This window comes from Lepidochelys kempii, chromosome 2 (genome assembly GCF_965140265.1).
Source record: "Lepidochelys kempii isolate rLepKem1 chromosome 2, rLepKem1.hap2, whole genome shotgun sequence".
Lineage (NCBI taxonomy): Eukaryota > Metazoa > Chordata > Testudines > Cheloniidae > Lepidochelys > Lepidochelys kempii.
In genome coordinates, this window is record NC_133257.1 from 99327692 (window position 1) to 99471870 (window position 144179).

A 144179-nucleotide genomic window follows, 5' to 3' on the forward strand; every position below is an offset into this window, starting at 1 on the left:
CAATGCAAAGTCTCCTGTTGACTTCAGTGGGCACTGGATTCATTTTTCATCAGCAGCACCTTAAGTTGGGTACCTCAATTTAGGGGAAATAAGGGGGATATTACTCTTTGCATTTTGTCATTATGGTCTTTTACATTTTATTAGTGTTCACCTGCTAGTGAATGCTATAGTTAAAGCTGCTAAACAATTTTTGGTATGACCCTCTGTTTTCACTTGCTCATAAAAGTTTTTTAAAAAAATATTTGGGGGCTGAAATTTAATATGCTTTTTCCTCAACTGAAAAGTGTTGGCAGGGCGGGCTCCACTGAATGGTGACTACACAAAGTCCATCAGGCCATTTTTGAGAGACTGAAAGTCTATGGACTTCCCAAATTCATTTTAAAAAAATTGCTAGACATTCCTGCTCCTTACTCTCTCAAGCCACTCCAAACAGACAAATGTTGAAAACTTAAAATAAGATATATAAGAAGCACATATTGAGGTTTCTGTCAATCTTTTGATCAAAGCTGATTAGATAAAAAAGTTCTAAGTGACTGAAAAATTATTTGGCCTTTTCACAGTTCTATTCTGTTCTGCATAGGTTCTATAATATCTGAGGCCAGATCCACATACAGACTTACATTGCTATAACAATGTCACTCAAGGGTGTAAAAAATCCACACACCTAAGCAATGTTGTATTGGAAAACCCGGCAGGTGGGCGGGCACAAGCCCACCCACTGCTAAAGGCCCCTCCCCCAGCCTAGCGGGAGGGACCACTGGACCCAGGGACCAACTGATTGCAAGGGACAACAAATGAAAAACAGGGATCGGAGTGAAGGTCATAGGTTCAAAATGAGGATACCGGATGGGGACACCAAGCAGAGAACCCCGGACAGTGCCCACTGCTCCTCAAATCTGTCAAGGGAGCCAGCAGATGCTGCCCAGTAGAACTCTGCCCAGATGCGTGAAACTAGAGAGGAACAGAAATAGGCCCCACAATAGCAGAGCACCCCCTCGTCCAACATCCTCCTCCTGGTATTATAGATGGAAACTTTGACCAGGGCCAAGAGGAGGTTGATGAGGAGGTCTTGCGACTTTGTGGGGCCATGGATAGGGTGTGCAAAGAGGAACAAGTGCGAGGAGAAGTGCAGCCAGAACCTCAACAAGAGTTTCTGGAGGAGCCAGAATAGGGGCTGCAACCTGGTGCATTCAAGATAGGTGTGGGCCAGGTTCTCCCTCACTCCGCAAAAGGGGCAGGCCTCGGGTATAGGGGTGAACCATGCCAGGTGCATGCCTGTGCTCATGTCTCCATGAAGGAGCCACCAACCGATGTCCCTGGCGGTCCGTGGGACTAAGGTGGAATAAAGGCTGGCCCACCGGGGCTCCTCACCCTCTTTAGGTGGAAGATAGTCCTGCCATTTGGTATTGAGGTGAGATGCGAGGGTGAGGAAGTGCAGTGTGTGGAGCACAAGGGTGTACAGATGGTTTCTGGGCGCGGTTCGAAACCGGACCGGCTGCAGGGTATGCAGCCAGCTCGGGATGTGGGAGCAGGGAGGCCGGGGGCGAGGGGGGAGGGGGGACTGGCGGAACAGGCACCCAAGAAAAATGTCCGGAGGGCCAGGGGTGAGGGGTGGGCGGGGGGCGCCCTCTTGCAGGGCTTGCCACAAGAAAACAAGAGAATTGGGTGACAAGGTGGCCTCCACCTCCTGGAGTACACGCCTACAGGTTGGAAGGGCGGAAAGCCCCATGCATCGACCGAGCACATGGGGCGCCACTCAGTCCCCCCGTCATAGTCCAGGAGGTCTCCGACTCTGGTGGTTCCTGCCAGGACCAACCTCCAACACACTGAGGGAGACTCCACCACCTGCACACATAGATTGAAGTTGTGTAGCAGGGGGTCCGCGAGGAGGTCAGCCCCCTCAGTGGCCACAAAGGACCTGGTCACCGAAAAAAGCTTCCAGGTCCGGAAGAGGTCCTGGTAGAAGACCGGCAGCTCAGAGAGGTCTCGCAGGTGGAGGAAAAAGAGCTGCCGGTCATATCGGAGCCCTCGGAGGTGGCGGAGGAAGGTGTGTGCCAACGTGCTCTACCCCAGACTACTGACACCATAAAGGAGCCTCTTCAGGACCTGGAGGCAGAAGACATGGACCTGGTTGTGCAGGCAAACCAGGCCCTGTCCTTCCACCTCCAGGGGAAGACTCGGACCCCTGCAGAGACCCAGTGCAGCCCTGGCCAGAAGAACTCCAGAGCCATCCTTTGGAGCCTGGCCAGGATCCCCGGGGCCGGGCTCAGGGTGTTGAGCCGGTGCCAGAGCATGGACAGGACTAGCTGGTTCAGCACCAGCACCCTCCCTCACAGGGAGAGACACTGGAACAGTCCTGTCCATCTCTGCAGCTGCTCACCCACGCTGGCCTCCAGTCCTGCCAGTCCTGGCAGAGAAGGATGCGTGGCGGATAGATAAACGCCAAGATAGAACAGCGGACCCGCACTCCACCGGGTGGCTTGAAGCGCGGGTGGGAGGGAGCTTGCCTGCCACCCTTCCCCGACCACCAGGCCAGAGCTCTTGACCCAGTTGACCTGAGCAGAGGAGGCTGCTGAGTAAACAGACTGGCAAGCCTCCACCCGCACCAGGTCGTCTGGGTCCTGGACCACGAGAAGCACGTCGTCGGCGTATACCGACAGGATCAGCCGCAGCTCCAGCTCCCAAAGCACCAATCCTGTTAACCTCCAGAGGAGGAAATGGAAGAAGGGCTCGATCGCTAGAGCATACAGCTGGCCCGAGAGAGGGCACCCCTGCAGTACTCCCTGCCTGAAGCTGACAGACTCAGTCAAGGTCCAGTTGAGCCTGACCAGACACTCCACATCAGCGTACAGCACCTGGAGAAAGCACACGAACTGGGGCCCAAAGCCAAATGCTCAGAGGGTGCCCAGAAGATACCCATGGTCCACCCTGTTGAACGTCTTCTCCTGGTCCAGGGACAGGAGGGCGAACGACAAATCATCCCTACGCCCCAGCTCCAAGAGATCCCGGACCAAATACGGTCCGGCCCGGGACGGTGTAGGTCTGGTTGGGATGGACCACGTCCGCCAGCATGGACTCCAGCTGCAGCGAGATGGCCTTCGCTATGACCTTGTAGTCCATGCTGAGGAGCGAGATGGGACACCAATTCCATAGGTCGTGGAGGTCCCCCTTCTTTGGCAATAAGGCAAACATGGCTCGCCTGCATGAAAGAGGGAGGACCCTGCTATGCAAGGACTCAGCCCGGGCCAAGGATGTCGCAGACCACGCAGTAGAACTCCACGGTCAGCTCAACCATGCCTGGAGATTTATTGGTGGGCATGTGGCAGAGGGCTTCCGAGAGCTCGGCCAGAGAGAGAGTCAGCTCCAGCCGGTCTCGGTCGCCTGCGCTGTCCGTCAGGAGTTCAGTCCAGAGCACCCTGCAGGCTTCGGTGTCGGTCAGATCTGGGGAGAAAAGGCTAGAGTAGAAGGCCCTGGCCCTTCCACGCATCTCTTCTGGATCCATGAGGGGGTACCGTCCTTCACCAGGAGGCAGGTGACATGCTTTTTGGTCCCCTCCTTTTCTCCAGGGCATAGAAGTGAGAGCCGCGATCTGGATGCGGGATCTAACAAAGGCGCCCCAGGCTCGATGGTCCTCCAGGGCCCAGAGCTCCTCCCACTTCTCCCAGTATGCTGCACAGAGGGGTGGATCCTCGGGGCTGGAGGCCAGATGCCTCTCTAGATCTAAGACCTCCCACTCCAACTGCCCTATCACTGCATCCCTCCACCGGATGGCCCTCCGGCAGAAGAACCGTGCACACACCTTCCCCACATCCCACCACCACCTCACCGAAGGAAAGGTGCGCTGCTGCCCCCACCAGGCCAGCCAGAACTCCCAGAAGGACACCACAAAGCTCACATCGTCCATCAAGCTGTTGTTAAAATGCCAATAGGCTGGCCTCCGGCCCCTCCGAACTGAGAGAGGCTGTCACGGTCACCAAGTGGTGATCCAAGAACAGGGCCAGCTGGATGCCAGAGGCGTAGGCTCATGCCAGATGGAAACATGAAAAATAAATGTGGTCCAACCAGGAGTGGCGCGACCGATCCTCCTCCACCCGAACATAGGTAAAGGTGACATCATTGTCCGGGTAGTGGTCGTGCCAGACGTCCACCAAGGAGTGATGGTCCACAATCTCCCTGAGGATGCCCGCAGCTGCCTGGGATGTCTCGACTCCTGAGTGGTCCTGGTCCTCGAGGGTGGTGTTGAAGTCTCCAACCAGAACTAGGCACTCATGAGGATCCAGGGTGCCAAGGAAAGCTGACACCTGCCGATAAAAACACACTTGTTCTGGGCCCGTGTTCAAGATGCAGACATTAACCAGGTTTAATATCAACCCCTCCACACAGGCCCAGACGTAGAGCAGGCGACGTGGCATGACCTTGGCTACCCCCAGCACCTCAGGCTGTAGCTCGGGGGAGAACAAGGTGGCCACCCCAGCCGAATGAGCACCAAGGTGAATCATAGAATCATAGAATATCAAGGTTGGAAGGGACCTCAAGGAGGTCATCTAGTCCAACCCCCTGCTCAAAGCAGGACCAATCCCCAACTAAATCATCCCAGACAGGGCTTTGTCAAGCCTGACCTTAAAAATATCTAAGGAACAGGGACAGGGACTAGGGCAGAAGAAGGGGCGGGAGCAGGGACAAGGGTTGATATTGGGACCGGGACAGGAGCAGGAATAGGGGCAGGAGCAGGGACAAGGCTGGGTTCACGGTCCCCAGCAGCCAGGCTGCCGGGTGCGGCTGTTCTTGACTGGGATTGGGGGCCAAGGGGATGGTAGTTAGAGGGAGGCCTTCACTGACACTGGGCATGGGAGCTGTGATAAATATGTCACCCGCAGCCACGGTGTCAGGCACAACAGAAACTTCAGTGGAGCCTCCCTCCGGAAGGAAGGCTAACTGCTCTTTCCAGGTGGTGGAGGGTGCACCCACAGGCTTGGGGCCCAACCGCTCAGCACCGGCCGTCACCCCTAAGGTCTTGGCAGCCTCGGACGAAATGCCATCCATGGACGGGAAACTAGAGAGAGCCAGGAGCGCCCCAAGGACTGGAGCGGGGGCTATGGCTGGGAGTGAGGGACAGAGAGAAGGAGGAGGGGGCGGCGGAACTGAGCCACTGCCCAGATCGAGGCCAGCTGGCGGGGGGTCGTCCTCCCCCTGGGTGACTAGGGTCATACCCAGGGCCTTGATCTCCTCAAATATGGATGTAAATTCAGTCCCCGCGGCCCTAGAGTCCTCCCTGCCAGCAACTGGGGCAGTAATAGCACCGGTATCAGTGGCGGTGGGGGGCACAGGTGGCAAAGGGGCTGGGGGAACTCCCACAGAGGCCTCCTTGGGGGCGGATTCAACAAGGGGGGGCGGTGGCGTCTCTAGCCGCTGCCATGGTTCCCATGGCTAGCGCCACCTGCTGGGCTCCTTCCGGGGGTGCAGGGGAAGAGGTAATGACGTGAACCCCCTGCAGCATGTTTAGGGGGACCTCCTCTCCTTCCTCATCAGAGGAGAGGGATCGAGCTCGCGATTTGCGGGCACCGCGCTTCCCCCAGACGAGCACCCAGCCCTCCAAGATGGAGTTGGAGGGCTGGTCGGCAGGGGCAGGGCCAGGGGACAAGGGTTCTGGGGCATGGGATAGCAAGGGTGGAACAATGGGGAGAAGGGATACCTCCCCCTGGGGAGGGCCCTCTTCCTCAGCCGACAAAGGTCTTGCTGCCCTCTCCGCCCACGGTGACAGGGCTGGCGCCCTCCTGGGTCTTGGGGGTCCTGGACATCCTTCCAGGCAGGGCCAGGGGGCAGTCCCTCTGGATGTGCCCCATCGCCTGGCAGAGGAAGCACCAGGCCTCCCCCGTCGAATAATGAACCCGGTAATGGGACCCCTGATAGGGCACCAAGAAGGACCCCTCGAGCACCACCCTGCCACATGTCGCCGGCAGCACTTGGATCTGCACCTGCCGGCGGAAGGACAGAACGTGGTGGAGGGTGGGGTTCTTGCAGCCCAGCAGGAGAGGGCTGATGACGGAAATGGGCTTCCCCAGGCAAGGCAAGAGAGGGCAGGCAACAGGGCAACTTTGGGTAAGAAGGGTGGGATGGAGGTCAATACCACCTATAAGACCAAGTCCTCCAGAGGTTCTAGGGGGACGAACACCCCCCCCCCCACTGCCAGGCCCTTCTCTACCACCTCCTGAGCTGCGGCCTTCAATGCTAGGAAAAACATAACTTTACCATACATCTTGGAGGCCACCACGATGGCCGTGGGCCCCACCACCCCCGCCAGAGCCCGCATGTATGTTTCAACATGGGGCCAGGTGGACACCAGGAGACAGCGAACGCCGTGCCTCCTGGGCAGCGAGGGGAATGGACCCCAGCAGCTAGGGATGGTACCAAAGGCGGCAGTCGGGGCAGATGGCGCGGTGGCACACATGGGGGCAGCGGCAACCTGGGCGTGCTCTCTGGGGGCTAGGGATGGAGCACCCCTAGAGCTGGTGGAGGGAACGGCTGGGGAGGAAAGGGCCACTGCAGATGTCAGGGCCATGGCAGGGAAGGCACCCCTGCCAACAAGAGGTTTTGTTTTCTGGGAGGGGCCTTTTCCCTTTTTATTCCCCTGACCCTTTTTACCAGTGGAAGGGGCGGCCATGGCAGCAGTGGAGTCTAGGCTAGTGGTGGCCGAGAAGGCAGTCACTGCGGCGGGCAGGGACGGTGGCAAGGGGGGAACCACGGTGTCAGCAGGGGTAGGGGCAGGAGCAGGGGCAGGAGTTGGGGCAGGAACAGGGTCCTCCTCCATGATGGTGAGAGGCCGGAGGAGGCCCTAATATGGGGGTGGGCTCACAATGGGCAGCCGCTTCTTCCTGCTAAATAATGCGCAGGGGAGGAGGGTCCAGTGGGAGGAACAGGGGGATGTGGGCGAAGGGGCTAACCACTCCTCCGTGTTAAGCTGTAGGCAGGGAAGGAGGGCGTCCCTGGGGTGGGGTAGGGTGGGGTGGGAGAAAGTGACCACTCCTCCCCGCTAGGCTGCAGGCAGGGGAGGAGGGTGCCAACAGGGGCGGAAAAGGGACGCCTTTATGGAACAGGGATACCAGCTCCTCTGGCTGCACTGGGAGGGGGAGGGACTACAGTTTCATCAGGAGGGCTGTGAATGGTGGTGGGGGTAACTGAAAAGGACACAAGCGCTTATAGGTGGATCATGGAGTGCACGTAAGGAGAGCTGAACCGGGGGGTGTGGGGGGGGCAAAGGAGGGCAGGGGGAAAAGGGAAAGCTAGGGAAATCACACATGGGAGTTACAAATAAAAGGGCGGGGCAGGCAACCAAACTGAAACCCAAAGTTTGGGGTGGGGCAGGTAGCAAAGTTTGGGCCGAGCCTGGAGAGGCAAAACTAACAGAAGGGAAACTCCCAGGGGAACAAAGCAAGTAGTGAGTGGGGCGGGCTGTGGAGGGTGTGGGGAGGCAAACTAGGACAGGTGGGCTGGGGGGCACAGCAGGGAGGGAACCCCACCAGCCAAATGCAGCTGGGAGGGAGGGAAAGTCCAAGGTGAGGAGACACATGCACCCACGTGCACTTGTGTAACCCAGTCTATTGCTGCTCACTGCTGCAAACAGTCCCAGGTGGTGAGAGGGGTGAAAGGGAACAGTCCCAGGTGGTGAACTAAGCAGCAATGTAGTTACAATTCCCTAACCCTGAGTGTAGACAGCGCTATGTTGGTGAAAGCACTTCTCCTGTCAACATAGGGGAGGTGGCTTAACTACGACGATGGGAGAAGCTCTCCCGTTGACGTAGGAGCACCTTCACTTAAGCGCTACAGTAGAACAGCTGTAACAGTACAGCTGCACTGATGCAGCATTTTAAGCGTGGACCTGCCCTGAGTAGCACCATAACAAACATTTTAATTTTCCCTCTTGAGCCTAAGGGACATAATTTGCTGCTAGAATAATTTGCAAAAGGGATATTTATTTTATAGAAATATATGCAGCAGAAGTCTGCCTTCAAATAAAATTAAATTAAAAAGTCCTGGAGGGGAGGGATAGCTCAGTGGTTTGAGCATTGGCCTGCTAAACCCAGGGTTGTGAGTTCAATCCTTGAGGGGGCCATTTAGGGATCTGGGACAAGAATGGAAGATTGGCCCTACTTTGAGCAGGGAGTTGGACTAGGTGACCTCCTGAGTTCCCTGATAATCTATGAACACAGGGAACCAAATCACAATTTTTAATTTTAGCACCTTTATTTTTAGGTCTCCACAATTATTGCTACCTGATGAAATTTCTCCACTTCCATCTTTCTCAATTGTCAAGATGCATCCATTGTAGGGCTTGTCTAGAGTAGAGTTGGTTTTAAGATGATTGCCAATTAACTCAAATTAACTAATAGTTGTATGTGCTAGTTTGGATACTGCAATATTTCTAAAGCTAATAAGACTATTTCTGTGAGTAAAACATATGAAAGTGCCTGTGGACTCAGGGCCTAGACCAATGCTGTATATACCTATATGAAAGCAATCAGATTAGGCTTTGAGTATTTCTCTTGTAGACGATTCTTCGATATAGGAATTGTTTCATTACTGCCTAGATGCCAAATTTGCCAAGGATTATTAGACAAAACACACCACCAGTGCGTTCCATTGAGATTTTAGTGGAACATCAGAACAAAGGAATGTGAAAACAAAAATGTGGGAGAGCAAGTAATAACATCTCCCTTGGCACGTGAAACACACGCAGTGCAGTGACCTTAGCCCTGAGAGTAAAGAAATTAAATTAATCCAATCAGCTGAAGAGAACTTAATTTGAGTTCAAATACTTAAACAGTAAGGGTAACCTCTTGTTCTGTGTAGCATCAAATTTAATTTTTAAGTATGGTCTATGCAGCATGTGTGTGTGTGTGTAAATGTAGGACTGCATACTTCCCTCAATCCACAACAGAACTCCCTCTAATGTCAATAGGATATTTAAACAAAGATATGGGATAGAATATGGCTTTTATGCAGGAACTAAAACTTTCCATTGCTATCAATATTTGTTCAGTATCTTGGTGCTGCATTCAGCATCACTTAATGAGAAAATATGCTCACCTTAAGGTTACTGCTACCTCTGGTATTTGTCCTCTTCCTTCCCCATTCTCAGGGGAATAGCTAAGCAGGGGGTGCGCCAGTACACCACTGAATGGTGATTTTACAAGTGAATGGAGAGAGTAGCTCAGTGATACCTTCAGTGACAGTTCAAAGTCCTTTGATATGGAGCAAGGAAATAAAAAAAAAACAACAATTATGTTTCCTCACTCCCCAATATAAAACTATATTCTGCACCTCACCAAGAGAAGCAAAACAAAGTCATTAACTTGTTTAATCTCTTTATATCCAGACTCAGACATTCCTTTCATTATAAATATCATTGAACTCAAAACAACAGGCTCCTGGGTTTTTGTGGTACTCTTCTGCCAGGGTGTATCATGGTTTGGAAGTATTTTGGAGGGGTTTTTGTGTGCAATTACAGCTGTTAGATTTGTTCTTCATTTACACAGTAGAATTTAGGGGCTGGAGAAAAATTGGAAGGAACAGATAGGCTGCAGTTTTTACCCAGATCCTTGTGTTAAGGAAACAAAGTTTCCCCTGCAACAATAATGGCAGCAACAATGCTGCTGCTTTTCACTCACATCACAATAGTACATCTAAGCATTCAATTTATAGCAGACAGAGGAAGCCCCTCCTGCCCCGCCCCCAAGAGTCATGCATATGCACTGTCCCTGGTATGGGAGCTTAATAGGTCTGACAAACAATATATTTAAGCAAGTGTTGCAGACATGGACATTGCCAGACTGCATGGTAGTGCTGAGACATCTTCAACTCCATCTGAACCTTGAGCTGTCTGTGTGCACACAGACCAGGTCTTTAAACTTACCTGAGCAATTTTCCTAGCTACTTAAGTATAGCATAGACAGCATACGTAGTTGTGATGTCCCAAACTCTGGAGCTGAGCAGGTCCCTAGGTGTTTTAAGCCCTGACACGATTGACTTCTGGTGCAAGGGAGGCTTACTGGGTGAGGCTGGCAGTTAGGGCTCTCCCCCAATACTGGAGTCTGAGGATTCCTTTTCCTATCTCTTTTGCCCAGATTTGCAAAGCAGGCTTTCCTCTGCAGCTGCTGGTTGCAATTTGTTGGTGATGATTGTTTGGACATGAGAGAGAAGAGAGTTGGCTTCTCTATGGCTTTGGTAGCTGAGGTTTTGAGGGCCAGCTAACAAATGGGGTTCACTCCTAACGAAGCTGAGTGCTTCACGTTAACTGGGCTCCTCTAGCTGAGAAGCAAAATGGTGGGGGGGTTCCCTCTCCTACCCCTGTAGAGAGAACTGGGGGAGGGGCTGCATCTTCTGCTGCTGCTGGAAGCTGACTTCCTTGCTTCCCCCTCTCCCCTCCCAAGCACTGTGCTGATTTGGGCTGCCCATGTCTGGGTGTTCTTTACCCCATGTCGGCTATTCTGGGTGTTAGGCTGATTGTCTAGGTATGTCCGTCAGGCTCCTATCCCAGCAACAACTTCTCCCTTTCTCCGCTTCAGCTCCCACTGACAGCCTGGTTCTCAATCACACAGGCTAGGCAGTTTCAGCTTCCCCAAGCACAGATCCGGTGCTTCTGTCAGTCTGATATGGGAACTGCTTTTCTCAAGAACCTCAAATGGAATGTGGGTTAACAAATGGGTTTACATATATTTTTATATATTGTGGTAGCTTCTGTGGGGCCCCAGTTATGAATCGGTAGATGCAGTAACATATGAAATTAAAAAGACACAATCCGTGCCTCATAGAACTTACCACCTTATAATATAATGAGAAACAAGAGGTGGAAACACAAACAGGTCCAAATTTACCATGGTATTGTGATGTTTAGTACAATAAACAGCAATCACAGCATCTTGATTCCCTAGTCATTCTCAATTGTTCTGTAGGCTTCCCATTAGAGGTGAGTTTTAAGAAAGGGTGTGAAGGAGGCTAAGATGGTGGCTTTACAGATTTTTATGGGGAGCTACGGCTAAGTGCAAGGTGCAGCATGGGAGAAAGCATGAAAGCACTTGTGGAAATATTGGTCTAATGGATGATGAAGACTGGTATCACTGGCTGAATGAAGATAAGGCCAGATCAACAGCTTGATAATGCATTGCACTTTATATAAAGGGTAAGGTGAAGCAGTAGAATTTTGAGGTGACTCGAGAGAGACAAAATTTCATTTGCTGAGTCAAGAACGGAGGAGGTAGTGGTAGTCAAGATGTAAGATGGCAAAGTCATGAAGGCCTGGATAGCAAGGGAAGAAAAAATGCAGTAGGAGACAAGGTAATGGTCAGAAAGAGAATTCTAGCAACAGTGGAGAGTGGGCAGGTGAGCTGATCCCAGTTTGTAGGTGAGGGCGAGGAGATAGGCTTAGTAGTCACATGGGAAATTTCTTTGTACAAAGTTCTTGAATTGCACAATTTTATAAGATCCGTGATAACTCAGAAAACTCTCCATTTTTGCTACCTTAACTGGAAAATTCTTGGGTGTCAACAGGGACCTACCATGTAAAGAGGGACAGAGGCCAAGCAAACACAAAACTAAGGCCTAATCCTTGTTTGCAAGACAGTCATTCTGCAAAGCACAACAAAAGCAGATCTATACACAATTCTGAAATGTTCAATAGTTTCCTTCATGTTGGAGGCTTAGAGAGCATCTTAACACAGTCACTGGTGTGTTAACCAACTTATTACAGGAAATGAGTGACACCTACACATCTTCCCAACACCCTCCAGTAGTTACCCAGACTATCCTCCCTTCATTGTTCCTCTGCATGTTCCCCATATCTCCACCTTTCTTCCCTCTACACTTCCTTTTCTCCAGCAACTCCCAACACTACCCCATCTCAGTTCCACCCACTTAGCGATAACACCCCAAAGATATTCATGGATGATGGGATAGTCACACATCTCAGAGCGATTTTTCTAAGTTGTCTGAAGAACCAGATTTCAGAGTAACAGCCGTGTTAGTCTGTATTCGCAAAAAGAAAAGGAGTACTTGTGGCACCTTAGAGACTAACCAATTTATTTGAGCATGAGCTTTCGTGAGCTACAGCTCACTTCATCGGATGCATGCCGTGGAAACTGCAGCAGACTTTATATACACAGAGAATATGAAAAAATACCTCCTCCCACCCCACTGTCCTGCTGGTAATAGCTTATCTAAAGTGATTATCAGGTGGGCCATTTCCAGCACAAATCCAGGTTTTCTCACCCTCCATCCCCCCACACAAATTCACTCTCCTGCTGGTGATAGCCCATCCAAAGTGACAACTCTTTACACAATGTGCATGATAATCAAGTTGGGCCATTTCCTGCACAAATCCAGGTTCTCTCACCCCCTCACCCCCCTCCCAAAAACCACACACACAAACTCACTCTCCTGCTGGTAATAGCTCATCCAAAGTGACCATTCTCCCTACAATGTGCATAATTAAGGTGGGCCATTTCCAGCACCTGGATTTGTGCTGGAAATGGCCCACCTGATAATCACTTTAGATAAGCTATTACCAGCAGGACAGTGGGGTGGGAGGAGGTATTTTTTTCATATCTCTGTGTATATAAAGTCTGCTGCAGTTTCCACGGCATGCATCTGATGAAGTGAGCTGTAGCTCACGAAAGCTCATGCTCAAATAAATTGGTTAGTCTCTAAGGTGCCACAAGTACTCCTTTTCTTTTTGTGAAGAACCAGAGAATCAGATGGAATCCATTTCCACCTTGCTCCTATTTGGATGGCTTACTTTGCAACCATGAGTCCTAGAAACTTGCTTCTTTTGTAGTGACTTCTTTTATTTTAATGAAAGCTGAGATTCTGTGGACTTGGAACACGTTGTTTGGGCCAGGAAAATACATTGAAAGCCGTGATTGGTTGACACTATCACCTAAAAGGAAAAGGAAGTATAAAGCACTACATGCAACAAAAACAAAAACCCCTCAACTCTATCGTAATTCCACTTGGTACAAAAAAAACCACAATGAGAAATAAGCAAGCTGGGTTGAGAACTTCTCTATATTAGAAAAATTGCACTGAGTTAACTAAATTGATTTAATTAAACTAGTGCAAACCTAAAATGTAGACACACACAAATCAGTTTAACCCTTGCTTATATCAGTGTAGCATACATCAGTAAGCTACAGAATTAAGTAAACTGATTTACCCAGAAGTTAAATCAGGGTAAGTGCATTTACATTAGGGTTTTACACCACTTTAACTAGATCAGTTTGAACTCTATTTAGTCAAACAAATGAAACTTTATTAATATAGTCCAGCCCTCAGTCTAGTTCTAAAAGGACAAATTTCAAGTTCACAAATATCTCCAATGCCACATTTAGCACTCTTGTAAGGATTAGCAGAGAAGCACAGGCAATCTTTTACTGCTGTCGTTTGTATTGTACTTGTAGTGTGGATGTTGTATGTACAGCTGGTTGAAATGTTTTAGACAGAAGTTTTCTGTCAAAAATAGGCAGTTTTGTCAAACATCAAAGGTTTTTGTGGGAAAGTATGGATTTTGATTAAACTTTAGAAGGGGAAAAGGTGAAACATTTTGTTTTGGCAACATCAAAATATTTCATTTCATTTTTACTTTTACATAATATGAAAATATTTATTTCAATATACTATATCATATTTATATATTATATTTAATATTCCTTGTATATAATATAACCTTTTAATATATTATAAAGGGTGAAATGTTGGAGGGCGGGGGCAATTCTAAAGTATTTGGTTTGATTTTTAGTTCATGAAAGCTGAATATTGAGTATAACCTTGTAGAAACAGGTTTGGTAAATTTCTGTGTAAGGTTGTTTTGCTTCAGTGAATGAAAACATTATCTTAAAACTCAAGGTAAGAAATTATTATACATTGTTTTATGTATCTTTATATAAAAAGTTACAAGTAGCAAGCATATGACACAAAGAAATGGAACAGTAACAACAGTAATTGTGAATGCATGCTTTTTACAATGTATCTAATAAAAGGGATTTTTGCCAACTCAAATATTCAGTAACATACATGCAGATTATTTTCTCAGTGGTCAAATTCAGTCATTTTGCTAGATGCATATCCAACAAACATTTCTATTGAAGTGATTATGAATGGCTAAATACCTGATTTCAATAAATTGTTCCTGAAATTGGGTATCTTACTTCGTAACTTTAATTTAAAAAGAGGAAAAAAACAAAAAGAAAAATGACCAATTATGATAATAATTAGAGTCTTATTGCCATCTAGTAATTTTACTCAATATAGTTTGCTGAACTTTATCATGATATGAGAAAAGGTGGTCAGAGAGTCCATAAAACCTCTAGCTGGTGTTTCCATGGTCCATAGTTTCACATTTCATTGTAGCATGTTCAAAACCACTCAGGAGCGCACTATTCTCAAGCAGTCTATATAATGAAAACAATGTACATATAACAAAAGTTCAATGTAAAATCATCTTCTTTCACATATCACACAATAGACAAGCTGATAAAGACATAAAATGTATCAACTGAAATAATACTAACATAAAAAATAAAGCTAGGATAGTTTCAGCCAGGAACTAATTTCTTCTTCAAGTTTCCAGTAAATCTCAAAATGTATTGAAAAACTAAGGAGCACTTTGTGGCCAGCAACCAAATTACAAAAGAAACATGTTATTGTGCAATGGGAATATCTTGCTGAGGAAGTAAAAAACGTCTGTAACTCTTAGGTTTGGATAGAGGCAGTGGAATGAAATTTAGAAATATATCCCCTTTTTTTCCAGACAGTTGAAATAATTCACTCTAGATTTTTCTTTTCATAGTCCCCATGTTTGCATAAATAGTTCTTCTCTGAAAACAAAACACTGTTAAAATATTTTCTCCCTATAAAGGAAAAATATAGGTAGACAAATATATTTATCTACATAAAAAACATTAAAGCATTTACACTTTCTCCCTACAAAATAGATATAAACATCTGATTAACAATTGTATATATATAACATATGTGTATAGCCTATGATCTAGCTGTAACTTCTTTATGAAAGTTGAGATTATATTTATTCAGATAAATGGTGGTGGTAATAAATTAATTTCAAATGAACTGCCTACTAAATGACAAGTAAAATGATTTGTAAATGGTAAATATTAAAATGACACTACTAACTCCCAAAACTTGAATGATTCAAATGAATTGACAACAGGTTGCTTCATATCTTCATAACTAAAATAAGTTAGGCTGCCAGGTTTTACATGCTGTATCACATGATAGGACTTTTAAAACGTAATTTTCATAAATGAAACATGAAACACCACATCCATGCAAAGCATCTGTCTTTATAATGTGTTAAAATGCAGATCACATTTAGCAGTGGGATGTTACAAAGCTATCAAGTATAAGGATTTTAATAGATTTAATGTTTAGTTTATATTGTTAAAGAAGTCATCTGCAATTTTAAATTCTCTCTATATATAGATATTCAAAACTGACTCTATATACAGAGACTTTAGCTAGCTAGCATATATCTTGAAAACTATCAAACTTTGTCAAATAAAACAACATATAATGAAATGCAACAGATGGTGCATGTGGCATTCATGTATGTTTACTTACCTTGAATTTGCCTTTTAGACCCTAGTTGTGTTGTACTCAGACTCATGTTTGCTTAGAGACCCAATGAGGCAGAACCTGGAATGTTATGGCTATTTCATTCAACATAATAATATTTGCATAGAAGAAAAGAAATATATGCATACACACACTTAATAAAAAGTATATATCTTGCTAATTTGATCAATTTGTACCAATAGCATCGAGCCATTTACACTGGCATGCAGCTAGATTAAAAAAAAACTGATGAGTTTTTCAGAGACTAGCTAGCTTAAATGTGTGCACAAACACACACACACACACACACACAAACCAACCAACCAACTATGTAGGGAATATAAAACACAAAAGCACAACAATAATATATGCAAGGCAAAACACAAATACATATAAAAAGTTTCTGAGTGCTCTTTTCCAAATAAGTCATTCATAGGTGTCTCTGTTTTCCTTTTTTTTACTTGTAAACTTTTAATCATTCTTATTTACAGGCATTCAAGATGCAATACACAGTAAAAATAGCTTTTGTATTTAAAAAATGCCAGACTTCACTTTTTTTCATGGATTAGAAAGTCTCTTCTCAACAACATTTTTATATGTAAATATATAAGAATATTCTATAAGTACTGAAATGCCTCATTTTAAAAGGGAGAGAGAGAGAGAGAGAGAGAGAGAGATTAATGACAAGCAGTGATCTCATGGTTAATAACAGAAAAAATATTGTAATATTTTGAAAATATGGTCATTCAATTTGCAGAAAACAGCGTTTCATAAGAAAGGGGGTTTCCTTATCTCTGAAGTGTGTTTTGCATTGATCTGTCATGCACCAAAATAGGTCAATACTCCCCCTTTTTACTAATTTGTACTTTATTGTTTTCATGGATTATGGGACAATACTCAAGGCCACCTCTTAGCTATAAGGAAACCACATGCATGTAGCTCTTTCAAAAAAACTAGATTTGATCAAAAACTTCTTTGGATTAGTAAAAATTGTGTCCACTCTTAGTTGAGGGGTGTGTGTGAGTGTGAAAGAATGAAAGAATAAATGAATGAACAGGGGTGAGGGGCTTCAGGAAGGGAGAAGGTGGAGATAGAGAGAGGAGAGAGAGAAAGACAGAAGAAAATATTATGGCCTAACCTACAAATAAAAAGAAATGTATAAAAAAATGAGGAAAACAAGAATATTTTAGGGGCAATCAAGTCCTTATGCAATAGTCTTCATCAAAAATCTATTGATACTGACCGCTGGACAGCTTTATCATGTCTTGACAGCCTGTGACTTGTAGTTGGTACCTCTTCAATTTCATCTATCTCACACGCATCTGCAGCATCTTGTGAGTAGCTATGCTTCATGACAAGAATATTTCTCCTGTTCATGGGCTGGATGAGGGGCTTTACAGGCTGGGGTTGTATTTCTGTCAAGATAGAAGCATCTCTTGTGCTGAGGTTACTACGGCTGCCCTTAGTGCTAGACAGTTGTGATCCACAGTGATGGTCATGAATGCATTTTGAAGATGATCTCCGCAGTTTATGATAATTTTCAAAGTCATCTGCAACATCCGCAAGGTCAGCTGCAGCCCCTGTCCCTCTAAGAGTACATAACTCATAGTGAGGAGGCTCAAACACCTCCTGGAATACTGTTTGATCAAAGTCTGTTTTCCTTTGGACAAATTTTTTACGAGGTTGTTTGATCTGTACTATAACAGAGATAATAAGTAGGATGATCACAATGCAAGAGGTCACCCCAATTACAGTCCCACTGGTATTGGTAAGTTGGTCCAAAATGTTAGCCTTTCTTTTTTCTGTGTAAAGAAGAAAAGCACAGCATTAATATCCGATTAAAAAATAAATGCAGCCATGACTGTTTTGATGCTTAGCATAACATTGTTTCTATTCTGTGTTTGAGTTTACAGAAGCAATTTTGTAAAAACAAATAAAAAATGGTATTAATCAAAGATAGAGCAATCATATAGCAATACCACAACCTTTCCCATTTGCCACGTGATAATCAGAATGTAATCCAACTCAAAGATATGAAAGGCTAGTTTAGTTTTTAAACACTGTCTATAGTTTCATCCCCAAATCCCCATTGTATTGCAAAACAAATCACGAGTCTGCTACACAACACTTCTGTTTTACTTCCATCTCTCCTCACTAGATATAGGAGATTGGGAAAGGAGATCAATGAAAGCAGGACTAGTTTATGCGGTTTTAAAAATAAATATTTCTTTCCATTTGGAACTCATCTGAACTCCTAATATTGATGAGCTGAGCTGATGGTATTCAAAGATTGAGCTGAATCAGGAGAAAATGGAGGAGCTATTCAAAATAAGGTTTCCAGGAAAAATCCTCTATCAGCCTTTATTTATTTTATTTCCTAGAACCATGTTAATGAATATGATCCTTCAGAACACCACTGGCTTCAACTCAAAGGTTGATCCTACATACTACCCATACCTTTCTGTGGGCTGCCAAGTGCCAATCTCGCCCATTGTTAATACAGGGAAGAAAGAGAAATTCTCCCTGCCTGCTAAAATATCTGTCCCAGCATTAAAAAGGTTCAGTGAACTCTCAGAAAGAGAATTTAATGTCATCTCCCCCTTCTGTGTAGTTCTCTGTGGTTTGCTTCCTAATTTACAGGTGCCTGGGTGGGCTGATGGTGGCACTCAATGGGAGCTGAAAGAGTTCAGCACCTCTCAATAACAGAAACTTTAGGTACATGACTTTCAATGGGAAATTGTGAATAATGTTTAACTTTTAATTCAGCCTCATTTCTACTGTCAGTCTAATGCATAACAGATTGATGTTACTTCAAAATCAAAGGCATTCACAACGAATCAGTGACACCCACTGCTTGGCCTGCAGGCACCTTTTCTTGTGGCCTTCATGGTATTTAAAGTGATGCTTCACTCCCCATTGGGCTGCTACTGGAGGTTGGTTCCCGGGTCCTCCAACCAACTGATGAAGACCTGGCAGCAGTACCAGATTCAAAAAGCAGCAGCACTGCAATCAGCCTATTTGTTTGCTGGAGCCAGCAAATCTACTTCTCTAGTAAGAAATATAATGGGAAATAAATAAAAAATATGCCTTAGAGGTAATGGTACAGCTTCAGCATGGCACTTAAACGAGGGTAGATGAGATTCATTCTAGAAATTAAAGGGAGGAGTGGGTCCCCCTCCTTTTTTTTTAATTTATGAAGAAAAAAGAAAAGCGATATAGCTTTCCCCCAACTGTAATCCTAGCTTCTGCAAGGCATATTACTCATTTTAAGTGCTTCGTTGTGTTTGTTGCCGGTATGAGTTCATTTACATTTTATTTTCTTTCCCTGCTTGTCAGAGGATTTTACAGACTTCAGTGGACTTATAAGCTGACTGTTAAGCCACCCTCATTTTTCCCCTTGATTGGTTCCTAAATTTGGCTTATCTCATGTTTGCAGGATCAAATCTGCAGTGGCAGAATAAGCAAATGGTGTCCACAGCCTCAAAGGAGAGTTAGTTAAATCATCTGAAGAAAACAAATGCTGAATTTTTCAAAAGTAAAGGGAATCTGACATAGGCCACTTGGAAACCAGTGCCACCACCTGATCAAGAGTGCCAGTCTGTCTCCACGACACAGACGTCATGCCTGCTTTCCTGTATCTATTCTTTACATTTCAACTTGACTGGGAGATTATACATGGATTTGGCTGCTTGATACAGAATTACTCCTGCTGCGCCTGGGGTTTCAGTGCTGCTGTTGCTAGCAACAGGCATCACAACTGGAAAAACTGATTTCAAACATGATAAGGGATGCTTTTCCCTTACTTCCCCAGCCATCCACATTGATGTCAAAGTAGCTAGTGATAGCCGAAAGCTTTCTTTCTCCTCCTCGCCCACTTCATAAAAGAGCAAATAATGTTTATGCCCCACCTCCTGCCCCACTACTGTAAAGGTATCTATGACATGGACTCCAAAGTTGAGTAACAGACTAAACCTCACATATACATGCAAGAAAGCATGGGACACAGAGCCCAAGAAATCAGAGAGCCAGCCAATGGGTCACACCTATACAACCAAGTCAAAAGCAAAGCAAAATGGCAACATTTTAGGCAAGTTCACCAGTGTTTCCATCCCTCTTCTTCCTCTCAGTTGGCTGCTGTATATTGCCCCTTATTTGCTCTTGCTTGAAGCCTTAACCCGTAGGTCTGGCACATAGGTTAATAAGTCACTGAGAATAATCATGCTGTTCCCTACATAGTTAACTATCTTGACAATTCCAGTTCTATATACCTATAAATTACCTTTACAGTGGTTCTCATCCCAAGGATACACACAGTTCTGGAGTCCATTGCAGACCAATGTATTATTAATACACATATTACTATGGCAAAAAAACGAGTTGGCTTCACAGGGGGCTAAAAACAAAAAGAAGGAAAACCAATATTAAGCAGTAAATCACTGACCTTTCAATATTAAGAACACCTAGGAATGATCATAGAACATCAGGGTTGGAAGGGACCTCAGGAGATCATCTACTTCAACTCCCCGCTCAAAGCAGGACCAAACCCCAATTTTTTCCCCAGATCCCTAAATAGCCCCCTCAAGGATTGAACTCACAACCCTGGGTTTAGCAGGCCAATCCTCAAACCACTGAGCTACCCCTCCCCCATGCTGTAATGTTAAACAGCAATTAGCTATATGACAGAGGATCCTCAGAAGCAGTAATTCTTTATTATACTAGTCGCACCACTCAGCTCTCAAGTCACACACAGCCTACTAATCTGGGGCACAGGATTTCTCTCATGTTTAACATGGATCGGACTATTGCCCAATTTTTTTTTTTATTCTAATAAATATTTCCGTTTAGAATGTGTAGAAACTCAGTTCTAGATACAATACTGGTGTCAATGAATTAAGAGATTGATCTACCTATGTACTTATTTGACACATATTACAAGCATCTGAAAATAGACATTCCACAGGAGATAAAATACCCTGAATGATAAGAAAGGAGAACTACAATGCAAATTCACCCTTCTGATAACACATGTACAAAGATTATAAAGCTCTATGAGCCAGGAGTAGTGCATAGTTCCCCAAAGGTGCATAGGCTGGTGAAATCAAGTCAATACTACTACTAAAGCCTCAGGATAAAATTTGATCTGAAGGCCATATACTATCAGTCTGCACATGCAAAATCAATGCCATCAATAGAAATTGTACATGCTTATCAATGAACTATGTTGTTCAACTGCTGAAAGTCCTCGGGTATTAGGCTGGTAAGAATTCTCCTTCAAAATGCTTTAAAATGGTAACATTAAAAAATGTTTAATGCTACATATATTAAGTGTCATTTCAGTAACACTCCTTTTATTAAAAAGAAGAAATTCAAAGAACTATTGAGCATTTTTTAATGGCAACTGTTTAGTTATATCAGAGTAAAACCAATATAAACACACTGGTTTCAGCAAATGTTTGTGCTTACATAACACCGAAATCATTTGCTTAAAAAACCTGAAAGTTGTTAAATGATCTAATCACGTTGGTTAATCTGAAAGGATTGTGATGGGCACAATAATGACTTTAGAAGTCAACTGCTGTTCTCGTGACAGCATGTGTCCTATTTTTTTTTTTAAGTAGGACTTATGGTCACACACATGCTTGGCATTCAGACAGACGTATTTTAGAGCAGTTGCAGATTTACAAACTCAGAACAGTACAAAGGATTTATACTGTGGAACTTCATGGCTTCCTATATCACACAAAAAGAAATCCACTATTTAAAAAGTGCCTAAATGCAGATTTCCATAATTGACTGTCACGGCTTCTTCAGAGCTGTTACAGTCTGTTAAGCAAATAATAAATGTTATCAAAACGTGTACATTTCCCAAAAAATACAGTCACCCAATAGAACATAATAGCTATAATGTGTATTTTCAATTTTAGCACATACACCAAAAGCCACTTAATTAGCCAAGCAGATTGTAATGACTCCAACAGAGCAGGTATGCTCCATCAGCTAAATAATATGCCTTTTAAAAAAGAATAAATATTTATCTGTCTGATCACTAATATGTATTTCTGTGATAGCACCTTAATGTTTTTAAAAGGTCCTTCATGTTTACCCTCAGACTTTCCCTTCCTTGTTTTCATCATTGTATTGCTCTTTAAAAAAAGCCAACCCTATAAATTGGTAGAGTTAAATGTATAATACATGTCAAAGTACAGCTGGGTGAAAACTTGGCCTATTTGGCTTACAGGGTCTCCAGAGGTTGGAGGATCTATTCTTCTGTTTGACTCTTTGACGGTTCCACCCCAATGACCATTTGAGTTTGGAATTTAAACACCACATTTCAAAACCAAAGTTCAGCTAAGCTGAAATGGCTGGATTTTACCTGGCTTCCACAGAAAACCAACAGACAGGAGCAGCTTTGCTAAAATCTCAGCTCAGTTTGCTCAAAAGGCTGCGGAAAACTTCCCCAACCTTGCCATGGCCCCAAGCTGAGTTTTAAGTTTGTTACAAGAAGGTTGATCTTCTAAATTAGACAGAAACATCACAATAGCTGATCGTAGGCTTGAGAGCAGCAAGAGGAGAGACTGTGTTACAGTAGCACATACCTGCTGGTAGGGATGCACACCTAGCAGCAGATATGTGCTACCTCCGCAGTCTCTCTCTCTCTCTCTGCTGCTAACCGTTGTGTGGAGCCACTTGGCAGTGAGGGCTGGTGGAGACTCCATGTTATGTCAAACAGTTGCCTCCATATGAGATATTACTGCACTTGTACATTATAGCATCAGCCAGAGATCCCAATCAGAATAAGGCACCCTGTTGTACTGTGAGCTGTACACTGTATATATACAAAGACAATCTCTGCTTCTAAGAGCTTGTGCTCCAAGGGAAAAAAATTCACACAAGAGAAGTCTGAGCAGCCAGTCATGCTGAGGTGTGTGGATATATAGCAAGGAGGAAGTAGAACACTGGGAAATGGGACCAAAAAAAGAATAGATGGGGAGAGAAGAAAACAGAAAGGGAAAGGAGAGACAGTAAGAAGTTTGAAACAACAAATTAGAATAATCAAAACCTATGGTGAGAAAGGAACAGAGAAACTAGTCTCAGAGCATGGAGAGAAAGGTCTGAAGCAGCATTCTGTCCCTGAGGGTGTAGAGACACTTAGACGCCTATGTCTTTGTTCTGGCCTTAGTAAATCCTAGCTGTTGTGGTCCTAAGCACCAGAGAGGAGACTAATGATGGAAAATCAACCCCCATAAGGGAAATTTGAGGAGCAGTTTGACGGAACAGTATGTCACAATGCACAGAAAGAGAGGCAGATCCAAATGTGAGAATGTGGGGGAGGTGGATGGGGGGCGGGGGGAAGATAAAGACTACCAGTAGAAGATAAAAGCAGCATTAAGGGGTGAGAGGAGAGCATGGGGTACAACAGAAAAAAAGCTAGGTAGAAGTGGTGGTGAAAAGAGGTGAGAAACATGAAGGCTAGAAATGAATAGGTTACAGTTGTCAAGGGATAGGCAAGACAAGCCTCAGTGTTCTCAGCAATGAGAAAGAGGAAGGTAAGGAAGACAGTGTGGTTTAGAGAAGTGGCAGCAGATTTTAGAAAAAGCAGCAGAGCCTGGACATGTGGGGGGAAGAATAGTGAGGGATTAGAGGACATCAACATTAGAAACTTTCGTGACAGGGAGGGTAGAGGAATTCTCAATTTTGAGAAAGGTGGTAGAAGACAGTTTTAGAGGAAAGAAAAATTCACTTTTTAATATATGTAAGGTTGACATAGTGGGACACTCAAAGGGACACTTAGGAGATATGGAAGTGGATGAGATCACCCAGGGAAAAAGGGAAAAAGGAATAGATCATGGACAGAATCCTGAGGGATGTCAACTGAAGTGAGGATAGAAGAAATGAAGAACCACTAAAGCAGGAGTAGGACAGAGTTTCATGACAGGGGTTAGTTCATGGTGTTGAAGGTAACAGAGAGATCTAGAAGGAGGAGTATGTAGAAGAGACCTTTAAACTGGACAGAACGGACATAATTAGTGATGGCCCTACTGAGGGCAGTTTCAGAAAAGCAGCAAGGGTGATGAACAGGTTAGAGGCTTTCAAGGTGAAGGTGGGACTTCGGTGTATCAAGAACCGATATGTTAAGAAGCTTAAAAGTGAAATGGAGGAGGAACTGAGCAAGGGTTTCTTAAAGGCAGAGGAGACAAGAACAAACAAAAGAAAAGAGAAAGGAGTAAGAGGTTGAGAATAAAAGAAAGAAAAGCTGAGTGATGGAACTCTGGAGGAAGGAAGAAGCAGGTGGAGGATAGGTCATGGGGCTAAATGTATAGAGAAGCAGGACAGCTTCAGAGCCAGTCTGGGTGAAGATGAACATAGTAACAGCAATCAGAAACCCAAATGTAACAAACTCATAAATCTAAAAAATAAGAATATACACCATGTTTTAGATGTTTAAATTAGTTTGCTCCTCCTCTGCTCCCCTGAACCTTTGGGAAGGGATAAAACAGTAAATTAACCTTTGGGATTTTTTGATTAGTGGTTCTTGTGGGAGCAAAGGATGGGATCTAGCAACACTGAGGGCGTATCAGTGCCCCAGATCACAGGGGAAGTTGCTCCAGAGCAACTTCTGCATTTTAAAGAGACACAACAGAGGAGTTTCTGATGCTCACTACTCCAGAATGTGGGCATCTCAGTCACTCCAGAAAGTAACAGAGTGGACTAGGGATGACTAGTGGACTAGCGAAGAGATTTAGCTGGTCATTAGCGTCCCCTGAAGAAGATGTCAAAGAAGACAGAATGAAGATGGCATCAGGTAGAGTGGGATGGTTGATTATAGGGTTTGGTGGGATACCTAAATGTTTCAGAAATTGATCATGAAAATGATCAGAGTTCAGGGTGTGTCACTAATGTTAGGGGAAATTTTAAATTTAGGGGTAAGTTTTATTGCTCACAAAAAGTAGCTTTTTATATCACTGGCTACAGCTAAGTGCAATATGAGAAAACATAGCACACACTTCTCCACACACCTCTGCAAATGCTCCTGCAAAACGCTTGCTATTCCAGACTGGAGCCTCTCTCAGCAGACATCCAAGTTAGGTGTAATTTCATTACTATTCAAGAGTTTCATTTGGGAACTAGACTGGCATACCCACACTCATTTTTCCCCTGCATCTCAGAGCAGATTTAGATAAAGATCCCAGAAGGAGACTGAACTAGAAGTTCGTAATGTACACTCATTCAGCACAATGACCAAACTATAACACAACCCATCATAGAATCATAGAATATCAGGGTTGGAAAGGACCTCAGGAGGTCATCTAGTCCAACCCCCTGCTCAAAGCGGGACCGATCCCCGACTAAATCATCCCAGACAGGGCTTTGTCAAGCCTGACCTTAAAAACTTCTAAGGAAGGAGATTCCACCACCTCCCTAAGTAATGCATTCCAGTATTTCACCACCCTCGTAGTGAAAAAGTTTTTCCTAATATCCAACCTAAATCTCCCCCACTGCAACTTGAGACCATTACTCCTTGTTCTGTCATCTGCTACCACTGAGAACAGTCTAGAGCCATCCTCTTTGGAACCCCCTTTCAGGTAGTTGAAAGCAGCTATCAAATCCCCCCTCATTCTTCTCTTCCTCACACTAAACCATCTCAGTTCCTTCAGCCTCTCCTCATAAGTCACGTGTTCCAGTCCCCTAATCATTTTTGTTGCCCTCCGCTGGACTCTTTCCAATTTTTCCACATCCTTCTTGTAGTGTGGGGCCCAAAACTGGACACAGTACTCCAGATGAGGCCTCACCAATGTTGAATAGAGGGGAACGATCACGTCCCTCAATCTGCTGGCAATGCCCCTACTTATACATCCCAAAATGCCATTGGCCTTCTTGGCAACAAGGGCACACTCTTGACTCATATCCAACTTCTCGTCCACTGTAGCCCCTAGGTCCTTTTCTGCAGAACTGCTGCCGAGCCATTCAGTCCCTAGTCTGTAGCGGTGCATTGGATTCTTCTGTCCTAAGTGCAGGACTCTGCACTTGTCCTTGTTGAACCTCATCAGATTTCTTTTGGCCCAATCCTCCAATTTGTCTAGGTCCCTCTCTATCCTATCCCTACCCTCCAGCATATCTACCACTCCTTCCAGTTTAGTGTCATCTGCAAACTTGCTGAGGGTGCAATCCACACCATCCTCCAGATCATTTATGAAGATATTGAACAAAACCAGCCCCAGGACCGACCCCTGGAGCACTCCACTTGATACCGGCTGCCAACTAGACATGGAGCCATTGATCACTACCCGTTGAGCCCGACAATCTAGCTAGCTTTCTATCCACCTTATAGTCCATTCATCCAGCCCATACTTCATATTAGCTAACTTGCTCTATTTTTCTTTTATAACCTTAAATCTTTACAATTTTAACTCAAAACATAAGAAAATTCTAGTTTTAAATAGTCCATATCAAATTAATGCACCAGTTAAAGGCAGTTTTTAAAACCATCTAATACTTTTTCCAACTGCCATTTGAATTGCTGCCCAGTCATTGAAGCACTATTTCATGACTGTGTATGCCATGTTACAAACACAGAGAATCTTTGCTTTCTGCTTGATTCACATCCTCTCAGCTATTGAAAATGTTGGACACAAGATGGTGCACTAAGACCAGAGGATCTAAAAACACATTCAGCGCTCAGAATATGAAGTAAATGGGTGACCTCATGGAAAGAAAAAAAAAACTGTTTCTTCTTACAGCACATATTAGGGACAATGACTAAAACCCCAATATATAAAAGATACAAAGTGGCCTCTCCCCTGAAAGCCTACCATTTGGGGGCACTCATCTGCAAAGTTCGACACCCAACTTCTAATCTCTGCTCCAAATCAGGCACCACCTCATTCTGTTTTGTAAAGGGAGCCTAAGTCCCCTTGTGAATCTACTCTGATGTTTTCCCCCAAAAAACTATTCAGTAAATTTGTGTCAAATTCTTAAATAATTTTAGTCAACATCAAACTGCACTTTTCAGCAAATAAACCAATTGTCCAAAATTTTTTGCACAGCTCTAATTGAGAGTCATTCCATAGGCCCAATTTATATAATACAAAACAAACAAAAGCAGTATTTTTTTATTTGTTCAAAGTCTAATTTGCTGCTTTTACCTATAGATAAGGTAAAGTAAAGCAAACAGTCCTCTCAGCAAGAAACATTTTATATATAGTTCAAGCAACTATGATTCAGGAATAACCCAAACCTCTACTACAACCCCCAAAAGAGTGTATGATACACACACATTTATATGCAGTATATTGGATGTCTGTGTATAATATGAGTGAAATATACTATTATTTACCTTCACCAAATTTCTCTAAGCTTACATGGCTATTCTAAAAAACAAACACTATTATACAGCAGCGTCAAAATATTTGTATAAGGTCAAATCCCAACTTGTCATTGAACTGGTGAGGCCAGAGCTTCACAACCCAGCTGAGCTCAGTTACCATGGAATGGTTAGTGAATTCTCAGAGGCATGCCCTCTTCAGGAACAGAAATGGAGCAGCTCTTCCCCATCCTCCCCCTGCCACATCTCTTCCCCTAGGATATTTCTTCACTACACAGTTAACCCAGACTCTTACCTGTTTTCTACCCAAACCTCCCTCCTAACCATCCACACAGAAAAGCCACTGACTCAGGTTTGGAGGTGATTTCATACTGGGCCAGCTGTGGGGGTGTGGGTTAGAATCTGTGCTCTGTTTAAACTCAGGCTGGAACCCACACACTAGGTGATGAGGATGCAGGCTAAATCACTCAAGAGCTGATTGTCGTCCAGCACCTTTATACAATTCTCCTGAAGGGTAGACCAACTAGTTCTCTTGCAATGCATAGTTGACTGGAAAAGAATCAAAGATTCTTAACACAAAGAACCATGGGATATTCCCCGAGACTGTATGTAGAATGAATGTAAAAATAATGAGGACACACCAATAAGGGTAGGGTTTTGCAATGGGGATGCCCATACTCAGGTACTCAAAGCAAGGTGTTGATCACCAGTGCGATCTCTGCAATGAAGATGAAACATCAGAAGCTGAGCTAGTGACTCTATCCCCCACGACAACACATAGTAATGAGGGTGTTGGGAAGTGAGTTCACATTTCACACAATCCCCCAGAGCGTCAAATAAGTCACAGCACTGTGAGCAATTATTTACATTTAGCCAACGGCTCAATTGGGACTGTTTATTCCCCACTCCTCCTTACTGAAGAAGAAGGACTTTCTTTTTACAAGATCATGAGAAGTGAAATCTTTCAGGTATTCTTCCCACCATCCTTGAAACAGTGAGAAAAGATTTGTCCTTCAAACACTGGAGAAAAAATGCTATACATCTTCCACTTCATTTATGCCATTAAAAATGTTAAAATAGCACACACTACAATACACTTGTTATTAATCATGAAGGTGGCATAATGTGTACTTTCCTTTCCTAACATTAATGACAGCATAGTACCAAAAAACAAACAAAAAGAACCAACCCACCCAGCACCTTCATTGCCATTAGGAACTTGTCAATAACAATATTTTACTTAATGCTATTCTGTCTTGTTTATGGCTACCCTGAAGCACATTTGGTCAGTTTACATATTATTTTATTATTGGTTTTATAATACCCCTCAGAGCCCCAGTCAGGGACCAGGACCCCATTGTGCTAAATAACGTACAAATACCGGACAGAAATACTGTGTCTGCCCCAAAGAGCTTACAATTTAAGCAAATGGGAATTTTGCTAAGGGTTAGCAGTAGATACACACCAGTACTTAAGGGTTTTTTAAATTTAATTTAATTTGTAACTGTTTGATTAACATTAAATAATGTGGATTATGGTCAAGATTCTACCACTCTTAAATGATAGGTCAGGTATCAACTTTGGTGGCATAAATGCGCCCAAAGAGTCAAAGGTGTTAACATGACTCTGTACAACACTTTTAAACAAGAATCAGGGTTTGGTATACAAGACCTCAGCCTGCTTAGTGCCATGGCAAACACATCATGACAAATCCTTTTAACCCTTCAATAAAGATACAGAAAAAGAAGGAAAAACAGTTAAAACCATTGAAATGTAAAGTATTAACTAAGGTTTTCATCTTAACAACATCCCTTATTCCCTATCCCTCCTGTTATGGAGAAATTTTAAAAGGAAACCCTGCTAATTGTTTTAGATGGTGTTAAAGATGATAACTTTATTTGGGGGTGGGCGGGAGGGAGAGATGAAGTTATTTGAGATGGGATGGAGACGTTGTTATTCTTGCTGTTGTTAAAGTTCAGTCCAAGTTTCTAGAAGACAAAACAAACACAAAGGGAAGAGAAAAGACAGTAAATGCAGCTTTTGTCTCTGGTGTTGACCCATTTTCAACATTACTACTGGAAAGCCGGAGGCACAGAACTCAGCCTTAACAGCCACTCCAGGGCCTGGAAAACTTGTACTCGCATCAGGCTATTTCGAGGATTGCTTTTAGCTGCCTCTTTTTCTTTACAGGCTTTCAGAAATGTTTCAAAATATACAGTCTTGGCTGGCTAAACCAGACTCTTATTAGACAGAAGGCAAAAGGAGAAAGATGGGAAAGAGAAGAAATTAGGTAAGGAAGGAAAAGGACACATGGAGGTGGGAGAGCAACAAAGTCTCACATCCCAGATGCTATTTGCGATTTAGCAAGACCTAGTGGTGTCATCTGGGCCCCTCTTTCTGACTCACTTGGGTCAGGACATCCCTCAGGGTTAGGGTGAGGAAGGTCCAACATTTTTACAGTGTATCTTGGGGTCCAAGGAAATCGCAGAAGTGGCAGCCATGATGGTGAAGCTCAATCTTTCCCCGTATTTCAGTCAGCAATTGTTGCATTAGCTTCCACCAATTTTTCTTCCAAGTCTCCTTTTTGGAGAATCACAAAAGGGATTTATGGGTGGAATAGGTCATCTTCCCTTTCTTTTGTCCACCAATTAGGCCTATTTTCTAACACACCAATTTTGGTTCATTGACTTCCAGTCCCACATTTGTCTTGTGTACCAGGCAGGATCTTAACATAGTCCTTGAATTATATCAGTAGTTTAGACTTTTTGTTTAGACTAATTCAGTCTGTCTCTGTTTTGCACCTTTTCCCACCAACATTTATTGTCCCTAAAGGGCCAACAAAATGTCCCTAAAGGGTTAAAAATCAGTTGAGGATCAGTGTGGCAAAGGGTGTCCCAAACATTCCCTCTTTCTCCTACTATCCTAGCGGGAAGGAGTGAGAGTAGCATGAGTTTTGTCTATTTACCACTAAGTTCTTCATCGCAGAGACTTTTTCTTACTATGTATATGTACAGTGCTTAACACACGGTTGGTTATGAACTAACATAATAAACATAATAAATAATAGAGTCCCTACACTGTCTCAATCCCATTGGAGGATTGCCATTACACTAGACAATCCTCTTTGGGCAGGCTAATTTGGCTGGAAGGATGGATTTAGCTGGTAGCACTGTGCAAGTAAATCTGGTCCTATATTCCACAATCAGAATATGTTTGGGTTTAGAGAAGGAAACTAGGAAGAATCGTAGAGCCTCCTTTAAGACAGCCAAGCATAATAGGACTTCTAAAAGGCTCAGTGCAATCTTTTTTTAAACTGAGGATGGTGATAAAGGGAGGTAAAAGAGTGATATTTTCTGATGGGGGTTGGATGAAGGAGATTCCCTTATTGGCAAGCATGTCCAGTGCACTCAGGATTATGGATAGAGGGATGGAGTACTAATAAATAGCTGCCAGAAGTAATAAAATGAGCATCTTGTCTGTTGTGCATACAGAGGGATTTTGGGTTATCCATATATCCAGGTTCTGAGAGTCTGCTTTTAGGTTAAAGCGTAGGTGTGGCTTTTCAGAAGCAAAGCTCACTGAAGGGGCTATAGCTCTCTGTAGATAGTATGTCTGTCATTAATCAGGCTGGAGATCACTGTCAGAGTTAAGGTAGGTGAAGTGAACAGTTACTAAGTGGGGAAGGAAACACCTATAATATTTATAAGGATAGTTCAGGGAAGAATAATTTTTCAAGTCTCATCTGAATGTAAAACAAACAGCTTTTTTTTCTTTGTTGTCCTTTCCTTATGCTCCTGTTATTCGGATTTTAAATATAATTTAAAATTCATATTTAAAGTATGCTGCAGTCACTGACTATCACATATAGGAATTATTAAGTACTATTGGGGCATGGTAAAAGGGCATTTTAAAATGAAGTTGTATTTTGAAAGAACACAAAATGGGATTGAACCATAGCCAGATGAATTGAACAGACAGAGCTTAAATGAACAAAACTCAATGATATTTGATACAGCTGATGATTCTACTCACTGAATACTGAGTTAATACTGATGTGTTAAGAGTCTCTGCTACTATTTCCGTCATATTAGAATCAGTCACTGAGTTTTGTTGGTACAATCAATTTAGACTCGCTTTGTATGATACTGTTGCCCTTACTTCCGACACTAGTGTCCAATTGTGATACCATTGTCATTCCTCTGCAGAGCAATAGCAAATGTCCAGGTTCTTGCAGGACAGCTTCCCACTGGAGGAGAAACCAGTGATGTAGAGTTTGGGAATATTCTAAAGCATAAACTTGTTTTAGTTACACATATACACCAGTCCTGGAACACAGGTACTTAAACAGCATTCAGGCAAAGCCTTCTTTCAGATTTCTCTACCTAGAATTAATGCCCAGTTCCCAGGGAGATACTGTGCCTAAAGAATGGATTCTACTGAGAAACTGAGGCAGAAAGCAAATTCTCCTGCTACTTGCAAACCATCAGGACCACTGTCACGACACAAAGCCTTGCATAACAAAAACTAATACCATCATAGAATGTGTTCCAAAGCGTGAACATTGCACTCTAAGAAATGGAACTTGGAAGCTTTGTGTAACAGTGCCATTTGGTGACACCTATCGTAATATGTAAGAACATTTACTTTGCCACTCTTTCATAATTGTATTTTGTCTATGCACATGTGAAATAAATACTACTAATAATGTGAAACCCTTACTAAACTCCACTACGAATACCACCATGGACATTTCAGAGCCCAGTTCAATAAGGCGGGAGGAGGAGGAGCAGCAAAGTGGGAGCGAGGGTGCTGAGATGGAGCACTCCAGACAGGAAGGTTGAGTATGATAACAGGACATACACGAATCTGTGATTGTACCATTCCCCACCCCACCCCCTTTCCCTTTCTGTTTCCCAAGCAGTTGTGTTTCTTTTCAATAAATGGATTTTTTTGGCTTTGAAAACATTCTTTATTATTGCATAAAGTAAAAGATACCTTACCCCAGGAAAGAAATAGGCACTGCAAGTCAGCGTAGCAAACACAGATTCCTACTAACATTGGATCCACTGCACTTCACTCCCATGCAGGGCACCAGACATTACTGGTGGCTTTCAGCCTTAAATTGCTCCCTTAAGGCAACCCTAATCCTTGTAGCCCAGCGCTGGGCCCCTCTAATAGCCCTGTTCTCTGGCTGTTCAAATTCAGCCTCCAGGTGTTGAACCTCCGATTTCCATGCCTGAGTGAATTGTTCACCCTTCCCTTTACAAATGTTATGGAGGGTACAGCACACGGATATAACCGCGGGGATGCTGTCATCGGCCAGGTCCAGCTTCCCATACAGAGAATGCCAGCAGCCCTTTAAACGGACAAAAGCACAATCCACAGTCTTTCTGCACCGCCTCAGCCTGTTGTTGAACCGCTCCTTGCTGCTGTCAAGGCTCCCTGTGTAGGGTTTCATGAGCCACGGCATTAAAGGGTAAGCGGGGTCTCCAAGGATCACAAAGGGCATTTCGACTTCCCCTATGGTGATCTCCTGGTCTGGGAAAAGAGTCCCGGCTTGCAGCTTCCTGAACAGGCCAGTGTTCCGAAAGATGCATATGTCATGCACCTTTCCAGGCCAGCCTGCGTTATTGTCAATGAAAGACCCAAGGTGATCCACAAGCACCTGGAGAACCATAGAGAAATACCCCTTCTGATTAACGTACTCAGAGGCTAAGTGGGCTGGTGCCAGAATTGGAATATGTGTGCCATCTATCGCCCCTCCACAGTTAGGGAAACACATTTGTGCAAAGCCATCCACAATGTCATGCACATTACCCAGAGTCACGGATCTTCTGAGCAGGATGCGATTAATAGCCCTGCAAAGTTGCATCAACATGATTCCAACGGTCGACTTCCCCACTCCAAACTGGTTAGCAACCGATAGGTAGCTGTCTGGACTTGCCAGCTTCAAGACTTCAATAGCCACCCGCTTCTCCACCGTCAGGGCAGCTCTCAATCTCGTGTCCTTGTGCCGCAGGGTGGGAGCGAGCTCCTCACACAGTCCTGTGAAAGTGGCTTTTCTCATCCGAAAGTTCTGCAGCCACTGATCGTCATCCCAGACTTGCATGACGATGTGATCCCACCACTCAATGCTTGTTTTCCGAGTCCAAAAGTGGCATTCCATGGTGGTGAGCATGTCTGTGAATGCCATAAGCAAACTCGTGTCATATGCGTTACTCGAGTCGACATTATTGTTGGAGCCCTCACTGTCACTTTGGATCATAAGGAATAACTCAACTGCCAAATGTGACGTGCTGGCAAGACTTGTCAGCATACTCCTTAGCAGTTCGGGCTCCGTTCCCGCAGACCGAAAGGGAAGACAGAGCGCGCAGTACAAAAAACATTGAAAGATGGCGCCAAATGTGGACGGAAGCTGGGATTGCTGGGATGCAAACCAATGTATCACGGGGCTTTGAGACAGGACCCAGAATGCCCAGGACCCGCCGCCCCCTTCCCACAAACCACAGCACCAGAATGGGAAGAGGTGCTCTGTGGGATAGCTGCCCATAATGCACCGCTCCCAATGCTGCTGCAAGTGTCACAAATGTGGCCACGCCAGTGCGCTTGTTCCTGTCAGTGTGGACAGACTGCAGCGCTTTCCCTACTGAGCTCTCCAAAGGCTGGCTTAATCAAAGCACTCTACATCTGCAAGTGTAGCCATGTCCTCATATATCTGCTTTAACTTTGAACTCAGACACACAGCAATAATCTTCTATGTCCATAATCATCTCTGGACAACTGATGTGGTAGATGCTTCTGATGGCAGAATTTAGCCTTTAATGTGTGCTAAGATTTTAACATGTCAGTGACAGTTTAGAGGAAATTAACCAGTTAATGTGACATGGAAAAATTTTCATCTGTCCTGCCAGAATATGGTTTAACACATGATGTTTATTATAAAGCGGCTATTCACCAGCTGTTGTTGGGTATGTTTTGGTTTGGGCGGGGTGGAGGGGGTTTGGCTGAATAACGTTTACAGAACTGTTTCCAGGTTTCATGGAATACACATTTTAAAAAATAGTTTTCCATGGATATGATTGAATTTTGAATTTCAAAGCCTTGTAAACATATATTTGCTCAAATCTTGGTCATAAGTTGATGATTGTATGCATTACTCTTTGGGTCTTTAGAGGCAGTGAATCCTCAATGCCTATTTCTCGGTTTCTAAGGTAACAGAGACAGATTTTTTTTTCTTTTTTCCAATCAATCAGACTTTGAATATTCAAGACTTCTCCAGACAAGGAAAAAAAGCAAAAAAACAGTATAATCTCAACAGAGGATTCTCCCTATATTTTACACACGGGCTTGATTTATAGACAAGAGAAACACAAACTACCCTTAAAACTGCAATGTGAGAGAACTGTGACAAACATAGTTGCAGGTCAGTAGAGCGTCAAGAATATTTAATCAGAGTCAAACTAAGGAATTACAAAAGCGCACCTCTACAGTCTCATTGTTTCATCATAGCATACATACAGAATGCAGATGAAGAATATATCTGATGGGATTATGCACACATTCTAGTCACTGATGGCATTCTGGTAAACCAAATCTTTTTATTTGTGGAACTCTGTCTATCTGCCTACAAGTTATTGCTATTGCCTATATTTGTGTTACCTACCCCTTCCTCCCCAGGACACTTATTACTTACTTCACTGTACTGTACATCAGTTGCAAGATGCATAGCACTAAAGATTATATGTTTAAATATAACAATAATCATTGTTCATAAATAAATAAACATATAGTCCTTTCCTAAAAAACAACCATGTTATTTTCATTAAACAAAAACATATGCTTTTATCACAACTGGTTTAAATTAATCATTTTTGGCAGCTGGCAGTGTTGACTGTATTTTCCTCTTACTCTGAGTGCAGGAGTTGTTGCTGTTTTTAGTCTACAGATTAAACAAGAGGTTGCCAAAAATGATTATTATTCAAATTTAGGTTTTTGTATCTTTTATAAACCATAACTTCATGTAAAGTTTCTGGATAACTTCTATGGTTACTAAAAAATTAAATAAAAGAATTTAAACCATCATCCCTTACTTAACAGGAATGATGTACCTGCTTATTAATATACACACATCATCTAGTGATAAAATAATCATATTGCAGTTCTCCAGTGCCCTTCATCTTAATATCTCAAAGCACTTTGTAAACAGTCAGTGATTAGGCCTCACAGAAACCTCTGTTCAGTTTGATCACCCTCACCTTAAATAAATGGAAACTGAGGTGGACAGAGGTTAAGAGACTTGCTCGAGGCCATAGAACAATTGAGTGTTAGAACTGATATCCAGACCTTCTGCTTCCCAGTCCTGTCGTCTAACCACTGTCTCACAAATCATCACACAGTGTAACATATGAAATAAAAACCTGGCTTGTGATTTTAATAGCTTGTTAAGGAACTTCTTTCAGTTCTTACTCTGTATGAAGAAAGCGTCATTAACAGTTTATGAGATATCATTTGACATATTGAAAGATAGAGTGCTTAGAGTCTTACGTTCTTGGAAAGATGTGAAGAGCATCTGGAATCGGCTGTTTCGACTGCCTTCATCTGCCCACATGCGGATTACCCCAAGACCTGTACGCAGCATCACATCATTAGCAACAGTGCTACAAAATTTAGCTTTTAAATCCTCCACTGAGCTACTTCCATCATAGACAGCCACAAAATTCCTTTTGCATTCATTTGAATTCTGCATTTCATAGTCCAAGAATCGTAAATAGATCTACAAAAGAACAACAACAATAAAAGAACTGTATAAACCAAAACAGGAACAAGAACAATTAAACAGCACTTTTCCCTGTGGTGACAAATAGACACTTGAACTATAATCAGATCACCATCTTTTTGCTTTTAGAGGTGACAAAACACAGGCCACTTTTATTGTTTTTTCATCAATACACTAACTGAGTACTGTTTATTCTTCATCACATTTTGCCTTGTTCTAAAGTCTAGTCCAAAGGAGGTCCAAATGCTTCTTTTCTTCCCTATTCTGAGACCCCGAGCTTCCAATTTAAACTCCTAAATGTATCCCTTTTTGGAGAAGCAAGTGTGTCCTCTAATCACCCAGCCTGATGACAGGTCAGAAACTTCTTCCTGTACTGACACAATATTGCTCAATTACTCACCCAGCCAGAAGAATAATAAGGCAAATACTTGCAGCTCCCTCCAGACAGTCAATGTGTGTCATCCTTGTGACATAGCTAAGCTCCACTGACTCAGGAAGTGAGAATCGAGAAGCCATTCAGAACCCAAACATTAATCTCTTCATGTTTCCTCAAGCAGTCTGGCCACCATCTCGGTCTTTATCAACAAAGCCCTTATCATTAAGTCAACAGGGATGAAACCAACCGTATTTCAGAGAAATTAAGCTAAAACCCTATGAGTCTTTAATAAAAAAATATTTTTTTTCTGAAATTTTAAGCCATCTTATCAAATGTAACTAAAATAATTATCCTGGCTAGAGAATCCAGTAAAACAGTTTATTCATTTTAAGGAAAACTTATTCTCAATTAAAATCTATATGACCTCCATTAGAGGAAGCCATATTACTGATTTGAGAGCCTTTCCTAATAAATTAAAGCAAAATCAAACATACCAGTGTTACAGAGAGTAAATCAGAGGTTAGGCAGGCACATGATATACAATTAGACCATAAAGGATAAGCAGCACACCTTAGGAAAATATTGAAGAAAGCTAAATTACAGAGAAAAAAAATCAATCAATCTATACATCTATACATGTATTTGAACCCAATGATTGAATGTATCCCAAAGCTGCATCTTTACTTCGAAACAAAAAACAAAAATAAAACCCCATCCAACTGACGTAGTAATCAGCATTACTTCTCCCTCCAATGAACTTTCTGCACAAAAAAATCTTGACTTCAAATAGTTCTTCCTATGAAAAGACAGAAGGGGAAGAGCACAATCTCTCTATTTTTGTGGCTTTGAGAAAGTATATAAGCACTACTCCTCCCAGACAATATGGAGGAATCTAGATGTCATGACACTCATGTTTCAAAACTCCTACTGCTTAGAATGAATGGGCACTATTGTACAGCCTGCCACTTCACAGTGTATATTTCCAAATTACCTATTAAATTTTTAGATACAGCATTGAATCCATTGGTACTTTTTATCCCTGACAAGTAGTCTCTCTTTAGAGAATGCTATGAATAGGATTTGTGATAATCAAGCCAGAGCATGAAAATAGGGTTGCTTGATTTCATTATGTTCATCTAGTCCTTATTTTAATAATATTGTGCATTATTTTTTATTTACATAGTATGTTTCACCCCAGGTTTTAAAGATGGTTTACAAACATTAATTGAAAGCCACAACACTCTTGTGAATGTTAACATTCTCATTTTACAAATGAGGAAACCGGGTCACAGAGCAGGTAAGTGACCAAAGTAACAGTGTATCAGTAGCAGAACTATGAGCCAGAAATCCTGACCTCCAATCCCATTCTCTAGCTACTAGCTCAAGCTCTTTCCCAGTGGATGTACTGGAGTAGTCATACACTGATGAGCATGACTGAGAGGGTTATATTCCAACCAAATTGCTCTAATGTGATTTTTACTCCTGAACAGTTTAGAGGATTTTATAAGAAACCATAAGTTGAAGAGACTTAAGTTGTGTTGATCTATACAAGTGGAACATGTTGTTTTTATCCATAAACTCTTCTGTCTGCAAAATGTTATTTCATTGAGTTCTATCTACAGTACTGTACTTAGCATGTAACACACACAATTAAGAGTTGAAGCTGACAGAAGAATTATTACACTGTTCTTTTTCGTGTGTTGTCAAACTTTCCTCACCGTACTGACCTTTTTAAAGGCACATTGTCTTGGAGACCACCTCTGCTATCACTCATGAGTATATATAATTCATCCCTGGGGCATCTATAGCAATTACTTACATAGCAAAGTAGAAATTAGGAACCATTTATGTATAAAAAGTGTATTTTTTAAAAGTTAATCTGTGTTTTGCTTTTACTGTCACCTCTCTTACTATCTGTTCTGTTCCTCTCTCTTTCCCCGGCTACCTTCTCCTGCACATGAATGCTGCCCAAACACTCATCCTCTTCTCCCTCTGGTCCTCAACTTCTTCATTCTCCTCCTACTTCCTCCCTCACCCCAACTACCCCAGATGTTCCTCTGTTACTGACAGCTTGTTTCTCTAGTCCCATAGGAGATTCCAGTCCTCACAGTAGCTCCTAATTCCTCTCCTCCACTTCTTAAATAGCATTAGCCCCTGATACAGACTACTTTGTATCCAGTAGTCTTTTACAAGCTCCAGGCTTCTCTTTGCTGGGAAGATTCGGTATATCTGTAGGAGGAGCTGGAAACAAGCAAGAGAGTCTCCAACGAGCACTCACCCAGATCTGTACAGGCCACCAGCAGATGACTGTGAATTCTAGGCAATTACTTTTCTTTTAAAGGGCCAGATTGTGAGTGTCTCCTGGCATTCCTATGGAGCAGGGAGAGGCAAACTAGAATATTTCCTCTTCCTTGCATCATTGTGCAGGGCCTCTTCACAGTAGCAGCCCATATGCTCGGGGAAGCATATGCCCCTGCCAAAGCAAGACTCTGAAAAAAGGGGTGGGTGGGAAAGACAGGGTCATGCCACTTCTGTACTGATGGCTCATATGCTGTGGAGTACAGTCTGTCACATTCTACTGAATAGAGCAGATTGCTCATTCCCTGTGCGCAAGGAGAAGCACAACAGACATTGAAGCAAATCCCCGCCCCCCAGTGCTCGTCCTGCACTAGTGCAGCTCTGCATAACATCCTGCGCTAGATGGAGACATAAATGTTTATCTTACTTTCCTATGCTCCTTAGATGGGCACTGTGGTTACAAGTTATGGTAAAGGGGGATGGCGGAATACATGGCTTTTTCTGAGGTCAGCCCCAACATCATACCGTGATCTGGCATTTGTGACAAGCAGTGTCACCCACATCCTCTCCTGGGGACTGCAACCAGTGTTTTACCAATATACCAGTTCTCGAGAAAGTGTGGAGTATGGATCTACTCTCACATGTGGATCTCTGATAGGGAACCCCAGAGGGCCTTCACCACTTCATTGAAGTTAATTACTATATTTATACCCCAACTGCACTCTCCACAAGGAAGGAGCATTTGAAAGTATGGCTGAATCTTTCATGCCAACTACTCTCCCATTCCAAAAAACACACAAATGCATTATTCTAAAAGCTGAATAATAATAGTAAGACTAGTTTAGGGGTAACAGCTTTCATTCCTGACAAAATAAATCCGGGGCAATTTTCATCACTTTTACTTAATACCATGCTCACACTATATTGTTAACACTCGGTGCAATTTATTCATCCATTCACTATCGTCATTCACTTCACACATTCCTCTTTATTTCTGCAGGCTTCTGTTTTGAAGACCTCCGGTGGTCTACCACCCTTTAACCTTATAAAACAGTAGCCTATTTCTGAAAGTAGGTTAATATGAGAGCAGACAAGGAACAAACAGGATGATAATGTGGATTTTCACCTCCCCATTGTTTGCAAACAAGCCAACAGTCTGAAGTTCATAAATAAAATATATTTGTTTCCTAGTCCCAATTCTATTTTCACACAGTTTGGTATAGTAAATATAGATTTGTCAGAACTCAGCATTGATGCATTGGATTCAAATAATTAGCGTAAACCTGTGTGTCAAGCGTGCAAAAGAAAGAGAGCTGCTCCAGAACCAAAATGTAGATTTGTACATTCAAGCCAAGGAAGACCTGATCCTGTCAGTTTCCATGTACTCACAACTCTCAGTGATCATCACAGGAGTTGAGTGCATTCAGAACGTCACATAAGGAAACCAAGCCTTGATCCAAAGCGTATTGAAATCAATCAGTGCCTTTCATTTGACTTCAGTTGGGTTTGGATCAGTCCCACAATGCTTCACGAGATCAAAGACCTAATTCAGTGCATTACTAAAAATTGAATCACAATGAAAAGGACTCTGACAACTTGGTATCTGGTCAGCTAAAAAAAAAAAAAAGAGCTAAAAGTAATCTCAGGTACTATACCACCTGCTCCTTCATGCCTCTGCTAATTTTTGTAGTTTTATCATTATATATTCCTATATTTCTCTAACCTGATGATGTGTGAAACACCCACACAAATAGTGGAAGCTGACTAACAAACTGATTATGCTGGAAGAAAGAGTAAAACTGACTGTGCTGTCTAATTCACAATGCTCATGATCGAAAACCCAAGTTTACTGAACTTTGGGTCAGGCTTAAAGTGATCCAACTTAAAATGAGAGCATTTTTTCTAATCTCATTTATTCTGATGTTAAGTGCTATTTGTAATGCCAGTACATAAGAGACTTTCACACAAAAGTTAACTGAGTCCTTTAAAATAAATGTAAGGCCTGTTCTAGCCCCCATTCAGGTCTTTGGGAGTTTTGCCACTGATTTCAATGTGGAATAACTGAGTTGCTAGCATTTGAAGTAAGCACTTGCACATGACCATATTCAGTATTAGGAGGTCTTTCTTATTTAACTATACCATATACTATAAAGTAGAAACATAACCACGGTATCTTCTTTTTCCACATTTATGTCAGAAAATTTCAGTGAAACCCTTTTCTTCAAACCACCAATTCCACATTATACTGGGGGGGTGGGGAGCAAAGGACCAGCACAGTTTTAGAGCATTCGTTTTTACAGAGCTTTGAGATGCCGCTGCAAATGCCAATGCTATTACCAACAAAAATGATAAAGCTTCACTGTAGCTGTGGCATATATAATTTATATCCCCGATCTCATTGTGGTTTAAATAATTGTCTCGTCACCTTTCAGGTTTGTATTTTTATCATAATAATGAAAAACGAAATGCTGGTTAAATTGTACTATTTTTTATTTAGCTTTGAAATTAACGAAAAGCTCTGACTGACTATATTAAAGGAAAAGAAAGATTGTAAACTGTGAATAATATATAACTTCAGTAAAACAGTCAGATTATAATCTCTTCATTGTGAATCACTTTTGATGAGTTCTTCTTTTTTAATCATTCACCAAAAGTTTGAGCTGACAATGTGATTGATGAGGCAGGTTAGGAAAAGCTTCAAACCACTTCCCAGAATAACTGCCTTAATACTTGTGTGCAAAAAATCAGTTCTTTATAAGGCACCAAAACAAAGCACATAATAAAGAAAGGATTTGTTCAACTGCCAAGAATAATGTGTGTGAAAGAAAAGCTCCTTTCGCTCTAGATCTGACTTCAAAATCCTGTTCACCTGGACCCCTGCTGCAGCTAATTCCCCTGGTGCCTAGGTGGTGTAGGTAGGCCTATGCCACCCTCCTGTGCAGCTCCTGGAATAGGAACATATCAAGGATGAGGAGGGGTGCGTGGCTGGCACACTTTGCATTCTGGCTATTCCAAACTGTGGAACAGAACAAAGACATCTGTGCAAAGCTGTTATAAATCAGAGCAGCACTGGGCGCTGCCCTAACTTATTCTGCAGGCTATGCCAGCTCCAGAAGCAGCCCAGAATTAGGGAAGCATAAATGTTGGTTTTTTTGCTGATACACCTATCAATAACTAATTTTGCAGTATGGTGCAATAATCGTTTTCAGTCTACACATTCAACATCGGTCATAGCTCTTTATTCTAGCAGAGAATGGGAATCCCGTCTATTTAGTGGAAAGCCTGTATTTATATTGCAATTATATGAAAGTAATCTAATAAATAGGAGCTTAAAGTAGGTATTTGCAATAATCCTGTTCTATCCTTTGCCACACAACATTCCACATTTCCTTCAAACTTTCACTGAATAGAGAAATGCTGCCACAAATCTGTCATCTCATGTTATGTAACTCTCAGGCACCTTTTCCTTTTGGGTACTGAATGCCAAAATGTTATAAAAGATAGGCACATTCTGTTCATTCTGCTCTGTAATAACACACAAAATGATTTATCACCCAGCTTTCTAAAGTTGGTGTGCACACAGACTCTAGTTTGCAAAGCCTGGACTCTGAGGCAGTTCTGCCGAGGGGGTAGTGCCCTCACGTCACTGGTAAAAAAACATTTTTTGAACATCAACTGCTGCGCTGCCTTTAGAAAATGTGTGTGGAAATAGGTGAGGAGCGCAAAGTTATTCCACTCCGGAAGAGAGGAGAAATGGTGTGCTATCCATCTGTAATTAATCCAAGTGTTCATTGCGGAGTAAAGCTGCAAAAATAATGTATTTTTCACTTGGTGGCTGAAATATAAAACCAAAAAAAAAAAAATGTTTCTGGTCAAACCCTAACTGAAATTTTTATTACTATTTTGTTTCATTTTAATCATTTTTTAAAAATAAAACTAGCTAAATTTCAAAATGAAACATTGGCTTGAAACTAAAAGTCAAGATGTTTCATTTCAAAAACATTAAAATGAAACATTTTGACTGAAAAAAAGTCATCAAAACTATCAGTTGAATTCAATCTAAATTTCTGAATATTTTTGTTGATCTCAAACTGGGTGAAAAAACGATTTATCTGAAAAAATTTGCCCAACTTTACTGAGCTGGCCCTGGACAAATGAGACACTATAATAAAACCAAAGAAGGGAACGATTAGATTAAGGGGAAATATCCCTTTGCTATACTCTATTGAAGAAACAATGACAAAAACTTTGACAACTACGGAGGAAAAATAAGAATGGGGAGTCTATTCATCAGTGGGACACTCTCAGAAGTATAGGGCCCAGATTAAAGATATATGAATTTACCGTGGCTCTGTTTTCACTAATTTCCAGGATGACAAACAGAAGATGATACTATTGGATTTGGCAATGTTTTTTAAACATTTCATATACTGGACACATGATCTTAGTGTCAACATAAAGATGGGGAGTAAAATATGGAAAATAAAGGGATACATCACCTCACAGTTAACAAGATTTGCTGATTCTTTGAAGCTCAGAGCAAAGATGTGTTGGAGAAAATTACCCATTATGCTGCCCACATTGTTATTTATAGCAAATGAAGGTTACTGTGACAGCAAGGTGATATATCACATTCCAACACTGAAGAAAAATAATAGTTTAAAAGTTCAACACTGCAAAATTGCTAAGCAAAACTCGTGTGTACAAAAAAAAATACACCATATTTGTATTCTTAAATTAAGTGCCAAATCAGTGAGTAGATGCAGGACTGACCTTGGATCGTGGTGGTGCTCGGATGTACCATTTACAGTCAACTGCCTCCATATCAGAAGCTTTTCCTTCCTTCACAATTTGCACAGATTCCACAATTCCTTCAGGTCCTCCCATCTCAAACTCACAAACTGAATAACAAAATACCACAAAAATGAAACCTGAACAGCAAGCAAAAAATATTTTCTACAGCAGAAGGCAAAGGCCTCCAAGTTTTATGAAATATCTAGCATACCAACCTGGCAATGGTTTCAAAACTCCCAGGTCCTTAAAGTCCGGATCTTAAAAATTTAGAAAGGAGAAAATCAATATTCAATATTTTGTTATAACATTTAGTTGAGTAGAATATTACAGGCAATTGTGGGAGAATATCTATACACTTATTTCCCAGAAATTTTTAAAGACCACAGCAACAATTGATAATGCAAAACATGTTGCCATTTTACTATTAAGCTCTTTTTATTTTCCATTATGAAAATCTGCTACGGTCATAATTGTCTTTGTCTCCATCCCTATTTCTTATTACTGAACACAAAAGATGTTTTCAGGGCAAGCGCACCAGACAGCCATCCCTTTGGTGTTTTGATGCAGCAAGCTAATGCAAGTGGTTATCTTTCCAGACATTGCACACTGGATCCCCTTGCCTACTTCACAAACCCTTGCACGGCATGTTTACTATGGCTAGAGGAACTTACACTGCAGTTCATGATATCTGAATGGTCTGCAACCCCAACTGATAGTGCACTAGTTGAGCCACTGTCATTGTCAAAAATCAGCCTCGTGGATGTTAATAACAGTACCAGTTTTCCAGGGGATACGAGTGAACAAATTTAATGAATATAATGCAGCTTGCTGTTTTAGTGAATACACACACACACACACACAACTATCTTTAATTTCTGAGAAATGTTGTACCCTATTTATAGCCAAGTGCGTGACTTACATGAAACGAGATTGGTCTCAGCTCTGTGCCCTAGTAGACAAGTGTCCACGTTATACAAATCAGCATTTCACAAGGTTTGGCACAGTCTGAAGACACTATTCAAGAGAAGCCCAGAACTGAAATGTGAAAGGGACTAAAATATTTCAAGAGAGGATGATCTCTTGAGATTAGATTAGTCTTTGTTCAGGAATCACAGTGTATCACATCATCATTCTCCTTGGCATGCATATTCCAGCTTCCAACAGGTTGTCTCTTTATCTTCATGAGAAAGAAAACAAGGGAAACAAAGGAGCTGGTCTTGATATTTTTGTCAAAATTCATAAGATTTGGTCTCCCCAGATTGGTGACAAATACTTATGACACATACTTTGTCACAACTTCTCCTGGACGTTTTAGAATTCTGAGCCACCTTTTCCCCAGACTTCACTGGGATAGTTCAAGATATAAGCCATGATAGAGTTTGGTCCAGTGCATCTATGTATTCAATAGATTTTATTTTATTGTCTCAGAAGTAGGTCACTGTATCAAAAGCCTAAAAGCATGAAAAAAATTCTTCAGAAATATGGAAATGCTGCACAATTTCTGCAATGCCATCTCAATCTGGACTAGTCAATGCAAGGAGAAGAAGAACAAGAAAGAATGTTCAGTTTATTGAATCAGTTATGCTATCTTGGCTTTAAAAATTAAATCTGTAAAATCACCCTGTGACACTATGTGTCTGTACACTTTAGTGTGCATTTATGTTCTTTGCAACTATCTGTTGTTGTTTCAGAATATAGGTCTTAGTTAAATGCCCACAAACTAAAGGGACTGCAGATATATCTGAGCAGACAATCAGCATTAATTGTTAAGCAGAAGACATTTTAAAAAACAACCCTAAATTTAATTAAATATACTAGTTAATGAATTTAGATGCCAATACCTATAACTGAAAGCAAGACATTTATATAACTGGAATCTATTTAATTTAACTACAAACTCAAATTAACATCCAAACCACAGAATCCTACATACAATGCAGCCATTCAGTTTTCTCTAACAGCTGGTTTAAACCTTCATGGGCTGGATTCTCAGGTCTGCTGAGGCAACTTTAAGGCCATTTTGTGTTGCTTACGTGGTGCACTGTGCCAGGAGAAAGGCAGTAGAGAGTTCTTCCTGTACCAGTTAACTCTTGAGTGGTAGAAGTGGCTCTGTCACCTGCTGCTCCAGATGCCCCGTCACAACGTAAGGGGAGAGGGGGCGAGATGATGTAGGTGGGAGACAGCCTGACAAAAATGAACTCTGCTGCACAAATCCTTGTAGGCATAAGTTACGGCTGCCCCAAAGCACAAACATCTCGCTTCAGGGCTGAGATGCTCTGAATCACAGAGCCACAACAACGTCCCCATAGCTCCTATCTCAGATGGAGTGGAGACTCAGGCCCAAGCTGTTTTATTCATTTTAATCTACAAGGGGGGGGGGGAATTTGGAATATTCATAATAAGATTTAAATAAGTTGGGGCAGTACAAGTGCAAGGCCTCATCAATTTCTTGTCTTCAGTTAGCAACAGAGAGCACCATCATACCCACACATACACCCTCCTTGAAGGTTGCCACAGCTTCTCCGAGAAGGAGGGTCATTCTGGTCATGTGTTATGTTTGCTGAGGATAGGGGGCAGGTGCTTCAAGGCCTCTCTTGCCCCCTCCCCAGAGTCTCTGGACAGTTCCAGAGACTTTTACAGAGGGGGAAAGAGGCAGGAATGTGGCAAGTGGTGATAGCTTCCTAAGAACAAAGTATTGAATGACGGAATAGAAAATATACTCTGACGAACTAGGAAACAAAGGTTTCAATCTATAAGCCCTTGACAGAAGCAGAATTGGAAGAATTCTTGTACTTTGAATAAAAATCTAGTGAAGATTTCCAAGCTGGAAGAAATTTTTTTGTTTCCTTTTTTTTCCAAACTGAACTTCTGAAGTGGAAGACAATAGCACAGATCTAAATGCACCAAGATAAAGTGGGACACATCTGCTGTAGTTTCTTGATGTAAAACTCACTTCACATCCTATTTCACTAGATGACCTTCACCTGTGTAACTTGTTCTTTCTTTCAAGTGGCTTGTAGATTTTAAGGCCAGAAGGGACCATAAGGATCATCTAGCCTGATCTGCTGCATAACACAGGCCCAGTATTTTCACCTAGTAATTCTTGTATCAAGCCCAATCAGAGCCAGAGTACAGGCTCACTTGTTCCAAGAGGATTTTAATTAACTCATGTGGAAGTTCCTTGGGCTTGATTTTCAGAGTTGCTGGAGACCTCTATCTCCCATTGGCGTCTACTGGGGATGTGGCTGCTCAGGACTTTTGAAAACCTGTCCTTCTGAAGCTTTTCTGTAGCAAAATAATGAGGTTTGATTTTGAGACTACAGAAAAACTAAGGTGCCCAGATGCTACTCCACATAGGCTCCGTAAAATATAAATATTGGATACACAAATACATAATAAATAAATAAAGCAACAACCTAGAATAGAAGTTATACATTATAGATGAGGCTGAATTTGAACCATGTTCAAACAGTTTGTTATTTGAATAACACATAGCTAGTAGATTTGGTTGTTCTTGAAATAATATAACGCTAAATGGTTTATTTTAGAAGACTGCTGTTTATGATTTAAAAAAAACAGATGGTGCATGTTTTATTATTAGTTCTGCTCAGTCATAGTAAAGCAGAGCAGAACCTTTGTTAAGTTATTTATATACTGAGTGGCTAAATCTTCTGATTGGTGACAAACATCCTGTTGCTAGCAGCTGGAGGAAACAATGGGCAAATCCAGGAGGATCTACAAGGCAGCAAAACAGGATAGGATAGAGGAACCTCTAAGGGAAATTGGAGTGCATCAGAAAGTCTCTGGAGGGAATCTCTAGAAGGGGCAGATGCCTTGCAATCTCTATAAAGATAGCATGGAGAAAAGCATGAAGAATTTCCATGGGAGGGTGCAGGAATGCATTTGAATCTATAAATGGAAAGTTTTGTAGCATATTTGGTTTGCTTTTAAAAAGATCATATTGAGTATTTACAGGAGCAACAAAGGTCTCTGAAAGGAATGAGAGATGTCAAGGTATCTTTAAAGTGGATGGTGTTGCAGCCCATTTCACAATTAATGGAATTCCTAAAAATCAAATAAAACTCACTGGAAAGATTCTGAGAAGCAGAAGTACAGCAGAGGCTTCTTATGAGAGAGTAAAGGAGTGCACTGGGATATTTACAGTGGGTTGCAGGAAAACAGGAAAGATGTGGGAGTTCACCGGGATCCATAAAGAGAGGGCAGGGGTTATCTATGGCATTTGTAAAAATGGATGACATCTCTTACATAAGGGGAGTATGAGAGCACTGGGGATCTCAATAGGAGACAGGGGAAGAGAACATTAAAGGTGTTTCCACGGGCAGGAGCTTATCAAGGATCACTATAGTGGGCATGTCAGTAAATTCTTCAAAAAGTAAATCAACATCATCATTTTTTCCAGACAGTTTAAGCAAACTGTAGCCCCCCGTGCAGCTATATAGCCCCACACAAGCACACCCATTAGCCCATTGAAGGTCACTGCAGCCTGGCCAATAACTAAACTACCTAGTTAATGTTTTGGTCAGACAACTTATGAAGTAATGCCTGATTCACTTTTTCTTACTCATAACAAAATAAATCTGGGGTCAAATCCTGTGTGGCGCTGAGCATTTTCAACTGGCACTGACTTCAGTGGATGTCAAGCACCCTCAGCACTTCACAAGAGTGTTATAAATTAGCAACTTCACACAGTTTCAAACTTCACATACTTATACCAAGAAGACATGATGGACAATGCTGTTATTTACTTATTATTTAAACATATATGTAGCAAATTGTGCAACAAAATTGTACAATTACTATAACGTTGCAATATGTAAGCAAAAGAAACTCTCCAAAACATGTTCAAAATAATTCTGCACCAATTCAACGTTCTGGAAAAAAAAGTACAAAATATGCCCAATATTACTTCTCAATGGACACACAACACAGATTCCATAATGCCTACTGTAGATATTTCTCCATTGTGCTGAACTAAAACCAAAGTTTCACATAACACACACCACTTCAAAGGAGACATCACTCATGACAACAAGCAACATAATACCAGATTCTATATTGCATACACATTTGGAAAACAAGCATATTTCACATTGCAGCACAGATGTCACAGACTTTCCAAATTCAAAAACAAACATTTGGTATATATTCTGGAATTTGTGTAACTGAATGCTTTATGTTAATGTAGGATGTATTTGGAATATGTGTTGGGAGAAAGTAGAAACTATTTTGCAACTGCATTGTGGAATGTATCTTGCTTTTATTTCTACATTCTTTCCAATAAGAAAGCAACACAACTGGCTTCTTAAATGCTTGGAAACTATGAAATTTAAATACAAGGAGTGTTAGCAATAAGCCAGGCCAATGGCTTGGAGTTAGAAGGGTGTAGTCGTACATGAGATTGTGTTGCTCAGACATCTTATAAAATACCTGGTTCATCATCTCTTATTTGTAAAACTCTAGGGACAAGTGTCCTTAACTCCCATTGACTTCAGTGTGAATAGTTTGGTTCTGTTCACGTAGTGACTAGCGCCCTTCTGATAATCAGGGTATGGAAGACAGCTTCCTGCTTATCTTATGCGGTTGGGGAGGAGGGCGCTAAACACAGATGAATGGTCTGGTTAATATGAAATTGAGAAGCTACTTTAGGTAGAAACTTAGAGTGTGGTCATAATGAGACCTTGTCCTTGAAGAACACTGTGATGGCTACCAAGAAAGCAGTTTTCATAAACAGATGCTGCAATTCACATGCATCTAATGGCTCAAAAGGATGTTTCATAAGGCAACTAAGAATAAGATTCAAATCCCATATTGGAATAGGTTCTCTAATCTGTGGGAAAAGATGATCAATCCTCAGAGTAATCTTGATATTGTGGGGGGGGGGGGGAGTAAAAACAGAAAAGCCATCAATAAGATCAGGAAAGGCTGTTATGGCTGCCAAGTGAACCTGATAGCAGACCTGAATTTTTTTTTTAATTTCAGCAGATAGTTTAGGATGGTGGGAAGAGAAGAATGAACAGGAGAAATCTGTCAACTGGTACACCAAAGTTGATATCTCCTTCACTTCGGAAGATGAGTATGTCTCAGACCCTTTGCTGTTCAACGCAACCTCTATTGAACAGGAAGTGTCAATCATCAATTTGCAGAACTTCCAGATTAGGGTGAAGTGTCTGTCTGGCATGCTGAAGCAACAAATGGCAAATGACTGGAAGTTTCATTGGTGGATGAGAACAATTCACATGAGGTAGGGATATAAACTTGTCTCAACCAAGTTGGTGCAATTAAAATGACCTTGGCTTTGTCCAGCTTGATCTCATACTTTCAAGAGTAATGGAATTGGTGGATGTGTGTAAAGAAGACCATTTGTCCATAAAATAAGGAGGCATCCCCCAATAATTGAGTGTCCCATCTTGAGAAATAAATGCACTGTGTGTTGATGGCAGTGGCAAAGAGGTCCACTTTGGGAAACCCCTATGATTGAAATATGTTGCTGAAGATCCATGAGTCCAACTCACATTTGAAATTCTATTAGAAATGTCTGCTGAGGTAGTTGGCCATGTTACAAGGAGGTAGCAAGTACAGATGAAGATCTGGTTGGCTATAGACCAATTACAGAGAATTTTATTGCCTTAGCACAAAGCAAGAAGGAGCAAGTGCTGCCCTGGCAATTGATGCAACACATGCCGGCCACATTGTCTCTCATGACCTTGATGGACTTGGCTCTGACCAGTGGGAGGAAATGAATGCAAGCATTTTGGACTGATCTCAGTTCTAAAAGACTGCTGTGAAGATAAAGCTCTTGTGGAGATCATTTGTCCTAGATAGTGTGTGACCCTAGATGTGCAGTGCATCCTAATAGGTATGTGTTCAAAATTATAATGATGGTAGGAGGAGCCATAATGAAAGGGACTACCACACAAACCTTGGAGAGGTCTTTCACCAGTTGAGTGAGTCCAGAACCTGACAGGGAAAGTTGCTAGTCCAGATTGGGATTCTTGGTTGATAAATTGAAGCTGTAACTGAAGCAGCACTGAAGATGTAACCTGTCATGTTGGGTTATGAAGGTACAAGCTGCCATAGGACGGAATAGTTGGAGACAATTTCTTGCTAAGGTTTGAGGACTTATCTGAATCCTTGAAATTGAATTGTTTAGGGGCATGAATCTGTCACACGATCCAGTGAAACTCCTATCAAATCTATCTGGTGTACTGGTGTCAAAGCTGACTTTTCAAGATGGAGTCAAATAGCTAAACTGTGGAACAAAGACCTTGTAATTTGTATTGCCAATAGGACCTCTTAGTAAGATTGACTCCTAAGTAGCCAGTTGTTGAGATAAGAGAAGACGATTATCCCTAGTTGACCTAGGTGGGCAGCTACAACTGCCGTGATCTTTGAGAATACCCTTGGGGCAGAGAAGAGGCCAAAAGGGAGCACACAATACTAGAATGGTCGACTATAAAATGAAGAAACTTTATGAGAGGAGTGAATCACAACATGAAAATATGCATCCTGAAGGTTGAGATGTGCAAACAAACCCTGGAATCCAGAAAGGGAAACATAGCTGCAAGAGTCACCATCCTGAATTTCTGCTGTTCCACATAATTGTTTAGATGACTAAGATCTAATATTGGTCTCCATTCCCCATTCTTTTTTTGGGAACAGAAAGTACTTGGAATAGAAACCCTACCCCTGTACTGGGCTGGAACTGGTTCTATGACTCCTAAGTGTAGAAGAGAGGCAACTTCCTGTGTCAGCAACTGATCATGAGATGGGTTCCTGAAGAAGGATGAGGGGGGTGGCAAGGAGGGATGGAAGTGAAATGGATGGAATAACCAGATGTTATGACTGTCAAAACCCATTTATCAGATGTTATTCTCTCACATTCAGGTTGGAAATGGGAAAGATGGTATCCAAAGAAGGGGAAGGAAAGTAGAATGGTGCAGCAATAGATTCCTGGAGAGTGGATGGTTTGGACTCTTGACCAAGTCATCAAAACTAGCATTTAGATGACGTGGATGGCTGAGATGAAGTAGTCGTTACAGAAGCTGACTTCCTTTTTTTTTTTCTTTTTTTTAATATTGTGGTCTCTTAGATGATAGTTTAGTTGGTCTACAGAAACTAGAGGAATGAGCTAGGTGAGATCTCTATGCTGTTTGAGACCTGCTAAATTCTTTTATTTGCATAAAATAGGTGTATAAATCCTGAGGCATTTAAACAGGGGCCTCAAATACTTCAAAATATGAAGAAAGTGGTCCGAATCCCAAAACAATTGGGATCATCAGAGTATTCTGCACCTCCCTAGGGAAGCTGGACAACTAGAGTCAGGATGCTTTCTGCATCATTGCCATAGTGGAAGTGGACTAGGCTGCAGTATTGGCTTCATCTAAGGAGGCCTGCACAGATATCCTTGCTAAGATTTGCCCTTCATTTTTGATGACCTTATTGTTGACAGCACTCCTTTGGCAAAAGTTCAATGAAGATGTTGAATTTATTCTAATTTAGATCATCGTATTCGTATATAAGCACTTGTTTGCTATTCTGAATTGCATCATTGCAGAACAGTGACTCTTGTGACCAAAGTGATCAAGTTGCTTTTGGTCTTTTGCTGTAAGGGGCAGATGTTGTGTTATGCATCTACTGTGTTTATTAACCACTTCTACAACCAGAGAATTTGGTGTCACGTGTTAAAAAAAAAATCTCAGATTCCTTGGCCAGAACATCATGTTTTTTGTCGGCACATTTACAAGTTGGAGGTACCACAGCTGGAGTCTTCCAGATAGTTTCAGCAGGCTCTGGTAAAGCTTCATTTACAGGAAGGGCCATGTGTGCAGAAGCTGAAGTATGTAAAATCTCAGGAGCTAATGATGACCATCCTGGACCTCCTCCAGAGGAATCTGAAGCATATCACTGATGCCCTTCATCAGCTCCTGGAATTCTCTAAAGTTGTCTATTATGGAAGGTGGTCGAGGCATTACAGCCTCATCTGACAATGATGGAGAAATATCTGTGTGAGGAGCTGCATCCTTTTCCGTTCTTCCCTCTTACTCCTCAAAGTGCTCCTCCACTGGTTCTTGTAGGTGAGGTGGGAGTGAAGTATGAGGAGAATGGCTCTGCCTATGATCCCTGCAACAATGACTGGGGGCCCTTAGAAATTGCTGACACTATATGGCCCAGAAGTCCCAAAAGGCTACTGGGGGGCTCACCCAGAAAAGGAGGTGGCATCCACTGCTGGTCATACCATATAGACAGAAAATGAGGTTGTCTTCCCTACATTCTCCCAGAATACGTATGAGGGTGATCTCCCACAACATAGACAAGAAATCCCTGAACCAAAATCTGTGAGTCTGAGGAGTCTTCCTCAACATATTCCAGGGGAGGTGATCACTATTCACCCTGGATGGTTGAAATCGATGAAGTAGTGGGTCTGAATGAAAAACGTGGAGGTGGTGACTCAGAAGTCCTTGGTGCAGAAAGGTGTTTGAGTACCAGTAAATAATGGAGACTCTCAGCTCCTTCAGCACAAGATTTTTTGAATACTAAATTCCTCCTATACCAATGGTGCACAGACAGGAGTTGAATGTGATTCTGTGGACTCTGACTTTGGTACTGACACAGGTACCTGTGTGGAATGCTTTGAAGCTATGGGCACCGAATGCTTCCAACCAGAATCAGACTCCAATATAGAAGTCTGGGGTACTGACATAGATACTTAGGTATGCATGGTGTAGTTCTCTTTGAGGTATAGTGCATGCTTTTATGGGCATGAGAACTCAAAGTAGAAGTGGTCCTCGGTACCAAATCTCACTTTGTAGAAACACGGCTCATAGAAGTAGCTTTAAATGGCTTCCCAGTTCCAGAATGACTTGGACCCTCAATAGTACTTCCTTGGACCTGAGGTTTCTGGAGCTTTCTTTGGAGTTGGTGACCGAGGCTCCTGTACCTTCTTTCCAGTACCTGTCCACTTTTGTGGGGCTCTCAGAACCAGAGGCACAGATGAAGCCACATCCCCCAAGGCTTTTGGTGACCAAGGCTCTGAAGTAAATAAAATACTAAGTACAGAGTTCCTTGAGGCGCTCAGTGACTGGGAGCCAGAGGTAGAAAGGACACTAAATGTGCTCAGTGGCCATGGTACAGGAGGGTTTTCGGAGCCTGGGTCAGAAGCTGGTCATATGGCTTGCTCCATCATCAAGAACCTTATCTCCCTAGTTTTACAAGATCTGCTCTTGAAGGAGGAACAGATCTTACACTTAGGTGCTATATGCATGTCTCACAAACTTCGGAGACGGCAAGAATGTCCTTCACTCACTGGAACAGCCTCCCAGCAGGAAAGACAATGTTTAAATCCTGAGGATCCCAGCTTACCCCAGAGAGTAAAAGCCCAGAATAACCCTCTTAAACAGAGAAGAACAATCAAAAGGAAAACACCAACAACAAACTCCATCTATCGCAACTAAACTAAGCTAAACTATACTCTGAAAATTTGAAGTGGGCATGCTTGATTCACGATTTCAGGCTATAGGTGGTTGAGGGTGATTCTCCTGACCTAACCTATATATCTTCAGTATGGGCCATGAGGATGTGGAGAGTGCATGTGCAGGATAAACGGGCACTGCTACTGAAAATCACTGATCAAAGGCGAGGCAGGGCACATAATCGTAACAAAACTACTCAAGGAAGAGCTGTAACTTACTGCAGTTGCTAGTTGGGTTGTCACTTGCATATAAACAAAAACTGAACCAATTTGTTATTCATTTTTAAAAGATAAGTAAACCATATCATCTAGTTTCTACATGTAAAAACAGCAGGCTGCTAATGATAAATAAGGAAACCATTTCATTTGACTCATTAAATCATAAGTTAAAAATAAGCATTTAATTTTGCCCTGATTGAAAAACTGAAAAGCAGTAAGTATTCTAGTTTATATCAAGCAGCTGCTAACAAATTCCACTACTTACATGTACTTCGCTATCATGGAACTTAGAGAGAGCAGATCTTATGTACAAATGCACATAGTACACTAAACAGGGACTCAATGGATTTAAAAGCCATGGTAGCTAGGACTAGCACTTAGTTCTTTTGAAAATTATGGAGTGAGATTACTCTTAAAATTATTTCCAAAAATTTAATCTGTTCTGCACTCTCCAATGGAAGTATCATAATACTCCTGTGTAAAATCACAGAGCTTGCACAATACAATATAGAATAGTAGGATTATTTTACGATATTTCATGTGGTTTTGTCACTTGGCATTTGAGGATACAAAGAAAATACTGCCGTAAAACTGACGACAAACTCAAACGATTTTAAGGGACAACTGAAAGCATGTTAAAGAAATCTCAGAAGCAATTCAAATATAGTAGAAGAGACCTGAAAAGAAAACATCTCTTTTGTGAATTGTACAAATAAGAGGACTGAGCTGTACTATAAGAAAGAGAAAAAGCTCCTGTAAATGAAGCAACAGCCCACCCACCCACTAAATTAAAAACATCACCATCTCAATCTAAATTCCAGTGGTTATTGGTGTGGGATGTTTTAAAGGGAATTTGTTCTAATGGCTCTTTTCAGTTGTACAGTCATACTTCAATTCAAAGAAATATCCCTACATGTTAGTTTATGGTACCAGGAAATCTTCAAAAGAAAGAATGCTGTGCTTTTACTAAGAATTCATCCTAGAGTACTTATGGAACTACCTGAACCAATATCAGAACCATTGGCAGTTGTCTTTGAGAACTTATGGAGGACAGGTGAGGTCCCAGAGCACTCGAGAATGGCAAATATAGTACCTATCTTTAAAATGGGGAACAAAGAGCATCTGGTGAATTATAGACCAGACAGCCTACACTGATACTTGGAAAGACACTGGAACAAATTATTAAAAACAAACAAACTGTGAGCACCTTGAGGATAATAGCTTTATAAAGAATAGCCAGTATTGGATTGTCAAGAACAATTCTTGCCAAACCAACTTAACTTTCTTCTTTGACAAGGTTACTGGCCTAGTGGATGTGGGGAAGCAGCAGACATGACATATCTTGATTTCAGTAAGGCTTTTGATACCATCCTACATTACATTCTCAAAGGCAAACTACGGAAATGTGATCTAGATGAAATCACTGTAAGGTGTGTGCAAAAGTGATTGAAAAATTGTACTAAGAAAAGTAATTATCAATGATTTGCGGTCAGACGGGGAGGGCATATCTACTGGGGTCCCATAGGGGTCAATCCTGTGTCCAGTACTTATCAATATTTTCATTAACAGTTTGGATAATGAAGCGACGAGCATGTGAATAAAATTTACACATGACATCAAGCTGGGAGTAGCTGCAAGCACTTTGGAAGACTGAGGGTGAGAATTCAAAACAACCTTGACAAATTAGTGCATTGGTCTAAATTCAACAAAATGAAATTCAATAAAGACAAGTGTAAAGTCCTACACTTAGGAAGGAAAAATCAAATGCACAACCACAAAATGGGGAATAACTAATTAAGCAGTAGTACTGCTTAAAAGGAACTGGAGATTACAGTGGATCATAAACTGAATGAGTCAACAAAGTGATGCAGTTGCAAAAAAAGCTAATATTCTGCGGTGCATGAACAGCAGAGTTTTATATAAGACACGGGATGTAACAGGCCCACTCTACTCACCACTTGTGAGGCTTTAGCTGGAGTATTGTGGTCCAATTCTGGGTGCCACAATTTAGGAAAGATGTGAATTAATTAGAGAGAGTCAAGAGGAGAGCAACAAAAATAATAAAAGGTTTAGAAAACCTGGCCTATGAGGAAAGATTTAAAAAAATGGGCATGTTTACTCTTGAGAAAAGAAGACTGAGGAGGGAGGACCTGGTAACAGTCTTCAAATATGTTAAGGGCTTCTATAAAGAGGACTGCGATCAACTGTTCTCCATGTCCACTGAGGGTAGGACAAGAAGTAATGGGCTTAATCTGTAGCAAGAGAGATTTAGGTTAGATATTAGGAAAAACATTCTAACTTTTGAGTAGTTAAGATTTGGAATAGGGTTCCAAGGGTGGAATCTCCATCACTGGAGGTTTTTAAGAAAGAGGTTGGACAAACACCTTTCAGGTATAAAGAAAAGGAGTACTTGTGGCACCTTAGAGACTAACCAATTTATTTGAGCATAAGCTTTCATGAGCTACAGCTCACTTCATCGGATGCATTCAGTGGAAAATACAGTGAGGAGATTTATATACACAGAGAACATGAAAAAATGGGTGTTACCATACACACTGTAAGGAGAGTGATCACTTAAGATGAGCTATTAGCAGCAGGAGCATGGGGGGGAGAGAAAACCTTTTGTAGTGATAATCAAGGTGGGCCATTTCCAGCAGTTGACAAGAACATCTGAGGAACGGGGGGGTGGGTGCAGGAGGTGGAATAAACGTAGGGAAATAGTTTTACTTTGTGTAATGACTCATCCACTCCCAGTCTCTATTCAAGCCTAAGTTAATTGTATCCAGTTTGCAAATTAATTCCAATTCAGCAGTCTCTGATTGGAGTCTGTTTTTGAAGGTTTTTTGTTGAAGAATTGCCACTTTTAGGTCTGTAATCGAGTGACCAGAGAGATTGAAGTGTTCTCCAACTGGTTTATGAATGTTATAATTCTTGATGTCTGATTTGTGTCCATTTATTCTTTTGCGTAGAGACTGTCCGGTTTGACCAATGTACATGGCAGAGGGGCATTGCTGGCACATGATGGCATATATCACATTGGTAGATGTGCAGGTGAACGAGCCTCTGATAGTTTAGCTGATGTGGTTAGGCCCTATGATAGTGTCTCCTGAATAGATATGTGGGCGCAGTTGGCAACGGGCTTTGTTGCAAGGATAGGTTCCTGGGTTAGTGGTTTTGTTGTGTGGTTGCTGGTGAGTATTTGCTTCAGGTTGGGGGGCTGTCTGTAAACAAGGACAGCCTTTCAGGTATAGTCTCTATTGACCAGGTCCAGCCTCAGCAGAAGGGGCTGTACGTGATGACCTCTTGAGATCCCTTCCAGCCTAACATTTCTCTGATTCTCTTCAATAGAAACCCTGGAAAACTTCTAAAATCATTGCAGCTGGTAATAACCGTATACTGGTATTTAATCTTTGTTTTCTGTGTACTGTGTCTGAGATCCCTGCTGTATGCTGGCCGAGTGGAAGTAGTTTGCTAAAGGAAAGAGACACACTCCCGACACTTTCACATGGATATCTTAATTTTGTCTTACTTTTTTGGGTGTTTGTAGTGTCATTGAACTGAGAGTACAAAGTTTCTCTTTGTGTATGGGAAGCAAAACAAAAGAATGCTGAAAAGTCCTGTGAAAATTGAAATGATTTCATGTGTTATGTGACAAATTAAGCTTCATTAACAGAAACACAGCCCATTACTTGTGAATGAGAAATATGAAACAGTTATTTTAAAAGACTGAACTGATGCCTTATATATTTATTTCATTATATTTCTTATGAAATTGTCAAAATAGCTCCAACTTTCAATTTAAAAATGAGCTTTTAAACTTTCAAAATAAAATTGTTGGCCTCAGTTTGATTTCCGTGTCTCACCTTGCTTGATCTTGACCCACTTTTGTCATCAAAAACTAAATCACATTGTGCTCTGACGTACATCTTGTACAACTCCACTGACTTCAATGGGATTGTACAGTCTGAGTCAGGCAGCATTCAGTCTTACACATATAGGTTGCTGGTTTTTTTATTCTTGGTTCTTTGATATTGATGTTTCTAAATGAAAAAATTGAATGGTATGAAAAAAAAATATTTCTTCTAGCCAACTCTTCAACTCTGTTTATTTGACCATAAGGGTACATAAGCCCCAAACAGCACCTAACGCAGTTATATATTAGGCTGACCTACTCAGGCCATTGAGTCAGTTCCATGGGGACCAAGTGCAGAATGGATTGCAGGGACAGTAAGATCATGCCCTAAGCTCAGCTCTTGAGGGTAATCGAGAGGGACCAAGTCTGGGGTCCCCAACATTAAATCAAGACCAAAAATATTACCTGTGTGGGGATTCCTTGGGCGATATAAAAATTATAATAACTTCTATTACCATAACACTCAGAGGCCCCAGTCAGGGATCCAGAGTACAGACACATGGAAAGATGGCCCCATGCCCAAAAATGTGGGGCCATTTGCCCTTTCATCTTCTGATCTACTGGCCAGGTGTTATCTGTCAGCCTTAATGAGCCCAGGACTTTGCTCTACTTCAAAGATCTGTACATTTACAGTACAGCAGCACAGCTACGGCACTGCAGCTGTGTTCCTACACAGGCAGAAGGGAGCTTTCCATCAATGTAGGGATGTGTAGGGAGATAAAAGGAAGAATTCTTCCATTGACGTAGCTGTGCCTACAGTGGAGATTGGTCATCTTACATTACGCAGGGTGTGAACATTTTTCACAATCCTGAGTGAAGTAGCAAGTCAACCAAAGTTTTAGGGGTAAATCAGGTCTGAGCCAATAGATCACTCTTGGGACCACACAGACCATTTCCCTCCCTGAACAGCATCAACAGTGGAGCAAGCCACACATGTGAGAATACTGGAGAAGCACTGAATATACTGAGTGTCTCCTCAAGATCATATCCCATTGGTCAGGTCTCCTGGAGTAATGAACTCTGAACCTGGCCTGGGAGAGTGCTGGACAACCCCAAGGGCCTTATGCAGCCATATCTGAATGGTGTTAACCCTTCAGGATGGAGGATGTTATAGAGTATGGCTGAACTATGTAACTGCAGCCATTCTAATATCACAAAAGTAACAGGGCTCAGGATTTGGCTCATTCACTTTTTAGGCTTCCCTAAGAAAAGTGGCATGGTTGGGGTGGGAATAGTGGTTCATTGATGCCTACATATCCAGCACAACAGGCATCCTACAGTACAGAGATAGATGGCACAGGGTAGGCTGCCATAGCCAGCTGTTAGGTATTGCTTCTCTAAGATGGATCAGTTTACCCGGGAGTTCTGCTGAAGTCTAGCATATACTGCTGGTAGCAGTACATAGGTCAATTGGACTGACAGCGGGGCACTTGCCCTATCCTATAGATAGGATTCCCAGGGACACACTTTGGCACATAAGCTACATCCAGCCTCATAGCAAATTACTGAGGTTGTTGAGGGGATCGTGCCTGGTTACTTTATTGGAAGGAAAAGGCTGTCTCCCAATTGTGCTTTACAGGAAAGGATTTAGACTTTGGAAAACATTAATGAGAACCTATAAACAGCACAAGCCATAAATTCATCACAATCTCTAATTCCTTTGAAGGGCTACATATGAACATAATTAACCCATTGTAACAGTTTACAATAGCCAAGTATATTTACGAATATCTGGGTGGATTCAAATAGCGCTGCCTAACCTGGTGCTGGCCCCGTAATGAGACCCGATCCCAGAAGAGACAAACTGAGGTGCCAGTGTGATGTTTCCAAGTCATGCTCCAGTGCCATGTCATGTGGAATAAGAGCAGCTTCATGCCAACGACAAGCTCTGTGGTAAAAAGGGAGCCTCAAGGGGAATTGAGAGAGTTCACCTAGCTTCTCAGCTTGATTTGGGGCACCTCACAGTTTTCCTCCTGTACTTTAACAGGAACACTCATGCACGATTTCCCTAAGTCTCTACAAATGCAGACACCAGCTTTGAGTGTCCCCTTGTTCTCATCCCAATTTCGTACCTAGGAGGCATGGCAGAGCAGCCAAAAAGGAACATTTGATCTGAAGTGAAGGGTCCAATTGAATAGGACTGCAAGGGATCCCAAATGTGTATGAACCAGCCCGATGACAATATCTGCATTAAAGGTATGTATATTTGCCTCATCTTATGGCAGTACAATACACAGCTCAGTAGATTAAAATAGACATATTGCTCCTGAAAGTGGGACCAAGAGAGGTGGTGAAGATACCATAACTCCTACAGACCTTTGGATTCAAAGGCACTCTAAGAAATATTCATAGGCAAGAGAATACTTGTTAATTATTTCAGTGTCTAACGATGTTGGATTTTAAAAAGTTACAGTACGTACTGCACAGTAGAACCCTCTTATAACAAAGTTATTTCATACTCCCAAAAACCAGCATCACAGGACGTGCAGTTTTACACTCCATCAGGACTAGAAATCTGCACATGCACAACACTGAAGAGTTCTAGACGGTCGTTCTACTTCACTGAGATGTAAATTCTCTCCTCCCAAATACGTTATTCAACTCCTTGAGTTCATCTCTAGTTCTCAACACATGTGCCCCTTGCAGGTCGCGGGAGGAAGGTTTAGCCAGCCCATACAGTGAGCTACAAGTGCAGCTTCAAACGCTGTGGACTGAAGAATATGCAGAGGAAAAGAAGCCCACCCTCATAGACCCCAGAAAATCTGCAGGGAAACCCAGATCCTCTGCACTGCTGTGCCCCTGGCAATTCAGCTTTCTCAGAAGCCATGCTGCCATTGACTCTCTCCCCTGTTGTGTTGTTGGTCACTACCCATTCTGCTACTGTATCAATTTCTGCTTTAAATCGTTTGGTGATTGAGAGCACCCTGAAACAGCAGCTCTCTAGCATATCTCCCCAAAGCTTACAAAGCCCCAGCAAGAGAAGGAGCGCACAGAACTATAAAGAGAGAGATCCGCCAGGAATTTTTTTGACAAAATGCCGTTTCATTAAAAAGTGCCAATTTGTCAAAATAAACTTTTTGCAAGAAAGGGTCCATGTCAACAAATTGTCTGACTTGAAAAAAATATGAAAACGTTTCCAAATTCATTTAGACATTTTCTAAATGAAAAGTTGTGGTATTTTGGTTCAGAATTACTTTTTATTTTGGAATGTAACTTAATTTACATGATCAAAGGGTTAAAAAGAAAAAAGCCATAATCATTAGAAAATATTTCATAATTACCAAAATGAAACATGATCACCTCAGCAATGGCCACAGCTTAAGATGAGACATTGGACCGGTGGGCCACAGCTCTGAGGTGGCACCATGCATTCTCTCTCTCTCTCTCTCTCTCTCAGATGCTTGGCTGGATGGTTCTTGCTCACATGAGCAAGGTCACGCCGATCACCATATGTGGGCTTGGGAAGGAATTTCCCCCCAGGTCAGACTGGCAGTGATCTTGAGGCTTCTTAACCTTCTTCTGTAGTGTATGAGTGCAGGTCACTTACCAGGATTATCTGGGTATATCTAATGTAAGCATTTCCCTGCCTTTGCAGGAGGCCTTGAGCACTGGTGCACCTTAGTCCCTCCTATTCTCTGCCTGTGGCCCATAATAATCTAGACTCCTGAGGGCTGAAATACTTTGGCGTAATTTCAGTTGCTGGGTTAAACATGTAGCTGTTTGGTGGTGTTGGTGGCCTGTGACATACAAAAGATAAGACGAGATGATCTGGGAGTCCCTTCTGACCTTAAACTCTATGACTCTATTTTGATTGATCCACATTGTTTTTGTGTTTTGTTTCAGTTTGTCAGTTAACAATTTTTTTTTAGATTGACTTTTCGCCAAGTTCAGGATGGGAATGTTTTCTGAAATGTCAAAAATTCTCATGGAACAGGAACACCATTCCCTTTCCCCTCCCAGCCCTACATCTGAGGCATTTTTACTCCTTTCTACTCTCATTAGCTTCTTTTGGTGTTCAGCACAATAGAGGAGCAACTGGCACTGGGATTATTTTTACCTCATTCCAGATCATGGCAACAAGGTATTTCTCTTTAACTCTTATCTTCCAGTAGATTGTGTAATTCATCTTAAATCTGCTCAAATACTTCATATGAACTTTACTTTTGAGAATGCAAAACAAAATATAACATCAAAGCAGATTAATGCTATTTGGGGAGGGTGGCATTAACCTCCTCCTTCCCAATAATTATGACCTCTAAAAGTGTGATTTTTTTCATCAGAATTCTGTAAAACAGAGTATTGGAGATACAGAACACCTTAAAATAGTTAAGTCCAAAGCAGACTGCAAAAAGTTACAAAGGGGTCTCACAAAACTGGGTGATTGGGCAGCAAATTGGCAGATGAAATTCAGTGCTGAAAAATGCAAAGCAATGCACATTGAAAAACATAATCCCAATTATACAAATAAAATAATAGGGTCTAAATGAGCTGTTACCACTAAGAAAGAGATTTTGTAGTCATTGTGGATAGTTCTGTGAAAACACCCACTCAATATGCAGCATCAGTCAAAAAAGGGAACAGAATGTTGGGAATCATTAAGAAAGGGATAGATAATAAGACAGGAAATATCATATTGCCTCTATTTAAATCCATGTTGAATTCTGCGTGCAGATGTGGTTGCCCCATTTTAAAAAAAGATATATTGGAATTGGAAAAGGCACAGAAAAGGGCAATAAAATGATTAGGGGAATAGAACAGGAGAAATTAATAAAACTGGGACTTTTTAGCTTGGAAAAGAGATGACTGAAGGAGAATATGATAGTGGTCAATAAAATCATGATGGTGTGAAGAAAGTAAATAAGGAAGTTTTATTTACTCCTCAGGACACAAGAATTAGGGGTCGCTGAATGAAATTAATAGACAGCAGGTTTAAAAGCAAACAAAAGGAAAAAGAAAAGGAGTACTTGTGGCACCTTAGAGACTAACCAATTTATTTGAGCATAAGCTTTCGTGAGCTACAGCTCACTTCATGCATCCGATGAAGTGAGCTGTAGCTCACGAAAGCTTATGCTCAGATAAATTGGTTAGTCTCTAAGGTGTCACAAGTACTCCTTTTCTTTTTGTGGATACAGATTAACACAACTGCTACTCTGAAACAAAAGGAAGTATTTCTTCACACAACACACAGTCAACCTGTGGAACTCTTTGCCAGAGGATCTTGCAAAAGCCAAGATTATAACAGCATTCAAAAAAGAACTAGATATTGTCCATGGAGGATAGGGACATCAGTGGCTATTAGAGATTGTGTCCCTAGTCTCTCTTTGGTGGAAGCTGAAAATGGGCAACAGGGGATGGACCACTTAATAATTGCCCTGTTCTATTAATTCCCTCTGATTCAGTGTGGCCGTTCTTATGATCAGATACATGGCTATCCAGGATTTTATGAGTTGATTGTACATATGCTCATTTTGGCCACTTGTAATCCATGGGAATAGTTTAGAGAGAACTCATAATTATCTTAGAATGGATGATCTATCTGTATGCTCAGTGTTGTTACCCCTATTTTACAGATGGGGAAACTGAGGCACAGGGTGGGATGTGACTTGCCCAAAAAAACACCCAGAAAGCAATGGCCCAGACAGGAATAGAATCCAGGTCCCCCAAATCCCAGTCCAGTGGTCTATCCACTAATCCACACTTCCTCCCAAAAGCACCCTTTCTACTTCAACTGAAGGTGAATCTCTTTGCTCTTAGCAATGCAGAGTAATTATGACACACAGTTGAACAATTTTAGTTAAATCCAGTGGGTTCACCTACACATTAGCCAGTTTATTACAATACAGCTTAATGTTTGGTTAACTATCTGGAACTGAAACTTTCTAAATTCAGGCAATACATTCTCTATCATTATATAACGTACACAGTGTCAGCTTGAATAGGTCGGAATATGAACAAGAGGCTGCTCGGCAGCTCTCCAACACGAGTTTCTACAAGCCATTACCCTCTGATCCCACTGAGAGTTACCAAAAGCAACTACAGCATTTGCTCAAGAAACTTCCTGAAAAAGCACAAGATCAAATCCGCACAGACACACCCCTGGAACCCCGACCTGGGATATTCTATCTACTACCCAAGATCCATAAACCTGGAAATCCTGGGCGCCCCATCATCTCAGGCATTGGCACCCTGACAGCAGGATTGTCTGGCTATGTAGACTCCCTCCTCAGGCCCTACGCTACCAGAACTCCCAGCTACCTTCGAGACACCACTGACTTCCTGAGGAAACTTCAATCCATCGGTGATCTTCCTGATAACACCATCCTGGCCACTATGGATGTAGAAGCCCTCTACACCAACATTCCACACAAAGATGGACTACAAGCCGTCAGGAACACTATCCCCGATAATGTCATGGCTAATCTGGTGGCTGAACTTTGTGACTTTGTCCTTACCCATAACTATTTCACATTTGGGGACAATGTATACCTTCAGATCAGCGGCACTGCTATGGGTACCCGCATGGCCCCACAGTATGCCAACATTTTTATGGCTGATTTAGAACAACGCTTCCTCAGCTCTCATCCCCTAAAGCCCCTACTCTACTTGCGCTATATTGATGACATCTTCATCATCTGGACCCATGGAAAAGAAGCCCTTGAGGAATTCCACCATGATTTCAACAATTTCCATCCCACCACCAACCTCAGCCTGGTCCAGTCCACACAAGAGATCCACTTCCTGGACACTACAGTGCTAATAAACAATGGTCACATAAACACCACCCTATACCGGAAACCTACTGACCGCTATTCCTACCTGCATGCCTCCAGCTTTCACCCTGACCACACCACACGATCTATCGTCTACAGCCAAGCTCTGCGATACAACCGCATTTGCTCCAACCACTCAGACAGAGACAAACACCTACAAGATCTCTGTCAAGCTTTCTTACAACTACAATACCCACCTGCAGAAGTAAAGAAACAGATTGATAGAGCCAGAAGAGTTCCCAGAAGTTACCTACTACAGGACAGGCCTAACAAAGAAAATAACAGAACGCCACTAGCCGTCACCTTCAGCCCCCAACTAAAACCCCTCCAACGCATTATTAAGGATCTACAACCTATCCTAAAGGATGACCCAACACTCTCACAAATCTTGGGAGACAGGCCAGTCCTTGCCTACAGACAGCCCCGCAACCTGAAGCAAATACTCACCAACAACCACATACCACACAACAGAACCACTAACCCAGGAACTTATCCTTGCAACAAAGCCTGTTGCCAATTGTGCCCACATATCTATTCAGGGGACACCATCACAGGGCCTAATAACATCAGCCACACTATCAGAGGCTCGTTCACCTGCACATCCACCAATGTGATATATGCCATCATGTGCCAGCAATGCCCTTCTGCCATGTACATTGGTCAAACTGGACAGTCTCTACGTAAAAGAATAAATGGACACAAATCAGATGTCAAGAATTATAACATTCATAAACCAGTCGGAGAACACTTCAATCTCTCTGGTCACGCAATCACAGACATGAAGGTCGCTATCTTAAAACAAAAAAACTTCAAATCCAGACTCCAGCGAGAAACTGCTGAATTGGATTTCATTTGCAAATTGGATACTATTAATTTAGGCTTAAATAGAGACTGGGAGTGGCTAAGTCATTATGCAAGGTAGCCTGTGTCCTCTTGTTTTTTCCTACCCCCCCCCCCAGATGTTCTGGTTTAACTTGGATTTAAACTTGGAGAGTGGTCAGTCTGGATGAGCTATTACCAGCAGGAGAGTGAGTTTGTGTGTGTATGGGGGTGGGGGGGATGTGAGAAAACCTGGATTTGTGCTGGAAATGGACCACCTTAATTATCATGCACATTGTAGGGAGAATAGTCACTTTGGATGAGCTATTACCAGCAGGATAGTGAGTTTGTGTGTGTGGTTTTTGGGAGGGGGGTGAGGGGGTGAGAGAACCTGGATTTGTGCAGGAAATGGCCCAACTTGATTATCATGCACATTGTGTAAAGAGTTGTCACTTTGGATGGGCTATCACCAGCAGGAGAGTGAATTTGTGTGGGGAGGTGGAGGGTGAGAAAACCTGGATTTGTGCTGGAAATGGCCCAACCTGATGATCACTTTAGATAAGCTATTACCAGCAGGAGAGTGGGGTGGGAGGAGGTATTTTTTCATGCTTTGTCTGTATATAAAAAGATCTTCTACACTTTCCACAGTATGCATCCGATGAAGTGAGCTGTAGCTCACGAAAGCTCATGCTCAAATAAATTGGTTAGTCTCTAAGGTGCCACAAGTCCTCCTTTTCTTTTCACAATACTGGAACAAAGGGATATATGTTAAATTAAAAAGCAACAATTTTAAAAACAGAAAAAGGAAATACTTTATCTAACATGTGGAATTATTTCCACAAATCATCAAGGCCAAACACTTAGCAGTATTTTATAATATTTGATATTTATATGAAAAATAACATCCACATTTCCACTAGAAGGAACAAAATGAGATGTAAGAGATGTAAACCCTCATTTCATAGGATATAATGCAACTAGTAACTGCTTCAGAGTTCAGAAGATTCTTCTCCTATGGAAAAGTTCTTCCAGTTGTTTTCATCTTATGGTTTCTTTCCTCTACAGCATCTAACAAACTAGCCACTGTCACAAAAAAGATGCTGGGTTAGATGGGCTTTTCATTTGTCTGGTTTAGTTATCCCTACTGCATAGCCCACTATGTATTTTGCTAAAATAAAGATCACACATAGCACAAATTGGCTGCTGCTTAAGCAATAAATAAATAATAAAACAAACAAACAACAATGTATGTAGCTCCCATTAGTACCAGTGGAAGATGTACACTTGTACAACAGTGAAATAGACCTATAGTATAACTTCATATAGCTGCATTAAAAAACAAACAAACAAGAAAGTGGATTTTAAATTGAGAGTTCTTCAATCTTTTCATTCTGCAGACCACTTTGTTAGACAGACAACATCCCCTGTACCTCACAGCCTTTCCAAGAAACCAGTACTCACACTGCCTGGTTCTCAAACTGTTTCCTTTGAGGACCTCCACAGATGCCTCTGTGGACCACTGGAGCCCCATAAAACACAATTTGAGAAACTTGTGTTCTAAACATTAAAAAGTAAAACCAAAACATCCTAATTATCTAAAAAGAGTCTCCTTTTTTTTCTTTTCTTTTCTTTTTTTTTTAAGTAGCTTGCCTATATTTCAAATTTGATTGCCACATTCTTTGGGATAATGGTAGGGGGGTAGACAATTATTTTTTTACAGTTGAACTGTTGTAGTGTTCTCTCTCTCTATTGCAAACTGTTGGCCTAGGGGGTTGATCTTGCTGCTGCTGAATCGGAATTTTTATATCAGTTTCAACGGGAGTAGGATTGGGACCATAATCTAACCTGGATTTAGACATCCTGATTTCATTGCTTGGTTGGTGTAATAAACCTACAGCTGAAAATGGAAACTGACATTTCATTTCAGTTCCATTTGCAAAGACCATAAAATGGCAATTGTGGGACAATATTGTCATTTGGAAAAAATGGCATCCATAATTTTTTTGGATACTCATCAACTATTATACATATATAATTTGCCTGTCTAATCCACTACTTTAAATTTAGTAAAGTAGTGGATTAGACAGGCAAATTATCTGCTCTTTGGTAGTGTTTACAAGGAAACTGAGGAAGGAAGCCCATTTTCATTTTCAGCATCAGGTCAAACATTCTAGTCCATCAGTGCGCTCAGGAGTTTAAGTGTAGGTCAGCAGCTTATTCAGTGGGAAGGCAATAAATTAAATTTCACTCAACCAGATCAGGATTTTGGTGGCCAAACAACAGGATTTTTTTCTAACTTGATCTAAAGGACCACAGTAATACTTTCACATTTAAATAAAACATTTAATTTAAAAGCACTTCACAAACTGTTGATCCATACATAAAACATCATTGTGATACAGCCAACAAGCACACCGCAGGCTATGTTTATGCTAAATATTGTTATGGTGTTAGAACCTATGATTCCAGAGAATCATAGCCAAACCTGGTTTTTAAACTACTAGGTCACCCTCACCCCAGTACACATTTCATATACATTATAATTACAATGTCTTATTTCAAAACTACTTTATACTAAAGTTTATGGTCAGTGCCAGTAATAACAATTTGCCTAATCCCTATAATGAAATCTATATATGACTTCTAGAACAAAAAACTTTTCCAGACAACTGTCCTCTATTCCCTTTTTTAATGTTCATGTATCGGAGAGAAAACAACTACAGTAGAGAAAGAGGGTAGTGGCGGGGAAATACAAGTAGTAAAAGTATCATACAATCTTTTATTAACCCACATACTGCAACCAGCAGATCTGATAACATTGCCTCTGGAGCTTCAACTACTAGATAACATCTGGCAAATGATGTTTGTAAGTCCTGTTACACAACATCTTCTGGCTTTTCAATGTCATCTAGGGGACTGATATGTGACTGGAAAAACACATTTTACACTGCCTGCTTTTGTCATGTTAGTAAGGATTTTTAATAATAAATGTGCAAGGGTGATTTTTTTTTTAATATTAGTTCTTTAAGATTCCTTGGCAGTACAATTTTTATAATCTTGTCCAGGAATTAAAAACTGTTAATGCAAGGCCACAGTAGGTATTAGATCTAGTCTTTCACTATCAATGTATTCACATAATCTTGCTAAATCTTTAACATGTAATGACTTCTGAAGCAGTCTTTTTAAAATGCTGGTCAGGAACATTTTGTAAATTGCTTATATCTTTGAAATTTTTATAGGAATTTCATCCCCTTAGGATGTCTTTCTGAGTTGTTTGGTAGCAAGAGCTCTTATTAACCTAAACATTGCAATATTTCTTCTAGCCTAGTACATATTTTAGCTTGTACACTACAGCTCACCAAAGCTTAATTCTCAACAAATGAATGCCAGCACAAATATGCAAGACACTCCTTCCCTTTGAATAGCAGACCATGATTATGAAAACAGTGCAAGTTCACATAATTAAGTCCAGTCATCAGAGCCTGACACTCTCAATCTAAAGAGGTAGCAAAAATATTTGTTGTATTGATTATGCTTTGCATTTTTAACATTAAATGGCTCTCTAAGGGAAGGACTAATGCTGTTGACAGTTATATTACAGGTTTTATTTGCATACCACTGGCATATTCTGAATGAAAGGTTCTGTATTAATAGCTATAGCAAGGTATTATACAAATACAATTGTCAATTCACTTTTCAGTCATATTGGAAGGACCACTCATACATACAACAATTGATGAGCTGTAAGCACATAAAATGGGTTTGTAGCGAAACAAACAGTTTTTTTCATTCATCTATCCCTTCTGGGCTCTGTGTTCTTTTTCTTTTTAAAGAATAGCATTTCCTGAGCCAAATGCAAAGCTGGCATAAATGGGCACCATTCCATTATTGCCAAGGGGGTTGCACCTACCTTGCAAGCAGTAAACATATCGTTGAGAGCTTTATACTTTGTCACAATGATCCGTGAAACTTTATAAAACTCACAATTGTATTAACATATTAACTGCTTTTTGAATTATTTTACCAAACTTTTATATTTCAACAGTAAAAGATGCAGGACAAAATTCAACTTGACTGAAAGTAGGTCCAACTCAATTGCTGACAATGGATTTTCACTTACTTACATCAGAGAAGAATTTGGCCAACCTGCTTGTCTGGAAATCTGCACAAGGCACTTTGCACCCATGACTTTAATTAGAAGAACTACAGAAAAGCTGGAGGAAGGCATTAAGAGGGCATGAGGAAATCTGCATGCCGGATGCAATAACCACTAGTCCCAGTTCTGATGCTTGCTTTAAATACCTGGGTGTATTTTTGGCCTTTAAAAATTATATTTCTACTTTTATTTTTTGTTTAAAATTTAGAATGTGTAATTACTAGTATATAATAAAGATTTTTTTGTAACCAAAAGGTTCAAATGAAAAAATAAAACTTACACAAACATAGAAGCATAAAAGATATAGATGAAAAATAATTAGAGAAAGGACCATGTCTTCCTAGATGTCTGTATAATGCTGAGCACAGGAACTGTGCTTAGTATGTAGTAAATTATGAATAAATAAATGATAGATAATAGGTCATCTAGCCCAGCCCCTTCTAAATGAAGGATTGTTCCTTGCAGTTCAATATACTCAGGTGCTTTATCCATTCCTGTTTTAAATATCTCAATTGGCAATGCAATGTTATTCCAAGAAATACCATAGCTAGGGAAAGAATATAAAAGTCTACAGCAAAGCTTATTTTATATTCAGTTCACAAAATCCCAGTAGCAGGGAAAATAAATAAATACAAACTGTTGCTGTAATGAGTATCACTTAATTTTACAAATAATAAAAGCTGATGTACTAACTGTGTTTAGGATAAAACATTTAGGATAAAACTGTGTTTAGGACAAAAACTAAGACAACAAATAGCTATAAAAACAGTTGCTGTAAATGCCACCTATTTTCACGTGGAGAGCACAGACAATTCTGAGATCTCTTTCAAAGGCTAGGATTTCTAGAAGAAGGATAGCATGTGAAGACAGACAAAGCAGTAACTCTGGTGATTCATGCACCAAGAAAATTCAATTTGCTCTCTCACACACAGAATAAACTGAACATGAGAATATGGAAAAGCTGGGGATTAAATGATTAAGTAGAACAAGACTGCATTAATGTATGGTTGTGAATGAAAAGGCAAATATAGTATGGATATGTATCAATCCATGTGATTTGAATAAAGCCATAAAACAAATTATTTGATGGAAACTGTTCAAGAAATGGTAGCCAAGTTTTCAGATACAAAAAATATTTTCAGAATTTGGGCCTTAATTTAGTCATTTGTGCTATTCAGCAAAGCACTGAAACCAATGTGCTAAATCTCAGTGACTTCAGTGGGAGTTAGGCACATGCCTAATTTTAAGCACATGCTCAAGTGCTTGCTAAATCACAGTCAGATTTAGTTACTTGGTATTATCCCCAGGCATATAAAAAAGTCTTTCTAGACTGTGTCATTGATTTTCTGATTTGCTACACGGGTCTCAAAGGGCATAGTGAAGAATTTCGGCAAATTTTGCTAAGAGCAAAATAATGACACCAAACAAACTAATAGTTAAAAGAAATCATTGTACTGAATGTAATTTGAGCAAAGATGTTTTAATTAGAGCTGGCTATGAAACTGTTTTCCTCTCCTGAGAAAATGTTCAAGATTTTATTTTTTTTCCTGTTCCACATTGGGATGAAAAACTGAGACCTTTTGAAATTTTAGTGAAAAACCAGAGAGAGAAAGTCATCCATCCCAGAATAGGCAATATCCCAGTGGTTAGTGTGCTCAGCTGGGATGTGATACACTTAAGATCAAGTTCCTACTCTGCTTGATTTGGAGTCTAGACCTGAAATTGGGCCTCCCACATCCCAACTGAGTGCGAGGCTCTTGACTTTTCTGGGGGTCGGTGCCTCTCTCAGACAGGAAATTACATATTAGGCCTGGAAAACCTCCCAACAGAAGTTTTATTGAAAAGGACCTTTTCCTGCAAAAAAGTTTTGTTTTTGATTAATTAGAATTTTCTGATCAAAAGCAGTAATGTCAACAAATTTCAGACTATGTCTAGTCTTAATTTTATAACCCAGATTAACAAAAAGCAATTTTTGAAATACCAACACTTCTTCATGTTAAAAAGACCTTCAGATATTTTCAGGAACAAAAAAAATGATCTGCCAAAATTAAATTCAAAGCCACCTATAGCCAATAAATACTTAAGCGAAACAGTGGGAAATGACATTGCCTGGCATTAGGAAGACATACTATAAAAGGATGTCAGACTCTAGGACACTGCACTGAGGCGATGTCTGTTGTGTCATCCTGATATTTGGTACTTGACCCTTGCATGAAAATGCAGTGAATTACTGCGGTCATATTAACAGGTAGATCTTGCTAGCTACACCAGGATTTGAGAGAGCTGTGTCTGGACAAAGGGAACTAGGGTCAGGGGCTGGTGGGGAGAGAAAGGGGAAACACATTCTTAAAACTTAATTGAACTTAGTTTTGGACCACAAACACTGAAATATACTCATCACAAAGGTATGTTTGTTTAATGGCACCATAGCAGGGCAAACTTAAGGCTGTCTGGATGCCTTAACTATACATTTCCATACTCAAAATACACGGCACTGCTGAGACTTCATCTGGATTACTGTGGGCAATTCTGGTCTCCCACATTTAAAAAAGATAAATTCAAACTGGAACAGGTGCAGAGAGGGCTAATAGGATGATCAGAGGAATCGAGAGGCTACCTTACAAGAGGTGATTTAAGGAACTTGGCTTGTTTAGCCTCACCAAAGGCTGAGGGGAGATATGATTGCTCTCTATAAATACAAAAGATGAATCAACACCAGGGAGGGAGAGGAATTGTTTAAGGGCCAATATTGGCACTAGAACAAACTGATATAAACTGGCCCTCAATAAGTTTAGATTTGAAAATTAGACAAAGGTTCCTAACCACCAGAGGAGTGGAGTTCTGGAACAGCCTTCCAAAGGGAGTAATGAGGTCAACAATATCTAACTTGCAAAAAGAAAAGGAGTACTTGTGGCACCTTAGAGACTAACCTAACTAACTTAGAGCTCACGAAAGCTTATGCTCTAATAAATTGGTTAGTCTCTAAGGTGCCACAAGTACTCCTTTTCTTTTTGCGAATACAGACTAACACGGCTGTTACTCTGAAATATCTAACTTGTTTCAAGACAGACCTTGATAAGTTTATGGAGGGGATGGTAGGATGATTTCCTACAATGGCATATGATCCATCTGCAACTACTATTAGCAAGTATCTCCAACTGCCAGAGATGGGACACTAGATGGTGAAGATTCTAAGTTACTACAGATAATTTTTTCCCAGTCATCTGGCTGGTGAGTCTCACCCACAAACTCAGGGTCTAACTGACTGCCATATTTGGGATTGGGAAGAAATTTTACTCCAGGTCAGATTGGCAGAAACCTTGGAGATTTTCACCTTCCTCTACAGCATGGGGTACTGGTTGCTTGCTGGTTTGAATTGGAGTAAATGACGGATTCTCTGTAACTTGAAGTCTTTAAATCAAGATTTGAGGACTTCAGTAACTCAGCCAGAGGTTATGGGTCTATTACAGGAGTGAGTGGGTGAGGTTCTGTGGCCTGTGATGTGCAGGAGGTCAGACTAGATGATCATGATGGTCCCTTCTGGCCTTAAAGTCTAGGAGCCTATGTTTCACTCTCTTTTAGATTTAACTTAAAAGCTTTGAATTTTCTTGGTTAGTAATGCTTGTGTTTGGGACAATAACATCCCTGTATATTTTTTTACCCTCAAGTTACTAAGATGTACTCTCAACCTTAACTCCCTGCTCGTAATATATATTAAGTTTGAGTATGTCTCAGTAATTTCTAGTTGGATATATTTATAGAGAGAGAAGGCTTGGCGAGAGGAAGGATAAATTGTACTTCGACCCTCATAGAGGAATTATGTGGTTAAATATATTAAAGATTGTGAGGTTCTTATATACTGTGGCAGTGGGTAGATATGAGAAAGAGAGAAACATGATATATATCGAAATCTCTTACCAGCCATTTAAAGGTTTGTTTAAAAATGGTTTGGGGCAAATCCTGGTGCTACCAAAGTCCATGTAAAAGTTTTTGTGAATATGATTTGGTCTTTGTCTTTAGTACCATGGGAACTTAAATGTAATACTGAAGTTGAAAGAATTACATTTAGTGGATATTTCAACAGGTCGGTAGGCAGAGCCACACTAATATCATTAGTGAGACTGATGAATAAGATATTCATGTGATGCGGCACATACCTATTACTGCTTCCAAATTTAGTTTTGTTTCATATTGAAACAGAGAGCCCATTTTGAATATAGGTTTTTGCAAGGATCCCCAAAAGAGCTAAATCACATTGACAGTAACTGAGCCAACACAGGCAATTTAATGAATAAATTAGTGAGGACAATATTTTGATAAAAGGAGAAAGCTGAACAAAAATGCTCACTAGCAGTTATCTAAATATTGAAAATGTAAGCAAAGGGCAAGAGATGCCCTGGGATGAGTGCTCACATAACTATATGTAACCGTTTTCTTAAATCATGCACACTGTAGGGTCACGAAATCCCAGAGAAAGTGTATCAAAGTTTAGAAGACAAATCTGAATTTGACAAACACTATTAATTGATTATTACAATAAATTAATGGGCATTTCAACACTATCAAACAACTAGGGTGGCAATTGCCTTTATAAAAGTCACTATGAACAGGATGTAGAAAGTCAGAAATTTTGACTGCTGGTAAAAGACTCCAATTGTCAGGGGTGGAGTTTTAGAAATTTTCTAAGTCTCACCACAGTTTGCACACATCACGTCCTTCTCAAAATAACGACAGAGTAATCGGAACCAGAATAGCTATTCAAAGTGAAACATTTGTCAAAGAAAGCTAATCATGTCAATAAGGAGCCATAGCTATCCCTGTTGGATCTTAAAAATTATCATAGTTTCAAGGTAACTACACCTGTATTTCCCTCTTCATGTTCCACCAAGGGCACCCACTTTAGGCTCCTTGGACAGAGACACACACGTCTCACTCCCTCCTGACTGGGGACTTTAAGGTTGCACAGCTCCCCGCCTTACACTCTGATACCTCAGCAAGCCAGATTGCCAAAAAAAAAAAAAAAAGGCCAGCACCTGTGCTTTGCTTTCTCTTTGAGGGCTAAGACCAGTTATAAGTTACCACACAGCTCTTTCTAATGAAGAACAGTAATTCCTAAGACAAAGAATTACAGAGAAAACAATAAAATCCCTACATGCATTCTAAAAAGCTCACTAGAGGTCACCTTAACTCCAACCTGGTAGGTTTTAGTCCTCCATAACCGTGTTTTCAGTGCTTACAAGTTCATCCCTCTTAAATCCAGAACCAGAACTTAGAGTGGGCAGATCAGTCATTTCTTTATACTGCTTGGGACTTTGATCTTAGCCTTCTGTAACAGGTAATCAACAGACAATGACTCTCTCTTCTGGGCATGGTTTCAAAAGGCTGGGTACTTGCATAACCGCAGTTGGGGAAGTTGCATGAACCTCTCCCTTGGGATTCCCCAGAAAAATCCACTTAACACTTATTGTTCCAAAAGTTCATACTTGTCCGGCACATTTTCTGTGTAGTCTTTTGAACTCCCAGGTCCCACATCTATCATATCTCCCACCTTGAAGGGTTACATACAATCCTGACACAATAACACCTAAACTTAATTCAAAAAGATCTTTGTAGCATATTGCAGGAGATTATGAGTCTGTCACATACATCAACAGAAGAACAGATGATAATGGAAACATGAACAAAGTCTTTATGTCCCACAAGACCTCAGCTATTCAGACCTAAGCAAATACCGGATTTACAAATATAACTGGAAGAAAGGCAAGGAGATTAAAAAAAAAATTCTTTGGCAGGCATATAAAACCACTGTCTTCTAAATGGACAGCCTGACAACCAGTCCATAAGAAAATTGAGGGCAACAGTTTAAAACGAGCAAGAGATATCACCCTCCTCTGCTCCTGCAGAAGGGCCACAATCATATGCGTAGAAAATAGACTGTCAGAAGTACAAGGGCAATTGTCAAGCCTTACTTGGAGCCTTTGCAGCATCTGAGATATCTGTTGATACAGGACATCATAGTGAAAATTGAACTTCTTAAAGAAGAGATAAGTGGGGGAGGGAAAAAGAACTGCCTGAGTTCCAGGAGAATCATTGCAGACATCCACATCACCAAGTGCAGAATTACCATAGACCACAGCAGTGCCAGGATGAAACAACAACATAATCATCCTGGAATAGTGCTGGTAAGGGCTATTAGAAAAAAGAAAAACTTGCCAGACATGGGAGTGATGTGAACTGTAACCGACTAAGCGACTTTGAAAAGTATTCAGAGTCTATTATACCAAATATACGGTTAAAAGTATTGTCTTAAAAGAAATATAGTAACTTTTAAAAAAGGGGAAGGGGAGATGTCAGGAATGAAAATAGCTAGTTACTACAGTGAGAGTGACTATACTAATACACATTTTAAGCCTCGGAAAATACTCATTAAGAACTAGGTGTTTTCAGAAGCCTGAAAAAACAGACTGCCCAGGCTTCCCATACAGTTAATGCTAAACCATTCTTAATCACTTAGAAAACATTAGTGGCAAAATGAGAGTCAATGAGAAGGCACAGCACAGGAGAGACATGGTTTTAAAACAGAAATGGCCAACCCACAACATTAAGCTCTGTCTCCAGATTTACAAATTTACCACAAGCTCCTGAGCGGTTCAAATCTGGGGTTTAGCTTCAGGCCCACCTCTAGTTTGAAACTGTACTTAGCTAGTATGCACTTTACTGACATTCATGCAGCAGGATGAAAGTGCTGACTCTTCCCCTCCCTGTATCTCCTTCCCCCCGCCAAAAAAAAAAAAAAAAAAATAGGGAAGCAGTTATTATGTGGTGGATATTTTGAAACAGTGACAGAACACTGCTGTGCCCACACAGCTCATTCTATAAATTGGATGTTTTTAAACATGACACCAGATGTTTTTTCAGATGTATTTCTGAGTTCATGCAAGAGTTATTCTCTTTTGAAGTGTCAGACTGCTGATCTGAGGAACGGGGATACTATTCCTTTCTAAGTAACACCTAGCAACATGGTAGTATGGTTTCATATATTCGGCCAAACTCTACTCTATTTCCTAACTCTGGGAAAAGTTGGGTATCATACGAATCTTAACAGAAAAATGGCCCATCTAATCCACTGTCCTGTCTTCCAACAGGGCAGATGCCAGATGTTTCAGAGGCAATGATCAGAACAAGGTGATTACTGAGTGATCCATCCCTTCCTGTCCAGTCCCAGTATTCAGGACTCAAAGGCTTAGAGGCATCCAGAGCATAAGGTTACACCCCTGACTGTCTTGGCTAATAGCCATTGATAGCCCTATCCCCCGTGAACTAATAGAATTCATTTTTGAACCCAGTTATACTTGTTGCCTTTCTCTGTACCTTTTCCAATTCTAATATAGCCTTTTTCAGATAGAGCGACCAGAACTGCACACAGTGTTCAAGGTGTGGGTGTACCATGCATTTATTTAGAGGCATTATGGTATTTTCTGTCTTATTTTCTGTCTATCCTTTTCCTATTTGTTCCTTACTTTGTTAGCTTTTTTGACTGCCACTGCACACTGAGTGGATATTTTAAGAAAACTATCAATGATGATGCAAGAATCCTGCCCCTGCTTCACCCAAGGGTGAAATTCTACTGAAGATTGAGTTTTGGCATTGACTTAAATGAGACCAGGATTTCACCCAAGGTACAGAGTGAGGTCTGGTGTCTAAGACTACTTCGCTGTAACTTGACATTTGCTGTAGCTTCTCTTAGCACTGGAGTCACCGCCACAACGTATTTAGCCTTGGCCAAGAGAACAGTGTGAGAACTATAATTCCATACTGGGGGTGGGGAGGGGGGGCATTGGGGCAAGAAACTGAGATGTTGGAAGGTTAGGTTGGTGAAATTAACTATATTATAGTGTCAGGAAGGCTGCAGATCTCACAGAGGCTTTGTCTATACTAGGAAATTGCATTGTGTTATAACAGGTGCTAGCTAACTAATTGTTCATTGTAGACAACAATAGTCAGTTAACGTCATGCTATTAATGTGTCTTAATGTAATAAGTTTTCTAAACAAGACGAGCCCAAAGAGGTGCATGTGTGCACACCTGGAATGCAGCCACAGCAGCTCCAAGGTCAGGATGGAGAATGGGCCTGTGTGGTGCAGCTGAACACAGAGGGCGGATGAGAGAGAATTTCAGAAAAGGTTTCAGAGTAACAGCCTTAGAGTAACAGGTTTAGAGACTGGGAGTGGCTTAGTCATTACGCAAGGTAACCTATTTCCCCTTGTTTTTTCCTACCCCCCGCCCCCCCTCAGACGTTCTTGTTAAACCCTGGATTTGTGCTGGAAATGGCCCACCTTGATTATCATACACATTGTAAGGAGAGTGATCACTTTAGATAAGCTATTACCAGCAGGAGAGCGGGGTGGGGGGAGGTATTTTTTCATTCTTTGTGTGTATAAAAAGATCTTCTACACTTTCCACAGTATGCATCCGATGAAGTGGGCTGTAGCTCACGAAAGCTTATGCTCAAATAAATTGGTTAGTCTCTAAGGTGCCACAAGTACTCCTTTTCTTTTTGCGAATTTCAGAAAAGTATACTACAGGGAAGGAGGAAAAGGCTCTGATAGTACAAGGGGAGCCATAGATGGGAGGAGTCAGTGATTCTCTGACCATGTTAAAATACCACCCTTTAAGAAATCAGCGGGTAGTCTGTACAGGGTGATCCTCCCTGGCATACGCACAAGTTGAGACACCAAAAACATATGCACAAGTTGAGACACCTTTCCAGCCAACATGGTTTAAGATCAAAATGTGCTAGACAACAGCAGCTTCAAAATGCTCAGGGCTCTAAAAATGGAGTACATTTATTATTCTGTTTTCATGAAAATTTTGCAAACAAAAAAACATTTTAAAGAGTAAAAACACTGGTTTGTGGATTAGGAAGAACTCCACAGATTCACAGAGCTCCATGTAGGCCTCAACTAAAGCAGCTAGAGAATTAAAAAATAAAATTGAAAGGGTGGTCAATGGGTACATTTATTTAAAAAAAATATACCTTACACATCTCAGAATGCTTCAACGTTTGTATAATCATCTTGCATTCTCAAGTATTTAGTCATAAAACATTTAACAAAAAATCGGTGTAACTATTTTTTTCAGCCCAAATAGCTGAAATTTCAAAAGTAAAAAACAAAGAAATAAACTAGGCATGTGTACATATGACTTCATGAATCCACATTTTGCTTTACTACTATTTTTTAGAAAAGATTTATTTGCAAAGTTCAGTCATTTGAAATAGTTCTCCCAGTTATTAGTGAGAAAGAGATAGGTACGTTTGTGTGTACCCAATCATATTTGTAGTGTGTTTGTTTCTGAGTTTATTCATTCTGAAAGTTTTACATTATACTTGTAATTTCAGAGTATAAATTAGAAGAAAATAGCTACAGTTCCATTTAAATAGTATGACAATGGTCTCATTTGTCATGAGATGCCAGAATACCCTGTCCCCACACAAAAACCACCCCACAACTGTTAATGAATAAAATCCACAAGAGACTTCTGAAGTTTGCACTGGAACCTTTACATTAAATAGATACAGCAGAGTCTGTGTGCAAAATTTTAGGTTTCCAAATACCTCCTGGGCAGCTCTCTCTCTTGAATCAAAGCAGTTGAAGACAGGAAAGGTCCAATACTTGCAAATTATTAAACTATCCCTCTGCCAGGATTGCTCTATACCATTTCCTTTCTAGTACTTCATCCAACCTAGATTTAAAATATCTCAACTAATGGGGCTTCTTAATTTCCCTAGGCTAATAGATTTTACCATTAGGAAGTTTGTTTGTCCTGATATTCAGCCTTATTTCTCTTTCCTTAGCTTCATCCCTTTTGGCCTAGTTATACACCCTTTAGACAACCTAAAGGATTCCTCTCCCTCCTCATACATACAACTTTCAAGTAATTATAAACAGTTGTGTTTTCTGTTGAGTCATTATTTAGCCAAGTTATACACATTCTTTCTTTCAATCTTTCTTTATAAATCAGTATCTCCATTATAATTACCTTTGTTTTAGTTCTCTAAATGCCCCTCAAATTTGTCTGCATTGTTTTGGTACTGAGATGCCCAGCACTGAATGCAGTATTCTAGAGGCAATCCAGACGCAAAGAGGCATTTTAGTCTCCCATTATCACGTGAAGCCTCTGCATTGAAAGCTCTGATTGTATCTATTGTATTTGCCACCAAACCATAATGCAAGTTCCAATCTAATTTTCTGTCCATTATAACCCCTACATCTCTTTATGTATCAATGTTTTCCAAGTGTCTCTCTGTTTAAATCTCTTTGTTTTCTGCTGATTTGTTCGCAAGCCTTGTTGTCAGTTTTCCCTTGATCCTTACTTTGTAAAAAAAAAAAAAAAAGTGAGTATCAGAGACAGTTATGGCCCAGGATGAGTATAATTTCAGTGACATTAAAGGGTCAGGTGTTCAATTTACAGAGGCACATGAGCCAGCCACTCCTCCCTTTGCTCCTCTTTAACACTCCCCTTGGGATTGTCAGTTTTATGGCCGGGCTGCCAATTGCCTCTCCCCACACCCCACCCACACATTTAGGCTACAGATCTTGAGAAATCCAGCCCTGATCCCGCACGCACACAAACATCAGAAGTGGGGAAGAGGAGAAATATCACCTTTCATGGAAGCCAGACCTTTGCAGAGTATTATCCCACCCTCATCACCTCTCCAAGTTGGTAATAGAGGACCTATGATCCTCATTCGTATGTCTCCTGTGTTCCTGATGAGCTTCTCTCTGCTTCCCCTCCTCAATTCCAGTCCTCCAGCTAACAACATGAGGAAGACCTGATTTTATATAATCATCCACAGATGTAGCTTTGCCTTTATCTAGGGAGACAGGAGTGGGAACCCCTACATCCCACTCTTTTTAAAGTTATAACTGGCTATGGATCTAACTATCACTGACCTTCACAATACACAAATCAAAGGTAAGGAAGACAACACTACTCTGAATTGTGTCTGGGTGAATTATACTTTTATTTATGGCCTGTATTCCTAGACTCACTTATTTTTTTCCAAGTCCTCATATAGGATGCTTTCAAAAAAGAGCTATTCCACCTGAAGTCTGGAGTAATTTATGCTGCTACAGCAATTTACTGGCATTGATCTTGAGTCAGAAAAAAACTCACATCAGCGGAAGAGGAATGAGGAATAGAACATGGTAGCAGAAATTGTTTTTTTCAGTTGGGAAGTTTTTAGATGGAATAAAGTTGTGGATTGTGCTAACACCGTCCATTTCGACCAAAGCACCATAGCTCCTTTGAAATATGAGGGATATGGAGATCTAGAATTAAGTACTTTTTCTGAGGCAGGGAGGTGAGGGAATATGGTGAAGCCCACGGAGCCTCTGTTACTGACAGATCACAGCTAATCCAATTTTTAAGAGGTAAGCACATGTGGCTCTTCAATAAAATTTCACCCAAGGAATATTGTTCTGTCCATTCACAATTGTTTATAGAAAAACAAAGTGTGTATATATATGCCCACCAGCTTACTGAAGAATTTCCCACAGACATCAATAAGAAGTTCTGCTATTGTATATGTGAAATGCATGTCCGACCTATAGGTACACTTTCCCCTTCAAGAGACAATATCCTTCAGCTTAATATCTAGTTGAAACCCAATTGTTAATTTTATGTTGTCTCTTGTACTTGTTTCAGATAAATAAAGCTGTGTAGAGCCCTTTGAGGTTAATTCCTGCTTGCTTTAGTTACACACAGGTAGTCCTATTAACTTCTGTGGTACCACTGGAATAAGGAAGCAAGCAGGATTTGTGTCTGACTGATTTTTGCTCATGTTCTAAAAGAACATTACTGTACCCAATACAAGTTAACTGAAACATTGGTTACGTAATTGACAAAATTACATAAATAATTACAAGTACAACCCCTCTGAGCAAGCTGTATTAAAACATGAGTCATTGCTCCGTATGTCAGAGACCCTATAGAATGCCATGAAATCCTCAAGACTGCAGCGTAGTGTTACTGAAGCCAAAAATAAAATAAATAATTTGTTTATTGTAATGATCTGAGGAAACATTTAGCTGGAAGTATGACTAGAAATTTTGATTTTACTCTAATAAATTAAACAGACAAATTGATAAAGAAAGTGTAATTGTACAACTGCAAATGAGATTTGGAAACATCTTTCACTGGAACACTCAGCTGAACACATTATTCTTTGGATCTCAAGCTTCCTTTTGGAATACATGCAGCAGTTTGCCAGTTATCTCCCCTAATTAGCACAGGTATAGGATAATCCCTCTCTAATAGAGCAAAGCGAAAAAGCAGTGATGTAATTTTCTTAGAATTCCTTTTTTTAATTATTATTAAAATACTTTTTATTGCTGATCACTTTGAAGGAAAAACTACACAGCGTAACAATCAAATATAAACCATATACTTCCTGATAAAGGATTTTAAATGATTTCCTAGAATAGAACTCTGTTGAAAACAATGTGTTTTTACAATTACACAAGTCCCTCTGCTCGATATGTGAAAAAAGCTGGATGTGTTGTGCAAAATGGATAAACAAACTGGGCATCAGGAGCTTAAATTAAAAAATATATTTTCTTTGAAATTAAAATATATTCCCATTAAAAATATTGAAGTGCTGCACAATTCTACATTACTACCAAAGCAAGCTGTAAAAATCAAACCTTTTGCCAAAAGTGTAACACTTTGTACTCACCAGGTGTGAAATTATATCGAGCAGAAAAACCCATAGATTCCAGCTCACCATCAGCAAAAAATTTAATCCACAGGAATCTGCCACTAGATTTTATCATAGGTGGATTTTGCTGTCCACAGAAACGTCCAATGATTGGGGAAAAGCCAAAAGGTCCATCTCGCACTTCAATGTGATCAAATTTACACTCCCAAGAAGGCTCTACAGAATATTTTTCATCGAAGTGTAGCTCAATACATTGTCTAGGGGCAGCTAGAGGGGGAAAGAAAACAAAATGTGTGCAGTTAAAAACTTGCTAATTTTTTTACTTTCAGAATTTTGATAAATGTATACATTCTAGTTTCTCGATACACTATTACCTTTTTTTCTTAATCAATGGTTCTGGTCAGTATCTGAAAATTATGACATCTTCAGTAGCCTAACTAAATTTCACTACATTAACGTACATACCTATTCTTACCCTATGAAAAAGCATTTCCAACACTATTTCTTAAGTAAGCTAAGAAAACCATCTATGTCAAAAAGCAAAATATGATTTGGCAATAGTTGGTTCACAGAGAAGTTCTGAAGGAATCCAATTAATGGGTGAAAATCTCTCCTCAGACATCTTAAGGAAGATGTACTTTTCTTCAGTGCTTATGAAGATGAGGAATTCCTTCTTCAGAACTAGAGTATGACACTAAGGACAAATTCTGTCTCCAGATGCACTGAAGTCAATGAGAGACCTGTGTATAAATCCTACAACAAAATTTGGCCTTAAATGATTTTACCATCTTACTGGAAACATAATATTAAATACGGGAAACATCATTTATGAAACCACCCAAAGAACAAGTAAAACTAATTTCCTTAATTAAAGAACAAACAATATGCTACTGGAAACCTTGAAGATACTTTAAAATGATCACTTAATCAAAGATTTGACTATTAAAGAGATACTAAATTCAGAGATTTTTATGGCCGGTGGGGATCCTGTATAACAAAGACAAGAGAATTTCACCCAGTAATTTGCACATAAAGTCCAATAGATTGTGGTTGAACTACATCATTTTCTTAATCGTCAGTGCCACTGAAGACAAGGATCTGGCTCTGGGTGGGCCCTCCACTTTTGCTTCTGGGAGCATGACATTAATTTCATGTATTGTTTGTTTTTAATTAAACTGCCTGTGTTAGAAAACCCTATCTCTCCATCACACCAATACATCCTATGAGAAATCTTGCCAGTGATGATTCATAGTCAAACAAATGCTTGACCAAACGTTGCTTGATTTCCACGGATTATTAAATGTATTGTGAGAAACACTGCAAAGAGGATTCTGATTTACACTAAGACCTTTTTATACCACTTTGTCATTGATAAGTAAATTACACTGCAAGAGTGGCGTAAAAGGTAAGTGAGAATCAGACCTGAAGTCCTGACTCCGTTAAAACTCCCATTGGCATCTGCTGAATAAGGAGTGCAAAATTTAGTTCATTCTGTACAACAGCATTCTGAACCTTATATCAATATTGGTTTTAGGATTTCAATATTGCTACTGTTTATTTTCCTTTCCTTATATTTATTTTTAAACTGAGTTGAGAGTGTTTTGCCTATGTGAGTATGTAGCTCTGAGTAGAGGTTGTGCAGGGCCCCATTGCCTCCTGGGGTGTTCAGGGCGGGATTGTGCTTGTCCTGAGTTCTCCTGTGTACAGAACATGCACCGGCTGCTCTAAGGCTGTAATGTCTACTACTCCTATTATGCCTAGCCTACTAGACAGCCCAGTACAGAGAAGAACAGAGCTTTCAGCCTCACCCTCTCTGTTTGGGATGCAGCACTTTGTGCTCCCCCAACTGTAAGGACTGTGATTATCCCTAATCCTTGCAGAGGGTATCCCAAGATAGGAAGGGGTCCCAGGCCTTACCCCATTCTCCTATCCAGACGCACAAAGGCCAAGAACAATTTGACCCCTAAACTGCATTGCATTTTTGAATACTGTGTTTACACTTAAAGATCAAAGTTTCAAGCTGACTACATCTCATCTGAGCAACAAAGTGATCCAAATGTTCCTGAAAATATCTATGGATGATTGAAAAAGCCACAGCTCAAATCCTCGCTTCTGGTTAAATACTGAATACACAAGAGTATGATTTCTACCAAACCTCCTCTTTGCTTACAACAAGCAATTTTCTATGAGGCCCTTCCTGTGCCCTAGCTTACTGCACAGCAACACAGTAATGCTCTCAAGCAGGCCTACCACAACTATTAGATTATACTTTCCTTCACAGTGTACAGGAAAATGTACTCATTACTGGGAGGGTCAATCCTGAAATCCTCACTCATGTGTAAAGTCCACTGATGGCCACAGGAATTTGGCCTATAGTTACAGTTTAGGCAAAGGATGTGGGTAAACACATTGCTGGTGCCTCATCAAATCTTAAAAATCTTCTTTATTAAGCTTCTAATTATTTTTCTTCTGAGACTTTAATACCATGGAAAGACTGCTTAATGCTTGAATGTCTTGTCACCTTTTTAATTTAATTAGCTTCCACAAGTGCTGTCTTTAGATTTTACATTTGCTGGGGAAAAAAAGATATTGGTTGCTAACTAGTTCTAACAGTTGCAGCAAAACTCACACAATTAAGGTTTTAATTCTGAGCAGCCTATAAGTCTGTGTAACTAACAGCTAAAGTTAAGGAAAAAAAATTCTGTTTCATTTAGCAGATTGTTTGGAAATGAGATAATGATCTAAACATCTACCTCTCAGAAATGTGAGTTGCTGCAGGACTAATGGATTTGCTTAAATCCTTGGTATCTCCAGTTGTTCAGATCCTTTTACTTGTTTTGGATAATAAATTATAAAAACATGAAACTCCATGAAATATACTATGTAAATCCACTTATATTGTTACTCAAACGGACAGTTTTTTTTAATATAGTGAAATATGACAGCCCTACAAGATTTATATACAGAAAAAGAGTATACAAGAAACTTAATGATCATTGGGAAAACATGGATGGCCTTCAAGAGATCTACCGTTCATTTTGTATTGATTATAAAGGAAACAGGCAGGCAATATTAACACCCAAAAATATATAAATTGGAAGATTTAATAGACAACTCTTCTCAAGTTCATAAAAATGATCCCAGGCACTCCCTCCTTATATTTATAAATATGCATTTAATTGGAGAATAATTATTGAATTGATCTAAATATGCAAGTAACAAGATTCTACACATCTAGCACAAAAGTTGAAATATATTTTATAATGTTTGGCTGTGTCATTCTCAGAATATATTTAAACACAAGTAAAAGCCTTAGCTCTTGAAGGTGCTCCAGGTGCACAATTCCTGTTGAAATCAACAGGACAAATTCATTGCTGGCAAAAGCAAGTGCAGTTACTGGAGTTAACCCTGAATATGCCAGCGGTGAATTTTGTCCAGCAGAAGTTGTGCATGTGTGACGCACATGCAGGATCTGTCCCAATATTAAATTAAAAAGCACACAACTTTCTTTGCCCACTAAAAAAGGCAAGACCACACCCATATTAACAGATTTTATGGCCAAATGGGACTGGTCTGATCTTCTAGTCAGATTTCCATAACACAGGTCATAGAACCTCATGCTGGAATTCCTGCATCGAGCCCATAATTTCTAGTTGATCTAGAACATATCTTTTAGAAAACATCCAATCTTGATTTAAAGATTTCTAGCAATGGAGAAACCGCCACATCCCTAGTTGTTCCAATGGTTAATTATCCTGACTGTTAGAATAATTACATCTTATTTCTAGTCTGAATTTGTGTAGCTTCAGCTTCTGGCTGTTGGCTCTTGTTACATCTTTGAAGGCTAGATTAAAGAATCATCTGCTAACAGAATCCCCTCCCTCCCCCCATTTAGGTACTTTAGACAATGATCATAGCACCTATTGTGGACACCTATTCTTTATTAAAGCAATTTTAAAATGCTAAAAGAGTGGTATACATTTAACATGAGCTACAATATTTTGAAACTATTTTATAGCAAAATAAATTACTATTTCAGTACGACAGGACAAATTCTGAAGCTCTTACTCAGTCCCATTAAAGTCAGTGGAAATTTTGCCTCAGTAGGGACTTCAGGATTTCTGCTATTATTGTTTTTATTGCCCTATTGTGTGTTTTGATTATATTATATTGGAACTGAAAGAATACTTTTAAATATATTATTCTGTGAAACTCATTGTCACAGATTACATACAATAGGATAACAATGTATAAGGCATATAAAGGCTTTGAATACAAAGGCGTAAACCATATACAGAGATAGAAATTAGCTTGAAACTTCCCCCATGTGCACCTTATTCCTTGCTGTTCATGATAGGGATTCTAGCACTGGTGTCTGAAGTTTCTGGTAGTTGCTGCTGTTGAAGACAAGATACCAAATTTGATGGATCAGTGGTCTGATCTAGTATGGGAATTCTACGTTACTATGTCCTATTTGTTAAGTTTGAGAGAGACTTCCACAGAATAACAGGTTTCAGAGTAGTAGCCGTGTTAGTCTGTATCCACAAAAAGAAAAGGAGTACTTGTGGCACTTTAGAGACTAACAAATTTATTTGAGCATAAGCTTTCGTGAGGTTCACTGTAGCTCACGAAAACTTATGCTCAAATAAATTTGTTAGTCTCTAAGGTGCCGCAAGTACTCCTTTTCTTTTTCCACAGAATAGACAGTCACATCTTTATGATGTGGGTTAAATGGCATTATCAAATTTACCAGTCATTCATCCTTCATTTAAAATACACACATACCGCTTATTCGCAGTGTTTTTGTAACCATGCTGGTCCCAGGATATTAGAGACAAAATTAAAAGATATTACCTTGTCCACCTTGTCTCTAATATGTACTGTATGTAACTTTAACTGTTCTTATCCATATCAGTGTCTAATCTTTTTTTGAAAACCCTCAACCTCAATATCTTGTGACAATGAGTTCCACAGAGTAATATGATACTTAAAAGTATTCTTTCAATTTCTTTGACTGTCATACTTATGTCTTGTAAAAAAAGGAACACTCAATTTATTTTTTCTGTGCCTTTATTTTAGAGAGCTCTATCCTGTCCCCATTTATTTGTTTCTTCTGTAAGCAATTACAATTTTTTCAGTTTCTCTTATTTTGAAACTTTACCACACCTCTATTCATTGTGGTGCCCACCAGTTGACCTGTTCTTGTCCTGCCTCTTTCTTTATTTTTAAGACTGAGAGAGAGAGAGAGAGAGAGAGAGAGAGAGACCAGGACTGACCACAGCATTGAAGGGGAGTGCTTACAATCATATTCCATAATGTCATCATAAGGCTTCAGCAATTTTTTTTAATCTCATTCCATGTACATCCTAATATTCAAGTTTTTAAATAAAAACCAGCAGTTGCTCATTAAGCAGAGAACTTAAGTGTGCTGTATACAAGAACACCTAGGTTTGTGTTTTGTTTTGTTAGTTAGCTACCACTAATTTATAACACAGTAATGTGTAGGAGTTCAAATTATTCCTTACAATGCAATGTACAGTGTATCTGTCAACATAGAATTTCATCTGCATCTTGCAACCTATTTGCCTATCTTAGTTATATGTTTCTCAAATTCCACACATATTTCTGCAATTTTGACTGTCCTAAATCATTTTACGTAAACTGAATATTTTGTCACAGTACTGTCCACTCCCATTTTTCAGATCATTCATGAATATATTCAAACAACAATAGCCGATCCTTTGGGTACCCCATTGTTCAGAGAAAAAAAAATGGTCTTGTGGTAAGGCACCAGACTAGAGCTTTGTTCTCATCTCTTCCACAAGCTTCCTCTGTAACTCTGAGAAATATCACTGTGCCTCCATTCATCTCCTGTCCAATGGGGATAAGAAACCTCAAAAGGATGTTGTGAGGATACATTCATTAATGTGTGCAAGAAGCTCAGATTCTAGGAGCATAAGTATCACAGTAACGGAAATAAGTTAAATAACCTTTTCATGTTCAAAACTGACCTACGCTTGTGTTTTTCTATTAGCCAATTTCTAATCCCTGACAGAATTTAACCTATTACCTCATGACTGCTTAGTTTCCTTAACAGATTCTTGAGAAGGAAGAATTCTAGTTGACTGGAGAAGCCCGGTTTTCCTTTATAGAAGTCGTGCTTGTTTGTCCCCATATCATATTCATCTTGCCATTTTATAATTCTCTCTATTTCTTGTTTTAATCAATTTCCCTGGTAAAGTAAAGCTCAGTAGTCTGGAGCTCCCAATACCCTCTCTACCACATGGTTTAAGAAGAGTTCTATGAAAACTCAAAAGCTTGTCTCTTACATCAACAGGAGTTGGGCCAATAAAAGATATTACCTCTCGCACCTTGTCTCACCTATTTTTCCAATATAAAAAGATTGATACAACATTTGCTGCCCTTCAGTCTCCTGGTATGGTAACAGATTTTTATAAGATAGCATACTGTTAGCAACTCTGGGCCAAATTTTTGAAAGTATTTAGGTGCCTAAATCTGCAGACAGGTGCTTAACCCCATTGAAATCAACGGTATCCTAGGTGGTTTTGAAAATCTCACTAGACACCTATCTGGCCCTCAGTTACTTCATTCTTATCTAGATAGCCATAGAACCATTATCACTGGAGCAGCTTGATTGCCTTCCCAACTCTTACATGAATTGCATCTGGTCCTTATGACTTGTTAGTTTGTTCCTACACCCACCTTTTTTGACACTGTAAACTCTGACAGTACCTCAATCTTTATTACCTTCCCCAGACCTCATCTTTTCAAGCATCTCCTCAATGTTCATCAATCTGTGCTGCAAAGGAAAGAAATTGTGTAGCTTGTGTGTAATGTCCTTAATTGCTTTCTTTGAAGCTTCCTGCTTCTACTGTATTTACATAATTTCTTAGTTGTTTTGATACTTTTGGCTCTTCATTCTTCTAAATCCCATTTTACCTGCCATAAGGTATAGTCCTTTTTATTGGAATCACTTTACTTTTATTATTAATTCTTTTTTAATTACAGACTCTTGTTTGGGTTGAATAAGCTCCATTCACACACACACTTTTTTGTTCAGCTGCACTGGGTTGGTTTTGAATCTTGCCCTCTTGCTTCCCTTTTTATGCATACCTTCTAGGATTCAGTTATAGTATGTTTAAGAAGCTTCCATGATGCTTTTTTATTCTAGGGTTTTTTACTTGTTCTCTTTTTTTAAAAAAATCCTTTAAAAAGTTTAATGTTATGGTACCAATTTTAGATACAGTCAGTCCCCAAGTGAGTTTACATAATTACATTGTAGTCGTTATTCGCTAGTGAGTTATCCATAGATAACTGTGTGTTGCTTCAGAATTAGTCAAGACTCCACTTGTGTGCACTACAAGTACCTTTCCCACAAAGCAATCATTTAAGATGTCAAGAAATTGCTTCTCTAAATCCTGTCTCCCATTTGACCAAACTATCAGACATATTTTCCAATATTTGAATCACCATACACAAATTCCCAGGACACATATGAGATGAAAGACATTATTTGTGAGAAACCCAGTTAATCTCAGAAGAATGGGAGTCACTGGCTGGTCACCTTCTATAATGTAGATGCACTCTCTGTCAGGAGGATACTTGTTGGGGTAATTGGGAGAAGTGAAGATGCCTCCTTCTGCATATTTTGTCCAAGTTCCACACTGTACTGGTTTCTGCCCTTCTGAAGTGGTTTGCTTTTCTGCTTAAAACAGGGGGAGGGGGGAAAATCACATCACACAAAATATTTAGTACACGTAACTATTTAAGATAATAAGTCCCTATTAAGGGTCTAAACCTATTTACATTGAAGCCAATGGGAGTTTTAGCATTGACTTCAATGGGAACAGGGTTGGGTTCCAGGGCCTGAATAGATAGTCTTTTTAAATGTCAAACGATTAAAAAAATTAATCATGATTAATTGCATTGTCAAACCTATGAGAATACTATTTATATAAATATTTTGGATATTTTCCACATTTTCAAACATTGATTTCAGTTAGAGCACATAATACAAAGTGTACCATGATTACTTTATATTTATTTTTATTATAAATATTTGCACTGTAAAAATAAAATCATATTTTTCAATTCACCTAATACAAGTATTGTAGTGCAATCTCTTTATCATGAAAGTTGAACTTACTAATGTAGAATTACGTACAAAAAATAACTGCATTCAAAAAATAAAACTATGTAAAACTTTAGAGCCAACAAGTCCAGTCAGTCCTACTTCTGGTTCAGCCAATCACTCAGACAAACAAGTTTGGTTACATTTGCAGAAGATAATGCTACCCGCTTCTTGTTTACACTTTCTCATGAAAATGAGAAGAGGTTTTCGGGTGGCACTGTTGTAGCCGGTGTCACAAGATATTTACATGCCATATGCACTAAAGATTCATATGTTCCTTCATACTTCAACCACCAGTCCAGAGGACATGCGTCCATGCTGAGGATGGGTTCTGCTCGATAACTATCCAAAGCAGTGCAGACAAACACATGTTCATTTACATCTTCTCAGTCAGATGCCACCAGCAGCAGGTTGATTTTCTTTTTTGGTGGTTCAGCTTCTGTAGTTTCTGAAACCGAGTTGTTGCTCTTTTAAGACTTCCGAAAGCATGCTCCACACCCTGTCCTGATCAGATTTTGGAAAGCACTTCAGATTCTTAGCTACAGCACTTGACCTATCTTTAGAAATCTCACACTGGTACCTTCTTTGCGTTTTGTCAAATCTGCAGTGAAAATGTTCTTAAAATGAAGATGTGCTGAGTCATCATCTGAGGCTGCTATAACATGAAATATATGGCAGGATGCAGGTAAAACATAGAGCAGTAGGCATACAATTCTCCCCCAAAGAGTTCAGTCACAAATTTTATTTACACATTTTTTTTAAAACGAGCGCTATCAGCATGGAAGCATGTCCTCTGGAATGGTGGCTAAAGCATGAAGAGGCATACAAATGTTTAGCGTATCTGGCATGTAAATACCTTGCTATGTATGCTACAAAAGTGCCATGTGAACATCTGTTCTCACTTTCAAGTGAGATTGTAAACAAGAGGCAGGCAGAATTATCTCCTGCAAAAGTAAACAAACTTGCTTGTCTGAGCAATTGGCTGAACAAGTAGGACTGAGTGGACTTGTAGGCTCTAAAGCTTTACTGTGTTTTGGTTTTGAGTGCAGTAACCAAATTTTTTTAAAAAAAATCTACATTTATAAATTACACTTTCACGATACAGAGATTGCACTACAGTATTTCTGTGAGGTGAATTGAAAAATGCTATTTCTTTTGTTTATCATTTTTACAGTGCAAGTATTTGTAATGAACATAATATAAAGTGGCACCTTAAAAACTAACAGATTTATTTGGGCATAAGCTTCCCTGGGTATAAAACCCACTTCTTCCGAAGCATGGAGTGAAAATTACAGATACAGGCATAAATGTACTGGCACAAGAAGAGAAGGGAGTTACCTTACAAGTGAAGAACCAGTGTTGACAAGGCCAATTCAGTCAGGATGGAGGTGGTCCACTCCCAATAATTGATGAGGAGGTGTCAATAGCAAGAGAGGGAAAATTGCTTTTGTAGTGAGCCAGCCACTCACAGTCCCTATTCAAGCCCAAATTAAAGGTGTTAAGTTTGCAAATGAATTGTAGCTCTGTAGTTTCTCTTTGAAGTCTGTTTTTTAAAGTTTTTTTGTTGAAGGATGGCTACTTTTAACTCTATTATTGAATGTCCAGGGAGACTGAAGTGTTGTCCTACTGACTTTTGTATGTTACCATTCCTGATGTCTGATTTGTGTCCATTTATTGGACTCTTCATTGTTTTTTGTGGCTACAAACTAACATGGATACCCCTCTGAGAGAGTACTGGTATACTTTGTATTCGATGTTGTAACTGAAATCAATATATTTGAAAATGTAGAAAAACAATTTTAATTGCTATTCATTTTTTTGAGTTAATCGCGTGAGTTAACTGTAATTAATCGACAACGCTAGTCCTTACTCAGAATAACCTCCCATTGCAAGATCAGGCACTGGATCATCTAATGCTATCTGCAAATTTATAAAATAAATTATATTTGAATTTTCATCAGTTCACTTTATTGATGCAAAAAATACATACGAGTACATTATGAAATATTTAAATATCTAAACAGGTGTCCAGAAATTGAGACTATACCCCATAAATAACATACCTGTTCCTTTTTTTGTTGCCCCAGACAGGTGTAGGATGATTAGACTTGCTACAACTGAAAGACAAAAATACATTAGGTACAACATGAGGTTAGTGTCCGCAATTAAAGCAACTGTAACAACCTATCTCAATATAATACAATTTAAAGATATCCACAGTACAACAACAGACTGTTTTGTGGTGGCATTATAACATTCTTTTAAAAATATGTCTATCTGCAACTGGGTTCACCCTCCTTCACTCCCCACCCCCCTTTTCAATATTAAAATAAGACACTGGGCTGCCAATATTTTTTTTTTTTGTATGTTCATGATTTGGCATCAATAAAAAGTCAAGTGACTGCTACAAACACAGTGAGCAGAAAGATTGCTATAAAGTGTTGGTGGCACAAGTCTTATTTCAAATCTGCTTTGTTGTGGCATAAAGACAGGTTTGGCCTTACGGTGGGCGATATGAGTGACTGCCCAGGGCACCATGGTCAAGAGGCAAGGAATGGTGCAGGCCTGGAGTGCGAGACCACGGAAGGGAGATCAAGGCAATGGAGAGGTAGCAGGGCCCGGGGACGCCAAAAGGCAAGGTCTCCCAGGGCACCATTTTCCCTAAGGCCAGCCATGCATAAAGAACTTTTTAAAACTAATGTGGTTGTGCAAGAAGGAGAAATCTTTTTTTTCACATCACGACCAAAAGCAACTGCAAAGTCCCACTTACAGGAACTGTTCTGTGGGGAGGGGTGGTAGATCTGGTTTATTTGAACTTTCTTACATGAGGCAATTGTTTCTTGCTGTGAGGAATTCACAACTTCTTTTGCAGATAAAATTAGCTGAATCTGGACCAAAATATCTGCACCCATAGCAGCGGATCAAATCTGGTGAGAACCAATGAAGTCTTTCTTTGCTTCAGTTCAAGCTGCTGATGCTTCCTGAGTTTCTGGAATTTGCAGCCTGAGAGTTAATTCCATGGCACTTTAGACTGGGGAAGACTAGTAAGGAGATACTGTGGCTATTATCAGAAACACTCTCTCTTTTCAGAAAAGCAAGGGGACAGTTTCTTTAAAGGTGGTTGTTAGACTTTTGCTCAAGACATCATCTCTTGATGTTGACAGTTTCTACAGTTATCACCTTGTCTTGGATCATGTGCAGGGGAATGTGACTCAACAAGAGAGTAGAGAACAGCTCCAGCAGTACCTGTTTTGATCAGGTCTTTTCCGCCCTAGTCCATTTGGTATTCATAGAATCATAGAAGATTAGTGTTGGAAGAGACCTCAGGAGGTCTTCTAGTCCAACCAGCTGCTCAAAGCTCAAACCCCAATTAAATCATCCCAGTCAGGGCTTTGTCAAGCCGGGCCTTAAAAACCTCTAAGGATGGAGATTCCACCACTTCCCTAGATAACCCATTCCAGTGCTTCCCCACCTTCCTAGTGAAATAGTTTTTCCTAATTTTCAACCTAGACCTCCCCCACTGCAACTTGAGACCATTCCTCCTTGTTCTGCCATCTGACACCACTGAACAGCCTCTTTGGAACCCCCCTTCAGATAGTTGAAGGCTGCTATCAAATCCTCCCTCACTGTTCTCTTCTACAGACTAAAAAGCCCAGTTCCCTCAGCCTCTCCTCATAAGTCATGTGCCCCATCCCCCTAATCATTTTTGTTGCCCTCTGCTGGACTCTCTCCAATTTGTCCACATCCTTTGTGTGTGTGGGGGAGGGGTGGGGGCGGCAAAACTGGATGCAATACTTCAGATACGGCCTCACCAGTGCTGAATAGAGGAGAATAATCACTTCCCTCAATCTGCTGGCAATGCTCCTACTAATGCAGCCCAATATGTCGTTAGCCTTCTTGTCTAACCGTAATCCCCAGGTCCTTTTCTGCAGAACTGCCACTTAGCTAGTCGGTCCCCAACCCGTAGCACTGGATGGGATTCTTCCATCCTAAGTGCAGGACTCTGCACTTGTCCTTGTTGAACATCATTAGATTTCTTTTAGCCCAATCTTTCACTTTGTGTAGGTCGCTCTGGACCCTGTCCCTACACTCCAGCGTATCTACCTCTCCCCGCAGCTTAGTGTCATCTGTGAACTTGCTGAGCGTACAATCCATCCCATCATCCAGATCATTAATGAAGATGTTGAACAAAATCAGCCCCAGGACAGACCCCTAGGGCTCTCCACTTGATAATGGCTGCCAATTAGATATCAAGCCATTGATCGCTACCCATTGATTCTGAAGATCTAGCAAGCTTTCTATCCACGTTATAGTCCATTCATCCATTCCATACTTCTTTAACTTACTGGCAAGAATACTGTGGGAGACTGTATCAAAAGCTTTGCTGAAGTCAAGATATATTACATCTACCGCTTTCCCCATATCCATAGAGCCAGTTATCTCATCCTAGAAGGCAATCAGGTTGTAAGGCATGACTTGCGCTTGGTGAATCCACGTTGACTATTCCCGATCACCTTCCTTTCCTCCAAGTGCTTCAAAATGGATTCCTTGAGGACCTTCTCCATGATTTTTCCAGGGACTGAGGTGAAGCCGACTGGTTTGTAGTTCCGCAGATTCTCCTTCTTCACTTTTTTTAGCCTGGGCATCATATAAAAAGACTGCACAGGTTCTTTTTCCAGTTATTAATCAGGATGGATACTCAATCTTGATTATTTTAGATCTACCAGCTGCCATTGATACTGCTGACCATGAGAATGTGCTGATATATTCATGGATCACAGCAAACCTAAATAGGGTTGCCTTTGAATAGTTTCCTTCCTTTTTGTCCTGATAGCACTGGGAAATTGCCATCTACATCAATAACTCTTTCATACAGAGTTCCACACTGTTCTCTGTTTTTTCACTTTTTGTACTCAATGTGTAAATGAAACCATTAGGACAGTTGGAGAGAAAATATAGTCTGTGGTGCTTTCAGTACCCTGATAACACCTGAATCTGTATTTCTAGGTCTTCCGACCCGAGCCTTGCAGAGGTTTGTGGCAAAGTTTAATCTCAAAGAAAGACTGAAGTGATGAAAAAACAATGCACTGGGAGCACATCCACCATTACTTTTCCAGTCCAGCTGTCTTGTTGGATCCCCAGCTGCTACTGGATATGCAAGTAGAAGTTGCAAATGGTGTAAAGCATTCTTAAATTTACACTTAGCAAGAAAATTGCAGCTTTTTTCAGATATGGATCTCTCCAGTCATCCATGGCCTTATTGCAACATGTTGTACATATTTGAACATGTAGTCTCATCTCAGAATCTGAAACTAGTGTGGAATGCAGCTGCTCATTCACTAAAGCTGTGTTCCATGCAGGAAGCACATTGCAATTGTGCCTATGATTTCCATTGGTTGCCAGCTAATTTATGGATAGTGTAAGATGCTGGTTTAGACTTACAATATGAAGCTAACTGCAGAGGCTCTCTCTTTCTATCCTCATGAATCCATGGCAATTTCAATCTGAGGTACTCAAGCTAGTAGCTCTATGGATAAAATGGGAGGAATCTGCTAGCAGGGCATTCATGTGAGGGGGCCCAACTCCTTAAAATTTCCCTCCCTCTATCTGCCAGAACCTAGATTTGGTGAACTCCAGATCACGCTACAGGGTGTTCCTGTTACCCCTGGCTTTCCTGGGGTGAAGACCAAGTATTACCTGACAGTGAGGGTTGAATGGCATGTGTGTAAATGTCTTTTTCTGCTGGGACAGTTTGTAAGTTATTTATTTATTACTGTTTTAATTCTAAGTGTATATATTCTGAGACTCTGGAGCTGTGCATTTTTTAAATGTGAATAACATAGCATTTCAAAGATCTGTGCTCTGCAAAGAGAATGGGAATCACTAATGAGTCAATGGAGAGGGATTATGATCTTCCACCCCAGCTCCCAATCTAGTAAACCTTTTAGCTCTCTCAGAAGACACTGATTATTAGATAATTAACAAATACCACCTTATCCTTATATAGCACCTTTCATTGGAGGCCCTCAACACACTTTTAAATATTAAAATCACCACTCTACAGATTTAGGAACTGTGGCACAGAGAAGCCAGGTGAAGGGTCCCAGCGACATTTCAGCAAAGATGAGAGGAGAATCCAGGTCACTTAAACCCAGCTTTCAGTTCTAACCACTAGAAACAATGTTTTTTTAATTAAATTACCTACATTGCTGCAAAATGGAGAGCTATGCTTACAACTTGGCATGATGGTATTGATCATAAACAGTAAAAAATAATCTTGGAATAAAATATAATAAAGAAACAAGAAAAGCTTAAGGAGACTCTGCTTAATCCTCATATACTGTATCCAACACAGCTGTACTGTTCAAGTGAAATACTTGTTCCCTTTACTTTTAATAGAGTAATTTGGATTGGGGGCTTTAAAGCATAAAAAATACTTATATTGCCACAATATCCCACTTCTTTCTTCAGTGCTTAAAGAATTATGGAAATTTACCCCTTAAATTTCAAGGCAAAGACTCGATAATATATTTCTGTCAAGCAGATAAATGTTAACCAGTGGAGAAATTTCTCAAGATGAATATGCTTATCTGCCAATGGGTTACATTTACTGGATTACAAACACAATATTTTGCATATTAAATCAACTGTAAAACCTGATGCCTTCCCCTTTTCCTCCCCTCTTACTACAGGACAAATACAATCTTTCCCATATTTAAAAAAAGCCAAAAGAAAAGTCTGATCCTGCTATCTTTACTCAGACAAAACTGCTAGTCAGGGAGCTTTGCTGAAAGGAAGACACCAATATCAGCAATCATGGAGGTTTAGAGATTTTTTTAAAGCAGGATCCCACCTAATTTCTTGTTGATCTCCCCAGTCCTCATCATCTAGCCGAATTGTAATTAGGCTTATTAGTGCTCCTCTGATTATGGACCTGTGCATATTTCTATTACACATCCATATTTGAAGAGTCTTATCATTTGGCCATAACAGTTGCTTAAGAATGTAACTTGACATGTAAGGTCTAACCCAGTAAAGAATTTTGAAAACAAGTTCTAAAAAATATTGCTATTTTACAAGCTAGCTGTATCTTTAAAGGATATTCTTTCAGAGTAGTTTAAACTACCAACCCTTCACACCTTCTCTTTTCTTGGGGAGGGGGTAGAAAATGACAATTTCCGGACCACCCATATTCATACCGTGCAATAGCCCCCATTGATATTTTCACACAAGAACTCGTGTTTCAAATGGCCTCGGTCCTGAGGCTTTTGTTTGTTTTACACACGTCAGGTTTAGCGAGTACATCTCCTGGCGCTCCTTACTATTCCTGTTTGGACAGGTGATTATTACGGAATGCGAACCATTGTCAATGCGCAACTCACAGCATTCACGTAACTGTGCTCTACAAGAGTAACATGAACTGCTGCTAAAGCTTAGCGGATTTTGGATGGAGAACGCCGCAGCGTTAGAGTAGCTTCATAACCAAGACCAAACCACCAGGGCTTTTGATTCCTTCCCATTGATCACTTCAAATCAATAGAGAACACATACTAGCATCCAGAATAGACCGCCCCCAACACTGAAAATCCCATGTAAGGGTCTGATGGGGAAAAAAAAAGTAAATTCCGAGTTGTGACTGAAACTCTATCCTTTAATCCACCACATTGTGTTAAATGATTTTGATTACCATGGGCCAAATGTAGATCTCCGTGACACCGGCGATAATCCGGAGTAATGCCGATGAATGCATCCGATGAAGTGAGCTGTAGCTTACGAAAGCTTATGCTCAAATAAATTGGTTAGTCTCTAAGGTGCCACAGGTACTCCTTTTCTTTTTGTGAATACAGACTAACAGGGCTGTTACTCTGAAAGAGGCCATCAATGGAGCTATTCTGGATTTATATCAGTGTGATTTAGGAGAAGAGCAGAATTTAGCTCCGTGTCTGAAGATCCCTCGGGTCTGTCATTTGAGGGTTCAAACCCAAGCCTCAGAGTTAACCCGGGTTAGAATCCCACAAGCAAGGAGATGGTATACCGATCAGTCCCTGCAGCACCCTTTAGCTGCTAGTTTTGCACCCCCACTGGTTACTTTGAAAGCTACTCTCTCTCTCTCTCTAATTACAGGTATACTCAGTCCTCCCTATCATCACCACAGACTCAACAAACAAGTGCATGTGTCACTGCAAACGCCAGGCTATATCTACGTCTTTCCTGCACCTCTTGCAATTATACTGCATGGGGGGGGGGGGGAGAAAGTTTAAACCCGCGCCTTGAAGCTGTGAGCCCCCCAGTATTAACCGTCTCCACCTGGAAGAAGGAAAAATAGTTGCCCTGCGAAGCAGAGCGGCTTCAGGAAAGATACTTACTGTGAAACAAACTGCGCCCATGGATCATGTCTGTTCCTTACGCAAGGGGCTTCGATCTCCACTAATTCCATTTAGATACGGGAGGACTTCCAGTGGTGGGGAGAGGATGGAGTAGGAAAACTGAAGCCCACACACTCAGCGAAGGGTAGCAGCAGCCCTTCCTCTCCCTCCTCCTCGCCTTCAAACAATCACCGCCGTCTCAACCCCATCACACCAGAGCGATCATCATCATCACCACCCTCATCTTTGAATCATATCAAAAGCAGCAGCCGCTGAGTACGACAGGGAGTCTGCATAACTGGCGGCGACGGGCCAGAGAGAAAGAGACCGGAGGACAAGCACCTGGCAAAGAGCACATCAGAAGGGGGCCAGGAAAGAGGCCGGGGCAACGAGTAGGGGGGGTCGCTCGCACAACCCTCCCCCCCTAATCACCAGTTTCATACAAAACCAAAAGCCGGTCGAAGCATTTCCTATAGGATTTCAAGCCCAACGTTTCCCAGACCTTTGGGTTCTTTTGATGCATTGAAGGAAGGATTAATGGGTCCGTCATCGGCTCCCTGGGCTTGGTCCTCTGAAGGGGTGGGGTGGAGGGAGGGAGCCCAAAGGGGAGGGGGCAGGAAGATTTACCAAACAGGAGATTTAGTCATATTTGTGGGCACTGCAATCCTTATTAGAGAAGAAATCCTTTAAAATCGAACAAATCCATTTTTGCAAAACCCTCTCTCTGCGTGTTGCATAGTGTCAAGCAGCAGCGGCAAGCGGCTGAAAGCACATTGCACCGGCTCAAATCCTCCCGGCGATGGATGGAGAGATAGAGAGATGGATGTACGTAGAGAGAGATCCCCTCACTCCTACAGTCCAGGGCGAAGAGCAGAAGAAAATCCCGGAGATTCTTCCATTTATTCCACGGGGGGGAGGGAGGGGTTGCTGTAGATTGTTGAATGGGGGGGGGGAAGGGTTTTTCCTCCTTCACTTTATGTCCTAAAGAAAATGTTCATTGTTCCTCACCCCACGAACTGCATCTATCAAAAGGAAACAAGACACTTTCCCTCTTTGAGCTGAGCCTTCCCCCATTTACTTACACACACACACACACACACACACACAGAGGCAGGCAGCAATAAAAGTTTAGCGGTTAATCCTTCGGCTGCAGATACGATCGCCTCTTCCAATCAATCCACAGACAGGCAGGGAAATCTTTCACCCCCCCTTCCCCAGCGTCCTCCCCAGCCAGCTCTCAGCCCAAACACAGATGGCAGAGGAATACTGGGGAAAAGGGGGTAGAGAGAGAGAAGGGGAAAATCTAGAGGAGAAGAGGACGACTCAGGAAGGCGGAAAGAAAGAGAAATGAAAATGCAAGGGGGGGTGGGGGGAGGAACTGCAGTCTCCTCCCCCGCTCCTGGTCCTGCCAGCAGCGGCAAGCTCCCACCGCAGCAGCCCTAGGTTAAGTCCGCAACGCCGGCTCCTTCTCCACAGGGACCTCCAGTCTGCACCCGTTGCCTCCTCCCTGGCACCCTCAAGACACCGGCGCAGGAGGAAATGGAGGAGGGAACAAAGGCGGAGGCGAGGGGGGCAATGGGAAAGAGAAAGAACCGCTGTGTTTGCCCCAAGTGAGAAAGGATGGGGATGTTCCCACCCCTGGTCCTGCTGCTCCCACGCCGGCTGCGCCGGCTCCCCAGCACCTGCTGCCGCAGCAGCGAAGCTGAGGCACGGAAAGAGAGCGTGTATCACCTCCTCCTCCCTGCCTCTGGGCTTGGGGCGAGGAAGAGGGAGCTGAACAGACTGCAAGAGAGGGAAGGTCCTGACCACAGCATAGCCAGGATCAGACAGAAAACCCCCAACTCTCTTTTCCAGGCTGCCAAAGGCGGGGGGGGGGGGTAGACCGAATGCAAAAAGCAAAAGCCCCAGTTCTCCGTACCTCAAGCTCATTCCATCTGCAAAGAAAAAAAAAGTGTTCACCCCCCTGCCTTGAGGGAAAGCAGATAGAGAGGCAATAACTAAACACCCTGAGGTTCGGCTTGGCAGGGTGGAGTGGGGGGGGGGGGGAAGTCATTCATTAATATTAATTAAATGTAAAGACCATGTCTCCAACCGATGCAAATTTGCTGGTGCTTCTAAAATGCTCCCTGAAGATTGATTTTGCACTTCGGTTTTGCAAGCAGCCCTTCAAAAGAACGTGGGTGGCTACTGCCCCAAATCAGTTGTCTCCCAGATTTTCTGGGGAGGCTTTAACGCAACCTCTGTAGTGTAATGACTAATGCGTGATCGTGCAGAGTTAATTGTCCTTAAATGGCTGCACACGTTGGGGGTAAATAGATGATCAGGTGCTGCTGCGTGATATACAGACTTGGCTCCTTTAAAAAAAATACCTTATCTTTTTGTAAAGCAGGTCTCTGTTACCTTTAGTACACCCTTGAATCGCACAGCTGTTAAGCCCAAAAGGTGGATGACAAGAAAACTTGATTTTACAGCAAACCAGCCTGGATTGATCAAAGATCCTCTTTTCCCCTTTCATATTTCCAATTGTCCTGTGGATCCTCTGCTGTGTAACCTGGAGCAGGAAAGTATCTGCCATAGAGAGTTAAATATGCAGTCTGTCAGTTCCAGCTCCATACACACGAAGAGTGTGAAATAATCTTGGCCGATGGGATTCGCACATCAATCCATCCATTTTGCCTGACTTTATGTAGTTTACAATCCTGCTGGGTGAGGAGGACACAGCAGCGGGCTACTTGTATTAAGGAATACGGAGGGAACAAGATTGGCAAGGAGACTGTTCGCTTGATCCTCCCTAGGTTTTTCTGTTTCTTGCCTTACTAGAGGCAAAAATCAAGACGGCAGTTGTTACTCTTAATAAATTGGTTACACTCGCCCTCTCTGCTTGCTCGCTCTCCCAGTCAAAAAGAACCTCCTCATCTGCGGTATATTTGAGAGGCAGCTGAGGATCAACTTCCATCATGCAGATGTGCAGAGTCTTGCTTTCTGAGACAAGCAACATGTAGCGCAATTGAAAAGGGAGGGCATGGAAACATACTGTAATACGGTTGTTTATAAGCAGATTGGCCGCATCTCCTGCAGGGCAATGCAGCCATCCATATGGCTAAGTTTCAAGCTATAATTATTTACAAAAGGTTAAGGTATAAGTAGACACAAAATAGCTGATTTTGCTGTTTTGGGAAAATGTGCTGTGTCACATTTTTACAACGCTAAGCTTCCATATTCTCCCCCTTGCTAGATGTATTCTTTGTGTTGCCATACAGGTGTTGGTTGCTTTAAAGATCCCCTAGCTTCTTGATCTGTGCAACTGTTTGAGAGTATCATCACAATATTATTGTTTACATAGCACCTGGTGTGGATGCTGGGAAGTGTGAGAAAAAAGTAACAGGTCCCTGCTCCCAAGGAGCTTTCAGAGGGAAGGCACAGAACAAATATAGAATGGCATGTGTTCATTTTAGCCAGAACACTGTTCAGAATAGCTGGGTTTTGGAAATTAACAGCACTAAAGTGACAGTCATAGTATCCCTCAGCTACTATGGGCTACCTTATGGTAGGGTTTTCATTTCAGGAATTCTGTGATCAGGTTAAATGTCACATACTACTTATTTTATTGTTTCTACAAACAGGTTTAGAAAAATTGAAGCTGTTAGAGGGAAAAGTATATGTGGAAGCTAGCCACAAATCAGTTTCTGCTGGAGGATTCATTTTAGATAGCCTTGGCAGGTGTAAACCTCAAGCCACTACAGTAATCTTCACCTTTTAATTTCCGCTCTGGGGTGGTTGTATGTTTTTTCTAAGATTTTGCAGATTATAGCTGCAAAACCTATTATGTATATGTACATAATCAGTGTAGGGAAGGTGGTAGCTTTACTGGGCCAGCATAAACCTTTCACTACACAAGCTTTTATTTATATGGGTAAATAGTTTACATAATGAATGCCTAATGTATTTATATTAGCCTCTATCTGGCCAGCCTATCAAGTTTCAGCTGCAAACTGAAAAAGGGAGGCTTCCCATTTAATGAAACGGTTTTGAAAAAACAGTGGTGACTATAGTATATTTTAATTCTTCCCACGGGCAACTCAGTGTAGGCTAGAATCCTGTATACCTTTCATTGTCAAAACGCCATTAATTTAAAATGGAAAATTTCCCCTCAATAAGGTCATCTGAATACATTAGGGTATAACTAAATTTCAGGGGAGTTTACTTAATTTTTACTTAAGATTAAAATCTTACTTCTCAAAATGAACAATATGCACAAAGTGTACATTCTTGGTTCACACAGGTGCCTAGGGGAGGTGGTGGAATCTCCTTCCTTAGAAGTTTTTAAGGTCAGGCTTGACAAATCCCTGGCTGGGATGATTTAGTTGGGGATTGGTCCTGCTTCGAGCAGCGGGTTGGACTAGATAACCTCCTGAGGTCCCTTCCAACCCTGATATTCTATGATTTTATGGTTTAATGTGCATATAACTCAAAATGTTGTTCTGTTATTATAACCATACATCACATAATCCCATTATACCACAGCCTGGCTGGAAGCCTCTCTCCCTGAACCTTCCTATTGATTTTAAATGGGTGCTTGAGTGGAGCTACAAGATGAGGCCCTTTTAAGTACTGAGGCCCAAATCCAGAAAAAGGATTTAAAGTGCCTAACTCCCACTTCAGGAATCCAAGTCCAAAACATAGATGTCACTGAGATCCTCAAAATCGGTGCTCAGATGACACTGTGGAGGCACCTAAAATTCCTCAGTATCTATATTTTTTGCTAAAAAAATCCCCTATTTCTGCTATTGGTCATGTGTAGAACACCTCAGTCTAGGTGTCCAAGCATTTATCTCAGAGCTAAGTCCCAGCAGATCCTGAAACTAGGTGTTATCCTACCTTTCGCACCTCTGGGGCCTGATCCAGAAAGTACTCTCAGAGAATGTATAAACATCACAAATGACCAGAAGGGAGGGAGGCAGGCAACCCTCCCATATAGCCTTTAGTCCACTGGTTACAGAACTCACCAGGCTGTGGGATAGCCCAGTTCAATTCCCCCTCTTTCTGAGGAGAAGGGATTTGAACATGGGTTTCCCCACTTAAGTCCCTTTATGGATGTGGGCCTGACTATGTATGGAGGGGAGAGAGAGAAAAAAAAAAGCTGGGTAAAATAGTTGGAAACCTTGATTTTAAAAAAATAGCTAGGCTATAAATTGAAATGGAAAAATATATTCATGATGCCAGACTATCACCCATTGGTCTATTTCTTCCACAAACAACTTTACAGTTCCTTCCATGCTGTTCTTCATGTAGCAGATGCCCACCACAAATGAATCCAAAGAGCCAATTTCACCTATAATAAAAATCTCTTCTCTGATTCAATAATACGTGCACATCATTTGTCCCTGTAAACATGATTTGTCCCAATCAATGTTACGCTTATCCTTCCCTCCCCACGTGCAACTTCCATTTGTTTGTTACACCCACTTTTTATGTCTTATCCACATTTAAACCTCACCTCTGCACCTCAGTCTGTGCAGTCCAATTCTCAGGTTCACATGGGCAAGGGTCTGCCCAGGTGGATCAGCTTGCAGGATAGAAGCCTTAGACTTTCTGGGGCAGGCACTGTCTTTTATTAGGTATATAGCATTTAAGACAATCCCAAAATAATCCACATTTGAAGTAGAAATAGAAAAACAATAATGAAAGTTAAGTTTGTTCTGTGGTGAATATAGAAGTATTTTGTGAACTATGGGAAACAAGTTTCAGAGTAGCAGCTGTGTTAGTCTGTATTCGCAAAAAGAAAAGGAGTACTTATGGCACCTTAGAGACTAACCAATTTATTTGAGCATAAGCTTTCGCGAGCTAGAGCTCACTTCATCGGATGCATTCAGTGGAAAATACAGTGAGGAGATTTATATACACACAGAACATGAAAAAATGGGTGTTACCATACACAGTGTAAGGAGAGTGATCACTTAAGATGAGCTACTAGCAGCAGGAGAGTGGGGGTGGGGGGCAGGGAGAGAAAACCTTTTGTAGTGATAATCAAGGTGGACCATTTCCAGCAGTTGACAAGTGTGGCCTATCAGAGGCTCGTTCACCTGCACATCTACCAATGTGATATATGCCATCATGTGCCAGCAATGCCCCTCTGCCATGTACATTGGTCAATCTGGACAGTCTCTACGTAAAAGAATAAATGGACACAAATCAGACGTCAAGAATTGTAACATTCATAAACCAGTCTGAGAACACTTCAATCTCTCTGGTCACTCGATTACAGACCTAAAAGTTGCAATTCTTCAACAAAAAAACTTCAAAAACAGACTCCAATGAGAGACTGCTGAATTGGAATTAATTTGCAAACTGGATACAATTAATTTAGGCTTGAATAGAGACTGGGAGTGGATGAGTCATTACACAAAGTAAAACTATTTCCCCATGTTTATTCCCCCCCCCCCACACACACTGTTCCTCAGAAGTTCTTGTCAACTGCTGGAAATGGCCCACCTTGATTATCACTACAAAAGGTTCTCTCTCCCCGCTCTCCCTCCCCCCACTCTCCTACTAGTAATAGTTCATCTTAAGTGATCACTCTCCTTACAGTGTGTATGGTAACACCATTTTTTCATGTTCTGTGTGTATATAAATCTCCTCACTGTATTTTCCACTGAATGCATCCGATGAAGTGAGCTGTAGCTCACGAAAGCTTATGATCAAATAAATTGGTTAGTCTCTAAGGTGCCACAAGTACTCCTTTTCTTTTTATGGGAAACAAGTAAGTTACAAGATTGAGCAAACATTTACTTATTTTTATAGTGATAAGAATTGATACAATATTTTCTAGGGGGAAATGATATGTTCAGTAGTATTTCTTGCAAAGATTTTCATCCTCCCCATAAAAAATAAAAATGAAAAGACATTTAGCATCAGTTATGGATAGTATTTAATTCAAGATGCATATGTGGTCATATTGTATTTGTGAAGGTATGTTTGAATTTTACTATATTCTACCTAAAACTTGAGTAATAATACTACATGCTTTGTGAATTTAGGAAACAGTGAAATATAACAGCCAAAACTATCTTAATTTGGACTGCGATAGAAGCAGCAACAAGGAAAAATTTTAATATATTCAGTTCTTACTACAATTAAGTCCCTTCTGAAAGGGGGAATGTAGTGAGGTTGAGACTCACCAGTGCAGCACCTTCTGCTGGTCGTCTTGGGAATTAGCTATTTCCAGCCTTAGGAGAGCCCTTTGCAGGCCAGTGTTTCGCCTACGGTTGGCATCCGTGTCCCTCCCAGACCCCGGTGCCCTTTACTCTGGGCTTCTGCCCCAACCGTACCCCCACATTCTGGGGAACACCCAACCGTCTAAACCCACCTTGCCTCAGTGGCTACTACCAGTCATCATCTAACCCGTGCTCACTGGGGCAGACTGCAGTGTAAGGACCACTCATCATTAGCAAGGGGTTAGGACCAGCTGCCTCTGCCTATTCCCAGGCTGCCCCTCTGCAGCCCCAGTACCTTTCTGGGTCTTTACCAAGGCCTGCAGTCTGGGGTTTACCAGGCTGGGGCTCCCCAGCTCCCTTTGCCTTTGCTCTTCCCCAGCACTACTCTTGCTCTTAGACAGCTAGCCCTTCCCACTAGAGTGAGACTCTCCCTTCTGGCCCACAGCCCTCTTATAAGGGCCAGCTGTGGCCTGATTGGGGTGTGGCCCCAGCTGTTCTTAATCCCTTTTCCCAGCCGCAGCCCTCTCTAGGGGTGCTCTTATTATTGGCTCCCCCAGGCAGCCCTATCCCAGAGCTGTTTTAACCCCTTCAGGGTCAGAGAGGGGTGACCACCCCACTACAGGGAACTTAATTTTTTCTGTTGATGAAGGTATTAGTGGCTGTTTGAAGGTGGCATAATGGCACCTTATGTAATAATGTATAGCTTGAAAATTCTCTCCTACTCCCCATTTTACAGCACATTTGTGATTTTTAAAGTAACACAAGCATTAAGTGAGGAGAACAAGAGGAATTACAAGGAATCACTTCTATGATAGATAAAACCTAAAGCACTTCTCTCAAGTTGCTTATTCATAACAAAACCCTCCCAAGACAATGCTCCAAATCATGAACCATACACTCAATATCTGAAAACAACCATGGTAAATAGGACATATGCTTTGCAGTAGGAATTTGATATGTCAATATGTAATATTTATTTAAAAACTGCATCTATTTGTATTACACAAGCTCTAGTACTCATTAACTCTGAGCACAATGCTACTTTTGCTCTAAGTATGGGCAAGGGTTTTGCCAAAGAAATAAAACATTTACATTTTTGGTCTTTTGATGAAAACCCTAAAAACATATCAATTTCCAAAGAAAACCAAACTTCCATTTTTTTTAAAGCAGAAAAAAAAATTTCCTAACCTGCTATAGTTGCAACACATAAAATGTGTACTGGGGCATCAGCATCTCTCTTAAAAGGTTCAAACTAAATGAACTCATCATAGAATCAGAGGATAGAAGGGACCTCAAGAGGTCATCTTGTCCAGTCCCCTGCACTCATGGCAGGACTAAGTACTATCTAGATCATCCCTGACAGGTGTTTGTTTAAACTCTTCTTAAACATCTCCAATGATGGAGATTCCACAACCTCCCTAGGCAATTTATTCCAGAGCTTAACCACACAGACAGTTAGGAAATTTTTCCTAATGTCCAACCTAAACCTCCCTTGCTGCAATTTAAGTTCTTTGCTTCTTGTCCTATTCTCAGAGGTTAAGAAGAACAATTTTTCTCTCTCCTCCTTGTAACAACCTCTTATATACTTGAAAACTGTCATCATGTCCCCTCTTAGTCTTCTCTTTTCCAGACTAAACAAACAAATTTTTTTCAATCTTCCCTCAAAGGTCATGTTTTGTAGAACTTTAATCATTTTTGTTGCTCTTCTCTGGACATTCTCCAATTTATCCACATCTTTCCTAAAATGTGGCATCCAGAACTAAACACAATTCTCCAGTTGAGGCCGAATCAGCGTGAAGTAGAGCAGAAGAATTACTTCTCACGTCTTGCTTACAACACTCCTGCTAATACATCCCAGAATGATGTTCGCTTTTCTTGCAACAGTATTACACTGTTGACTCATAATTAGCTTGTGATCCACTATGACCCCCAGATCCCTATCTACAGTACTCCTTCCTAGGCGGTCATTTCCCATTTTCTGTGTGTGTACTTATTTTTCCTTCCTAAATGAAGTACTTTGCATTTGTCCTTATTGAATTTCATCCTATTTACTTCAGACCATTTCTCCAGTTTGTCCAGGTCATTTTAAATTTTAATCCTCTCCTCCAAAGCCCTTGCAACCCCTCCCAGCTTGGTATCATCCGCAAACTTTATAAGTGTACTCTGTATACCATTATCAAAATCATTGATGAAGATATTGAATAGAACCGGACCCAGAACTGATCCCTGTTGGATCCCATTCATTATGCCCTTCCAGCATGACTGTGAACCGATGATATTACTCTCTGGGAATGGTTTTCCAACCAGTTTTGCACCCACCTTATAGTAGCTCCATCTAGGCATTTCCCTAGTTTGTTTACGAGACAGTCATACGAGATGATATCAAAAGCTTTACTAAAGTCAAGCTATACCATGTCTATGACATCCCCCCTATCCACAAGACTTGTTACCCTGTCAAAGAAAGCTATCAGGTAGCATTGACACAATTTGTTCATGCTTGACAAATCCATGCTGATGGTTACTCATCACCTTATTGTCTTACAGATCAGTGGTTCCCAAACTTGTTCCGCCACTTGTGCAGGGAAAGACCCCGGTGGGCCAGGGAGGTTTGTTTGCCTGCCGCGTCCGCAGGTTCAGCCAATCGCAGCTCCCAGTGGCCGTGGTTCGCCACTCCAGGCCAATGGGAGCTGCTGGAAGCGGCACGGGCTGAGGGACATACTGGCCGCCGCCGCTTCCAGCAGCTCCCATTGGCCTGGAGCAGCAAACCGCAGCCACTGGGAGCCGCGATCAGCCGAACCTGTGGATGCAGCAGGTAAACAAACCGGCCCGGCCCACCGGGGGCTTTCCCTGCACAAACGGCAGAACAAGGTTGGGAACCAATGTTCTAGATGTTTGCAAATTGATTGCTTAATAATTTGCTTCATTATCTTTCCAGGTACAGAAGTTAAACTGACTTGTCTGTAATTCCCCGGGTTTTCCTTATTTCCCTTTTTATAGATTGGCACTATATTTGCCCTTTTCCACTTATCTGGAATCTCTCCCGTCTTCACAGATAATCACTAATGGCTCAGATATTTCCTCAGTCAGCTCCTTGAGTAGACTAGGATTCATTTCATCAGGCCCTGGTGACTTGTCTAAGTAATTTTTAACTTGTTCTTTTCCTATTTTAGCCTCTGATCCTACCTCATTTTAACTGACATTCACTATGTTAGACGTCCAATCACTACCAACCTTCTATCATTAACAGGGTAGAAAAGTTCTGCTGAATGTGGGATCAACATACAGCAGTGCTTGTTTTTGATGACGAGTTAGTAGATTTAGGTTTTCATATTCAAATTATGGGGGACCCTTTAATCATGGTAGTTAACATGTAACCAACCTTTAATAAATATGTTTGGGTGAAAAGTAATGGTATTGTAAAATGCAAGATCAAAAGTGTGTTTGTTCCCTTCTGATGGTTACATTACGTAATTTCACAAAAAACAAAATGCTGCATCATTTATAGTCTCAGGTACTACGCTGAGACTATAAATAGTTGATAACTGCTTCTCCAATGCCTGCGTAATAACTTTATGCTTAAACCTACTTCCCCCACTTTACTGGAGTATGATAGATGTAAATAAATATTTTCAAAAAAATCCTCACATCATCTCTTTAAGGAAGGAAAATAATTATTGTTACTTCCCCAATTGAAGCACAGAGCAGTTAATCACAACCTCATGATGAGACAGTGACACAATCAATCAATAACAGAACTCCCTGGTTCTTGAGTTTCAGCTCTATGGTGCTCCTAATCTGAGACATCCTTAACAAAGGCATCTTAATCTGTAAAGATTCACTTTACTAAACAGCACTAACATAAGTGACAGGTTTCAGAGTAGTAGCCGTGTTAGTCTGTATTTGCAAAAAGAAAAGGAGGACTAGAAAAGGAGGACTTGTGGCACCTTAGAGACTAACCAATGTATTTGAGCATAAGCTTTCGAGAGCTACAGCTCACTTCATCGGATGCATTCAGTGAAAAAAATGAATGCATCCGATGAAGTGAGCTGTAGCTCACAGAAGCTTATGCTCAAATACATTGGTTAGTCTCTAAGGTGCCACAAGTCCTCCTTTTTTTTTTTTAACTAACATAAGTGTAGCACATGCACACAAACCCTAATGTGCAAAAAATTAGATCTAATTTTATTCATATTGGAATTGTTCTTACCTTCTGCAATGAGGACTCTAAAACAAGCAGTGAAATTACATTTCCATCTATTTATGAGTTACATCAGTTCAAATATGAAGATATAACAAAGCAGAACATACTGGAGGAGCTCATTTTCATATTTGCATAAATCCAAAAAGCATATATGAAAATGAGCTCCTGCATACATTTTCCTCAAACTTTTTTAAAAAGTCACATCTGGGTGAGACCAGCTGAGGAAAGTATCAAAAGCAATGTGTTTAGCAAAATTATAAAGAGAATAAAACTGGAGAGCTGGGATGGAAATTTTGGTCTGGATTCTCTATTAAAATCTGTCCCCTTTCCATGTTTTTTAGGAGATGTAAAGTGTCTGGGAATTGGCCAAAGATAGCCAAAAGAGAATTCCCATGAAATAGGAGAACTCCCAGCTGGGGTAGGTGTGCCAGCTCTGGGCCTGCTCTCCTCCACCGTCTGGAGTTGGGGAATGCCAAGCACGAGTCTGGCACAGAAGAGAATATGCTTCTATAATTCACATTTAACTACAGCGTGCAGTATTTACAGTAACTAAACAGAGTATTATTTTGTCTATCTGTCTTTGAGATGTGAATGAAAAATGTTTTCAGTGGGCCTTGGGCCATTAAGGTTGATTAAGTGGCTTATGGCCTAACTATGTAAGTTTCAAAGACTAACACAATATACAGGAAGAAAAGGAGGACTTGTGGCACCTTAGAGACTAACCAATTTATTTGAGCATAAGCTTTCGTGAGCTACACTCACTTCATCAGATGCATACTGTGGAAAGTGTAGAAGATCTTTTATACACACAAAGGATGAAAAAATACCTCCCCCCACCCCACTCTCCTGCTGGCAATAGCTTATCTAAAGTGATCACTCTCCTTACAATGTGAATGATAATCAAGTTGGGCCATTTCCAGGTTCTCTCACCCCCCCTGCCCTCCCAAACACACAAACCCACTCTCCAGCAGGAGAGTGGGTGTGTGTGGGGGGGGGGGGTGAGAAAACCTGGATTTGGGTTGGAAATGGCCCAACTTGATTATCATTCACATTGTAAGGAGAGTTTCAGAGTAACAGCCGTGTTAGTCTGTATTCGCAAAAAGAAAAGGAGTACTTGTGGCACCTTAGAGACTAACCAATTTATTTGAGCATAAGCTTTCGTGAACTACAGCTCACTTCATGCATCCGATGAAGTGAGCTGTAGCTCACGAAAGCTTATGCTCAAATAAATTGGTTAGTCTCTAAGGTGCCACAAATACTCCTTTTCTTTTTGCGAATACAGACTAACACGGCTGTTACTCTGAAACCTGACAATATACAGGATATTACATTTTATGCAGCATCACATGTCCATATTTAAATAACTTACTACATACATTACCTGATCCAACTGTGCTTACTATTGACACAGCTCATTACAGCCTTGCTTGCATTCCAGTTCTAGTGGGTACATTTGTATGAAAAAAATGCCAAATGTCAAGTGGTGGTTGGAACTGGATATTTTGTTTTAAAAAATAATGTGTTGTAACTAGAGACAAAGGATTTACAGTAAAATTACCTGTTCTGTCCTATACCTTAGGGCAAAACTTACTATTCAATTAAGGGTACAGTAGAATCTCAGAGTTACGAACACTTTGGGAACGGAGGCTGTTTGTGCTCAAATGTTCATAACTCTGAACAAAATGTTATGATTGTTCTTTCAAATGTTTACAACTGAACAATGACTTAATACAGCCTTTGAAACTGGAGAAAAAAATCCTGCTTTTAACCATCTTAATTTAAATGAAACAAGCACAGAAACAGATTCCTTAACAATTTTTTTAAAACTTTCCCTTTATTTTTTAATAGTTTACATTTAACACTGTACTGTACAGTATTTGCTCTCCACTCCTCCCCCTTTGTCTCTGCTGCCTGATTGCAAACTTCTGGTTCCAAATGAGGTGTGCAGTTGACGGGTCACTTCGTAATTCTGGTGCTCGTAACTGAGGTTCTACTGTACACAGTTTTTTCCACTGTTGCTTATTACACAATCTCTTTAGCCTTTGACAAAAAAAACCACCTCTTTTTATTAGGATTAACTACACTGATATAACTAACTCATACTACATAATCCTAAAAGCAGTTAATTGGAAAATTCAACTAATTTTTATTTCATCAGTTTTCTGGGGGGAATATCTTAATTACATTTTCCAGGGGATTGTTAATAGGATTTTATTTAAATTTTAGAACAAATATTTTCCCTCACTCTGGGGAGAAAAGTTAGGCCCTTTTTATTATTTTAAATAAAATAGACTGTTCATAGTATCATATGGCAGATAGAGGTCTGTGGAAATCATGTGGCACTGCTAAAAACTTCAACCTTCAGACACAGTAAATGGGACAGTGATAGACAAAACATCCCACTGATTCTTGAATTCAAATTAGTTACTGGTAGGTGTCCTGAAAAACATTAATTTCTACACATATTGCTGTAGGCACTAGTTTGTACTCTTAACTCTAGGACAAAAGAAGTTTGAATGCTGCATGCTATTTAATTTTTTTTTCTGTACCTAGAGTTGCACCATTATGTGACAAAGCTAATGTAACAGGATGGTATACCAGTAAGTAGGTTGAAACAATTGTCAATGAGGAAGGGTGCTATTCATGTGTTGAACAGGTTGCATATCTTTGGTTAATTTTTCAGCTGGTATGTATCAGTACAGTTCCATTGAGCTCAATGGAGATGCACTAATTTATACCAGCTAAGGTGCTGGCTTCACTGCTAATTTCCAGACTAACATCTACTTTAGACTTGAGGTTTGGTTTTGTTGAGAAAAGGGGCAGGGAAGAAAGAGGGAGAAGAATAGAAGGAAAGAATGCAGAAAGGGATTTAGGTGCCTAAATCCAAAATTTAGATCTTCAAAACTCCTGCTCAGCCTCTGCCTAACCCTGTAGGCACCTAACATCCCTGGGCACCTAAGTTTTGCTGGTGAAGTCCCCTAAGCACTATATTTCTGTTGCTGGGCATGTGCAGAGCTATCTATGTCCTGACACCAGGGCACGTAGTTCAGGTCTAAGACCTGGTGGAATCCTCGAACTATGCCTTCCCCTGCCTATCTTGCCTACAGAGCCCAAACCAGTAGGTATGTTCTGAGCAAGCCTAATGTATTGGACTTTGCACAAAACAAGGCCAAAGGAGATGGTGTCCCCCATAAATCTTTAGCCCACTGTTTGGTGCACTCACACAGGATGTGGGAGATCCGGGTTCAAATCTCCTCTCTGCCTGATGTGGAATAAGGATTTGAACTTAGGTCACCCACCTCCCAGGTGAGTGTCCTAACCACAAGGTATTCTGGGGGTGTTGAAGCTGTTCTACTTTGTATAAATGAATTAAATGGTTATTGAGGCAGAGCATGTGAGCATGATTCTCTAGCCTGATGGTTAGGGAACTCACCTAGAAAGTGGGAGAACCAAGTTCAGGTCCCCATTCCAATGGCTTTATTTATACAAAGTGGAACAGCTTCAATAGGAGAGATTGAGACCCCTCTTGCATACCAGAATATCCCATAGCCCAGTAGTCAGGACACTCAGCTGGCTGGTAGGAGACTTAGGTTCAGAGTCCCTGCACCACAGCAGGCAGAGAGGGATCTGAATGTAGGTCTTCCAAATCCCAGGTGAGTGCTCTAACCACTGGGCTAAAGGTTATCATGGGAATACCTGCTCCTCCTCCATTTTTTGCAAGAAAGGCCTTAGGCACCTAATTCTTGGAAAGAGTTAACAGCTATGAATATCAAGTAGAGATAGGAACCTCAGTCCAGCCTGGATTTAGGCACCTACATTCTGCAGAGAGGTGGAGCCTCACTCTTTTCCTCAGCATTTTCTTTCTATTGGCTAGCTTAGGCAGCTCTCCACTCAGCTTGCTGGGCTTTGTACAAGACATTTTTAGGTGCCCACCCCTCCCTATGCATTATATTGGGAGACCTGGATGCCTAACTTGGGATCGTGGATTCCACTAGGTTTCAGGGTGCCTAAACATTAGGCATGACAATGCTGGGTCTAAATCTCCTTTGTGGATAAAGCCCTGGAAGTCTTTCCATTGACTTCACTGGGAGTCTTTCCATTGACTTTCCCTGTGAGACTGCTAAGGATGGTGTCACCAAATAAGGAATGCAGCACTAAGCCTTTAGATTTCTACTCAAGAAAGGGAGATTCAAAAATCCACAAGCAGAGTGACCATGCAGAGTTGGGGGGGGGGGGGGGGGCTCCACACAGGCTGTGTGCTGCACAGTTGTCCCTTGAGCTTTCAGAGGCTAGCACTGAGGTTAACAATGGAGGTAGACCAAGAGAGATCCACCATGTTCATGTCTACCAAGCAAATGATGGGGTTGCTACACGTGGGACCAGACCCAGCAAAATAGGTACATTTAGGACTAGAGGGAAGCTTCACGCTGTAACTCTGAACTCTTGCATTTGGTTGCAGGGGAAGGGGGAATAGATTTCATATCCCTATCTTCACTGCACTGAAAAAGTGTAAAAGCCTTTTCACTCTGGCTTTACCCTGGTGAAATGAATTTCACCCTAAGTGACAGCAGTTTGTGCCAGGAACAAAATATGCGGGAAAGTTCGCAGACAGACCAGATGCAAACTAGTGACACAAAATATTGCAATAGTTTTTTCCATTAAGAAGAGGTTTAGTTTTAAGCTGTTACGGAATTGTATATGTTGAAAGGATTTTTTTCAAGCAACAGCCTAGAGAGCAAGCTTCTTAAATAAAGCAGATGTTTACCTTGTTCTGCATACATGAGGCTTGTAGGAAACTGATATCAAACACAGTGCTCTGAACAAGGTAAGCCAAAATAACTTATATTTTCCAGAAATAATTTTTTTTACAATTTTGTTGTGGTTGCAATCTCTCCAAGACGTTAACGATACATATAATTCTTTTATGAATATTGTCTACATGAATGAGTAGTTACATGATTAAACCTTTTCATAAAGTTTCATTTAAAAAGCTTGCTTTGATATACAGTTGCTATAATCAGTCTCTGTACAACAGTAAATTTGGTTATAAAAGCTCCTTTTGTAGCACATATTTTCTGTAAAATGCAAACTGTGGAAGGATAATCAGCTGTATTTCAAGTCCTTGTTAGAGAAAAAATTATTAACATTTGGTCACGAATGTTAAAATTAGTTTTGATTTCTATCTTTTGAACAACCTTTCACTCAAAGCTCACATATGAAAATTCCACAGAGGTTTTCATGTTTAAGATGAATACTACGTATTTGTGCATGACAATTATAGTTCAGCTTACTCAATATATTCTGCATCAGCTCTCTAAAAATGAACAGCCTCCTGTTCAGGTATTCAGTTGCAAAACTGCCAAACACTGTGTTAGTAAAACAGAGAGGCAATTCAAGAAGTAATTAATTCTAAGGCTCAGAGTAAACTGCTATTTTAATTAAAAGAACACTAAATACTAAAGTCCTGCTGCTCTCTACTTACAGCCCAAGAAAACCCATTTAAGGGCTAGTCTATGTTTCTTTTTTAAAAACAAAACAAACACACACACACACACACACACACAAAATGTCCCAGAACCTCATGCTTACAAGCCAGAAGTACTCAACTAAATTCAAAGAAAAATTCTAAAGATAGAAGAGAAAATAAGTGTAGAGCATAGACCTGAACATCTTATCACTGAATTCAATGGGAATCGAGAGGATCAGGCACAATGTTTCTTAATTATGCTATGGGATTCTCTCATTAATCTCCTTCCAACTCACTATGAGCAAATCAATTGGTATATAGCCCTTCCCTTCAGGCCATTCACTCTACAGGAGGAATTAGTCCCCAATTGTGAAATTCTACTAATTGCTTCTTTACAAGTTCACAGACAGGGTAAAACATAGGACAAGTCTTCCCTAGAAGCAGTGAGTTAAAATGATCTCCATCCTGTTTAAATTACAACTGCTTCAGGTTACTCAAAGTGTAAGTTACACATCAGTAAGGGTGTCTGCATCCAAAGGAGTCTGAATGTGAGGGGGGAATAAGTTTCTCCAATTGGCTAGAGGGCTCCATCTTATCTCAGTTATTTATACCTAAATTACCTCTCAGTTGGACTATAGCAATACAGTATACCTGGATACGAAGCCTTCAGTGCGTAGAAAACTCCAACTGGTGCAGAACACTGCAGCACATCCCCTCAGCAACAGAGGCAAACATGAATGCAGCAGACCTGTTCTCTGCTCTCTACACAGGCTTCCCCTAGAATCTCAAATCAAATTCAAGGTCTCTGTTTCTATCTTCCAAGTTCTCAATGGCCTGGGCCCAGGATATCTAAACAAATGAGAACCTCTGGATGAAGACAGTGGTTGATAATTTTACCTCTCTAGTACAATGGGACATTCTACAATATGAGTAAAGCGCATCTGTATGGGAGACAGATATTTCTTGGGGGTCAGTCAGAACGGTGGAGTGAACGGCCACAGGAACTAAGCACCACCACAAATCTCATCATCTGCTGCTCCAAGTGGAAGCTGCATATGTGACCTGCCTTCGCAAACAGAGCAACATGTGTGCACATTAATATATATATATATATATATTATACAAATTTTCTAAAACAAAAAACTGAACTGCACACACCAGAGAGGAGGAGAGAACAAACACATGTCAAATGTTAGTCCATTGCTTGATGTACGACTCACTGGAAAGCATTGTGGGTACATGTACACATGGCTGACCAGGTCAGCTGACTTAGGCTAGTGTGCCTCAGGCTGTCAGGCTGTAAAATTGCTCTGTAATTTTGGCTCAGGCTGGATCCTGAACTCATGGAACTGCAAGAGGGGCAGAGCCCAGTTCCTGGGGTCCAGCTTGAGCACAAACCTCCACACTGTAATTTTTAGCTCCGCAGACTGAATCAGCTGACCCAACCAGCTGCAGTTGTGCCCTGGGACTTTTATTCAGATACTATAGTGACCAGTGCAGTATAACAATCTGTATAGGATATACAATAAACCTATGTTAACAGACCTTTAAGGTTGCAAAGTCAAGCATTCAAAATTTAGGAAATGCCAGAAGTAAAGTTACCTCTGAAACTGTAATTTGCTCCCTTTCTGTGTATGTAGTATGATACAGTCCTTAAGTACATAATCCCCCAACACAGAAAACATGCATACTGGGAAAACACATTTCAACATGTGGCATCATATTGGCACCCACATGCTTCATCAGCAGGGTTGGACCATTTAGATCCACTGTAAAGGCCTCTAACACTTGCGCTTACACAGTAACTCATGGCAGTAATAGGTTGTTATCCTCTATGTGGACCAACACTAGAGGGGTATGGCACACTTTTCTAGTGAAGTTCAGAGATATTTATTGACAGCAGAGTTGGTCAGACTTGGGGGTCTTGAGTTCCATTCCAGGCTATGGAGGAGAATATGCAGACTCTTCTGCCCATTCCTCCCAAGCTTGATACCTTCTGTCCTGGCTGTTCCAACAGGTCCCTGTCCTAGTCCTGTCTTTACTTACTTCTCACCCCAGTCCCATTCTCTTCAGGCTTCTTCTCCCAGTCCCAGGATTTTTGCCCAACAAATCCTAGTCTGAACCCCTCCAGATGCCCAGACCCACCTATTCCCAGCCCTAGAATTCTCTCTCTCTCTCTCTCCCCTAGTCTCCTTCCCAAGTCACTCCCAGTTCCCTGCCCCACTCATTCTCCAGTCTTCAGTTGCCCACCTTCCTCACATTCTCTGTCCCCACTGATTCCCAGTCCCTGTCTCCCTCCATGGGCTTCTCATCCAATCTCAGTGTCCTCACCTGACTTAGCAACCTGTCCCAGTCTCTTCACCCAGTCAGTCCCAGCTCTCCCCCTACACATTGGCTCCTTGTTAAGTCTGCCAGTCCCAGTCTCCCCCAGCTCATCATTTTATCTCTGGCTCCTACAGCTGGTCTCCTTGCCTTGCCAGTCCTAGTCCTCTGCCCCTTGGACTCCTTATCCCAATTTTCTCGCCTGGCCCTCCCTTGTAACATTCTATGTCTGGCTGCTGTTACTTTGTATTTGAATCAAATGGCTGCCTCCTCCATGCTTCTGGGTGCCAGCAGGGGAGTCACAGAGAGCACAAACAGTGACAATCTCTTTGCTTTCAGTTCTGTCCCTAGACTCACCTGCAGACCAGCTCTAGTCCTGATTGACTGACACCAGGAAGGGCAGAGAAGCATTTAAAAACAAACAAACGTTTTTTGTTTTTGTTTTTAAAAGAATGTCAAAAAAAGCTTCAAGGCCAGTTTGGTTATAACTTCAAGAAGAGGTTTTAGCCCAACTCTTCATTTATCTAACTAATGCCCTTCCCTATTTAAAATATTGTTGTTCATTTCAGCGGTTTATTGTCTCTCAATACAGCCTTGTAAAAAAACTCTCCAAAGGCTATATTAAAAAGAGAAAAAAAAAATGAAATTAACTGTAATGCTGTGACTTGCACATACAAATGGAAGGAAATTCTATTAATTCAGAAGTTTTGGTATTAATGGTTTCTCTTCTGCACTACATGTTTACAGGTGTGTCTGTGATTCACCAAATGTATGATCCAGTGATTTTACAGTACCTGCCACACCACCATCTAGACACTATAAAAGTGAGTTAAAGTGGATTAAGAATAAGACTCTTAATTCTAGTCTGTCAACCCATATCCTAGTCTGAATTTGCTTTCTTTACTTGATTTAGCACAGACTTGTAATTACTACTGGTGTTCCCCCCCGCCACATGTTAATTTATTGGTTGTATGGAGGGATGACTTTTCAACTAATATTTTAGTTTGGGATATTGCAGTTTAGACAGGACACCGCTTTCTATTTGTATGAATGAAGAAATAAAGTGACAGTAGGATAAAATTGAAATCACAATAGAGATGTTAGTGGGTTTTTTGATTTCACACAAATGTAGTAAATGAAAGGGAGTGTTTGCTTCCCAGTGAAAATGACATTATCAAGAACTGTGTTCACAAGATTTGGCTGCACTCCAAAGTAAGTAGAGCTTTCTCCAGAGTGCCTATGACAACTGTGCATACATAATTTTTGCACAGTGAAAAAGAGACCTTTTCTTGAATGGCTCATCTAACTATCTAATCTACCCTACCTAAAGTACAGTATTGTATAACCACAGCCCAACTAGAAGAGTTCTTATTGTTTACAGCTAAAATAAGCATGCTTAAAACAGTGTATGTGCTCCTTTGTTGACACTGTGAATAGTTATAGCACCACTGTTCAGATGATTAAACATAAAAAGTTAGTAAATTAGATGTATTTTTGAATCATAGGTGGGGGGTGGAGTAATTCTGCAGGTTCCAAACTTGAGTGTTTCAGGGTTACTAAAAATCAAAATGACAGTGTTGGGTGGAGGAGGAAAAAGTATTTGGGATGAAATTTTGAATAGCTCTGAATGGATAGACATCACACAATGTACCAGAAATGGTGAAGGCATTTTTTTAGCCTTGATCTAACATTAGGATGCTTCAAAGACACCATAAAAGGAAAGCTTGAATGAGGATGAATAATCATTTCCTCATTATGTATATAAGCAGAGAAGCACAAAATGGTCATAATACTTAAAGTTGCAGAATCCTGGCATGCATCACAAAAGACCCCAAACTGCATGCCAAGATGGACTGGCTGAGCTGTCAGCTTATCCACCTGCTGAAATGCAGCCTAAAGAAACAATATTCAGATCTTCCACGCAGTAGGACCAGTCAGTTAATTGCATGGTTACCAGACTCCACAAGTAGATGAAATTATTATTTGAAGACCTGATGACTAAAACGAGGACTTTTCCCCTGGCTGCACGTACTGAGGGTAGGAGGGGGAAAATACATCTGGGGAGAGCCATTCTGATACTACAAAATTATTACCATCATTAGGTTAACTAAAACAAGCCTTCTCCTCTGACTTTGAAGTAATGACTGGTGACTAATTAGTCTTCTTTGCTTTGCATCTACAGTCCACCATTCTAGGGCAGGTGTTTCATTGCAGTTTCCCTCTGTATTCTCTAGTGGTTTGAAAAATGAGAGAATAAGACATACATATACTGTATATGGCCAAATGCTGATGTGGGAAAAAAGCCTGATGCAGTAGCATGATGTTGGAGGTACTAATCCAGAGTATTCTAAGGTATAACAAAATAGTGTGCAAAAAATAGACTACTCTCTGCAGAATACCCTCAAGCAAAATATAGTCCCATTCCTACAGGAAGAAAAAAAAAGCACAATGCCTCTCCAGAAGTAGTCAAAGAGACAGGCAAGAGTTCATTTACCAATTTCAACAGCTCACATGAGTCATGGAATCTCTCACCTAGTATTGAATGATATAGGTGGTGAGAATAAAAGCTCCCGAGGAACAGTAGAATATTGACAAAGAAAGTAGGAAAAACAGTAACCATCAAATAGTCTGAAGCTACATAAAATTTGCCAGTGATGCATTAACTTTGAAGGGGGGAAATATTATTCAAGTTGGTCAAGAATATATAATGGGATGGATATCAGGACTTGGGTCTGTTAGGACTTACAATAAGGAACCAATTTATTTTCCAATATCTTATGAATCATCAAGGTTGAAAATCAATGCCTCTGGAAAGCTGGCATAGAATCTTTTCTCTAGTTCTAAGGGTCTGCAAGTAGAGCAGACCACAGAGTCAGGTACCAGGTTACAAGAAACGTTCAAAAAAATATTCATTCTGAATTGGACTAAAACTAAAACCTGAATACATGTGTCACTCTATAACCTGGTGGATAGGTTGCTAGGAGTTCAGTTGGTGCCTGATTCAGAGCAGAATTTTTCATCCCAGAAAACTATCAGGCAGAGCATAGCACTGAACCTGGGTTTCCCATAGCCCAGGTCAGTACCTTAATCACCCAGGTATGGGGAGCACACATTTTTCTTATGTTCCCTTCACAGCAAAAGTTTTATGGAAACTGATACATCACTGTGAAACATTTTGGCTTTGATAAAGCAGCATTTTATTAAAATTTCATCTGACCGAAAATGTTCCAGCCAGCTCTATGAGATAATTGGTGAGACTCAGAGGTCATGATTATGTCATTCTGATTGCTCTCTTGCCTTCCCTCTCAAATGTGATCCTATTCTATCAAATTTTTGTGGCTGTTCTCTGAAGATCTGTAAAGGTTACAACCCATACTGCAAGTTAAGCTAGCTGTAAACTTTAGTTGCTATACTCATTTTGGATAAATCTCTATGTAAATTTAGGATGCAGAATAACTAAGGAGGCCATTTGGTGTTTTCCAGATGGATAATTGCAGTCTGAAGAGGGAAGCAACATTAAACTAATGCAGAGGAAAAATGTTATATCCAGTAAATGAAACACATCTGTAAAAATTATTTGAAACTCCATGATGAGAGATATTTTTCCCCCAACAGGTTTCATTTGGGAAATACAAGGTATCAAATCCTTGCCCTAGCAGCACCCTTGATGTGATGATCTCAGTAGCTCCTTGATCTATATAGGGTTGTGCTGCAGGGGTATAGATTATATGTCCATCTAACACTCCTCTCTGTCATCTACTTTTGTCCAATGTAAAGGAGGAGTCAGTAACTAAGGACACTAAATGTGTATCATGACCAAGAATAAAAGGAGTACTTGTGGGACCTTAGAGACTAACCAATTTATTTGAGCATAAGCTTTCGTGAGCTACAGCTCACTTCATCGGATGCATCGATAGGATGACTATTGGTCCTGAAAACCAGAGTAGTCCCCATTGGTTTTACAACAGCAAGTATTCTGACCTTGTATTTATACCTCCCTGTGGATTGGCCACATGAACGAGTCACTGACCATCTGAAATGGTGAGACAGACAGCAGGTTGTCTATGCATATATGCCCCTTACAGATAAGCCAGGCATATCCTATGCCAACACCCTGCCGGGACGGGTTTCCTCCCGAGGTGCCACTGAGTCCCCAGACCCACCAGCCTGGGCTCCCTCTCACACGGTACTACTATGACATGCTACAAAGCCCTCCATTCTGCACTTTCACCAGCATACATACAGATAGGGGCACACCAACCCATACTGGACACAAAGTTCCAAGCAGGCTCTCTGACCAGCACCTGCTTGGGAAGGCTACTCCCAGCTCCTCATGCATGCGCTCCATCTGGAGTATAAACCCAAAGTTATACAGTCTTGCACTATACAGGAAACTGTACAGCATAAGCTCATAAAATTCAACCCCTCCCTCAATGTGGAGAGAAATATGCAACAGCCTTTTGCCTCTGAGTTATGATTCCCACACACTTTACTTCCACTCTCTGGTTTAGATAAAGCAAAAACAAGTTTATTAACTGCAAAAGAAGATAGATTTTAAGTGATAAGTGATACCAAAGAGATCAAAGCAGATTACTTTTTTATTTATTTGCTAGGTAAACTAAGCTTAATATACTAAACAGATTGGATATGAATAGCAGACCAGATTCTTACCCTACGAGATGATACAAGCAGGCTGTAGATTCTTAAGGGGCAAACTGCATTGTTTTACAGCTTGGAATCCCCAGGTGTTTCATTCACAGGCTAAAAATCCCTTTAGCCTGGGTCCAGCACTTCCACCTGTTCAGTCTTTGTTCCTCAGGTGTTTCCAGGAGTCTTCTTGTGTGGGGAGCGAAGAACACCAGATGTCACTCCCTGCTTTATATAACTTTTGCATATGGTAGGAACCCTTTGTTCCCAAACCTTGGTTCCCAGACCAGGCTGTAGAAAAATACTGACATCCCAAGATGGAATCTAAAGACATGTGGTCTCATCACATGTCCTTGTAGAGTCACAGCAGCCATTACTCAGAGGCTGCCTGTAGCATTCTCAGGAAGGCACCCCAGGTGGGAGATAAGCTTCTCCTAAGGTCTATTGTTTTTTCCTAATGGCCAATTGCCCTGGATAGGCCCTTCCCCACCCACTATCTAAACCAAAAGCATCTTGTCTTGTGGGCGTTACCCAGGTGTAACTGCATTTGAAATACAGATACTTAGTCAAAATTCACAACTTCAGATACAAAAATGATATATGCATACAAATACGATAATCATATTCAGCAAATCATAGCTTTTCCAATGACACCTCACGTGACTTATCTTGCATAAAATACATTATAATTATGTCATAAACCATAATATCACTGAAGAATATGGGGTACAGTGTCACACCTGCATTCCCAATACACATCCTCAGGGCCTTCCAGTGAGCCTACCTGAATTGCACAAGTCCTTGAGCCAACTATCCCTTACAGAAAAAGTCAATTCCATGGGGGAAGTAGAGGGAGGGAGGTTGTCTGCCCAGGCACAAGTCTTTGATGCCCAGTGTAATCATCTGCTGCACGCTCTCACTGTCTAATCACCCTAATCTCTTCTGCTTTCAGTCACTTAGGCTCACTGCATTTTCACTGCAGTCAACTGAAAATTCAGTCACCCTGTTTCTAGCCACATTGCAATAGCTAAAAAAAATGAGGAGTACTTGTGGCAGCACCTTAGAGACTAATATTTATTTGAGCATAAGCTTTCATGGGCTAAAACCCTCTTCATCAGATGCGTGCAGTGGAAAATACAGTAGGAAGATATAGATACACAGAGAACATGAAAAAATGGGTGTTGCCATACCAACTGTAACACGACCAATTAATTAAGGTGGGTATTATCCGCAGGAGGGAAAAAAACCCAACCTTTTGTAGTGATAATCAGGATGGCCCATTTCAAACAGGTGTGAGTAACAGTGGGCGGGGGGAAGTTAGCATGGGGAAATAGTTTTTACTTTATGTAATGATCCATCCACACCCAGTCTTTATTCAAGCCTAATTTAACGGTGATCAGTTTGCAAATTAATTCCAATTCTGCAGTTTCTCGTTGGAGTCTGTTTTTGAAGTTTTTTTGGTGGAGAATTGCGACTTTTAGGTCTGACATTGAGTGACCAGGGAGGTTGAAGTGTTCGAGTAGTTGTTGAATGTTATAATTCTTGATGTCTGATTTGTGTCCATCTTATTCTTTTGCATAGAGATTGTCCGGTTTGGCCAATAGCTGTTTCACCATTCTGTTCAGCTGAAATATGGCAAACCTACCCTAACTTTTTCAGCTGTAATTGACAATGTCATGGTTTTGTTAGCTAAATGCCTATTCTGGCCCAGATGTTAATAGCAAAATTTGTATTGACTTTAGTAGGAGAGTAGCATTGGTCTCTTGGGGTATGTCTAAACAGCACACTAAATCCAGGCTCTGTGACAAGTTTCAGGCCAAGCCCCCCTTCTGTAGAGACACTAATCAGTTTGACTTGGGTCAGCAAGCACTGTGGACTCAGGTCCTAGGACTTTGCTAGGGGGGAGTCAGAGCCCAAGTCCTGTTGTGACTCGGGTCCAAGATCTGTCATTTTGCTATGTGGATGCAGTTCAAGCCACAGATCCGAGTCAGAATGGCTATGTAACATAGCCTGGATGTGTAGTACAGCTGTGAGACTCAGGTTGAGCAATAATAAACACAGGTTTAATAATGTGGTGTGAATGCTCAAGCAAAGGCTTGGAAACAGAGTCCACAAGATCAGGTCCCATCGCTCTGGGCTTCAGTATGCTGTGTCGATAGATCCTTGGTGTGTGCACTCAGCACTGTTTAGCTGAAAGCATGCTTTGTTTAGTGTAGAAATTCAGCCTTTTGGGACAAAGATTTAGTTGCTACATCAAATGACTGCCACAATCTGATTTCAGGAACAGAATTTATCAGAGCAATCAAATATAAATCTAACCAGGAGACACTGGCACACACCGTCACTGCTGCTGTTGATCACTTTCTTATTTCTATTTAGGCCTTTGGCAACTGGTACGAATCTAATGTTGCTGCTTCTGTGTTCTGTAAATTTGGCATATAGCTCAAATGACAATTTAATGGTCTCTCTTTCACTGGCATATTCATATTTACCATTCATTTTAGCTTTTTCCCCAGGATATTTTACTAATTAAAATGGCAGACTGTTGTTCTGTCTACACTAAGACAATTTGTTTTTCTTGCACAAGTAGCCATTTTTTATAGTTTTTTCACGAACATCTGCTATTGTTTTTTACTAGACACCTCATTCCTGATTCAGAGTCATCCAGCTTTGAAGTGAGCTTCAATTCGCCTCTCACCAGAGCTATAGCCAAAGTTCATGTTATGAGTGAATTTCTCTCCTCCAAGCAGATATAAGAGAACCCTGAAAGCATTAGAAGAAGGTTACAGAATAATAAAGCCCAGCCACCCAATTGCATTTTGAAATGACATTTTCAGTGTAGTTTCCTGTTATACACTTATTTGATAATCGGATATTACAGTGAATAGATTCTGAATTGTCCCCAAAAGTTGCATTAACCTCTATCCTTCTAGAACTCTACAGCCCTTACAATCTTTTGAGAGGCTTTCATATGTGATTAAATCACTTTATAATTTATAAAACCAGGACAATATATTCTTCTACACAGCAGAACATTTATTTGGGAGAAAAAAAATTGGTTAAAAAAAAAAATCTGAGTCTTCACCAGCATTACGTTTCAATGAATTTTCACTCCTTGCCTGTTCCATAAGTGATGTGTCATCCATCTGTAAGCAAGGCCTTTGCTTCATCAAGAGCTTGACTTCATTACAAAGTACAAAAAAGTATAATTTTCCTTTTTTACCCCCTCTCCTTCAGCTATTTTATGGATATTTTTAATGGTGAATTATTTAGCATGTCTTAGAAATTATGGTTAGTTACATTTTATGAATAATTTTTGAATTATTCTAGCAATCTAATATAGTGGAGTACAATGGCTTTTTTATAGTTTATTGATGGCATAGAATTTCTGTACTTAGCTTTTATGTAGTGAAGCTCACAGTGCAGACACCTTAAACCTACAAGTAGAACATGCAGAGGTCATCTCTAAAAAGTAAGAGAAGTTACTTACTAACTGGTGTTCTTTCAGAATGTTTTCACTCTATATTCAAACTCCCTGCCTATCATTCCCACTTTAACTGAGTCTCAACTAAGAATTCCTGAATTAGTGAAAGAAGCTAAAGGACAACTTATTTTACCTGCATGAGAGAGGTGGTGAAGAGGTGGGAGTGGTGATTGGCCCCAGTGGATCCTGCTATCTAAAAGATTCTGGAAACACAGCAGCAACCAACTTAGTGAGGACTTAAAAGGGCATGACAGAATGGGTTTAAGGAAATTCTTGCTCCTAATGATGGTTGTTATGGATCAGATGAAAATCATGGGGTAGAGGCAAAGAGGTAAGTGGGGTAGGATGGTGGGACAACTAACTTCATCAGATTTTCTTAGGAATTGTCTATACAGTGCAAGAATGTGTACAATGAGGGTGTGATTTCTAAAGGTGCACTAATGTGCTGCACATTAATTGGGTCGTATAGACCCTGCTGGTGCACACTAAAAATTCCCTAATGTGCTTTAACACACTACTGTTAAACACACTAGAGACTCTAAGTGAGCACCAGCAGGAACTGTGTGGGCCAAATAACCCACAACACATTAACGAGCTTTAGAAATCATGCATTACCACACTGTGTAGTCATACCCTTAATGTCCAAAGTTGGTTTTGACGGATAAAACCTGGCCCTGGGATTCAGTAATGTGTGCATTACTAAATCAAACTATGTTAGCTGTTGCTTAAGACATTTTGAATGCAGTCCTTTTGTTCATTCAAGCTGCACTCTAGGTAGGACCTTGGGATAGGACAATGCCACCCTTATGGCTACCACTGATCCTGGGGCTGTTTGGATATAGTTTGCTCTTCAGCACAATTTAGAATAGTCTCAGGGCTTTACACCATTTTAAAGCTAGGATTCCAAGCTTTCAGATTGTAAATGACATGGGTTCTCGCTCTAAAACTCTGACATAGTGTTCATTAAACCCATGTCATTTAGAAGAGGGGTAACCTGCAATAAATGATTATAAGGCTCAATGTTCCAAGAAGCACCAGGGCTATAAACAAACTTATGTACAACAGTGGAAATTGGGATATCCACCTTTCCAATGATGTATACAATTAAGTTAATGCTGAAGGTTCACAACATAACTTAAAATGGTCACTGGTCCTTCATATCAGGTAAAAAATATAGGTCATTTACTAGACAGATCAGGATGTTTTCAGTAAACCAAGTGGCCTGAACCAGTGTGTCTGAGGTGCATTATCTTCAGACAGAGGTGGTACTTTGAAAAATTAATCAACTGGCAAAGGCCTTGCTTACAGATGGATGACACATCACTTATGGAACAGGTAAGGAGCTGAAATTCATTGAAATATAATGCTGGTGAAGACTCAGATTTTTTTTTTTAAACCAATTTTGTTTCTCCCAAATACATGTTCTTGTCTATATGTTTCAGTAGAGTAAAGGTGAATCCAGTGATTGGCAGATTACTGGTAGATGTATATTGATTCATAGAGAACTAATAATCTAAAATACAGCCTACCCTGATTATCATGCATGCAATGGATTTCATTAATGTTAAGAACTTTTCAGTTAATTCAAGTTATACTGGATTTAGTAAAATCACAATGATTGATTGATGAGGTTCACCAGTGGTCAACTAGGGTATGTTCAAGTCCAAACTGAGACTTGGATTCATGTCCTCTGCTGACATTGCACTTAAGTAGCACAGAGGTATTTCTCTGTTTAAAGGTATTACACTCTGGTTTAAATCAAACTCAAGCCCAGCTATTCTTGGCAAAAATAATGTAGTTGTCAGAGTATCCCCTGACAAACTGACCCCATGGCAGCTGATTACAAAGAAGTCATGGTAGAGGAGCAAATTGGATTTCATCCCAAAACAAAAAAGGTTCCTTTTTTCTGTCCTTCACAGTTGTGGTACTGTGTATAGTAGGCTAGCCTCAGAACTATAGAAGCCCCTGTGGTACTGTGCACACCATACACATAGAGGTGTCATACTTGTGTATTAGTCTGTACTGGAATGCATCTAGTTCCAAGGGTCTGTTCTCCACAATACACACAAGAGTAAATGTGCTGCTCCCCATGCCCTATCTCACTCTGCTTCTGTGGAACCAGAACAGTTTCACTGTGTTCATGCCCTCTGCATCTACTGTGCAGGGACTGCTTACAGTGTCAGTGTTTGCATCAGGGAGTACAAAGACCTCACAAGGCTGTAGGTCTTCTGATAGGCCAGAGGCCAACAGGACCAAGGGGCCTTACTCCCCCCACACACCAAAAAAAAAAAAAACACATGCACCTCTCACCTCCCCCCAGGAGAGCTGCCTGGAACCAGATGGGAATGAGCATGGATTCATCTCTGAAGGTAGTACAATAGCTATACTCCTTCTGTCCTTCACAGGGTATTGGGTTCTGGCTAGATGCAACATTTGAGCAATAAGAGGATGAGAAGAAATTATCATTCATTAGTCTGTCAGAGATCCCTCCATGAGTGCAGGGCAGATATGCCCCATACTCTGTGTGAGCTATTTCTAAGGTACCTAGGTATCAAATACAATAATTAATATTGTCAGAGTTATCCAAAGTGGACTTTATAAGATGCTGAATCTAAAAGAGAATGCTCAGTTATTAGAGGGAGGCTTTTTGCAAGGGAAGGTGAGCATCTTGTAGAGTGGTATAAAATGACAAGGGTTTTCAGTATTTTCTCCTCCAGTATGTCATTCCATAGTTAAAGGCTTAAAATGAGAATGCCTTAACTCTGGATCTGTAGCGCATGAGTGTATTCTTTCAGAGGAACATAGGTAGGTATCTTGGTGGACCATGAAATATACACAACTTGTTTTGTCCAGACCCCAGCCAATAGAAGAGCTAAAGATCAAGTATGGCTTTGATTTGGTAGCTGAAACAAAATGGGAATATGGAAGATGCAGAGCTCTTGTGTGATGTATTCTTGACTTTTCTCCATCTAAGGAAGCAAGTCATTGTGGTCTTCATAAGCCAGAGGCTCCTTGATGTCTTCACCCTTTGCATTATATATAGTGAATTACAATTGCCTAATCCGAGGTGCCAAGCACCTGGGTCATTGTGGATAGATCCTTATTGAAGATAAAATGACAATTTTCTGGTAAGATGAAGAGAAATTTTTTTTTACTACTGTCACTACCTATATATTGAGGATTGGCATGAACCCCAGTAAGACTCTGAGGCTTCATCAGTTGCTAAACAGACAAAAGTTGCCTTTAGTCCCTGGAATCATAAACAGGGCAATCTCAGGTAGGAGTAGAGAGGTTATGGGTATGCCCCAGCAGCATGGGAATAACTACTAGTGCAATGCTATGTCCAGTTCTGATGTCCACAGTGAAAGAAGAACATTGACAAATTAGAGATGGTTCAGAGAAGAGCTCTGAGAATGATTAAAGGATTGGGAAACATGCCTTATACAATATGCTCAAGGAGGTTAAATCTATTTAGCTTAATAAAGAGAAGAAAGAAGGTTAAGGTGTGACTTGATTACAGTGTATAAGTACCTACCTGTTCCCCATGTATTTGAGCTCTTCAAATCAGGCAGATAAAGATATAACAAGAGCCAATAGTTGGAAGTTGAAGCTAGAAAACTTCAGACTGGAAATCAAGCATAATTTTTTAACAGTGAGGATAATTATCCATTGGAACAATTTACCAAAGGTTGTGATGAATTCTCAGTCACTGGCCATTTTAAACCAAGATTGGATGTTTTTCTAAGAGATATGCTCAGGTTCAAATATGGATTATTTTGAGGACATTCTATGGCCTAGTTACACAAGAGGTCAGACCAGTTAATCACAAAAAAGTCACTTCTATTCTTGGAATCTACGAATGGAAGGAGAGGTCAGTGTTCTGGGGACCTTCACAAAAATGTGTCCCTCTCTTCCTACCAGCAACACTTTAGTCTTCTCTTTTTTCAGTTTGAGAGCTTAAATCCGGCAGACATTGCCATGATAGTGATAATCCAAAATACTTTATTAAGAAAGCTTTTGGGGCATACACAATGACTACAAACTAGCATTGTGGGCTTCTTTTTCCTAGTACACAGTTGCTCAAGAGCCCACAGAGGTTCTACAGTTATAGCTACAGATTCTGAAGGATGATATTGACACTTAACCTGGGAAGGACTGCAGAATTTCTCTCCTTCAGCTGCACTATTGGGCTCTATCTGTATCATCTGGGAAGGAGGTTGCCCATACCAAGTATGCCTCTGAAGACTCTGCTTAGATGAGGGTAAATTCTTGCCCCCTGCAGGGTCACCCATCTTTAGGAATGCTTTGAATATGGGTGAAGCCACACAGCTCCCAAAACTCACCAGAAGAAGATGGAACAAAAAGGTAAGGAGAGGGAGGCCTGGGAGATGGAGATAGCTAGCTAGGGAGTCACTGTTTGTCAGCAGCAAGCTCATTTGCAAGCATTTGCACACCTGAGCTGATGTTCTCCAATAGAATGAAAGCTAAGCCCATCCAGATTTTGGGCAGATTCTTATTTCTATGTAGCTTATTCCAGTACTTGGAATTACATGTAGATAAAATCCTAACACAAAATACTAAGCTACATTCGTGTCAATACAGGAGCTCAATACTGTACGAGTTTATCCATAGTAGTACATATAATTTTCCCTTGTTTTTTTCTACCCCCCCCCCCCGACGTTCTGGTTAAACTTGGATTTATGCTGGAAATGGCCCACCTTGATTATCATGCACATTGTAAGGAGAGTGGTCAGTTTGGATGAGCTATTGCCAGCAGGAGAGTGAGTTTGTGGGGAGGGGGATGAGAAAACCTGGATTTGTGCTGGAAATGGCCCACCTTGATTATCATGCACATTGTAGGGAGAGTGGTTGCTTTGGATAAGCTATTACCAGCAGGAGAGTGAGTTTTTGTGTGTGTGTTTTTTTGAAAAAAGGGGGTGGGGGGTGAGAAAACCTGTATTTGTGCTGGAAATGGCCCACCTTGATTTTCATACACATTGTGAGGAGAGTGGTCACTTTGGATAAGCTATTACCAGCAGGAGAGTGAGTTTGTGTGTGTGGTTTTTGGAGGAGGGTGGGGGGGGTGAGAAAACCTGGATTTGTGCTGGAAATGGCCCACCTTGATTATCATACACATTTTAAAGAGAGTGGTCACTTTGGATGGGCTATTACCAGCAGGAGAGTGAGTTTGTGGGGGGGGGGCGGAGGGTGAGAAAACCTGGGTTTGTGCTGGAAATGGCCCAACTTGATTATCACTTTAGATAAGCTATTACCAGCAGGAGAGTGGGGTGGGAGGAGGTATTGTTTCATGGTCTTTGTGTATATAATGTCTTCTGCAGTTTCCACAGTATGCATCCGGTGAAGTGAGCTGTAGCTCACGAAAGCTCATGCTCAAATAAATTGGTTAGTCTCTAAGGTGCCACAAGTACTCCTTTTCTTTTTGCGAATACAGACTAACATGGCTGTTACTCTGAAACCCATCTACAGTCAGAAGACTGGGAGTGGCTGGGTCATTACACATACTGAATCTATTTCCCTAAGTTAAGTATTCTCACACCTTCTTGTCAACTGTCTAAATGGGCCATCTTGATTATCACTACAGAAGTTTTTTTCTCCTGCTGATAATAGCTCTTCTTAACTAATTAGCCTCTCTCAGTTTGTATGGCAACTTCCAACTTATCTGTATGTATATATCTATCTTCTTACTATATGTTCCATTCTATGCATCTGATGAAGTGGGTTCTAGCCCACGAAAGCTTATGCTCAAATAAATTGGTTAGTCTCTAAGGTGCCACAAGTACTCCTTTTCTTTTTCCATAGTAGTAATGATTACTTGCACCCACTAAGAGTTTGCAGGACTGGGGTATTTTGCACCTTTATGTGGGCACATGTGTGTTGCAGAAGGATTCAGACACTGGAACTATTAAGTCAGTCCCCAAACAAAAAATCCAACTTGCTAGCAACTGACACAAGGGACCAGGAATTCAAGAGTATCAGTCCCACCACTGTTATATAAAATGAAAGATCCATTACTATCCATAATAGTAGCATTTATATGCTATTCCTTTGCTCTCTGCCTCCAGAGAGCAGAGCCACTATGTATTAAGAGAAAAATATTGGATAACTACCTCTAGACATATTTAAATATACACCACTGAATGAGTAGCTATATCTCAGAGATTAAAGTGTAAGAACTAAAGTAAGTACACTTTACTGTTCCAAATTCATTGAATAGTATCAAGCACATGGTAATTTTTACAAGTTTTGATTTTATAATTTTTGTTTTTATTCTAATCATTCCTGAATGATTCAAGAATGTATGAGTGGTAATAAAAAGTGAACCTGAATGTTAATGTAATTTACAGTATATATTCACTTACAAATTCATATTGCTACAATACGTGTGTGAACATGGTCTTATATGTAAATATTTTGAATATTAATTTTGTCTCCAAAGTCATGGCTAATTTATCCTCTATTCAATAGATTTTTATATTTTACTTCAGCAAAACAGTCCAAGAGAACAAAATTCTAACATTCTACTTTAGAAAACTTTGATCTTTGAAAAACTGTTCCTTCGAATTTATTTTACCATCTGTTCAGCGTATAAGTGGCTGCTTAGTGATGATCTGCTTTATGATACTTCAAGTTTTCTGCAACTTTTGTGAGTTTATCTTATAAGATCTTCTTTGGATGTTGTCCTTCAAACTAAAATTATTGCTTCTTCAGAATGGCAAGCAAACTTCTGTGTCACATTCAAAAGAAAGATTCTGTTTGCAAGCTTTAAAACTTGTGCAAACCAATGAATAATCAAGTTTATATTACATCTGATGCATTCATCAGTCAAAAGACTGTTTATGTTTAGTGAGAGTTTCTTCAGCTGGAAATAAAAAGAAAAACAGTACAATTAGACAATGGATCAGCTTGCTTAACAAAGCAGCTATGGGGAAGTCAGGAGAGGTGTTCGAGTCAAGATTAGTTACATGTATCTGAAGGGTTCTGTAGATTCTAATGTAATTCCACTTGATGCAGGATGTTGACCCTGATCACCCAAGAGGTCCTTATTATATAAGAGACATAATGGTTGTCATTAAAACTTTGATAACACCACACAGATTACTGCAGGTTTTAAAACTGAGATTGCTGCAGGTTTTAAAACTGATCTCTTATCCATGTGGCAACTGTTAACTTTTAAGTCACCACCCGTCTAAAATGAGAAGCCTTATTCTAGCTGATTGGTATTAAAGATGAGCTGGCAAAATAAATTTGGACCCATAGATCTGAAATTTGATGGTGTTTGGTCTAGACTGAGATCTGGATTCACGTTCCAAAGTTTTAGATAAAAACGCCATAAAGAATTTCCCTTCTAGGATTCAGAAGAAATTAGGTTCAATTACCAGTTTTGCTCCACCATCCCATGAGCATCTTCCCTTTTCCTGGGGTTCACTTATTATAAATGGCGCTGGGACAGGCACTACCCCATTGGAAAGCCGTCAGGTGAGGCCACTGTCCCTCTAAGCCACTAGTTTTCTTCTGTATGTTGGTTGTCTGACACCAATAGAGCAGTGGGGCGCACTAGCTTCTAGATCTATGGATCACAGAAGCCTCCTGTAGTATTAGGAGGCTCTGTCTGACCTGGCATCCCCGCTTCCTCACAGGAACTAAAAGGACTGCTTTTGAAGAGCCTCAAAGAGACTAGGTGCCTATAGCCCACTTTCTCAAAGACAGAATTGGTTAGTGGGAGCCCCACGAGGAAGGAAAAGGTGTCCAGGAGGCAAGCAGATGGACGGAGGTCAGGGGTAGTCAATTATTTTTTATCAAGGTCCAAATTTCTTGGTCAAAGTATAGTCAAGGTCCAGACACCAGAGAAAATAATAATAAAAAAAACAATAACAATGAGTAAATAAAATGATTTCAGGGTCCATTCAAAAGCATCTGTCTGTTGGATTTAGCCTGTGGTCCACCTATGACTACCCCTGATGTCGGTTGAGCACGTAGAGAGGAAAATGGCAAGCTTCTCATGAACTGTTTGAATAGTGACTTCCAGGGTTTAAGTTAAAACTTCAAATCCTCAAATGAACTTGGGCAGCATCTAGATCTGGACATTGTCAGGTCCACTCTTCTGTAATAAATATATTTTTTCACGTAAATATTTGGAACATGTTGATGAAGTTATTATTTGTCTGTGCATCATCATGCGCTTCTATGTCACCACAGAAGCAACAACATTTCATTGGTTATTCAATGAGAGTTTCACCTGAGCAAAGACTTCAGGAATTGGCCTAGGGTATTAAACAGATGACTGACAGCATCGGTAAAGCATCAAACATGCAAGACTGGAGAGTAATAAGAAACCAGTTGTATATAGCATACATTGTATAGCTATGTATGCTATGTATATAGCATGCATGTATGTATGCTGCTAAATACGGAGAGCATTTTACTAGTTAGACCAGTAAAAGTCTGACAAGTCTGGTGTATAAAATTGGAAATGTAGGATTTCATTACTATAGAAGAACCCCACAACCAACAGATTTTTTTTCTAAATACACCAGAAAATCAATTAATTAGGAACAGTTTATTTTAATGAGTAAAAACATATAAGTGTAAATTATATTTTTAGTTATTTTAGGGTCGTACACCCAAAAATATTACAATATTCTCAACATAATAGAGGACTCCAGCTTCAATATGATTTAATCAAGAAGAAGGTGGGGAAGCATTCCTCTCCCTCCATGCCAAAATAAAAGGTTATTTTAGATCTGCCATGCCCAAGTCCCTTGAAGATTTCCAAATACTGGACTGAAAAACTTCAAAATACCATGGGTTAAACTCACAGACTTAAATATTGGGTCTAAATCTGACTGTCTAAGAAAGGGTTGCATCTTAATTAGGGGACTGGATGGATCAGGAAATTAGCAATAGGTTATGGTAATTTTCAGTTCCACGTCAACAGTTCCAATTCTTCCCAAGTGGCTTGCAACCAAAAGCTGTTACGGTGAAATAACTGTTTGGTGATGGCTGTGTTATATGGAATCAAATTCCCAAAATGATAAATCACATCACAAAACACATCACCACCAATAGGCTACTTCTGCGCCCATTCAGCTAGATGGTCAACAATGCAATGGAGGAGTGAGAATTAATCACCCTCTCTTCCTCTAGAGGGGGTCTCTTTAGGTCAGAGTTGAGGGAAACTGGCAAGGTAGTATTGAGAAGCTTGCACTGTTGCATACCAGCTATATAAGATTGTGAACAAACAGGAAAGTTCAGCCTTCAGCTCTATTGGTCTGGCACCTTGACGAGCACTGAATTAACAAGTAATTAACACAGCGCACCTCCTCATTCTCATCTTCCACTTCTGAAGCTCACAAATCAATGCAATGACATAGGTAAGAGCAAGTCACATCTTTCACCACAGTTCGGAAGGTAATCATGAATCACACTTATCTAAATGTATTTTTTAAATGCATTTAGTTTGTTAAAAAAGTGCTGGAATGAGAACTCTGGAAATTGAGGTCATTTATCAATAGGTGAAGTATAGCACAAGCAGAATCAATGCAAGCTTCCCACATGAAAACTGGAACAGAGACTTATTCTTGGTGCAGTCACAGCTTAACTAAATGTTTCACACTTTTCTAGTCTCAGCCCAAAAGTAGTTTCTCTTAAAGTTGAGTTGAATTCATTCAGCTATTTTGAGTTGTTACCAGAGAGAAAAAAAAATTTGATGTTCCCTGAGGAATTTTAACAGAAAAAAAATCCACCCAAAGTCTTATGAATGGTAGGTATGACACAGAGCAGACCCTGTGAGGTGTTGAGAAAGCTCAAGTCCTATTGACCACAGTGGACATTGACAGTGTTCATCATATCACAGAACAGATTACAGAATAAATCAATGGTATTAATTTCAGCATTTTTTGTAGTTATATTACTGCCTTTGATACCATTGAGCTAAGCAACTCCATAGCTCTGTATTGTGGAACCCAAACACTAAAAACCTCAATTGTGCAACTTCAAAATCTGGTTCCTGCAGATTTTTTTTTTTGGATGGGGGGAATCCATATTTCCTCTTCTCCCTTCCAACTTGAGGGGGGAAAGAAGTTAAACACCAACAGTCAATTAAGGTTGCAGATTTGACAGGCACAAGCTATTCCATTCAGATTCATACATAGCTCTTACTCTCCAAACACTCATAGTTCAGAAGTGTTTGCACCTGGGTTTTGGTTCGGCCCACTGTCGATGTAACAGCTGCTAAATTGGATCTGGAGCCAAGTTCAGGTTCTAGACCCTCCAAATTTCAGGGATTTTGGATCCAGACCCACCTCTAATATGTCAATACATAAGTTAAAGTTCCCATATTACTGCAAATATGTAATTTTCCACATGTGGTTAGAATGAAAATGTACAACTTAACTGTGGTGTTGCCAAGTTATCATTGTTATGGAACTCTTTTGCATTGATGTGTGTGTATCCAGAAGTCTCTCTTGAATGTTGTATTAACATATTTTTTTGCATTTAATTCTGAATATCACTTCCTTAGTGATGTCTGCTTCCAACTGAAGCCTAAAGGCAGACATGTTTGATCTCAAAAGCTACCACCATAAATCCCATGGATCTACTTTGGATATGTTATCAATTTGAGCACCTGATTTTTGTAAAGAAAGTTCCAAGGTATTTTAAGTTTTCAAAAGCTGGAATCATAGCGTTCAGAGACAGAAAGGAAAGTGGCCATGCATGAGGATTTGTTTGCTGAACTAGTAAAGAAAAATAAAATCTCCTGGTAACTAGGTCAACGAGATCAGGAATGAACTGAGATTTAATAATGTACGGGTTTTAGGAATTCCTGAAAAATCTGACAGGGGATTTGTCTGACTTTAAGTGCTTGTCTGAAAATTATGGGTCAGAAAGAGGTATGTTCAAAAGGGTCTCCGGGAATCAAGAATGCACTTTAAATCACAATGGGTTCACCTTCTCTTCCTTATAAACCTCAGTGTGGGTTCAAGAAACCTGATCTGTATGAAAATATCTACCCTTCCCACTCCCTGATCTCCCTACAGGTACTCCTAGGAACCATTTGATCTTGTATTACAGGTATTTGGGAGCCTACACACACACACACACACTCTCTCCCTCCCCGCCCCCCCCTTCCCCCTTCTAGGGCAGGCTCCCAAAACACCTCTCTCACATTGCTTCACTTTATCTAGCAATTTTGGAGGGTGCTCTCCCTAGCAGGCACTTCAGAGGGTGAGGAACCAAGTGTGGGGACACTCCTTCCACACATCAGTAGCTGGACATCAGACCACACACTGGGGCAGAGAAGCCATGCGATCAGAAGTAACAGAACTCTGGAGATTATAGAATGTCAGTGCCACTCATTTTGTGTAGCCGATGGTTAGCAATCACAGCAAGAGTGTTTCCCTCCCAGTCCTTTGGAAGGCCATGTACAGATTTAGGAAGCAGTAGTCCATACTGGGAGAATCTGAAGAGCCAGCTGGGGAAAGCAGTCTCTTGGTGCCCCTGAAAACTAAATATGAAGGGTTCCAGAGTTTGGAAGTGGGCAAAGCAAGTATGGGGCAGCTCTGTTTGGATGGTTTGAGTGTGTGAATTTTTTAAAGATTTGGGCTTGTGTAGATCCAAACTTCCAAAGAAGACAGCAAGGCTTGGCTCACTGCCAGTCCAGATGAACAGCCCCATAGCAGTTCATGTGGCCCATTAACCCATACCCCTATTTAGGAGTCATCTTGAGCGATTGATTTTCTTTGGTACCCACCATTTTTCTGGTGAAGGGCTCTACTGATCCCACTACTCAACCTATTTCTTCCCATAAGATTTTGGCTGCATGTGGGAATCTAAAAGTGTACAAATGTGAAATTTTAGGACAGCGGTTCATAAAAGACCCAGAATCAAAAATTTTAAATTCAATTTGGTACTATTAAGTTATAAGAAAGGTGATGGAAAAGAGGTCCATGAGTTTGTTCTACTTGTGGTGTATATAGAATAGCAGTGTGAGCAGCTGTGAAACCCAGCTGTGAAACCCAGCTGTGCTACATACAAACTGCACATGGAGGCATCTAGATACTATAGAGCAGGAAATCTTGGACAAGCTAGTTAATAGTTTTAATTTTTGTGTGTGTCCCTGAAGAGGCTGTGTTTTGCACTGAAGGGGCTGATATAGGAAGGAATCAAACAAACAATGGTTGATCAACAGAAGTGGCTGACATTGATAAAGAATACTAGGTCTTTCCCTGGTACACGCTTGCACCTAAGCTGGTTGACAAGAAGATATATTATCATTATTATTATCAGCAGCAGCTGAAGAGGTTATTAAGTTTATTAAAAAGGCTCAAGAAGAAAAATTCCAAAGGAAAGAAGGACTAAACCAAAAGTGAAGAAAGATTGGGCAGATCTGATAGGAAGTTGACCAGGTCTCACTGTGCATTACAAACATTATTTGCAAACAAAAAGCAAAGAGGCTCAGAAGAGATGGAAATGTTGTATTTTTTGAGACTAACATTTATTTGAGTATTTGTGCTGAATGTCTAATCAAAAAGTTAGTCAGGCCAAGAAACACAATTGCTTTTCATGTCCAGCATTAATACGCATTAGCAGCTGCTGCATCCCAGATTGCATCAGATTTCCCATTATTTGAAGGTTGTGGTAAAAAACAAATGCACCTGTGGCATATTAAATGGAGACTGAATAATAGCAGTATAGTACAGTTGACTAGTGTACAGTTGACTACTGCATGAGTAAATTGTGTCAAACAGCTGGAATTATCCAGTCATTATGTCTGTATCTTATCTTATATAACCTGCATTAGACTTGCGAGTTTGGAAAGCTACACCGGCGGCTTGCCAACCCTCAAGAATTCATTGGTATTTCAAAGCCTCTAATGATCTTAGAATATAATCACTACCAAATATTTTTTTTTACAAGTGACTTTGGTTTGTTGCTCTTCAAATGCACGAAAAGATTCTCTTGGGGATTTTTTAAAAATTATTTCCTACAAATCAATTCACAAGTAACCAAGTTTTTTTTTTTAAATTGTTGATCAAATAGTGTATTGATTGGAAACAAATGGTTTCAGCCAGTCCTGAAAAGATTCTGATCCTGTACTGAAAACTCATGGGTATGATGGGCATTTTGATCATTCTTTTAACCACCATATCTTTGACATCATCCCAAATAATATTTTTTAGAATTTATGACTTCTGCATATGATGTTATGGAGAGACAAACACTAATACATTGCTACATATCACTGTAAATGGGATTTCCTGATGGACCACCCCCTGTCGTATCAACAGTATGGGTAATGGTGTACAATTGTGACAATTCAGAAGGCAAGTGAAAGTAAACTGCTAGTGGTTAAGGTGATGCACAATACAAGAGTTTAAATTTCAACAGATTTATACTTTTTAAAGAAAATATTATTACACTAATCAAATCAGGGTTCCATTTGTCTGTACCAATATTAGTTTACCATGCAACATATCAAAATTAACAGTATACAGAAAGCTCCATGGAAACGACATAGCTACAATACTTGCTCAGGAAGATGAGAACAGAGTCTGAATATTTAAGGTTTCAGAGTAGCAGCCGTGTTAGTCTGTATTCGCAAAAAGAAAAGGAGGACTTGTGGCACCTTAGAGACTAACCAATTTATTTGAGCATAAACTTTCGTGAGCTACATGAAGTGAGCTGTAGCTCACAAAAGCTTATGCTTGAATATTTAAGCTTATTAGATTATTTCATTTCAAGGAATCTAAAGGATGTGGAGATACTACTGTATCAGGATCTCTCACAGATTTTCAATAACTTTCCTCCTACACCTTATAGTCTGAAAGCTTTTCTAGTCCAGTAGGCTTGACAGATTGTAACGATCATATTCAAATACTAAAATGCTTCTTTGCTCCAGTTTGAACTACTGTTTCTGATATGGCATATAGCCTGATCCTGCTGAATTTACCCAGTTGAGTAGTCCTTACTCCTGTGAGAATTACCACTGATATGGCCAGAACTATTCCTACATATAAAGATTATTCAAGTGGGTAAGGATTGCAACAGTGCCGACACCAGGCAATTGCTTAGGGCCCTGAGCAGCTCAAGGGGGGGCCCCCTATTCACCTTTTTAGCATGTGTTACGTGTGTGTGTGTGGGCAGGCAGGTAAATATTCCTACTTACGGCCCCCAATGGGCTATCGCTGCCTCTGGATTGCAGCATCAGGCCCCTGAAGAGGTGGGATGAGATGGGATGGCAAAGACAACATGCAATTTTTTTGTCTTGTGATTGTATAGTACACTCTCTTCTCTATTCACAGTAAGAGTTCTGGAGCTTGGCAGGCTAGCTGTGCTGTGAAGTATAGTTACCACCAAACATGCCACCAAACATGATTTTGTGATAACAACCTCACAGGTTTGTGTTTCAGCCTGCATTACAGTGACTATCACTACCTGTTCCTGCTCCCATTAAAGTTAAGCTATGATTTCCAGGGGGGAGTTTTATTGATTATTGGTACCCTTCAGTTAAATTTTGTTTTAGCTCTCTTTTTCCTAAGTAATTATACAAGTTAATTTATTTTCTAGCTAGCTCCTTTCACACTCATGGTATCCCAAAGCATTTTACCAATAGAGCAGCAACTATATAAAAAAAAAATAAAGCAGCCATTATATTCTCAGCAATAGCTGGTTAACATCCAAAGACATACATCTATTTTAGCAAAAGGGATGTTGGCTAGAATCCTGGTGTTATCTGGTGGCCTAATAGGAAAAGAACAGAGCCAGACATCAAAACTGAGTCTCTCATGCGGTAGTGAAAAAGCATTACTCACAGGCACACCACTGGCATTTAAATTTTGTAATTCCTTCTAAATTTCTTAAGGTAGTTTGAATTGTTTAAATTAGTTTTTCAACATTTTTATAGAGGTTAGTGAATGATTTTTGGGTTACCAATTTGAGATGATTCCATATCTCTTCATTTATTTCATATGGTTATTTCCTCCATTTATAAAATCCCTTTTGTTTTCAGTTTTCTATTTTTGAGACAAATTAGTTTGCATATGCAACTCTTCATTTATATGTTCAGCTTGTACAGATTCATTGTTTGCCATCATCCGTATTCTCAAATTTAATTAATTTCCGGGGGTAATTATTTTTATTGTACTTGAAATTTATAAATACATTTTTCTAATTCTACCCATTTTTTTCCATTAATAAATGGATTATTTTATCTTATTTCAAGATAGAAAGTTATATTGAAATAGTATAAATGTGCTAATATTCAAGAACTAGAACTGCAGAGAAGGATTTCTTTCAAATATAAATTATTTTTGAATTTATACTTGTAAGCAGAGTCAGGAGGAGCTCCACCCTGACATCTGGTGGTGAGGTGTGGCAAGTTGTGGAAAAGAACTTCAGGGGCGGATCTCATTTGCATAGGCACACCCACCCCGCCTAGAATGAGGCCATAGCTGCCCAAATGGTCACTTTAGCTGCTGTGGGATCCCCAGTGTCTCTGTTATTGGGGCAGGAAGAATAATTTGTTATTACCCTGATTATGGGAATCAAGGATAGTAGAACTGTACTTGGCCTTTTGTTATAATGGAGGGACTCGCCATCAACTAAGTAGCACTCGCTAGGCAAGGGACATGGATTCCAAAACTCTGTGAATTGAGAGAGGCTGGGAACAGATATTAATACCTGGTGGCATGGGCCACCTGGTGAGGGCCTTACATGCTAATTGCACTTCCTCCTCTCTCCACTGTGGAATATGAGAGCTAATTTTGATTCCATTAGGAGTCTAGTTGCAGGCTGCTAAGCTGAATTCACTTTGGGCTAATGGTGCACCAGCACTGAGGCTCCCCTACTACAAGCTGAAATCACAAAAGAGCTAAACTTACTAAGAGCTGAAATCACTGAGTGTTGTGTTAAGTAGTGGGGGAGCCTGAAGATATATGGTGGAGCAGTTTGCGGGACAGCGAGCGGAGCGGCTGGTAGAGCAGAGCAGTTTGTTGGATGCCTAGAGCAGCCCATGGGGCAGCTGGCAGAGCGGAGCCCCATGGAGAGGTGGGGCCATCAGCTTTGGACCATGTAAGGTGCCCCTTAACACCCCCCCATCTCCACCCAGGTTGGGAGGTAAAACTCTGCAGATAAACTTTTGAACTCTGGGGCTGCCCTGACCAGGGACAGAGACTTTTGGGACTTTGGGTGATTTTGGATTGCTGGACTCAAGAACTAAAGGGAAAGGACATGCCCTAATTTGCTTGGTGTGGGTTTTTTGCTCAGGGGTTGTGTTATGAATCCTGTTGGTGGTGTTTCCCCAACATAATGCCACATTGTTTCTCTCTGTTATTAAAAGGCTTTTTGTTACACTCAGACTATGTGCTTGCGAGAGGGGAAGTATTGCCTCTTGGAGGCACCCAGCGGGGGTGGTATATATTTGTCCCAGGTCACTGGGTGGGGGCTCGAGCCAGTTTTGCATTGTGTTACTGGAATGGAACCCCTAGATACTGAACCCGGCCCTTGTTGCTACCAACTCTGACAGGCAGAAGGGTTACATACTTTTAACCAAAGGTGTTCATATGTCATCACAACCAGTCTTAGACTAAAAATTATGGCAGAGCCTTTTTTCATAATAAAGCTATGCAGAACATTACAGTAGTACAAAATGTTTCTTGTGTGACAAAGACACACTAAGTGGTATTATCAATTTAATAAACTGCAAGAACGATAGTAAAAAGCATTGTTAAATGTTCTATTTATTAAAAAAATAGGATCTTGAATGATCCATTGTAAATTTCGTTCATATCTGAAACCAGGACAGTGTGTAGAAAAAAAAAATCTCTCTCAATAAATCAGAAAAAGAGCTCTTCAACTTAAGAACAATTTTTTTTTAGCTGTAATCTTACTCTTATGCTTTATTATTTAAATATAGTGAATCCCTGCCATGTGTCCTGGAAATGGATTTAATACCCTCAGGGTGGAAAGCCATGAAGGTACAATGTGCCCCTATTCACTTATATTTGTAAGAGGTGGGTGCAAAGTGGGCATAAAATGCCACCCAATCAGAAGAATTAACATTTCACATATGTTTACATAGGTGGGTAGTGAGTACACAAGGTGCAAGGCAATAAGAAATGGGAGGAAGGAATGGAGGAAAGATGTATAAAAGTGGAGTAAGGAGTTCCTACAACACGAGTGCCAGTACCCTGTGTCCCCCATTCTTGCTAGACCTTAGATAATATGTACTAAGGTAAAAATTCTCAAGCTTGGGTGCCAAAAGTTAGTAGCTTAGATGTATGTTCAGGGACCTAAGTACATGGCCTGAATTTCAAAAGGAACTGAGAACCAGCAGTTAGAACTGACCTTTGGGCTCCAGCCTGTGAAAGTATTGCTGCCTTGATTTGAGAAAGCTAGCAATGTTCAAGAGAATCTATGTTTTTATTTCATTCTTCCTTTTCCTTGCAGAGCTAATTTAAAAATAACTGATAGAAAAAGGGACTAGCTGTTCACCAATTAAAAGAGCAGGTAAAAAAAATATATTTTTTTTCAAACCTTTCTTCCCCAGATGATTTTGTTTTTAGTTTTTAAATTTAGTTGATTGGGATAAGCAACTGGGCTTTTCTGCTGCAGCAGGGAACTAGAGGAAAACTAGAAAATACACTTATGTAAAATGAGTCAGGTAGGCTATACCTAAAAGAGCCTTACTAACCACCCTAAAATACTTAGCCTGGCCTCCTGCATAATAGTATGATGCTAGTGCACAGGAATCAATTATGTTAGCAGATGGAGGTGCAAAAGGCTTGGACAAGACCACTTAAATATGCTGAAGCCAGTTTGGCCCGAAGCTTGCATGGCTGTTCAGCAACTTTGAAATACCAGGCCACTTATTTGTGTAATTTTGGGCATCCGAGTTTGAGAATTCTGGCCTACGGGGAATTGGATAACTGGATTTGAGTTTTGGATAATTGGCCAAAACTTTTTGGCCCGAAATGGAAAATACGTGCTCGCAACAAAACGGAATGGTGTGGCGTCGATTTGTGTCCATAGATGG

At 40.8% G+C, this 144179-nt stretch overlaps 1 protein-coding gene across 11 annotated transcripts; it reads right to left on the reverse strand.

The window, feature by feature from the left end:
* Positions 1–13945: 13945 nt before the first annotated feature.
* Positions 13946–100134, reverse strand: NETO1 (neuropilin and tolloid like 1). 11 transcript variants are annotated; one of them, XM_073331751.1, is made up of 11 exons: positions 98793–100133; positions 92490–92543; positions 89860–90000; positions 82293–82541; positions 43404–43445; positions 43168–43295; positions 35489–35717; positions 19901–20014; positions 16865–17423; positions 15628–15678; positions 14350–14438 (listed from the first exon to the last, which is right to left on the reverse strand). In XM_073331751.1, the coding sequence occupies exons 1-10, from the start codon at positions 98818–98820 to the stop codon at positions 15642–15644; spliced, it is 1581 nt and encodes a 526-aa protein (XP_073187852.1). In that variant the 5' UTR covers positions 98821–100133; the 3' UTR covers positions 14350–14438; positions 15628–15641. The 11 variants fall into 11 exon arrangements, with proteins under 11 accessions (XP_073187843.1, XP_073187844.1, XP_073187854.1 ...); XM_073331750.1 differs by having other exon boundaries at positions 14350–14864; XM_073331749.1 differs by having other exon boundaries at positions 14350–14897.
* Positions 100135–144179: the final 44045 nt, after the last annotated feature.

Coding starts and splice junctions, on each gene's coding strand:
- NETO1 (XM_073331742.1), bottom strand. CDS start 98,820: ATGATCCATGGGCGCAGTTTGTTTCACA. Junction 90,001..92,489: donor GGCAACAAAAAAAGGAACAG/GTATGTTATTTA, acceptor CCCTGTTTTAAG/CAGAAAAGCAAACCACTTCA. Junction 35,718..43,167: donor GAGCACCACCACGATCCAAG/GTCAGTCCTGCA, acceptor GTTCTTTTGTAG/ATCTATTTACGATTCTTGGA.